Source organism: Henckelia pumila, chromosome 3 (genome assembly GCF_033568475.1).
Source record: "Henckelia pumila isolate YLH828 chromosome 3, ASM3356847v2, whole genome shotgun sequence".
In the NCBI taxonomy this organism is placed as follows: domain Eukaryota; kingdom Viridiplantae; phylum Streptophyta; class Magnoliopsida; order Lamiales; family Gesneriaceae; genus Henckelia; species Henckelia pumila.
In genome coordinates this window covers 77,462,421-77,606,599 of record NC_133122.1, presented here as the reverse complement: position 1 = coordinate 77,606,599, position 144,179 = coordinate 77,462,421, and the positions used below count along the sequence as shown (strand labels likewise).

Sequence of the window (144,179 nt, the reverse complement as noted above, 5' to 3'; positions counted from 1 at the left end):
AAAGGTACACCCATACCATAAAAAACACTTGGAATATCCGAACCCAAATACATGGAATCCATCCACAAAACCTCGGGCTGAGCAATCCTCTACTGGTAATATAAAGAAATAGGCTCAAACATGATAATGCATTTAGCATCACATAAGCCATGCAATAAAAAACATGGAAACATAGAACATGCATACTCAAATAGGGTATCTCTGATAGTACGTCCATACCTCAAAATAAGGAACCTAGCGACACTAGCTCTCTAGTCCAAGCCTATAAACAGATAATAATCGTATCACTAAATGTCTACTAAAAACCTTAACTAGACTAATAGCTACTCACTGAAGCTAATAAATATCCAGCAATATACATGCGTCCGTAGTTAGCCCTTTGATGAAGATTGCCCTAAACTCAAGGCACAACAATGCTACAATCTCTGTTTTGCTTTGTTACCAACTCGCCCTCGAATATGACGCTCGAAAACCCTTAAATCTAACTAGAAACGAGAGAGAAAGCTTGGAATAATGTGAGGAAAGTGAATCTCTCAGCCCCTATATATATATATATACCACAATCGAAACGTCCATCTCTCGTTCGGAGCTTTCGAACGCAATTTGAAACATTCAATCATCCTTCCAAACTCCATCTACAGAACGCATGTCACTGATTGGACAACACTGCTACTGACACAGTTCGATCTTCCAAAATCTCTCAAGTCCAATCATCAATCAGAACCCATACCCTGTCTGTCTGTTATGAGATCGGAGCTTCTGATCTGCAGTTTGGTGCTTCCGAACTACTCGGTACTTCTGATTCAACACACTGCTTCCGAACTCCTCTCCGGAGCATCCAAACTGTCCCAAAACTTGAAACCCTTGGAACCATGTTTATCGTTCTGAATCCTATTTCCAACTCTTTAAATTCAAATGAGAGCCTCTTAATCATGTTTAGACATTAGATTAACATAATTAAGAGATGGGATATTACATTCTCTCCAACTTAAGAGATTTCTTCGTCGAAATCCAAACTAGGATAATCATAATAAAACCATCAGTGGAGACAACCTTATTAAAATACTCCAGTTTTGAAATACAACTGAACTGCTCAAAGGAAACAAAATACAATCAAAACCACTCGGGATGCTCAGAACGGATACGACTCTCTAACTCCCAAGTTTCTTACTCGGTTCTTCGGCACTACCATTGAACCATAACTAGAAGAATGCATTTATTCCAAAGTACCTTGTCTTTCTTTTCAAGAATTCTAAACGGTCTCTCCACGTTCAAGAAATCTTGTTCTAGTTGAATCTCTGTCGGATGGAGAATGTGCAACACATATGCAATATACTAACAGAGTAATGATACATATAATAAATTGTGAATGCTATAGAGATACGATGGTAACGCCAAAAGGTTTGCCACATCTCCATCTTTCTCTAGTATCTCGAACGTACCAATGAATCTAGGCGATAACTTTCTTGTAAGACCGAATCTCATCACCTTTCGAAAAAGCGACACCCATAAGAAAAAATGTTCTCCTGCCTCAAAATGAAATGGTATACACTTAGTGTTGGCATAACTCTCCTGTCTGTACTATGCGTTCTTGATACTTTTCTTGATCAACTCAAGTTTTTCTATTATGATATGCTAGATCAACTGCGGTCCTTCAACCTGTAGTTCCCATACCTCTTCCCAAAATATGGGTTCCGACACTGGCGACCATAAAGAGCCTCGAATGGTGTCATACCAATACTACGATGATAGATATTTTTGTAAGAAAAATTTATCATCGGCAGGTGATCCTTTCAGGATAACCCAAAATTCATCATCGAAGTCCTCATCATATTCTCTAATGTCAGAATAGTCCTCTCGGACTGACCTTCACTCTCTGGGTGGTATCCAGTACTAAAATTCAAAATAGTGCCCATGGCTCGCTGAATACTACCCCAAAACTTTGAGGTGAACCTCGGATATCTACCACTGACTATGCTCCAAAGTACTCCATGCAATGACACAATCTTCTGGATGTATAACATCGCCATGCAATCAAAAGTGAACTCGCGGTTATACAGAAGAATGTGTGCTTATTTGGAAAATCTTTCCACAATAACCCATAAAGCATCACACTGCCTGAAGGACATCAATAATTTGGTGACAAAATCCATCGTCACATGCTTCCACTTCCATTCTGGAATCTCCAAGATCTGCATCATACCACCTGGTTGACGATGCTCAGCCTTGACCTGCTGACAGACAAAACATCGCGAGACAAACTAGTAAATGCTATACTTCATACCTTTCTACAAAACCTTGAATGTAGATCCTTATATATCTTGGCAATTTCTGGGTGCACGGTGAATCTACTGCGATGAGTCTGAGACAAAATCTTTTCTCTCAAGGTCGAAATATAAAGTACCACAACTCTACCAAACAAACACAACAATCCTTCTGTCTGAAAATGCAAACCAGATGTGTTGTCTGCCTGAGAAAGTCTCGCTAACTTTTGCATCTTCAGATAAGAAAAATGCACTTGTCGGATATGGCAAACAATGATGGCTCAGCTAGCATTGAAAACACTCGGATTACCTGTTTCCCTTTCTTGTGACGTAATGTGAAATCCAAAAAACAACATTCCTGAACTGTACTAGTCACTGCACTAGTGCCAAGAGCACTAACATTCACCTTACGGCTAAGTGCATCTACTACTGTATTCGCAGCACCTGGATGGTGCTTGATCTCACAATCATAATCCTTGAGAAGATACATTCAACGATCGTGACACGTGTTAAACTCCACCTGAGTGAACAAATACTTTAAGCTCTTGTGGTTACAGAATTAAGATCTCGAACCGCTTTCCATACAGATAGTGGCACCAACTCTTTAGTGCAAACACGATCGCTACAAGCTCTAGATCGTTCACTGAGTAGTTCCCTTCATGAGTTTTCAAATTTTTAGAACCATAGACAATCACATGACTGTTCTGTGTTAGCACACAGTCCAACCCTTGAAAAGATGCATTGGTGTAAACCACAAAGCCTCCAAATTCAGATGGTAATTCAAGAACAGGTGTGGTTGTCAGTCGACTCCTTAACTCATCAAAGCTCTGCTTACACTCGGCTGACCACACAAAAGGAACATCCTTTCTCGACAAGTGCATTAATGGCCTAGTATTTTCTGAGAAATTCTCAATGAAGAGTCGGTAATAGCCTGCTAAACCCAAAAAACTACGAATCTTTGAAGCTGTCGTATGACGTGACCAATTCAATATAACTTCTGTCTTACTGGGTCCACATATACACCCACTCCAGAAATGACATGACCAAAGAATACAAATCGATCAATCCAAAATTCGCACTTACTGAACTTGACATATAAATGCTTCTCACGGAGAATATGTAGTACAATCCTCAAGTCCTGCGCATGATCGTCAATACTACGTGAGTAAACCAAAATTTCGTCAATAAACTCGACAAACTTGTCTAGATAATTGCGAAAGACTCTGTTAATCAAGTCCATGAACACTGCAGGTGTGTTTGTTAGTCCAAAAGTCATCACTAATAACTCGTAGTGACCATACCTAGTACGAAATGTTGTCTTTGAAACATCTACATCTCAAACACGCAATTGATGATACCTTGACCTGAAATCAATCTTGGAATACACAAAGGTATCTTGAATTTTTTCAAACAAATCATCCATGCACGATAAAGTATACTTGTTCTTAATCGTCGCTTGGTTCAACTACATGTATTCAATACAAAAACACATGGAACCATTATTCTCATTGACAAAAAGCACTGGCGCTCTCCAAGGTAAGACGCTCGGTCGGATATATTCCTTATCCAAAATATCCTACAACTGCTTCTGCAAATCCCTCTTCTTTTCTGGTTCAAGACGATAAGGTGCATGAGAAATTAGTGTCGTCACGGGTGCAAGCTCGATCCCTAACTAGACTTCTCAAACTAGAGGAAACCCTGGAATCTCATTCGGAAAAATGTCTGGGTATTTGCAAACTACTAGTAACTCCTCAACAGCCCTGCTCCCTGTGGACGTATCAATCGCATAGATAAGATAATCGTACCCACCTGCCTGCAAAGCCTGACAAGGCTTCAAAGCTGATACCAGAGGCATAAGGGGTCGCGCTACCTCACCATAGAAAAACCAATTATCTCCCTCACTTGGACATAACTAAACAACTTTTTGATAACAATCCATAGTAGCTCGATAAGAGGTCAAGAAATTGATACCCAAAATACAATCAAAATCCTCCTTTGCTAGAATCATAAGATTAGCGAATAACTCTGAGCCCTCAAACTCTAAAAAAAAAACCAAAGACTAAACGCTTGGCCAAAGACAAAGGACCAGTCGGGGTAGATATAGAAAGTACTACATCTAAGGATATGTACGACAATCTATGGCGCTTAAGAAAACATACTAAGACGAATGAATGCAATGCACCAGTATCTATGCGAATGAAAGCAGGAATTTTGCACAAAATAAATGTACCTGCGGTAACCTCCTCATTATACTTCTGAACCCGATATTGGCTCAGTGCAAAAACTTGTCCGGGAATATTTGGCCTCTGGTTGGTACTCAAAACCTATTGTCCTGATGGACTCTGCAGAATCGATGCATGAGAACCCAAGCCAGATGCTGATACTCCAACCTTATACGAGAAATCCCTCTTCATATGACCCATTTGGCCATAGAAGAAACAAAAACCTCCTGTTCCACGACATTTTTCTGTAGGATGACGTACCCCACACTTCTTGCACTGACCTCTCTTCTTCCCAAAGTGGAACACACCTCCACCAAAACCTGAACCTGAACCTGAACCTGAACCTGAAACTGAAACTGAACCTGAAGAAGATGATGAATTAGGCTTCTTGAAAGACTTGGGTTTAGGCCCCAAAGAGTCACCTGGTCGGAAGGAGAAAAATTTCCTGTTATGCTTGATATTGTTCTCCGCCTATTGACAACGGTTAACCAACACTTCATACGACATCGGATCATCACAGATGGCCACTCGGTCGTGAATCTCTAGATTAAGGCCCTACAGAAAATGATCATACTGAAAGAGTGGGTGCCCGGTGAGCCAACTTGTGGCTAAGGGCTTTGATGACTCTTTGTATAAACAATCTTTTGTTTAATATAATTTACACTTTTATTAATGGCAATGACTTTATCTTTCTTCATATTGTTATATTGTGATATACTATTGTTGTTTTGATAAAGACCTTGAATATACTATAGTGTATGTAAGATGTGGTAGTGCATGGGGATGACTATCATGAAACACATCTTATAGTCACTGTATATTCTAAACAGTTCCTAGTCGATTGAGCCGTCTGTTAATAAGGATAAGGATCGCTCGAGATTAAGACTAGCATTTGCGATGCCGAGTACCACGTTTCATTGGTATGGAACATAGAGATGTTCAAAGCATGCAAATGGATATTCATACGATGAATGATCGAACTACCCTATCCGGACATTCCAAGTGGTTATCACTTATCGAGTGGATGAAGTCCGCGGTTTTGGTTGTACACCATTTGTCCTTACTACTTGAAACATCATTGAGACTCTATATGCCAGTACTGTGCTTTGACTCGTTTACCGACTCTATTGGGGTCATCAGGTGTCGGGATTGGGTACAGTTACGACACATATAGGAGTCGATGCTTTGTTGTCAAGGATTCACCACATACTTGCGAGTGTGGATATCCTATGCAATCTGAGGAGATATTAGTGTGACGAATCTCTGGCCAGAGTACGTGATGTGTTTTAAGAAATGGTTTCTTAGTAGCACATGCGATGTCACTATTTGATCTTCAAGATGTATTGCATAGTTATCGAATCTCGAACGACTATCGATTTACCAATGGTTGTTGATTCGATCGGGATATATGGATGAAGGGACCGTACTGTACGCTAACCAAAATCTATTGGTTCTTGCAGGCACTATCAGTGATACCTAGGGAATCATGGGGCGATGTTGCTAGGCGCTCTTACCATGATTCGATGGGCAAGTCGGAAATTGTTGTTCCGAGTCACAAGGAGTTGTGAGCCCACGGCTAGCTGTATCCCTGAACCATTGAGGGTCACACAGAGTAATGGATTTTTAATCCCCGTTGAGATAGTTAAATTTAAAGAGTTAAATTTAATGAACAAAGAAGTGGGACTTCTAATTTAAGAGTAGAGGAGTAAGATTTCCTAAAATGACATACGGATGGGCATTTTTGGAAACCACTGAATTCGAATTCAGAAAAATTTATCTTGACTTTAAAAGGTGCAGAAATGGTTTCTGTGCACATTGGTAAAATCGGTTTATCAATCGGAGTCACGATGAATTTTATATTAATTTCTGAACATGCGAGCTTTGCTTGTCGGGCTTGAACTTATGACTAATGGGCCCTAAGCTGTTAGTGGCCTACATTATAAATAAGTTATTGCAGTACAGAAATTAGATACAATAGGTCACAATTTTCGAAAACCCTAAGTATTTCAAATTCGTTAATCTCTTCGTAGAAAACTTCTGATAGATTTTCTAGTGCAATCTATCAGAGGGATTAAATCTCTATTCGTAGACCTGATTGAAGAACAGTTCGTCCATCGGTTCCAGGGAGATACAACAAGAGCAGAGAAATCTGTTGGTGTCCAAAATCTCGATTCGAGATTAAAGGTAAAAATTTTATAATTGTTATTTAATTTTTACACACACGTAATTTAATCGTAAAGATTTGATACCCAATATGGAATCGTTCCATATAATAAATATTTTTAAACTTCCGCTGCACCGGGTATCAATCTTGTTTGATCTGAAAGCCGCGTTCTCCATCAGTGGTGTCAGAGCCAGGTTGCTCAGATCAAGCGATTAAATTAATCGATTGTACAAAAATTTTTTAGGCCTCGGTTTTTGAAACAAAATAAATATTTTAAAATAAAAATATATTTTTTTTTTCGGGCAAAAACCCGGGCAGCGATTGGATCGCTGCCCGGCAGGGGCAGCGATGGTCGCTGCCCCGGGCGGCGCACGGCGCTGCCCAGGGCGGCGCACGGCGCTGCGCAGGGCAGCGATCGTCGCTGCCCGGCCCGGGAACGTCCCGGGCGACCCGCGGGAAAAAATTATTTTTTAATTTTTAAATTAAATTTTAATATGTTAAAATTCTATTTTTGGTCTGATCGAAAATTGTTTTGATTGTTCCACGAGGCGTCGGATCGAATTGTTCGAGTCCGAAAATTTTAAAATTGATTTTTGGATAAATTTAAATTTTTGGAAAATTTTAATATTTTATCCTTTAATTGAATTTTGAAATTAATTAATTTTTGGTACAATTGATGATAAGATATGATCTTATGGATATATTGAGTAAAATATGATTTTATGTATAAAATTGGATTTTATAGATAAAATATGATTTTATTTGATAAAAAGATAAAATATGATTTTATATGTAAAATAAGATTTTATGTATGAGATATGATTTTATCTTTTTAAATTTAAATTGTCATTGCATGTTATCCAATAAATTAATTTTGAATTAAATGTTATTGGATAAGGATGATCGATTGCCATGACCAATTTTGTAGGTGTATGTTAGGAATTTACATTTGTTTTATTGTTGGTTTTATTAATGGGCCTGGTTTATGGCCCAATATGAATGTCATATGTAATAAAAGTGGGCTTGGTTTATGGCCCGTTCCCACCCCTTAAAAATGTATCCCCTACTTGTCATTGTTATTTATTGTAAATACATTAGATTTAGTGGGAGATCAAGATTTGAAGATGGAGGTGGGCCCAGCAGACAATAAAGACAGAAGAAATGTAAATTGGAAGCAAATGTAATAGGATTGCATTGCATACTGCATATTACCTAGGATTGGACTAAGACTCGTGATTGGCAACCACGGGTCGATTAGAAATGGAATCGATCATCCTATATAATATGTGATATTATAGTTGTATGCATGTTTTAGACATAATTGTGTGAATCCGGCAAGCATACAAAATTTTTAAAAATGATGAGACAAATTTTTATAATTAAAAATCCCTCATTTTAAATATGATTTAAAATTGATATCAAGATAATTAAAGGAAATTTAAATTTGTTTAAATGTTCCTACCTTCCATCAACGATCAATGTATGAGATGCTACCCGCGGATACGGTCCGGCTCATATTATTGGGGGGCCCGTTCGTCGGAAAGCTGTACATTGGATCGACACATGTTGTAAGTTGGGTGGAACTCCCATGGGATCGGCTCATATTATTGGGGGATCCACATGGCGACCGTCCATCACAACTTAATATTGATGGGTCATCTTGACATGTCACAATAATCGGCGTCATATTATTGGGCCCTTATTGGACATGAGGTAAAAACGTGGAGGTTGCTTTGGAAGCAATTGGGCTCTACCTTTTGAAAATTATGGTTGGCTGATATTATTCGGGACTATAAGTTTGTCAATTGGACTCCATGTTCTCACTAAGGAAAACAGTTTCCCGTTTTCACTAGAGGGTAGTGAAATCGTTAAAATAGTGGGAGTGAGATTCATAAAATAAATTTCGCCTATTTTATGTCTTAGTAAATTGCTTAAACAATCACTGATATTTGTCTGTTTCTTTTCAGTATTTCATACAATGAATTCGCGTAATCCACTTTTCTCGATACTCGAACAAAATAAGTTGACTGGCGCAAACTATACGGAATGGTTCCGTAAGTTGAAGATTGTCTTGACTTCGGAGAAGATGCTCTACGTGTTAGAGAAATCTCCTCCGAAGGAAGCACCAGCTGACGTAAGTCCGGAGGAGTTAGCCAAGCTTGATACATGGTGGGACCATGATATCAAGACCAAATGCTATATGCAAGCCTCGATGTCTGATGAACTCCAGAGGCGATTTTAGGATACCGTGAATGCTGCTGACATTCACGTTCAACTCAAGGAACTTTTTGGAGCTCAATCGAGGGCTGAAAGGTTCGCTACTGTAAAGGAGCTAATGACGTGTATCATGCGTGAAGGGACTTCGGTCCGTGATCATGGGGTACGAGTGATTTGGCTCATACAGAAGTTGGTAACCCTTGATTTGGTGTTGGAGCATGAACTCAACGTGGACTTACTACTTCTGTCTCTTCCTTCTTCGTTTGACGGATTTGTGGTAAATTTCAATATGAACAAGATAGAGGCCTCCCTTGAAGAGATGGTCAATATGCTTGTGACATATGAATCCACATTAAAGAAGGATAAACCGGTTTTCTTGGTGGGCTCCTCTTCTTCTGCTAAGAAGGGGCCAAGTACGAAGGGTAAGAAACGTTCTGCCCCACCCAAGAAAATCGAACCCGAGAAGAAGTACAAGACAAAGGCTTCAAACATGGAAAAATCCAAGGATGTTTGCCATTACTGCAAGAAGCCCGGTCATTGGAAGCGTAACTGCAAGGAATATCTAGAGCAGTTGCGAACTGCAAAGGGTATGTTCTATATTGAAATAAATGTTTCACTTAATACTACTTCTTGGGTATTGGATACCGGATATGGATCTCACATTTGCAATGATTTGCAGGTGATGACAAGAAGTCGCAGGCTTAGGATGGGTGAGACCCAGCTGAGGCTCGGAAATGGTTCCAGAGTTGAAGCAAAAGCCGTGGGAGATGTTTATTTAATTCTGCAGAACGGTTTTAAGTTACTTTTAAGAGATGTATTATTTGTTCCGGATTTGATTAAAAACATTATTTCTGTTTCTATGCTTGATAGAGATGGTTATTATTGCAATTTTGTGAATGAGATTTGCAATATTTACAAGAATGAATGTTTGATTGGAAATGGACAACTTGAAAATGATCTATACAACTTAAAACTAAAAGACGTTCCAATAAATTATGTTGATAAACCGGCAACAACAAACAAAAGGAAAATTGATAGCCAAAACCCGGCAAACCTTTGGCACGCTAGGCTAGGTCATATTTCATCAAGGAGGATGAACAAGCTAGTGGGAGAGGGCATGTTTGATATGTCTGATATTAACTCTCTACCTACTTGTGAATCCTACCTAAAAGGAAAAATGACTAAATCTCCTTTTAAGGGGAAACCTGAGCGTAGTCAAAATCTGTTGGATTTGATCCATACAGATGTTTGTGGTCTATTTAGAGTTGGGACTCAATATTGCCACACCTACTTCATTACCTTTACTGATGATTATTCAAGGCATGGGTATTTATATTTAATGAAATATAAGTCTGAAGCATTTGAAAAGTTCAAAGAATTCAAGGCTGAAGTAGAAAACAAGCTAGGTAAAAGTATTAAAGCACTTCGATCGGATCGAGGTGGAGAATACTTGAGTACCGAGTTTTTGGACTATCTGAAAGAGAATGGGATTCTCTCTCAGTGGACTTCTCCTATGACACCACATCTTAATGGTGTATCGGAGCGTCGTAATCGAACTTTGTTGGACATGGTTCGATCCATGATGAGCTTCACTGAGCTTCCACCTTCGTTTTGGGGCTATGCGCTTGAAACGGCGGTATTGTTGTTGAACAACATCCACACTAAAGCAGTGGACAAAACACCATACGAGTTATGGAATGGCAAAGCTCCTAAGTATTCGTACTTGAGGATTTGGGGATGTCCTGCTTACGTGAAGCGGACAGTGGGAGATAAGTTGGATAGTCGATCCAGCTTATGTTATTTTGTAGGGTATCCGAAGAATTCAATCGGATATTATTTCTATTATCCTGCTGAAACAAAGGTGTTTGTTTCAAGGAATGCCACCTTCTTGGAGAAGGAGTTCTTATTGGATAAGAAAGGCGGGATGATGGAACTCGAAGAAATTCGAGAAGAACCCGAAATACAAAATAACGATCCTACACCTCAGGAACCATTGCTGGACACGGCTGTACCTAGAAGATCCGAGAGGACTTCTAGACCTCCTATTCGATATGGTCTTCTTCTTGAAGGGGATCAAGATGAACCCGATGTTGGATGTGATCCAAGAAACTTCAAGGAAGCAATTTCTGATGCGGATTCAAATTTATGGCTTGAAGCTATGCAGTCGGAAATAGATTCGATGCATACAAACCAAGTTTGGTCCTTAGTAGATCCTCCCGATGGAATTGTTCCAATAGGGTGTAAATGGATCTACAAGAGAAAGCTTGGGCCTGATGGTAAGGTATTGACCTACAAGGCGCGATTGGTGGCAAAAGGTTATACTCAAAGACAAGGAGTTGACTATGATGAAACCTTTTCACCAGTTGCAATGTTCAAGTCCATAAGAATCCATATTGCCATAGCTGCATGGTATGACTATGAGATATGGCAAATGGATATGAAGACTGCTTTTCTTAATGGAGACATTAAGGAAGAAATCTATATGAAGCAGCCTGAGGGGTTCACATCCATGGGAAGCGAGCATAAGGTATGAAAGCTTCAGAGATCAATTTATGGTCTAAAACAAGCATCAAGAAGTTGGAACTAGAAATTTGATGAAACAATAAAAGATTTTGGTTTCATCAAGAATCCGGAGGAACCATGCGTGTACAAGAAAGTAGTTAAGGATGCTGTGACATTCTTAGTACTTTATGTTGATGACATCCTACTCATTGGGAATGATGTAGGGATGTTGCAGTCAACAAAGATATGGTTATCAGGTAGATTCTCGATGAAGGATTTGGGTGAGGCATCCTATATTCTTGGGATACAGATCTATAGAGATAGATCTAAGAGAATGATAGGACTCACTCAATCAACCTACATCGACACCATATTGAAACGGTTTTCAATGGATGGGTCCAAGAGAGGACATCTACCCATGTGTCATGGAGTTTCTCTATCCAAGTCTATGTGTCCCAAGACTGATGAAGAGATAGAGAAAATGACACATGTACCATATGCATCAGCCATAGGTAGTATCATGTATGGGATGATATCTACCAGACCGGATGTAGCATTTGCTCTGAGTGTCACGAGCAGATATCAAGCTAATCCCGGTCAAATGCATTGGAAAGCCGTGAAGGACATTCTTAAGTACTTACGAAGGACTAAGAATATGTTCATGGTATATGGAGGAAGAGAACTAAAATTGGAAGGCTATACCGACTCTAGCTTCCAAAGTGACGTGGATGACTCGAAATCAATCTCTGGATTTGTGTTCATGCTCAATGGCGGTGTTGTCTCTTGGAAGAGTTCCAAGCAGGACACCACAGCGGATTCCACCACTGAAGCTGAATACATTGCAGCATCAGCTGCTGCTAAAGAGGCCGTTTGGATGAGGAATTTCGTCCAAGAGTTGGGCGTCATTCCTGAAGTTGTTGGTCCAGTCCCGGTGTACTGTGACAACACGGGTGCCGTTGCTCAGGCAAAGGAACCAAGGTCTCATCAAAGATCCAAACACGTACTGAGGAAATACCACATCATCCGGGAGATTGTGGAAAGAGGAGACATTACTGTCGAAAGAGTGGCCTCTGCAGACAATATCGCTGATCCACTTACTAAGCCCTTGCCAGGACCATTATTTGACAAACATCGCGAAGCAATGGGTCTACGTAGTATGACTAGTTGGCTATAGGGCAAGTGGGAGATTGAAAGAGTGGGTGCCGGTGAGCCAACTTGTGGCTAAGGGCTTTGATGACTCTTTGTATAAACAATCTTTTGTTTAATATAATTTACACTTTTATTAATGGCAATGACTTTATCTTTCTTCATATTGTTATATTGTGATATACTATTGTTGTTTTGATAAAGACCTTGAATATACTATAGTGTATGTAAGATGTGGTAGAACATGGGGATGTCTATCATGAAACACATCTTATAGTCACTGTATATTCTAAACTGTTCCTAGTCGATTGAGCCGTCCGACAATAAGGATAAGGATCGCTCGAGCTTGAGACTAGCATTTGCGATGCAGAGTACCACGTTTCATTGGTAAGGAACATAGAGATGTTCGAAGCATGCAAATGGATATTCATATGATGAATGATCGAACTACCCTATCCGGACTTTCCAAGTGGTTATCACTTATCGAGTGGATATAGTCCGCGGTTTTGGTTGTACACCATTAGTCCTTACTACTTGAGACATCATTGAGACTCTATATGCTAGTACTGTGCTTTGACTCGTTTACCGACTCTATTGAGGTCATCAGGTGTCGGGATTGGGTACAGTTACAACACATATATGAGTCGATGCTTTGTTGTCAAGGATTCACCACATACTTGCGAGTGTGGATATCCTATGCGATCTGAGGAGATATTAGTGTGACGAATCTCTGGCCAGAGTACATGATGTGATTTAAGAAATGGTTTCTTAGTAGCACATGCGATGTCACTATTTGATCTTCAAGATGCATTTCATAGTTATCGAATCTCGAGCGACTCTCGATATACCAATGGTTGTTGATTCGATCGGGATATATGGATGAAGGGACCGTACTGTACGCTAACCAAAATCTACTGGTTCTTGTAGGCACTATCAGTGATACCTAGGGAATCATGGGGCGATGTTGCTAGGCGCTCATACCATGATTCGATGGGTAAGTCGGAAATTGTTGTTCCGAGTCACAAGGAGTCGTGAGCCCACGGCTAGCTGTATCCCTGAACTATTGAGGGTCACACAGTGTAATGGATTTTTAATCCCCGTTGAGATAGTTAAATTTAAAGAGTTAAATTTAATGAACGAAGAAGTTGGACTTCTTATTTAAGAGTAGAGGAGTAAGATTTCCTAAAATGACATAGGGATGGCCATTTTTGGAAATCACTGAATTCGGATTCAGAAAAATTTATCTTGACTTTAAAAGGTGCAGAAATGGTTTCTGTGCACATTGGTGAAATCGGTTTATCAATCGGAGTCACGATGAATTTTATATTAATTTTTGAACATGCGGGCTTTGCTTGTCGGGCTTGAACTTATGACTAATGGGCCCTAAGCTGTTAGTGGCCTACATTATAAATAAGTTATTGCAGTACAGAAATTAGATACAATAGGTCACAATTTTCGAAAACCCTAAGTATTTTTCTAAAAGGTGGCCGCCCCCCTCCCTCTCTCTGTCAGAAAAATCCAGCCTGTGATTTTGAATTACAGTTTGGTTTAACGAATCAAATTCGTTAATCTCTTCGTAGAAAACTTCTGATAGATTTTCTAGTGCAATCTATCAGAGGGATTAAATCTCTATTCGTGGACCTGATTGAAGAACAGTTCGTCCATCGGTTCCAGGAAGATACAACAAGAGCAGAGAAATCTGTTGGTGTCCAAAATCTCGATTCGAGATTAAAGGTAAAAATTTTATAATTGTTATTTAATTTTTACACACACGTAATTTAATCGTAAATATTTGATACCCAATATGGAATCGTTCCATATAATAAATATTTTTAAACTTCTGCTGCACCGGGTATCAATCTTGTTTGATCTGAAAGCCGCGTTCTCCATCACATACTTGGCCTCAGAGCTAATATCAATGTATGGGCAATATGGTAACAGCTCAACGAACTTCTTCCTATACTCGTCTATCGACATGTTGCCCTGCCTCAAGTTCATAAGTTCGTTCATCTTCGCCTGATGGAGTGCTTGAGGGAAATACAGCTTCTTGAATGCATTGCGGAACTCGACCCAAGTAACTATGCCTTACTCGAATTTCAAGGGCGCAAAGGTGGAATTCCACCACTTGTGGGCACTCCCTTCCAGAAGAAAGTTAATGGCCTGCATCTTCTGCTCATTGGTATAGGGATAGATTTGGAAGAAATTTTCCATCCTTTCTGACCAGTTCTCCGTGAAAATCCAGAGTCTCGTCGCCCTCCAATGTCTTAGGAGCCATCTGCACAAACCTACACAAGTCAAAGTGGTTTCTGTCATCCCTTTGGTGACGGAGCCCACGATGATCCCTTTCCTCATCGTCTCCCCAGCGCCTACCAACACTCCCATGACTCTCGTCTCCACGTCTTGCCATGCATCTATAAAAGCAACAGAAATTTAACCTCATAAATGTTTTCCTAGACCCCAAATCTCAATGCATGCGCTGATACTAATAAATGTTGTGACCCGTCCCGAAATCATTAACTAATCAAAGCTTAAACATGCAAAATAACTTAAAACACAATAACAATTTAAACCTGAGGAATTGAAATAATTCAACTAAAATGACGGCAAGAATACAACCGGCACCAAAACAAATGTTGATAAATGTTATACAACCCCATCGAAAAGCAATACTATAATCCACTACTGGAAACTTGTTGCAGTACAATCCACTCTGCTACAGCTCAACAACCGCTACCTCTCGGTCTGTCCAACCTAAGTCCTGTCCTATAGAATGGGATGTCTAGAACCAAAACCGAGGACGTGAACTAACAATACTCAGCATGAAAGTGTTGGAGAACGGTGTTCAGATCAATCAGAATTGATACCCGGTGCAGCGGAAGTTTAAAAATTTTTATATGGAACGATTCCATAATGGGTATCAAAACTTTACGATTAAATTGTGCGTGTAAAAATTAAATCACAATTAAATTTTTACCTCCAATCTCGAAACGAGATTATGGACACCAACAGATTACTCTGCTCTTGTTCTATATCCCAGGAACTGATGGACGAACAATTCTTCAATCAGGTCCACGAACGGAAATTTAATCCCTCTGATAGATTGCACTAGAAAATCTATCAGAAGTTTCTACGAAGAGAATTAACGAATTTGATCCGTTAAACCAGACTGCAAATTCAAAATTCACAGGCTGGATTTTCCCGAGCAGAGAGGGAGGGGGGCGGCCACTTAGAGAGAAAATCAGCTAGGGTTTTCGAAAATTGTGACCTCTGTTGTGTAATTTCTGTACTGCAATAACTTATTTATAATGTGGGCTGCTAACAGCTTAGGGCCCAATAGTCATAAGTTCAAGCCTGACAAACAAAGCCCGCATGTTCAGAAATTAATATAAAATTCATCGTGACTCAGATTGATAAACCAATTTCAACAATGTGCACAAAAACCATTTCTGCATCTTTTAAAGTCAAGATAAATTTTTCTGAATCCGAATTCAGTGGTTTCCAAAAATGCCCATCCCTATGTCATTTTAGGAAATCTTACTCCTCTACTCTTAAATAAGAAGTCCCACTTCTTTGTTCATTAAATTTAACTCTTTAAATTTAACTATCTCAACGGGGATTAAAAATCCATTACTCTGTGTGACCCTCAATGGTTCAGGGATACAGCTAGCCGTGGGCTCACAACTCCTTGTGACTCGGAACAACAATTTCCGACTTGCCCATCGAATCATGGTAAGAGCGCCTAGCAACATCGCCCCATGATTCCCTAGGTATCACTGATAGTGCCTGAAAGAACCAATAGATTTTGGTTAGCGTACAGCACAGTCCCTTCATCCATATATCCCGATCGAATCAACAACCATTGGTAAATCGAGAGTCATTCGAGATTCGATATGTAGTGACCCTGCTTGGAATCACCTACTAACTGGCAACTAATAGCATGCATTAAACTTAATACAGAAAAATACTTAACAGAGTAAAAACGTGCGGAAACATAATCCATAATTTACATATCAGCTTAGTAATATAATCCAGGCTTAAATCTGTAGTGATACAACCATATCGAAATTCTTAAAAGTAAACATTATACAGCTAATAAATCGTGCTGTATAAAAACTTTCAAAGCTCCTGCTCCCTAGTCCTGCCTTGAACTACCAGCTCCGTCCATCCTGCGACCTGCCCCATAGAATAGGGTGTCCAAGATAACAACTAGGACGTGAGCGCTACGCCCAGTACATAGACATGAGTAAACATATGTATATAATGCATGCAACATGATGACTGGTACAGGGTCATCTGAAAAGTCATGCTCAGTACCGGCGCCATATGAGTGCTGCCACCGCACGGATCAACCTCTGGGTGCAACCACACTCGTCTAGTACACCAGAGTAGACAGACATAAATGTCCCCGCCGTCGCGGTACTCTCAGTGACAGACTATCGAGTATAGAGATGAGCGGCTCTATAATCAGGTATAACAAGGAATAGGCTCAACGTGTATATGCACATGACATATGAGTATAAAAAAAACGGTAAATCATACATCATGCCATATAATAATGCCAAATAAATGCAACATATAAACATGTATACTCGCTGGCAATCTCAGTCAATGTGTACGTACCTCTAGGCTAGTTCAAGTATAAAAGGATCCTAGGTTCCAAGCCTATATTCAAAAGTTCACCGTATCACTACATAAATTCTATAAGCCTTAACTAAGCTAATAAGTACTCCCAAAAATTAAATAGATTCCCGGACCATACCTTCGTCCGTCGATGGCCCTTTGAAGTCGCTAGTCCCGGATGACTATAACCACACCTTGGTTATTCCAGAACCTCTATTATAACCGATAGGGCCCTCAAGTGTATAACTCACACTATATAACTGAAGAAGGAAACTCGGGAATTCGTAATTGAAAATGAACTCTGAACGGCCCTATTTATAGCCAAATTTCTCGGCTAGGATCGGAACTTCCGATTTCGGGATCGGAGCTTCCGATCCAGCTCATTGCGTGCATGTCTGCCACGCCAGGATCGGAACTTTCGATCTACGATCGGAGCTTCCGATCTGCTCTATGACCGACACTTGTCAAAACTCGCGACTGAGTCATCGATCATTTTTGACAGCTGGGGATCGGAACTTCCGTTCCAGGATCGGAGCTTCCGTTCCGATCGGAGCTTACTATCCAGGATCGGAGCTTACTATCCGGGATCGGAGCTTACTATCCGGGATCGGAACTTACTATCCGGCCCAAAATGAAAAAGCCCAAATTTTACTTCTGAAGTCCAATAACACTCCGAAATTGGTTAAATACCAACCCTTAATCATGTTTAACATATTATTATCTTAAAATGGTATCTGGGTTACTACATTCTCCCCACCTTTAGATATTTCGTCCGCGAAATAACATCTAAAGATAAATCAAGATAACAATATGAAACATCAAACCATGTCTTATTACAACAACGGTAATTACATCTTATATGGTAATCAAAAATACAAAGCAAACAACTCAGGATATTCTGCTCGCATACGACTCTCAGTTTCCCAAGTTGCTTCTTCAACGCCTCGGCGCTGCCACTGTACCATCACAAGTGGTATAGCACTACAAGAAAATCTTAAATACACAACAGTCAATTGACAACATTTTTAAGTTAAAATTGTTGTCTTTTACATTTTCACAACATTTTTATTAAAAAATGTTGTTATTTTGCGCTTTTTTATTGTGCACAAAATTTTTAAAAAACATTGTTGTGTTTTACCTATGAAAGCCTTTTTTTCTACCTACAACAACATGTTTTTAAAATCGACAACAGTTTTACGTAGTGTTGATATTGAGCGTGTTTTTTGGAATGAAAGACAACATTATTTTAAAAAAAATGTTGTAAAAAAATGATGTATTTTAATTAAAATTGTTTTTATATAAAAACAATTTATAATATTTTGTTTCCCCAGGCCCAGTTGTATCGATACTTAATAATATTATTATTTCCCCCAATTGTATCGATACTTATGACCTAGCTCCAATTTTTTTGGCCACTTCTCTTCATCGATCCGCTTTTTCTTCTTTTTCTTTTCTCTTGCACCGGTGCCTTCGGGAGCATCTTGACAGAGAGAGACGGAGGACGCTGAGGCTGAGTTTCTCTTCATCCGCTTCTTCTTCTTCTTTTCGCTAGGAATAGCTTCGCGGGAGTCTTCAATGCTGCAATTTTATTCTGCTTGTTCTTCGTTACTGGTGTTGGCTGTCTTTCTCACTATTTTGAAAATTGAGGTGATGGTTTGCTCTTTCTTTCGAGCTCTCTATAGTCTCCTATTGATGCGTTGTTTGGACAGTTGGCTTTGGAGGTAAGACATTTGGTTTGTCTTGCTATTACTTCTGCAATTGGATCTTTATTTTCTTCTATATTCATGAAAATTATTGTACTTAAATTGATGATGTCCTTCGTTTTAGAACGAAACGTACAAGCCAGGGTGGCCGATTGCGCCGCTTCCACTGGCTCGGAATTCATTTCTTGCCTTTTTAGAAAAACCTTCCACTACTTTAGTTTGATATTTTCTCTTTGCACGCACTCCCTCAAAAATTATGAAAATGTTTGGTTATAAATGTTATCATCCCTAAACTCGGCTACCTGCTATACCACATGTTAGATGAATCCCTCATAAAACTCAAATGCATAGTGCAAGTTGGTGTAGGTTAGTCAATCGAGAGACCATTCTTACAAATGAAATATTGTACTTTTTTTTTGTTACTTTCTCAAATAAGTACAGGGTTGTGGTTTTGGGAACATCTACTAGGCGTTTGTTCGCATTTATGAGAAGTTTTAGCTACATTAAGAGTTTCCATCAGTGTCTAGTTGAATGAGTAGTTGCCATTTTTTAATCAATTGGAACATCACTTAACCAGTAAAGTACCACAAGTATTGGGTGTCTAGATATTTATCACCTCGGCACAATGCTTGATTAAATAGTTGGGTTGTCCAAAGTAGTAGCATTAACCATTCTCATAGTCATAGCAAGCAAGGTATACAAAACCAAATACATTGAATAATAAGAAAAAATTAAGGCTTGGATTTTAGGTGACAAGTATATTCAACTTCAGTCTAATATTGTCGTGTCACTCCACCAAACATTATGAAATGGTTGATTAAGTATATTTAATGGCAGATGCCAATAGCGGAGAATTTTGGGGATTCTTTGGTGGTTTTGCTCCACTTCCAAGGAAAACAACTATCAATGAGTGCAAAAATACCGATTTGACTTCTCCTAAGCTTTTCTGGTGCCTAGTTTCTTCCACTCTATGCATATTCTATTTAATCTCATGTTGTATCTATGGATTAGTACATGTCGAGCATTCAGTGGAAATTTTTAAGGATTTTGGAATTGGAACGTTTAATTAAACTAGACGGATTTCGAAACATTTCTTTTTTCAATTTTTTTTATTTCGCCACATTACACGAATAAAGTAAATTAAATTTTGTTATATACTAGTAATACTACTATCAATCTACAAGATATATAAACCTATGAAAACGATTTATCCAGAAACAATAGACTTTTGACATGTTTGTCTTTATTATTCCAAGCATTGGGAACGGAGAAGCAGTACCTGTGGATGCTGATTCTTTGACAAGGGAGTTATTGGACTCATATAAATGCTATATGGTTGATTGTGGGGCAGAAGCCTTTGTTTGGATGGGGAAAAATACGTCTCTCACAGCAAGCAAAACTGTTGATGTAAGTCTTGCCCCTTAAAAAACATTATATTAAGTAAAACTTTTTTTTTCTTGTTTTTCCCTTAAAAAATAAAGGAATTATTTTATGTTTAATATAGTAACAAAAAGAAAGGTTTGGAATGATTACAATTCGGATTCAATTGTTTGAGCCCAAATCATTTGTGGTCTATCTTCTTTATGATGTGGCAGAAATGATGCTCAAATAATGAAGTTTTAACACTTATTGTCACCCACTGTTAGATGCACCTTCAAACCTAGCTAGCAGGGCTTATGGAATTAGGTCAGAAATGATCCTCCAGCTTATGAAGTCTAAACTAATTACAATCTCTACTGTAAGATGCACAATGTAATTTTCAGTATATTTTTCACGTGTATCTAGTGGGGGGACTATAAGTGTTTAAATTTCATATTTTAGGGGGTCATTTCCACTATATCATCAAGATGGACCCAAGATATTTTATGCCCAAACAATAGGAACCAAAATTGCAAGCATATATATTTTTTTAAAAAAAATTCTTGAAAGAATGTTTGTGCAGAAATACTTAGATGTTGTATTTAACTATGTGAGGGCTTTTATTAGTATTTTTTCAAACGTAAAAAGCTAACCAATGTTCAATATGTGGCGGCTTTATGAAGGCTGGAATGAGTTTGCGAGAATTCAGAAGTTCGGCCGAATGGTTTACGTTGGGTTTTTCTGCTTCACTGCTTTCATCAGCTATGCCTACACCAACAATACGTGAGTTTATTGCATTTGTTTTTGTCTGCTTTTATTTTAGTATCTACTTTATCTCTGGATTTTAAATGAAATATCATTGTTTATCTTTTTCTTTTTCTTTTTTTCCTTGGTAATTACAGGACTAGAGCTGAATTATCGAGAGCAGACTAATTCCATGCATCTTATCCGGCTGGGACTGAACTTCTCATAGACTCTACTCAGGTCGGTTAGTTAAATGATTATTAAGAAACCAATGAGTTTTATTATGTTTGTATGTGTCAAAACACGGGTTGAAAATGAAGAATTCGATTGCATTGTGAAAAATAGGCCACTTGAGCATGGAATAAATTATAATGGGCATATATTTTGTGTACTTAATTCAAAACCAGTGCATGGTTATGCAGAAACTCTGTCAGGCAATATGCATGGTGGCAAATAAAATTCAGAAAAATAGATGATATTGATAAGATCCATAAGAAATTTCAGGTAAATTTAGTACTTGTCTAAATCAGTAATTTTATGGCATGGATTTTCATGGCCATTGATTATGTGATAAAAGTTAACGAGAAATTAAAGTTTTTGGGGTTTTCATTAGGCATTTTCTTATTTTCTGTATGATTTCTTTTCTGTACACGAGCATTTTGTGATTGTGCGAGATTCTTGAAGCTCCCTAATTATTGAGTCCGCCCCCGCCCCACCACTGTATTTTTTATTTGCGATTTTTAATTATTAAGTCTTTGTTTAATAATAAGTTAATACAACTACTCCCCTATACTTTTTTATGTGAAAAATGATGTCTTTAATATAATATGCATCTCCCATCAAAAAGTTTTTAATATCTGTGGAATCTAATCCTCTCGCTTATTATTGACTTGCAGTTCATCTGGGATGCTGTAGACGAAGAAGGGAGACTGGTAAAATGGAAATAAAAATACATCACAACTTACTGCTGGTGACATGAAATTAAAGATTTGAAATGCCGAGAACAACATTCATCTCAATTGAATACGTCCGAGTCATCGTAGGTAGTTGTATGTGATATCTGGAAAGCTGTTTGTGATAAACATTCATTTCAAGTGAATATGTCCGAGTTATTAAATGAACTCTTTATACGTGTTTGAATACGTATTCAAAATGCTGTAAATATTATTTTGAATGTTTGAAATTTGTATATTAAATATTATTTTTGAATTTTGAATTATTTATAATATTGAAAAATTTTATATTAAATTTTATTTTTTTTTGTTTTTTATTTGAAAAAAGACAACAGTTTTTTAAAGTTGTCGAAAAGGTTTAAAACTGTTGTAGAAAGTCCTGTGGTTAAATTCACGCTTAAAGACAACGATTAAAAATTGTTGTCTTTAAGAGAAAAGACAACAGTTTACAATAGAGAATAATTGTTGTCTTTTACTTCAAAGACAACAATTTTTAACTGTTGTCTTTGAGCGTGACTTTTAACAACAGGACTTTTTACAACAGCTTTAAATCCCTTACGACAACTTTAAAAAACTGTTGTCTTTAGCCTTTTTTCTTGTAGTGTAGTCTTGTTCCGAAGAACTTTCTCCTTCCTATCTAGGATACAGATTGGTCGTTCAACAAAAGACAGATCTGGCTCTAGCTGAATATCAGTAGATTGAATCACATGAGATTCATCAGCTATGCACTGTCGAAGCAACGACACATGAAAAACATTGTGTATACTGGAAAGAGATGGCGGTAAAGCCAAACGATAAGCAACATCTCCGATCTTCTCCAGTATCTGGAAAGGCCCAATGTAACGAGGAGACAACTTGCCTTTCACACCAAATCTCATCACCTTCCTGAAAGGTGATACTCGCAGAAAAACATATTCACCAGGCTCAAACTGAAGTGACCTGCGGTGAATATTCGCATAACTGGCTTGTCTATCTTGAGCAACTTTGATCCTATGCTTGATCAAATCTACCTTGTCTACAATCTGCTGCACCAATTCAGGACCCTCAACTTGCCGTTCCCCGACTTCATCCCAGAATAACGGAGTACGACACCGTCGACCATACAATGCCTCGAAAGGTGCCATATCAATACTACGATGATAACTGTTATTGTAGGCAAATTCAATCAAAGGTAACTGATCCTGCCAAGATAAGCCAAAATCCATGACAGAAGAACGTAGCATATCCTCCAGCGTACGAATAGTGCGCTCTGACTGCCCATCAGTCTCCGGATGATACGCAGTGCTCAAACTTAGAGTGGTACCCAACGCCTGCTGAAAACTACCCCAAAAACGTGAAGTAAATCGCGGATCTCTATCACTGACGATACTTACTGGAATCCCATGTAATCGCACAATCTCCTGGATATATAAGCGTGCCATGCGATCATAAGAATACTCCCGGTTATAAGGAATGAAATGTGCTGATTTTGTCAAACGGTCAACGACAACCCAGATAGCATCACACTGACGTGAAGTCATAGGCAAGTGGGTAACAAAATCCATAGTCACGTGCTCCCACTTCCATTCGGGAATCTCAAGATTCTGCAGTAATCCACCTGGTCGTCGATGTTCAGCCTTGACCTGTTGACAAACCAAGCATCTCGAAATAAATTGATACACACTTCGCTTCATCCCCTTCCACCAGAATCTAGTTCGCAAGTCCTTATACATTTTCATACTTCCAGGATGAACTGATAATCGACTCCTGTGAGCTTGAGATAGAATATCATTCCTGAGCTCCGCAACATTAGGTACAACCACTCTATTGGATAGGCACAATAAACCATCTGCCTGAAAATGGAATCCAGATGTATTAACTTCATTGGATAGACGTGCCAATCGCTGAGTCTTAACATCAGATATCTGAGTATCTCTGATCCGAGAATACAATGCTGGCTCAGATAGAATAGTATACAAACGAATCCCATTCCTCCCTTTCTTGTGCTTGAGCGTAAAACTCAATGAACAACACTCTTGAATCATATGAGATATTTCATTAGTCTGAAGTGCAGATAGTCTCACCTGCCGACTCAAGGCATCAGCAGTAAGATTAGCAGAACCTGGATGATATTTGATTTCACAATCATAATCCTTCAGGAGATCCATCCAGCGTCTCTGTCGCATATTCAACTCTGCCTGAGTGAATAAATACTTCAAACTCTTGTGATCCGTAAATATCTCAAATTTCTCGCCATAAAGATAATGTCTCCAAATCTTGAGCGCAAATACAATGGCGGCTAACTCGAGATCATGCACTGGATAATTACTCTCATGCAACTTCAACTGTCGAGAAGCATAGGCAATAACATGTCCATGCTGTGTCAAAACACATCCTAACCCCTGCCCAGAGGCATCAGTATAGACAACATAACCTCCTGATCCAGAAGGTAGAGCTAGCACAATTGCAGTAGTAAGACGTCTACGCAGCTCGTGAAATGACTCCTCACAATCCGAGGACCAAATGAAGGAAACATCTTTCCGTGTAAGCTGAGTCAAAGGCCTGGCCAACTGTGAAAAATTCTCGATGAACCGACGGTAATATCCCGCTAGACCCAAGAAACTACGAATCTCAGCAACCGTCGTCGGTCGAGACCAGTTCAGCACTGCCTCTATCTTACTAGGATCAACAGATATCCCTTTATTAGAAATCACATGACCGAGAAATACTACCCGATCAAGCCAGAATTCACACTTGCTTAATTTCGCATATAGCTGCTTATCTCATAACGTCTGTAGAACAATTCTCAAATGCTGTGCATGCTTATCCTTATTATGAGAATAGACAAGAATATCATCTATGAAAACGATGACAAATCTATCCATATAATCTCGAAATACCTAATTCATTAGATTCATAAAGACTGCCGGTGCATTCGTCAAACCGAATGGCATCACCAGAAACTCATAATGCCCGTATCTGGTCCTGAAAGCAGTCGTAGATATATCTGAGTCTCGTACCCGCATCTGATGGTATCCAGATCTCAGATCTATCTTCGAATAAACAGAAGTACCCTGTAGTTGATCAAACAGATCATCAATCCGCGGCAAAGGATACTTATTCTTGATGGTGACACGATTCAACTGCCTGTAATCAATACATAATCGCATCGATCCATCTTTTTTCTTGACAAACAAAACAGGTGCTCCCCACGGAGAAACACTCGGGCGAATATATCCCTTATCAAGAAGATCTTGCAACTGCTGTTTCAATTCCCTCATCTCTGACGGTGCCAGACGATAAGGTGCTCGGGATATAGGCGTAGTTCCTGGTACTAGATCAATACCAAATTCAACCTCTCGAACCAGAGGAAAACCAGGAATCTCATCAGGGAATACGTCAGGAAACTCGCTGACAACCGGTAGCTAATCAATACCCGTACTACTCATGGACATATCAACTGCATAGATGAGGTAGCCCTCCCCACCTGACTCCAAGACATGACATGCCTTCAGAGCCGAAACAAGTGGCATCGGAGGTCGCGCACCCTCACCATAAAAGTACCAACTATCACCCTCAACGGGATGAAACTGTACCAGACGCTGATAACAATCCACAGTAGCGTGATACAAAGTCAGCATATCTATTCCCAAGATACAGTCAAAATCCATCATCGCTAATATCATCAAATTAGCCGATAACACATTACCCTCACACTCCAGAAGGCAACCCATCACTAGACGCTTAGTTACTACCTTCTGCTCCAACGGAGTAGATACAACTAAATCCATATCTAATGATACATAAGGTAATCTATGTCTTTTAACGAAGCGACTAGAAATAAAGGAATGCGATGCTCCAGTATCAATTAATACAAGTGCAGGAATACCACATAACAAGAAGTTACCTGCCAACATGCGATCGCTTCCCTCAGTAGCCTGCTCCTGAGACAGAGCAAACACTTGCCCTTGAGTCTGGGGACGATAACCAGAAGAACTCTGTGGTGCTGGCTGCTGACGTGGAAAAGTAGAAGCCTGAGATCCAACCTGGGATCCCGATCCACTAGCAGAACCCATGCGCTGAGGACAATCTCTCCGCAGATGTCCCTGCTGACCGCAAATATAACAAGCACCAGTAGCTCTCCGACATGAAGCTGCAGGATGCTTCCCACCACAATGGCTACAAAACTCCTCCTTCTTCTTCTTCTTCCCAAAATGGAACATACCTCGTGAACCACGAGATCCAGATGAAGTAGTAGGAGTAGAAGAAGACGTAGGTCCGGATTGCACAACAGATTGAGCTCGAGGCTCAACAAATCCACTAGGTTGTGCTGACATCATCAACTGTCCACGCCTGTTGCTGGTCTCCACAAGACGGCAACGGTTTACCAAAGTCTCATAATATACCGGGTCATCACAGACGACGACCTGAGAGTAGATATCTTGGTTCAGGCCTTGCAGAAAGATATCATATTTCGACGCATCCCTCTCATTGATATGAGGACTGAAAGGTAGCAGATCAAGAAATCGCTGTTGATACTGATCAATAGTCATTGATCCTTGCCTCAAAGTAAGCAACTCCATAGATCGTGCTTGGCGAACAGCCGGAGGAAAATATAATTTCTGAAACTCCCGACAGAAATCCCCCCAAGTCACCTGTCCTCTCTCAGTACGTGCCTGAGCAACCTTGGCATCCCACCAAAAACGTGCTCTATCCTCTAGAACGAATTCTAGAACTTCCAGTTTCTGCTCCTCAGTACACTCAAAAGCTCGGAACGTGCTCTCAAGTTTAGACATCCAGCTTCTAGCTTGTTCAGGATTCTCGCCTCCCACTAAGGGTTTCGGTCCTACCTGCATAAACTTATTGATAGAGTAGCGACGTCTACCCTCATGATGACGATGTTGATCATCCTGATGATGATGGCGACGATGATGATGAACCTCCCTGGCCAACACTACCGTGACTCTCGTCAGCCATATCCTGAAAAGAATTGCACATTAAAATCCCAAATGCGCAAGAATTACTCAAGACTAAACTAAATCCCAAGTACTAATCCCAAAATGTATGCATGCTCTGATACCAAAAATGTAGTGACCCTGCATGGAATCACCTACTAACTGGCAACTAATAGCATGCATTAAACTTAATACAGAAAAATACTTAACAGAGTAAAAACGTGCGGAAACATAATCCATAATTTACATATCAGCTTAGTAATATAATCCAGGCTTAAATCTGTAGTGATACAACCATATCGAAATTCTTAAAAGTAAACATTATACAGCTAATAAATCGTGCTGTATAAAAACTTTCAAAGCTCCTGCTCCCTAGTCCTGCCTTGAACTACCAGCTCCGTCCATCCTGCGACCTGCCCCATGGAATAGGGTGTCCAAGATAACAACTAGGACGTGAGCGCTACGCCCAGTACATAGACATGAGTAAACATATGTATATAATGCATGCAACATGATGACTGGTACAGGGTCATCTGAAAAGTCATGCTCAGTACCGGTGCCATATGAGTGCTGCCACTGCACGGATCAACCTCTGGGTGCAACCACACTCGTCTAGTACACCAGAGTAGACAGACATAAATGCCCCCGCCGTCGCGGTACTCTCAGTGACAGACTATCGAGTATAGAGATGAGCGGCTCTATAATCAAGTATAACAAGGAATAGGCTCAATGTGTATATGCACATGACATATGAGTATAAAAAAAACGGTAAATCATACATCATGCCATATAATAATGCCAAATAAATGCAACATATAAACATGTATACTCGCTGGCAATCTCAGTCAATGTGTACGTACCTCTAGGCTAGTTCAAGTATAAAAGGATCCTAGGTTCCAAGCCTATATTCAAAAGTTCACCGTATCACTACATAAATTCTATAAGCCTTAACTAAGCTAATAAGTACTCCCAAAAATTAAATAGATTCCCGGACCATACCTTCGTCCGTCGATGGCCCTTTGAAGTCGCTAGTCCCGGATGACTATAACCACACCTTGGTTATTCCAGAACCTCTATTATAACTGATAGGGCCCTCAAGTGTATAACTCACACTATATAACTGAAGAAGGAAACTCGGGAATTCGTAATTGAAAATGAACTCTGAACGGCCCTATTTATAGCCAAATTTCTCGGCCAGGATCGGAACTTCCGATTTCGGGATCGGAGCTTCCGATCCAGCTCATTGCGTGCATGTCTGCCACGCCAGGATCGGAGCTTCCGATCTGCTCTATGACCGACACTTGTCAAAACTCGCGACTGAGTCATCGATCATTTTTGACAGCTGGGGATCAGAACTTCCGTTCCAGGATCGGAGCTTCCGTTCCGATCGGAGCTTACTATCCGGGATCGGAGCTTACTATCCGGGATCGGAGCTTACTATCCGGGATCGGAACTTACTATCCGGCCCAAAATGAAAAAGCCCAAATTTTACTTCTGAAGTCCAATAACACTCCGAAATTGGTTAAATACCAACCCTTAATCATGTTTAACATATTATTATCTTAAAATGGTATCTGGGTTACTACACGATAACTATGCAATACATCTTGAAGATCAATTAGTGACATCGCATGTGCTACTAAGAAACCATTTCTTAAAACACATCATGTACTCTGGCCAGAGATTCGTCACACAAATATCTCCTCAGATTGCATAGGATATCCACACTCGCAAGTATGTGGTGAATCCTTGACAACAAAGCATCAACTCCTATATGTGTCATAACTGTACCCAATCCCGACACCTGATGACCCCAATAGAGTCGGTAAACGAGTCAAAGCACAGTACTGGCATATAGAGTCTCAATGATGTTTCAAGTAGTAAGGACTAATGGTAAACAACCAAAACCGCGGACTTCATCCACTCGATAAGTGATAACCACTTGGAAAGTCCGGATAGGGTAGTTCGATCATTCATCGTATGAATATCCATTTGCATGCTTTGATCATCTCTATGTTCCATACCAATGAAACGTGGTACTCGGCATCGCAAATGCTAGTCTCAATCTCGAGCGATCCTTATCCTTATTAACGGACGGCTCAATCGACTAGGAACTGTTTAGAATATACAGTGACTATAAGATGTGTTTCATGATAGTCATCCCCATGCACTACCACATCTTACATACACTATAGTATATTCAAGGTCTTTATCAAAACAACAATAGTATATCACAATATAACAATATGAAGAAAGATAAAGTCATTGCCATTATAAAATTGTAAATTATATTAAACAAAAGATTGTTTATACAAAGAGTCATCAAAGCCCTTAGCCACAAGTTGGCTCACCGGGCACCCACTCTTTCAATCTCCCACTTGCCCTAAAGCCAACTAGTCATACTACGTAGACCCATTGCTTCGCGATGTTTGTCAAATAATGGTCCTGGCAAGGGCTTAGTAAGTGGATCAGCGATATTGTCTGCAGAGGCCACTCTCTCGACAGTGATGTCTCCTCTTTCCACAATCTCCCGGATGATGTGGTATTTCCTCAGTACGTGTTTGGATCTTTGATGAGACCTTGGTTCCTTTGCCTGAGCAACGGCACCCGTGTTGTCACAGTACACCGGGACTGGACCAACAACTTCAGGAATGACGCCCAACTCTTGGACGAAATTCCTCATTCAAACGGCCTCTTTAGCAGCAGCTGATGCCGCAATGTATTCTGCCTCAGTGGTGGAATCCGCTGTGGTGTCCTGCTTGGAACTCTTCCAAGAGACAGCACCGCCATTGAGCATGAACACAAATCCAGAGGTTGACTTCGAGTCATCCACGTCACTTTGGAAGCTAGAGTCGGTATAGCCTTCCAATTTTAGTTCTCTTCCTCCATATACCATGAACATATTCTTAGTCCTTCGTAAGTACTTAAGAATGTCCTTCACGGCTTTCTAATGCATTTGACCGGGATTAGCTTGATATCTGCTCGTGAAACTCAGAGCAAATGCTACATCCGGTCTGGTAAATATCATCCCATACATGATACTACCAATGGCTGACGCATATGGTACATGTGTCATTTTCTCTATCTCTTCACCAGTCTTGGGACACATAGACTTGGATAGAGAAACTCCATGACACATAGGTAGATGTCCTCTCTTGGACCCATCCATTGAAAACCGTTTCAATATGGTGTCGATGTAGGTTGCTTGAGTGAGTCCTATCATTCTCTTAGATCTATCTCTATAGATCTGTATCCCTAGAATATAGGATGCCTCACCCAAATCCTTCATCGAGAATCTACCTGATAACCATATCTTTGTTGACTGCAACATCCCCACGTCATTCCCAATGAGTAGGATGTCATCAACATAAAGTACTAAGAATGTCACAGCATCCTTAACTACTTTCTTGTACACGCATGGTTCCTCCGGGTTCTTGATGAAACCAAAATCCTTTATTGTTTCATCAAATTTCTGGTTCCAACTTCTTGATGCTTGTTTGAGACCATAGATCGATCTCTGAAGCTTGCATACCTTATGCTCGCTTCCCATGGATGTGTATCCCTCAGGCTGCGTCATATAGATCTCTTCCTTAATGTTTCCATTAAGAAATGCAGTCTTCACATCCATTTGCCATATCTCATAGTCATACCAAGCAGCTATGGCAATAAGGATTCTTATGGACTTGAACATTGCAACTGGTGAAAAGGTTTCATCATAGTCAACTCCTTGTCTTTGAGTATAACCTTTCGCCACCAATCGTGCCTTGTAGGTCAATACCTTACCATCAGGCCCAAGCTTTCTCTTGTAGATCCATTTACACCCTATTGGAACAATTCCATCGGGAGGATCTACTAAAGACCAAACCTGGTTTGTATGCATCGAATCTATTTCCGACTGCATAACTTCAAGCCATAAATTTGAATCCGCATCAGAAATTGCTTCCTTGAAGTTTCTTGGATCACATCTAACATCGGGTTCATCTTGATCCCCTTCAAGAAGAAGACCATATCGAATAGGAGGTCTAGAAGTCCTCTCGGATCTTCTAGGTATAGGCGTGTCCATCATTGGTTCCTGAGGTGTACGATCATTATTTCGTATTTTGGGTTCTTCTCGAATTTCTTTGAGTTCCATCATCTCGCCTTTTTTATCCAATAAGAACTCCTTCTCCAAGAAGGTGGCATTCCTTGAAACAAACACCTTTGTTTCAGCAGGATGATAGAAATAATATCCGATTGAATTCTTCGGATACCCTACAAAATAACATAAGGTGGATCGACTATCCAACTTATCTCCCACTGTCTGCTTCACGTAAGCAGGACATCCCCAAATCCTCAAGTACGAATACTTAGGAGCTTTGCCATTCCATAACTCGTATGGTGTTTTGTCCACTGCTTTGGTGTGGACGTTGTTCAACAACAACACCGCCGTTTCAAGCGTGTAGCCCCAAAACGAAGATGGAAGCTCAGTGAAGCTCATCATGGATCGAACCATGTCCAAAAAAGTTCGATTACGACGCTCTGATACACCATTTAGCTGAGGTGTCATAGGAGGAGTCCGCTGAGAAAGAATCCCATTCTCTTTCAGATAGTCCAAAAACTCGGTACTTAAGTATTCTCCACCTCGATCCGATCGAAGTGCTTTAATACTTTTACCTAGCTTGTTTTCTACTTGAGCCTTGAATTCTTTGAACTTTTCAAATGCTTTAGACTTATATTTTATTAAATATAAATACCCATACCTTGAATAATCATCAGTAAAGGTAATGAAGTAGATGTGGCCAAATTGAGTACCAACTCTAAATGGACCACAAACATCTGTATGGATCAAATCCAACAGATTTTGACTACGCTCAGGTCTCTCCTTAAAAGGAGATTTAGTCATTTTTCCTTTCAGGCAAGACTCACAAGTAGGTAGAGAGTTAATATCAGACATATCAAACATGCCCTCTTCCACTAGCTTGTTCATCCTCCTTGAGGAAATATGACCTAGCCTAGCATGCCAAAGGTTTGCCGGGTTTTGACTATCGATTTTCCTTTTGTTTGTTGTTACCGGTTTATCAACATAATTTATTGGAACGTCTTTTAATTTTAAGTTATATAGATCGTTTTCAAGTTGTCCATTTCCAATCAAACATTCATTCTTGTAAATATTGCAAATCCCATTCACAAAATTACAAGTAAACCCATCTCTATCAAGCATAGAAACAGAAATAATGTTTTAATGAAATCTTTGGCACAAATAAAAACATCTCTCTCATAATATAGCTTAAAATTGTTTTGCAAAATTAAACAAATATTTCCCATAGCTATGGATTCAACTCTGGAACCATTCCCGAGCCTTGACTGAGTCTCACCCATCCTTAGCCTATTACTTCTTGTCATCATTTGCAACTCATTGCAAATGTGAGATCTACATCCAGTATCCAATACCCAAGAAGTAGTATTAAGAAAAACATTTATTTCAATGTTAAACATACCCTTTGCAGTTCGCAACTGCTTGAGGTATTCTTTGCAATTACGTTTCCAATAACCGGGTTTCTTGTAGTGATGGCAAACTTGTTTAGACTTGTCCAATTTTGCATGTAACATTTGGCCTTGAGATCATGGTCCAACCATTTCTATAGTTCGGCCAACCTTTCGGAAGTTACATCAGCCGGGGTTGTTTTCGGAGAAACCTTTTCTAACACTTAGAAAATATTTTCCGAACTCAGGACAATCTTAACTTATGGAACCATTCCGTATAGTTGCGCCAGAAGGTTTGTTTTGTTCGAGAATTGAAACATGTGGATTACGAAGATTCATCATAATGATTTACTGAGATGAAACAGACAATTATCGATGATTGTTTAATTAATTTACTAAGACATAAAATATGGCGATATTTCATTTTATGAATTACACTCCCACTATTTTAACGATTTCACTACCCTCTAGTGAAAACGGGAAACTGTTTTCCTTAGTGGGAACATGGAGTCCAATTGACAAACTATGGTCCCGAATAATATCAGCCAACCATAATTTTCAAAAGGTAGAGCCCAATTGCTTCCAAAACAACCTCCACGTTTTTACCTCATGTCCAATAAGGGCCCAATAATATGACGCCGTTTATTGTGACATGTCAAGATGACCCATCAATATTAAGTTGTGATGGACGGTCGCCATGTGGATCCCCCAATAATATGAGCCGATCCCATTGGAGTTCCACCCAACTTACAACATTTGTCGATCCAATGTACAGCTTTCCGATGAACGGGCCCCCCCAATAATATGAGCCGGACCGTATCCGCGGGTAGCATCTCATACATTGATCATTGATGGAAGGTAGGAACATTTAAACAATATTTAAATTTCCTTTATTTATCTTGATATCAATTTTAAATCATATTTAAAATGAGGGATTTTAATTTTGAAAATTTGTCTCATCATTTTATAATTTGTATGCTTGCGGGATTCATACAATTTAGTCTAAAACATGCATACAACGATAATATCATATATTATATAAGATGATCGATTCCATTTCTAATCGACCCATGGTTGCCAATCACGAGTCTAAGTCCAATCCTAGGTAATATGCAGGTATGCAATGCAATCCTATTACATTGAGCTTCCAATTTATATTTCTTCAGTCTTTATTGTCTGCTGGGCCCACCTCCGTCTTCAAATCTTCATCTCCCACTAAGTCTAATGTATTTACAATAAATAACTATGACAAGTAGGGGATACATTTTAAGGGGTGGGAACGGGCCATAAACCAGGCCCACTTTTATTATATATGACAATTCATATTGGGCCATAAACCAGACACATTAATAAATTCAACAACAATAAAAACAAATGTAAATTCCTAACATACACCTACAAAATTGGTCATGGCAATCGATCATCCTTATCCAATAATATTTAATTCAAAATTAATTTATTGGATAACATGCAATGGAAATTTAAATTAAAAGGATAAAATCATATTCCATATATAAAATCTTATTTTACATCCAAAATCATATTTTATCTTTTTATCAAATAAAATCATATTTTACATATAAAATCCAATTTTATACATAAAATTATATTTTACTCAATATTTCCATAAGATCATATCTTATCATCAATTGTACCAAAAACAATTAATTTCATAAAATCTGATTTAACGGATAAAATCTATAAATTTTCCAAAAATTCAAATTTATCCAAAAATCAATTTTAAAATTTTTGGACTCGAACAAATCGATCTGACGCCTCGTGGACCAATCAAAAAAAATTTTCGATCGGACCAAAAATAGAATTTTAACATATTAAAATTTTAATTTAAAATAAAAAAAATTAATTTTTCCCGGGCCGCCCGGGACGCTCCCGGGCTGCCCGCGCCCCCAAAGGGGCTCGGGCCGGGCAGCGACCATCGCTGCCCCCCCGGGCAGCGATCCAATCGTTGCCCGTGTTCTGCCCGTCGAAAAATTTAATTTTATTTAAAAAATTTATTTTGTTTAAAAAAAAACCGAGGCTTAAAAATTTTTGTACAACCGATTAATTTAATCGCTTGATCTGAGCAACCTGTCTCTGATACCACTGTTGGAGAATGGTGTTCAGATCAATCAGAATTGATACCCGGTGCAGCGGAAGTTTAAAAATTTTTATATGGAACGATTCCATAATGGGTATCAAAACTTTACGATTAAATTGTGCGTGTAAAAATTAAATCACAATTAAATTTTTACCTCCAATCTCGAAACGAGATTATGGACACCAACAGATTACTCTGCTCTTGTTGTATATCCCAGGAACTGATGGACGAAAAATTCTTCAATCAGGTCCACGAACGGAAATTTAATCCCTCTGATAGATTGCACTAGAAAATCTATCAGAAGTTTCTACGAAGAGAATTAACGAATTTGATCCGTTAAACCAGACTGCAAATTCAAAATTCACAGGCCGGATTTTCCCGAGCAGAGAGGGAGGGGGCGGCCACTTAGAGAGAAAATCAGCTAGGGTTTTCGAAAATTGTGACCTCTGTTGTGTAATTTCTGTACTGCAATAACTTATTTATAATGTGGGCTGCTAACAGCTTAGGGCCCATTAGTCATAAGTTCAAGCCTGACAAGCAAAGCCCGCATGTTCAGAAATTAATATAAAATTCATCGTGACTCAGATTGATAAACCAATTTCACCAATGTGCACAGAAATCATTTCTGCATCTTTTAAAGTCAAGATAAATTTTTCTGAATCCGAATTCAGTGGTTTCCAAAAATGCCCATCCCTATGTCATTTTAGGAAATCTTACTCCTCTACTCTTAAATAAGAAGTCCCACTTCTTTGTTCATTAAATTTAACTCTTTAAATTTAACTATCTCAACGGGGATTAAAAATCCATTACTCTGTGTGACCCTCAATGGTTCAGGGATACAGCTAGCCGTGGGCTCACAACTCCTTGTGACTCGGAACAACAATTTCCGACTTGCCCATCGAATCATGGTAAGAGCGCCTAGCAACATCGCCCCATGATTCCCTAGGTATCACTGATAGTGCCTGCAAGAACCAATAGATTCTGGTTAGCATACAGTACGGTCCCTTCATCCATATATCCCGATCGAATCAACAACCATTGGTAAATCGAGAGTCGTTCGAGATTCGATAACTATGCAATACATCTTGAAGATCAAATAGTGACATCGCATGTGCTACTAAGAAACCATTTCTTAAAACACATCATGTACTCTGGCCAGAGATTCGTCACACTAATATCTCCTCAGATTGCATAGGATATCCACACTCGCAAGTATGTGGTGAATCCTTGACAACAAAGCATCGACTCCTATATGTGTCGTAACTGTACCCAATCCCGACACCTGATGACCCCAATCAGTACTGGCATATAGAGTCTCAATGATGTTTCAAGTAGTAAGGACTAATGGTGTACAACCAAAACCGCGGACTTCATCCACTCGATAAGTGATAACCACTTGGAAAGTCCGGATAGGGTAGTTCGATCATTCATCGTATGAATATCCATTTGCATGCTTTGAACATCTTTATGTTCCATACCAATGAAACGTGGTACTCGGCATCGCAAATGCTAGTCTCAATCTCGAGCGATCCTTATCCTTATTAACGGACGGCTCAATCGACTAGGAACTGTTTAGAATATACAGTGACTATAAGATGTGTTTCATTATAGTCATCCCCATGCACTATCACATCTTACATACACTATAGTATATTCAAGGTCTTTATCAAAACAACAATAGTATATCACAATATAACAATATGAAGAAAGATAAAGTCATTGCCATTATAAAATTGTAAATTATATTAAACAAAAGATTGTTTATACAAAGAGTCATCAAAGTCCTTAGCCACAAGTTGGCTCACCGGGCTTCCACTCTTTCAGAAAGTATGAGTATACACATTCTATGAATGCTAATGCAAATTAACGCGTATCGGAAACCTATCACGGAAAGAAATCTTGCTCAAACAAATGGCGCCATGGTATGTAGCATATCGGGTCGTCGCATCAGGAGGTATTCCCACACCAAAAGAAACACGTGGAATATCCGGACCCAAATCCATGGAATTCATCCACAAAACCTTGGAGCTGAGCAACCCCTCTAATGATAATATCAAGGTATAGGTTCAACGTGATAATTCATGTAGCATAATAATCATGACATAATAAATGCACATAAGCCATACCATAAAAACTTTGCAAACATAGAACATGCATACTCAATCAGGGTATCTTAGATAGTACGTCCGTACCTCAAAATAAGAAACCTAGAGATATTGGTTCTCTAGTCCAATCCTATAAACAGATAATCACCGTATCACTAAATTTCTACTAAAAGTCTTAACAAGACTAATATCTACTCGCTGAAGCTAATCAAAGTCTAGTAATATACATTCATCCGTATTCATCCCTTTGATGATGATTGCCCTAAAATAAAGGCACAAAGTTGTTGCGATCCCGATAGAGCTTTGTCACCACCTGGCCCTCGAATAAGATGCTCAGAAACCTTTAAAACTAACTAAAAATGAGAGAGAAGGCTTGGAGTGGTGTGAGGAAAGTGAAGCTATTGTCCCCTATATATAAACCACAATCGGAACGTCCGATCTCTTTTTCGGAGCTTTCGTACGCACTTCGGAACTTTCGATCGTCTTTTCGAACTCTCTCTAGCAAACGTGTGTCCCTAATTCGACTACACACAGCTAACGATATAGTTCAAATCTTCAGAACTCTAGTTCGGAACTTCCGAACTCTCTCAAGTCCAATCACCAATCATAAAACCCATATTCTGTCCGACTGTCACGAGATCGGAGCTACCGATCTACAGTTCGGTGCTTCCAAACTGCTCAGTACTTCTGATTCATCACACTGGCTTCGAACTTGTTCGGTGCTTCCGAACGGTTCCTCGGAGTTTCCGAACTGTTCCAATACTTGAAACTCTCGGAACCATTTTTGGTCATTCTAATCCTATTTCCAACTCCTTAAACTAAAATGATAACTACATAATCATGTTTAGACAGTAGATTGACTTAATTAGGATTCGGGCCACTATAGAGGAAGTTGCATCAATGTGGCTATTTGTGAACTTGTAGAAATTGGGTTTGTCTATATTAAAGTATCCTCAATCATATAGATTGCAGCGGTTGAATGATTGTGCGGAGGTGAAGGTAAAGAAAGAAGTTTTTGTGCTTTTTTCAATTGAAAAATTTGTAGATGAGGTGTTATGTGATGATGTTCTCATGCATGCTTGTTATATTCTATTGGGTAGTCCGTGGAAATACGATACGAAAGTTGTACATGATGGCTTCAAGAATAGGTACTCTTTTATACTAAAAAAAGTGTCTATTGTATTACTTTCTTTGTGTCCATAGCAAGTGTTGGAGGACCAAGTAAAGAAAAAATAAAGAAAAGAGAAAAGAAGAGAAGAGAAGAGAAGAGACCGAAAAAAAAAGTGAGCATGCAGAAAAGTGAGATGACCTTGAAAGAAAAAAAAAAGAAGAAAAAGAAATAGAGAGAAAAGAGACCAAGAAAATATTGTTCAAAACAGCACCATAGGCACACCCGCGCCTGTCTCGGGCGCCCTCGTGCCGCCCAGGGCGCATCTTGATCACCGATGATGGGCGCCTCCGCGCCGCTCTATATGAGCAAAAAAACTCCGAGGCATATCGTGAAGTGCACCCACGCCCCTCTTTACGCGCACCCACGATTCGACTCGCAGAAGAATATTTTGTTACCTATTTTAGAGTCCTATTTGACTTGAAAACTCTTGATTATTATCTTTTAGGTCTTATATACTTGTCAAACTCGAAAATTACAGCACATTATTGAACTTTTATGATTTTTCATCTATAATTTTTGAAGCTAATTTTGACTTTGTTCTTAAAAAATCAAACCTATCAATGTTTATAACATTGAATCGAGAGCGCGACTAGATCAAGTTCGTGTTTGCTTTTCATGTTCACGAAAATTCATATTACGATATTCCTTCAAGTGCCCCAACTTATAATTTTGATGTAATGACTTAGCATTTGTGCAAAAATATAGCTAGGATCCACTCTTCTCGAATCCTAATTCCTAATTTCTAATTCGATCTTATATGTTGGCTCATATAAATTTTGGTAATAATTCCTAATTCGATCGTATATGTTCGCTCATATAAATTTTGGTAATCTAATCAATCCAATTCCAGCTTGACTGCAGGAAAAGCCATTTTATTGCAACACCACAAAATTTTGACTAATTGGAGGTGCAAAATCCAACCTGTTACCATGGAACAAAAAATCGATGTTTCGGCTATAATACACACAACCAATAATATCTCTGTGTATATATTGGCTTTCAATCTCAAGGTTCAAACTATAAAACAAATTAATGCAGTCAAATTTTTTGCTTTGTCTTGTATTATATACTAAAACTATGATTTCGGCATGTTTTCGAATCCCCCTAAATAACCTCTATTTATCTTTTTCTTTTTAGCATGAAAAATTAAAATTATATTTCCAAAAAATTCATTAAAATCATAAAATTTTGAATTTGATTTTTAATTTTTCAAATACAATTTCTGGTTGTTAAAATAGAAAAAGTAATAAATGAAGTATTTTTTTAAATAAAAATGGTTACTTTTCGATATTGAAATGATAAGAAATCAATAAACTATAATAAAAAATGATATTAAAATATAGTAAAACTATATATTTAGTTGGTTTGAAAAGTTCAGGGTACCTCAGACAAATCCAAGATTAGATTACGTCTCCATATAATTAGTATGTATGAGAGAGAGATGTACTCTACTTAACATTATCTCAAAGATGCTCACTTAGGTGTCTACAATACATGTTCGCTATATCAAAACTCAGAAAGAGAGAATTTTTGATATAGTGTGCATCCACTATATCATCCTATTGGATGTATGTATATATATATATATATATATATATATATAATATATATATATATATGTATATATATGTTTGCTTTACAAATACGCAATCATAAAGATGATTTTTAGTTTTGAATTATATATGGATCTCCTAAGCATATTTGATAAATCCAACCACAAGCAAGTACAACAATTCTCGTTGTGACACCGACGTCAAGCTTCTTAGGACGGTGCATGATCCGTAATATAGTGGTTAATACCTGAAAGGTGGAAATCCCACCACTGAATGAGCGACGAGTGACATGAATTCCAATATCCCACCATTTTTTTATCGTTGATTCGCTCCAATAATTGAAATGGACCATCTCCTCTAGGCAACAGTTTTGAACACCTCTTCTCCGGAAAACACTCTTTTCTCAAGTGCAACCAAAACCAATCTCCCGGTTCAAATAAAACCTTCTTTCTCCCTTTGTTTACTTGCTTAGTATACTGCAAATTCTTTTTCTCAATATTCTCTCGCACCTTCTCATGCAAGCTCTTAACAAATTCAGCTTTCTTCTTACCATCCATGTTAACCCTTTCACTCACAGGTAACGACATCAAATCCAACGGAATCAATGGGTTAAATCCATAAACAATTTCAAAATGCAAATAACTCGTACTATAATGTATACTACGATTATAAGCAAATTCAATAAATGGTAAACACTCTTCCCAATTTTTTAAGTTCTTTTTAATGATAGAGCGTAACAATGTCCCTAAATTCCTATTAACTACCTCAGTTTGTCCATCAGTTTGAGGATGACAACTACTAGAAAACAATAACTTAGTTCCAAGTTTACACCACAATGTTTTCCAAAAGTAACTTAAAAATCGAGTATCCCTATCAGAAATAATATTCTAGGCATTCCATGCATAACAATCTCATCAAAGAACAAATCTGCAACATGCGAAGCATCTTCTGAATTTTGACAAGAAATGAAATGTGTCATTTTAAAAAATCTATCTACCACAACATAAATAGAATTCATCTCCTTCTTAGACCTCGGTAACCCAAGAACAAAATCCATAGAAATGTCTACCCATGGTTCACTAGGTACATGAAGTGGGGTATATAATCCATGCAGTTATGTTCTAGACTTTGCCTTCCTACAAGTTACACACTTCTCACAAACATTCTCAACATCATGTTTTATATGTGGCCAATAAAAATGCTCATGCAAAAATTGATATGTTTTTGCCACACCAAAATGACCCATTAAACCACCACCATGCGATTCTCTAACCAGCAACTCTATGATTGAAGTTTTAGGAATGCATAACCTATTTTCCTTCAAAAAATAACCATCATGTATGAAAAATTTATCCTTTGGACCACGCATACATGACTCATAGATCTCACCAAAGTCAACATCACTAGCATATAATTCCTTCACATGCTCAAAACCCAAAAACTTAGCATCTAAAGTAGTTAAGAAAACGTATCTTTGTGACAACGCATCCGCTACCATATTTTTCTTGCCTTGCTTGTACTTGATGACACAAGGAAAATTTTCCACAATTACTACCCACTTTTCGTGTCTCTTATTCAACTTTTGTTGTCCTTTGAGATGCTTCAACGATTCATGATCCATATGAATCACGAACTCCTTCGGCCTCAAGTAATGATGCCACGTCTCGAGCAGTCGCACTAAAGCATAAAACTAGTAATGCCCCGATTTTATATTAATTGAGTTTAATCGAGATAATCAGGGTTTTCAGTATTTGAGGATCGTTTGGATATTCGCAGGGGGGTCATTTTGCAAACTTGGAGAAATAAAGGACTGAAATGCAAAAGTTGGATTTAATTATTATTATCAAGCAACTTGACCCATCACTTCACCCATACCTCTCATTCCTTCCTCCTTACCTCTCTATCGATTCCTCTCTCCCGGAAGCCATGAAAATCGACATTTCAAGCTTTTCTACCGCTCGATTCGCACGATCCGACCGTTAAATTTCATTTCCGAGTTGAGATTCACGATCACCGCAACGAGGGCTTCTTTTAGACGTAAGTTTTGCTACGATCTCTTGAACTTCGATTTTGTTGAGTTGTCAGAATTTGATAATATTGGAGTATGTCGTTCTTGAGCTAGTATAGATCGTGTATTCGAAGTCGGTTTGGAAAAAGAACGAATTTTTGATTTTATATTATTTTTGAGGCATTAATTCGAGAATGGGGTCTTGGTTTTGCTTGGATTTTTGATTGATTGGTTAGTTGAGAAGTTGATATGAGTTGATTGGAGTTGTTTATTGTTATTGGAGATTTTTGGTTTGACCGGTTATAGCCGTTATGCCGTCGAAATCGAGTTTTGGATTATCGTTTGTTTGTTCGGTTCATTTCCGGGTTTGTTTGAGTAGTTGGATTGACACCGAATCCGTATGATCTTCATTTTCAGATTTTGGATTGGAGTTTTGGTTTTGAATCGAACTTGGAAGTTGAATCGAATCGAGAGTTGAAGACAGTATATTGATTGAATTTCTTTGTTTTGAATTGTTGTGATTCGATTGATTATTTATTTGAGTTCGTTGTTATTTTCAGATTTGAATCCTCGACGGACTCGAAAGGTAAAAGATAACTTTGAATTGAATGGGGTTGAATACTCGAGTTCAATTGATTCTCGAGCCCCGAAAATCACATACTGCATGTTATTTGCTTATATGAACTTGATTGATTATTTTAATTGTACTTGCATTCATATTGAGCCGAATATTCGATTCATTTTGAAATAGACGGTTTAGGGAGCTATATTGAAGTGGTCTTGGATTTCGAGATTTTCCAAGTTCCAGAATACTTCTTATAGTTGCTCTAAAGTCTAGGGGTTGAGTTGAATGACTTCCACCCCGAATGGGTGTGTCGGTGAGTTGTTGTGAAGACTTGGCCCCGGGATCCCAACCGAATACCGATTGATACTTCGATTATCTGACTTGATAGTCCCGAGCTTTGAAGACATGCATACATTCACTTTCTTTTGATTTATTGATGATTGTTACATTTCGATATGAGATGTTTAACCGATATTGTATGTCTGTCTCTTTTACTTAGAAATTATATTTCTAACCGATTTACCCGGCTGTTGTCTTTGTTTGTATGTGTACTTGGAAACAGGAGCATCAGGAGCTGGACCTAGTCGTTTGGGTTAGCTCGGGGTGAGATGATCGAAGTGAGACTTCGTGTGTCGTAGGGTTGCTTTTGGACTTGTATTCTATTTTGTTTAGTCGAACGATTACTACCGTCGAACTTGTATTGTTAAACATCGTTTTGTTGGTATTTCGAATGCCTTATTTCATGTTTAAGCTAGGATTGGAACCTTGGTTGTTTAGAATATCATTTTGAGCTTGTAGAGTCAATATTTTCTAGCCCAGGATTCAGCAACCCGAGGACTATGCGCGGGCGCGCGTGGCTGGCCGAGAAGTATGCGTGGGCGCGCGACTTAACGAGCGAGCGCGCCGCATTGTGCAGAAATTTTGGTTTTTTGCCCGAGGGCTATGCATGTGCGCGCGAGTTTTACCGCGCGGGCGCGCATGGTGGCCGAGGGGCATGCGCGGGCGCGCGTGAGTTCTTTTAAAAATAAAAAAATAAAAAAATTTCATTCGTTTTTACGCGGCTCATCGTATTTGATTTTGTTTAATTATTCGAGAATAGAAGACTAGAAATGGGGTCTCACATTAAGTGGTATCAGAGCGATAAGATTCTTGGAGTCGAACTAGAGTGAGCGGGGTAGATCGAGTCCGCATGAATTGAACTCTCGCATGTGATTGATTTATTTAAATGGTTATTTTTAAATATGTGCGAGCATGCTTTATTGATTCTTGAATTAATTGAATTACATGAGTTGTGATTTAATTTATAAAGCATGAATTACGTGATATATATTTGTCCTTGTGCTATTATCTGTTCTCGTATATCATTGAGATTCATGAGTACTCAGAGCAGAGTTTTGGACTCCGAGGTTATGAGATTGAGAATAAGTTTGAGATATTGTGTCCTAACCCTTGATATCAGATGGCACCTCGACGATCTTTGAGAAGGAATCAACCACCTTTGACTCCTCCTTCTACTGTGAATCCGCCGCCAGTGATAACTCCTTAGAATTATCAGGGTAGTACTGGAATGGATCAGTTTGATGCAACTGCAACCCCGATGGAGACTCTACTGAAGAGGTTTCGATCTTTCCGACCGCCTACTTTAACGGGTACCGAGAACTCCGTTGCTTGTGAATGTTGGCTAGATGAAATGGATGAGCTCTTTGATTCCCTCGACTATACCGATGACCGCAGAATTAGGTTAGTCAGTCATCAGTTGCAGGGTGTTGCTAAGAATTGGTAGACCACAACCAAGAGAGCGAATGAGAACCGAGGCACCGCCATCACTTGGAGCTTGTTCAAGACTAAGTTTTTTAAGCGTTTCTTTCCTGTCTCGTATCGAAAGGAAAAGGGTGCCGAATTTGCGAATCTGAAACAAGGAAACTTGAGCATTGAGGACTATGTGTGCAAATTTGACAGTCTCTTGAGGTTTGCACCTCACGTTGCAGATAACGAGGAAGCCAAGGCCAACCATTTCATCAATTGCTTGAACCCTGAGATATTTACCTTGGTCAATACCGAAAGACCCAACAACTTCGCAGATGCTATGGATCAAGCAAAGGGAGCCGAAGCTGGATTCTTGATGCAACGAGGTAATCAGGTAGCTCCTCAGCAGCAGCAGAGATCTTTTCAGAACCACCCTATTCAGTTTCAGCCTCAACAGTCTCAGTATCAGTTCCAACCTTCTCAGCAGTCGAATCAGCCTCAGAGGTTTGAGGGAGGCAATAGTGGCAGAAACAGGCGAGATCAGTATCGGCCGAAGGGGAAAAATTTCAAGAAGTATGGTAACAGTTCATCGAGTTCCAGTGGCTCTAGACAGTTCAGTTCTGGGCAGAGTTCAGGGTTTTCTGGAGCTTCGTGCAGCAAGTGTGGAGGAAGTCATCCCAGTGATCAGTGTCGAGGTGTGTTTGGTAGTTGCAATATCTACCAGCAGCCGGGTCACTTTGCTAGAGTTTGTCCTCAGCGAGGATCCGATAGAGCTCAGAGCGGCAGTTTTTCTCGACCGCCAGCTCAGCCCGAGAGATCAGCTTCTGCAGTTCATTCCTTTCAAACTCAACAGCAGACTCGTCAGGGAGGTAATCAGAATCAGAACCAACCTCCTCGACAGCAGGCAAGGGTTTTTGCCTTGACAGAGGATCAAGCCAATGCAGCCCCGAATGACGTGATAGCAGGTAACTGTTCGATTTTTTACGTTTGTGTTGATTGATACGGGTGCTTCTCACTGTTTTATTTCTGAAAGATTTGTCGTGATGCATGATTTATTTGCTGAGCCATTATCTTATGTTCTTTCTATTACTTCACCTTTGGGTGGAGGAATTGTTTCGGTGAGAATGGTCCGAAATTGTGTAATAGAATCCGAAGGGAATTCGATTGAGATTGACTGCATCATACTTGGATTATCGGATTTTGACTGTATTGTTGGGATTTATGCTCTGAACAAGTATAGGGCGACAGTAGATTGCTTTCAGAAAGTGGTTCGATTCAGACCTGAGATGGCAGACGATTGGAAGTTTTTTGGTAAGGGTTCTTGATCCAAAATTCCGTTGATTTCTGTGTTATCCATGTCTCGTTTGCTACAGAAAGGAGCAGAGAGATTCTTGATTTATGCAATGGATGTTCAGAAATTTAGCCCTGAGTTGTCTGAGATACCGGTTGTTAGTGAGTTTCCTGATGTTTTTCCAGACGAGATTCCTGGTTTGCCGTCTATTCGAGACATCGAATTTAACATAGAACTTGCACCAGGTACTCAGCCTATTTCGAAAGCACCTTACCGTATGGCTCCTTTAGAGTTGAAATAATTGAAGGAACAATTAGAAGATTTTATTGCCAAGGGATACATCTGACCTAGCGTGTCGCCTTGGGGTGCACCAGTGCTTTTTGTGAGGAAGAAAGATGGTTCAATGCGACTTTGCATCGACTACCCTCAGTTGAATCAAGAAACGGTCAAGAATAAGTATCCTCTTCCGAGAATTGATGACCTTTTTGATCAACTTCAAGGTTCTTCAGTGTATTCAAAGATAGATCTGAGATCAGGGTATCATCAGCTGAGAGTTCGCGACGAGGATGTGCCTAAGACAACTTTCAGAAGCAGATATGGGCATTTTGAGTTCATAGTCTTGCCATTCGGTTTGACCAATGCTCCAGCAGTTTTTATGGACCTGATGAATCGCATCTTTCAGCGGTATTTGGATGAGTTCGTCATTATCTTCATCGACGATATTCTGATCTATTCAAAGAACCATTCTGATCATGCCGAACATTTGAGGATTGTGTTGCAGACTTTGCGAGCCGAACAGTTGTATGCTAAGCTATCAAAGTACGAGTTTTGGTTGGACCGAGTGGTTTTTCTAGGCCACATTGTATCAGGAGATGGAATTTCTGTAGACTCCAGTAAGATCGAAGCAGTCATGAATTGGACGAGACCGACATCAGTGCCAAAAATCTGAAGTTCATGGGTTTAGCGGGGTATTATCGCCGATTTATCGAGGGATTCTCTTCCATTGCAAAGCCGATTACTCAGTTGACCCAGAAGAATGCACCGTTTGTTTGGTCCGAGCAGTATGAGGCCAGTTTCATTGAGTTGAAGAAGAGATTGACGAGCGCTCCGATCTTGTCTATTCCATCAGGTACTGGAGGTTTCTCTGTGTACTGCGATGCTTCTCATCGTGGGCTTGGATGTATTCTTATGCAAAGAAAGCACGTTATAGCTTATGCTTCGAGGCAGCTGAAGCCGCACGAGACTCGTTATACGATCCATGATCTCGAGCTAGTTGCAATCGTGTTTGCTTTGAAGACTTGGCGCCATTACCTTTATGGTGAGTCGTTTGAGATATTTTCTGATCACAAGAGCCTGAAATACTTTTTTTCTCAATCCGAGCTGAATATGAGGCAAAGGAGATGGATGGATTTGCTTAAGGACTTCAACTGTGAGATCAAGTATTATCCTGGAAAGTCGAATGCAGCTGCAGACGCTCTTAGTCGAAAGCTTTGTTCTTTGTCTCTTTCTACGATTGGTGTCTCTCGATTGATTGAAGACTGTTGTACGTCTGGATTGGAGTTTGAGACCGATAGGAGATCCATCAGAGTTTTTGCGATTCAGGCCGAGCCGGAGTTCTTTTCGTTGATCAGAGAGGCACAGAGATCAGATCCGAGTATTCAGAGTTCGATAGAGAGGGTCAGATCAGGTCACCAGTCAGAGTTTCAGGTCAAGGATGATGTTCTGTTAGTGAATAGCCGTATTGTTTGTAGGAAAACTGGCGAGTTCCCAGACCAATTACGATTGATACCCGGTGCAGCGGAAGTTTAAAAATTTTTCATGGAACGTTTCCATGGTATGGGTATCAACCGTTCATCGATTGAATTACGTGTGTATGTAAAATTTAAATAACAATTAAATAAATTTTACCTCAAATCTCGCAACGAGATTAATGGACACCAACAGAACAATTCTGCTCTTGTTGTCTCTCCCTGGAACCGATGAACGCCTTCAATCAGGTCCACGAACAGAGGTTTAATCCCTCTGATAGATTGCACTAGAAAATCTATCAGAAGTTTTCTGCGAAGAGAATAAACGAATCTGATTCGCTATTCCTTACTGCGATTCAAAATCACAGACCGGAATTTCTCGGGCAGAGGGGGAGGGTTCGGCCGATTTGTTGAGAGAGAGGCTAGGGTTCGATTTTTGCTCTGTCTCAAAAATTATGACCTGTTATGTGTAATTTCTGTACTGAAATAACTTATTTATAATGCAGGCCACTAACACCTTAGGGCCCATTAGTCATAAGTTAGGGCCCGACAAGCAAAGCCCGCACATTCAGAAATTAATATAAAATTCATCGTGACTCCTATTGATGAACTGATTTCACCAATGTGCACAGAAACCATTTCTGCACATTTTAAAGTCAAAATAAATTTTCCTGAATCCGAATTCAGTGGTTTCCAAAAATGTCCATCCCTATGTCATTTTAGGAAATCCTACTCCCTTACTCTTATTTAAGAAGTCCAACTCCTTAGTTCATTAAATTTAACTCTTTAAATTTAACTATCTCAACGGGGATTAAAACTCCATTACACTGTGTGACCCTCAATGGTTCAGGGATACAGCTAGCCGTGGGCTCACAACTCCTTGTGACTCGGAACAACACTTTCCGACTTGCCCAACGAATCATGGTAAAGCGCCTAGCAACATCGCCCCATGATTCCCTAGGTATCACTGATAGTGCCTACAAGAACCAGTAGATTTTGGTTAACGTACAGTACGGTCCCTTCATCCATATATCCCGATCGAATCAACAACCATTGGTATATCGAGAGTCGCTCAAGATTCGATAACTATGCAATACATCTTGAAGATCAAATTAGTGACATCGCATGTGCTACTAAGAAACCATTTCTTAAATCACATCAAGTACTCTGGCCAGAGATTTGTCACACTAATATCTCCTCAGATCGCATAGGATATCCACACTCGCAAGTATGTGGTGAATCCTTGACAACAATGCATTGACTCCTATATGTGTCGTAACTGTACCCAATCTCGACACCTGATGACCCCCATAGAGTCGGTAAACGAGTCAAAGCACAGCACTAGCATATAGAGTCTCCATGATGTTTCAAGTCGTAAGGACTAATGGTGTACAACCAAAACCGCGGACTTTATCCACTCGATAAGTGATAACCACTTGGAAAGTCCGGATAGGGTAGTTCGATTATTCATCCTATGAATATCCATTTGCATGCTTCGAACATCTCCATGTTCCCTACCAATGAAACGTGGTACTCCGCATCGCAAATGCTAGTCTCAAACTCGAGCGATCCTTATCCTTATTATCGGACGGCTCAATCGACTAGGAACGGTTTTTAGAATATACAGTGACTATAAGATGTATTTCATGATAGACATCTCCATGTTCTACCACATCTTACATACACTATAGTATATTCAAGGTCTTTATCAAAACAACAATAGTATATCACAATATAACAATATGAAGTAATATAAAGTCATTGCCATAAAAGTGTAAATAATATTAAACAAAAGATTGTTTATACAAAGAGTCAACAAAGCCCATAGCCACACAGTTGGCTCACTGGGCACCCACTCTTACAATCTCCCACTTGCCCTATAGCCAACTAGTCATACGTAGACCCATTGCTTCGCGATGTTTGTCAAACAATGGTCCTGGCAAAGGCTTAGTAAGTGGATCAGCGATATTGTCTGCAGAGGCCACTCGTTCGACACTGATGTCTCCTCTTTCCACAATCTCCCGGATTATGTGGTATTTCCTCAGTACGTGTTTGGATCTTTGATGAGACCTTGGTTCCTTTGCTTGAGCAACGGCACCCGTGTTGTCGCAGTACACCGGGACTGGACCAACAAATTCAGGAATGACGCCCAACTCTTGGACGAAATTCCTCATCCAAACGGCCTCTTTAGCAGCAGCTGATGCTGCAATGTATTCAGCCTCAGTGGTGGAATCCGCTGTGGTGTCCTGCTTGGAACTCTTCCAAGAGACAGCACCACCATTGAGCATGAACACAAATCCAGAGGTTGACTTCGAGTCATCCACATCACTTTGGAAGCTAGAGTCGGTATAGCCTTCCAGTTTGAGTTCTCGTCCTCCATAAACCATGAACATATTCTTAGTCCTTCGCAAGTACTTAAGAATGTCCTTCACGGCTTTCCAATGCATCTGACCAGGATTAGACTGATATCTGCTCGTGACACTCAGAGCAAATGCTACATCCGGTCTGGTAGATATCATCCCATACATGATACTACCTATAGCTGACGCATATGGTACATGTGTCATATTCTCTATCTCTGCATCAGTCTTGGGACACATAGACTTGGATAGAGAAACTCCATGACACATGGGTAGATGTCCTCTCTTGGACCCATCCATTGAAAACCGTTTCAATATGGTATCGATGTAGGTTGATTGAGTGAGTCCTATCATTCTCTTAGATCTATCCCTATAGATCTGTATCCCAAGAATGTAGGATGCCTCACCCAAATCCTTCATCGAAAATCTACCTGATAACCATATCTTTGTTGACTGCAACATCCCTACATCATTCCCAATGAGTAGGATGTCATCAACATAAAGTACTAAGAATGTCACCGCATCCTTAACTACTTTCTTGTACACGCAAGGTTCCTCCGGGTTCTTGATGAAACCAAAATCTTTAATTGTTTCATCAAATTTCTGGTTCCAACTTCTTGATGCTTGTTTTAGACCATAAATTGATCTCTGAAGCTTGCATACCTTATGCTCGCTTCCCATGGATGTGTACCCCTCAGGCTGCTTCATATAGATTTCCTCCTTAATGTCTCCATTAAGAAAAGCAGTCTTCACATCCATTTGCCATATCTCATAGTCATACCATGCAGCTATGGCAATTAGGATTCTTATGGACTTGAACATTGCAACTGGTGAAAAGGTTTCGTCATAGTCAACTCCTTGCCTTTGAGTATAACCTTTAGCCACCAATCGCGCCTTGTAGGTCAATACCTTACCATCAGGCCCAAGCTTTCTTTTGTAGATCCATTTACACCCTATCGGAACAATTCCATCGGGAGGATCTACTAAAGACCAAACTTGGTTTGTATGCATCGAATCCAATTCTGACTGCATAGCTTCAAGCCATAAATTCGAATCCGCATCAGAAATTGCTTCCTTGAAGTTTCTTGGATCACATCCAATGTCGGGTTCATCTTGACCCTCTTCAAAAAGAAGACCATATCGAACTGGAGGTCTAGAAGTCCTCTCGGATCTTCTAGGTGCAGGCGTGTTCAGCAATGGTTCCTGAGGTGTGGGATCGTTATTTTGTATTTCGGGTTCTTCTCGAACTTCTTCGAGTTCCATCATCTCGCCTTTCTTATCCAATAAGAACTCCTTCTCCAAGAAGGTGGCATTCCGTGAAACAAACACCTTTGTTTCAGCAGGATAATAGAAATAATATCCGATTGAATTCTTCGGATACCCCACAAAATAACACAAGCTGGATCGACTATCCAACTTATCTCCCACTGTCCGCTTCACGTAAGCAGGACATCCCCAAATCCTCAAGTACGAATACTTAGGAGCTTTGCCATTCCATAACTCGTATGGTGTTTTGTCCACTGCTTTAGTGTGGACGTTATTCAACAACAATACCGCCGTTTCAAGCGCATAGCCCCAAAACGAAGGTGGAAGCTCAGTGAAGCTCATCATGGATCGAACCATGTCCAACAAAGTTCGATTACGACGCTCCGATACACCATTAAGCTGTGGTGTCATAGGAGGAGTCCACTGAGAGAGAATCCCATTCTCTTTTAGATAGTCCAAAAACTCGGTACTCAAGTATTCTCCACCTTGATCCGATCGAAGTGCTTTAATACTTTTACCTAGCTTGTTTTCTACTTCAGCCTTGAATTCTTTGAACTTTTCAAATGCTTCAGACTTATATTTCATTAAATATAAATACCCATACCTAGAATAATCATCAGTAAAGGTAATGAAGTAGGTGTGGCCATGTTGAGTCCCTACTCTAAATGGACCACAAACATCTGTATGGATCAAATCCAACAGATTTTGACTACGCTCAGGCTTCCCCTTAAAAGGAGATTTAGTCATTTTCCCTTTTAGGCAGGATTCACAAGTAGGTAGAGAGTTAATATCAGACATATCAAACATGCCCTCTCCCACTAGCTTGTTCATCCTCCTTGAGGAAATATGACCTAGTCTAGCGTGCCAAAGGTTTGCCGGGTTTTGACTATCGATTTTCCTTTTGTTTGTTGTCGCCGGTTTGTCAATACAATTTACTGGAACGTCTTTTAGTTTTAAATTGTATAGATCGTTTTCAAGTTGTCCATTTCCAATTAAACATTCATTCTTGTAAATATTGCAAATCCCATTTACAAAATTACAAGAATAACCATCTCTATCAAGCATAGAAATAGAAATAATGTTTTTAATTAAATCTGGCACAAATAAAACATCTCTCAACAATAATTTAAAACCATTCTGCAAAATCAAACAAACATCTCCAATGGCCGTAGCTTCAACTCTGGAACCATTCCCGAGCCTCAGCTGGGTCTCACCCATTCTAAGCCTGCGACTTCTTGTCATCACCTGCAAATCATTGCAAATGTGAGATCCACATCCGGTATCCAATACCCAAGAAGTTGTATTAAGTGACATGTTTATTTCGATATAGAACATACCCTTTGCAGTTCCCAACTGCTCAAGATACTCCTTGCAGTTGCGCTTCCAATGACCCGGCTTCTTGCAGTAATGGCAAACATCCTTGGATTTTCCATTGTTTGAAGCCTTTGTCTTTTGCTTCTTCTCGGGTTCCACTTTCTTGGGTGGGGCAGAACGTTTCTTGCCCTTCATACTTGGCCCCTTCTTAGCAGAAGATGAGGAGCCCACCAAGAAAGCTGGCTTATCCTTCTTAAGTGTGGATTCATATGTAACGAGCATATTGACCATCTCTTCAAGGGTGGCCTCTATCTTGTTCATATTAAAATTTATCACGAATCCATCAAATGAAGAAGGAAGAGATAGAAGCAGCAAGTCCACATTGAGTTCATGCTCCAACACCAAATCAAGGGTCGCTAACTTCTGTATGAGCCAAATCACTCGTACCCCATGATCACGGACCGAAGTCCCTTCACGCATGCGGCACGTCATCAACTCCTTAACAGTAGAGAACCTTTAAGCCCTCGACTGAGCCCCAAAAAGTTCCTTGAGTTGCGTGTGAATGTCAGCAGCATTCACCGTGTCCTCAAATCGCCTCTGGAGTTCATCAGACATCGAGGCTTGCATATAGCATTTGGTCTTGATGTCATGGTCACACCATGCATCTAGTTTGGCCAATTCCTCCGGACTTATGTCAGCTGGTGCTTCCTTCGGAGGTGCTTTCTCTAACACGTAGAGCATTTTCTCCGAAGTTAAGACAATCTTCAACTTCCGGAACCATTCCGTATAGTTGGCGCCAGTCAGCTTGTTTTGTTCGAGGATCGAGAATAAAGGATTTCGCGAATTCATTGTATGAAATACTGAAAAGGAAAACAGACATATATCAATGATTGTTTAACAATTTACTAAGACATAAAATAGGCGAATTTAATTTTATGAATCTCACTCCCACTATTTTAACGATTTCACCACCCTCTAGTGAAAACGGGAAACTTTTTCCTTAGTGAGAACATGGAGTCCAATTGACAAACTTATGGTCCCGAATAATATCAGCCAACCATAATTCTCAAAAGGTAGAGCCCAATTGCTTCCAAAGCAACCCCCATGTGTTTACCTCATGTCCAATAAGGGCCCAATAATATGACGCCGTTTAAAGTGACATGCCAAGATGACCCATCAATATTAAGTTGTGATGGACGGTCGCCATGTGGATCCCCCAATAATATGAGCCGATCCCATGGGAGTTCCACCCAACTTACAACATTTGTCGATCCAATGTACAGCTTTCCGACGGACGGGCCCCCCCAATAATATGAGCCGGACCGTATCCGCGGGTAGCATCACATACATTGACCGTTGATGGAAGGTAGGAACATTTAAACAATATTTAAATTTCCTTTATTTATCTTGATATAAATTTTAAATCATATTTAAAATGAGGGATTTTATTTATAAAATATTTGTCTCATCATATTTAATTTATTGCATGCATTGCCGGATTCACGCAATTTATGTCTAAACATGCATACAATCATAATATCACATATTATATAGGATGATCGATTCCATTTCTAATTGACCCGTGGTTGCCAATCACGGGTCTTAGTCCAATCCTAGGTAATATGCAGTATGCAAATGCAATCCTATTACATATGCTTCCAATTTACATTTCTTCAGTCTTCATTGTCTGCTGGGCCCACCATCTTCAAATCTTGATCTCCCACTAAATCTAATGTATTTACAATAAATAACAATGACAAGTAGGGGATACATTTTTAGGGGGTGGGAACGGGCTATAAACCAAGCCCACTTTTATTACATATGACATTCATATCGGGCCATAAACCAGGCCCATTAATAAAACCAACAACAATTAAGACAAAATGTAAATTCCTAACATACACCTACAAAATTGGTCATGGCAATCGATCATCCTTATCCAATAACATTTAATTCAAAATTAATTTATTGGATAACATGCTGTGGCAATTTAAATTTAAACAAGATAAAATCATATTTTATATATAAAATCACATTTCACATATAAAATCATATTTTATCTCCATATCAAATAAAATCATATTTTATCTATAAAATCCAATTTTACAAATAAAATCATATTTTACTCAATATATCATAAGATCATATCTTATCATCAATTGTACCAAAATAATTGATTTCAAAATTCAATTTACGGATAAAATATTAAAATTTTCTAAAAATTCAAATTTATCCAAAATCAATTTTAAAATTTACGGACTCGAACAATTCGATCCGAAATCTCGTGAACCAATCAAAAACAATTTTTGATCGGACCAAAAATAAAATTTTAACATATTAAAATTAATTTTTAATAAAATATTAATTTTTCCCGCGGGCCACCCGGGACACTCCCGGGTTGGCCCGCACCCGGGGCGCGGGCCGGGGCAGCCCGGCTGCCCCCTTAGGGCAGCAACGCTTGCTGCCCTGGCGGCGCCGAGCGCCGCCCCTGGGCGGCGCCGTGCGCCGCCCCTGGGGGCAGCGACCATCGCTGCCCCTTCCGGGCAGCGATCCAATCGCTACCCGGGTTTCGCCCCCGGAAAAAATTTTTTTATTAAAAATATTTATTTTGTTTCAAAAACCGAGACTCAAAAATTTTGTACAATTGATTAATTCAATCGATTGATCTGAGCAACCTGGCTCTGATACCACTGTAGGAAAACTGGCGAGTTCCCAGACCAATTACGATTGATACCCGGTGCAGCGGAAGTTTAAAAATTTTTCATGGAACGTTTCCATGGTATGGGTATCAACCGTTCATCGATTGAATTACGTGTGTGTGTAAAATTTAAATAACAATTAAATAAATTTTACCTCAAATCTCGCAACGAGATTAATGGACACCAACAGAACAATTCTGCTCTTGTTGTCTCTCCCTGGAACCGATGAACGCCTTCAATCAGGTCCACGAACAGAGGTTTAATCCCTCTGATAGATTGCACTAGAAAATCTATCAGAAGTTTTCTGCGAAGAGAATAAACGAATCTGATTCGCTATTCCTTACTGCGATTCAAAATCACAGACCGGAATTTCTCGGGCAGAGGGGAGGGTTCGGCCGATTTGTTGAGAGAGAGGCTAGGGTTCGATTTTTGCTCTGTCTCAAAAATTATGACCTGTTATGTGTAATTTCTGTACTGAAATAACTTATTTATAATGCAGGCCACTAACACCTTAGGGCCCATTAGTCATAAGTTAGGGCCCGACAAGCAAAGCCCGCACATTCAGAAATTAATATAAAATTCATCGTGACTCCTATTGATGAACTGATTTCACCAATGTGCACAGAAACCATTTCTGCACATTTTAAAGTCAAAATAAATTTTCCTGAATCCGAATTCAGTGGTTTCCAAAAATGTCCATCCCTATGTCATTTTAGGAAATCCTACTCCCTTACTCTTATTTAAGAAGTCCAACTCCTTAGTTCATTAAATTTAACTCTTTAAATTTAACTATCTCAACGGGGATTAAAACTCCATTACACTGTGTGACCCTCAATGGTTCAGGGATACAGCTAGCCGTGGGCTCACAACTCCTTGTGACTCGGAACAACACTTTCCGACTTGCCCAACGAATCATGGTAAAGCGCCTAGCAACATCGCCCCATGATTCCCTAGGTATCACTGATAGTGCCTACAAGAACCAGTAGATTTTGGTTAACGTACAGTACGGTCCCTTCATCCATATATCCCGATCGAATCAACAACCATTGGTATATCGAGAGTCGCTCAAGATTCGATAACTATGCAATACATCTTGAAGATCAAATTAGTGACATCGCATGTGCTACTAAGAAACCATTTCTTAAATCACATCAAGTACTCTGGCCAGAGATTTGTCACACTAATATCTCCTCAGATCGCATAGGATATCCACACTCGCAAGTATGTGGTGAATCCTTGACAACAATGCATTGACTCCTATATGTGTCGTAACTGTACCCAATCTCGACACCTGATGACCCCCATAGAGTCGGTAAACGAGTCAAAGCAGAGCACTAGCATATAGAGTCTCCATGATGTTTCAAGTCGTAAGGACTAATGGTGTACAACCAAAACCGCGGACTTTATCCACTCGATAAGTGATAACCACTTGGAAAGTCCGGATAGGGTAGTTCGATTATTCATCCTATGAATATCCATTTGCATGCTTCGAACATCTCCATGTTCCCTACCAATGAAACGTGGTACTCCGCATCGCAAATGCTAGTCTCAAACTCGAGCGATCCTTATCCTTATTATCGGACGGCTCAATCGACTAGGAACGGTTTTTAGAATATACAGTGACTATAAGATGTATTTCATGATAGACATCTCCATGTTCTACCACATCTTACATACACTATAGTATATTCAAGGTCTTTATCAAAACAACAATAGTATATCACAATATAACAATATGAAGTAATATAAAGTCATTGCCATAAAAGTGTAAATAATATTAAACAAAAGATTGTTTATACAAAGAGTCAACAAAGCCCATAGCCACACAGTTGGCTCACTGGGCACCCACTCTTACATTGTTGTGCCCGATGTTTCTGAGTTGAGACAACGTATTCTTCGAGAGGCGCATTGCAGTCGGTTCAGTGTTCATCCTGGAGGCCGGAAGATGTATAATGACTTGAAGACTCAATTCTGGTGGAAGAAGTTGAAAGGAGATGTCACGAGGTTTGTGTCACGTTGTCTGAATTGTCAGCAAGTGAAAGCCAAGAGGAAGAAGCCCAAAGGATTATTGCACAGTTTGCCTGTCCCGAAATGAAAATGGGATCATATCTCAATGGATTTTGTCACGAAGCTACCGCGTTCAGTCAGAGGTTGTGATGCGATTTGGGTAGTGATTGACCGGTTGACGAAATCTGCTTGTTTCATTCCTTACCATATGACATACCGTCACGATCAGATGGCCGAGTTGTATGTCAGAGAGGTTGTGAGATTGCATGGCGTGCCGAAGTCGATAGTATCAGATAGAGATCCGAGGTTCACTTCTCACTTTTGGCACAGTCTACAGGAGCCTTGGGTACTCGTTTGCACTTGAGCACATCGTATCACCCTCAGACCGACGGTCAGTCCGAGTGTACGATCCAGACTTTGGAGGATATGCTTTGGGCTGTAGTGCTTGATTTTGGCTCAGGTTTGCAAGATTCCTTGCCTCTAGTGGAGTTTTTGTACAATAACAACTTCCAGGCGAGCATTGGAATGGCACCTTTCGAAGCTTTGTACGGGAAGAAGTGCAGATCTCCGTTGTTCTGGGATGAGATTTTAGAATCAGTTGAGTTGGGTCCAGATATGATTCGTGATATGGCAGAGCAGGTGAAGTTGATTAGAGTCAGAATGAAGACAGCCCAGGATCGACAGGCCAAGTATGCGAATGTCTGACGCAGACCACTGTCTTTTGATCAGGGAGACCGTGTATTTTTGAAGATTTCTCCTTTCCGGGGTACTGTCAGATTCGGGAAAAGAGGGAAATTGTCACCGAGGTTCATTGGACCGTATAAGATTCTGGAGAAGATAGGTGATCTCGCCTATATGATTGCTCTTCCTCCGTCTCTTTCAGGTATTCATGATGTGTTTCAAGTTTCGATGCTTCGTAAATACCATCCGGATCCATCCCACGTTATTCAGCCAGACGAGGCCGAACTTGATGAGACTCTGAGTTACTTCAAGCGACCGATTCAGATTCTTGACAGAAAAGAGAAGTAGCCGAGAAACAAATCGATTCCGTTAGTGATGATTCAGTGGAGTCGTCACGGAGTTGAAGAAGTGACTTGGGAGACCGAATCCGTTATGAGGCAGCGTTTTCCAGAATTGTTCGATTGAGGTGAGTTCGTCGTCAGTTAGTTCTTTCTTTTCCATTCTGTGATCTGTCAGATTTCGAGGACGAAATCGAATCTTAGAGGGGGAGAATTGTAATGCCCCGATTTTATATTAATTGAGTTTAATCGAGATAATCAGGGTTTTTAGTATTTGAGGATCGTTTGGATATTCGCAGGGGGGTCATTTTGCAAACTTGGAGAAATAAAGGACTGAAATGCAAAAGTTGGATTTTATTATTATTATCAAGCAACTTGACCCATCACTTCACCCATACCTCTCATTCCTTCCTCCTTACCTCTCTATCGATTCCTCTCTCTCGGAAGCCATGAAAATCGACATTTTAAGCTTTTCTAGCGCTCGATTTGCACGATCAGACCGTTAGATTTCATTTCTGAGTTGAGATTCACGATCACCACAACGAGGGCTTCTTTTAGACGTAAGTTTTGCTACGATCTCTTGAACTTCGATTTTGTTGAGTTGTCAGAATTTGATAATATTGGAGTATGTCATTCTTGAGCTAGTATAGATCGTGTATTCGAAGTCGGTTTGGAAAAAGAACGAATTTTGTATTTTATATGATTTTTGAGGCATTAATTCGAGAATGGGGTCTTGGTTTTGGTTGGATTTTTGATTGATTGGTTAGTTGAGAAGTTGATATGAGTTGATTGGAGTTGTTTATTGTTATTGGAGATTTTTGGTTTGACCGGTTATAGCCGTTATGCCGTCGAAATCGAGTTTTGGATTATCGTTTGTTTGTTCGATTCATTTTTGGGTTTGTTTGAGTAGTTGGATTGACACCGAATCCATATGATCTTCATTTTCAGATTTTGGATTGGAGTTTCGGGTTTGAATCGAACTTGGAAGTTGAATCGAATCGAGATTTGAAGACGGTATATTGATTGAATTTCTTTGTTTTGAATTGTTGTGATTCGATTGATTATTTATTTGAGTTCGTTGTTATTTTCAGATTTGAATCCTCGACGGACTCGAAAGGTAAAAGATGACTTTGAATTGAATGGGGTTGAATACTCGAGTTTGATTGATTCTCGAGCCCCGAAAATCACATATTGCATGTTATTTGCTTATATGAACTTGATTGATTATTTTAATTGCACTTGTATTCATATTGAGTCGAATATTCGATTCGTTTTGAAATAGACGGTTTAGGGAGCTATATTGAAGTGTTCTTGGATTTTGAGATTTTCTAAATGCCAGAATACTTCTTATAGTTGCTCTAAAGTCTAGGGGTTGAGTTGAAAGACTTCCACCCCGAATGGGTGTGTTGGTGAGTTGTTGTGAAGATTTGGCCCCGGGATCCCAACCGAATATCGATTGATACTTTGATTATCTGACTTGATAGTCCCGAGCTTTGAAGCCATGCATACATTCACTTTCTTTTGAGTTATTGATGATTGTTACATTTCGATATAAGATGTTTAACCGATATTGTATGCCTATCTCTTTTACTTAGAAATTATATTTCTAACCGGTTTATTCGGCTGTTGTCTTTATTTGTTTGTGTACTTGGCAACAGGAGCATCAGGAGCAGGACCTAGTCATTTGGGTTAGCTCGGGGTGAGATGATAGAAGTGAGACTTCGTGTGTCGTAGGGTTGCTTTTGGACTTGTATTCTATTTTGTTTAGTCGAACGATTACTACCGTCGAACTTGTATTGTTAAACATCGTTCTGTTGGTGTTTCGAACGCCTTATTTCATGTTTAAGCTATGATTGGAAACTTGGTTGTTTAGATTATCATTTTGAGCTTATAGAGTCAATATTTTCTTGCCCAGGATTCAGCAACCCGAGGACTATGCGCGGGCGCGCGTGGCTGGCCGAGAAGTATGCGCGGGCGCGCGAATTGACGAGCGGGCGCGCCTCATTGTGCAGAAATTTTGGTTTTCTACCAAAGAGCTATGCGCAGGCGCGCGAATTTTACCGCGCAGGAGTGCATGATGGCCGAGGGGCATGCGCGGGCGCGCGTGAGTTCTTTAAAAAAAAAAAAAAATTTGATTCGTTTTTACGCGGCTCATCGTGTTTGATTTTGTTTAATTATTCGAGAATAAAAGATTAGAAACGGGGTCTCACAAAACTCCTTATCATACGTTGGATAATTCAACGCTGATCCATTAAACTTCTCACTGAAATATGCTACTGGATTTCCTCCTTGCATCAACATTCCTCCGATTCCCACACCTGAAGCATCACATTCAATTTCAAAGGTGTTAGAAAATCAGGAAAAACCAATAAAGGAGCATTAATTAATTTTTTCTTGATTAAATTGAAAGATTTTTCCTGTTCATCTCCCAAATGAAACGAAACATTCTTCTTAATCACTTCAGTCATGGGTGCTGCCAACGTGCTAAAGTCTTTCACAAACTTCCGGTAGAATCCTGCAAGCCCATGGAAACTTCAAACTTGACCAATCGACGTAGGCGTCGGCCAATCTCGAATGACACTTACCTTCTCTTCATCCACTCTTACTCCTTGTGCACTCACAACAGAACCAAGAAACACGAATTCTTTCGTAAAAAACACACACTTTTTCAGATTGGCATATAAATGTTCAGCTTTCAAAGTGATTAGTACAACCTTCAAGTGTTCTACATGGTCATCAAAGTTCTTGCTATATATCAATATATCATCAAAATATACAACCACAAATTTCTCAATATATGTACGCAAAACATGATTCATGAAAAGCATAAAAGTACTAGGTACATTAGTCAAACCAAAAGGCATAACCATCCATTCATACAAAACATACTTTGTTTTAAATGCAGTTTTCCACCATCTCCTTCTCTCATCCTAATTTGATGATAACCACTCTTAAGATCAATCTTTCTAAAAATTCTTGAGCCATGCAATTCATCTAACATATCATCTATTCTAGGAATAGGATGTTTATACTTTATGGTAATGTTATTTATAGCCCTACAATCTACACACATACGCCAAGATCCATTTTTCTTTGGGACTAATAACACAGGCACTGCACATGGTGACATCGAATCACGCACAAAACCTTTATATAAGAGCCCACTTACTTGTCTTTGCAATTTTGTTGTTTCCTCCGGATTGCTTCTATAAGCTGGATGGTTCGGCAGCGCACTCTCGGGTACGAAGTCGATCTGATGCTCAATCCCTGTCAAAGGTGGTAACCCTTGAGGTAGTTAACCTCTTTTCTTTCACTTTTTTTCTCATATCTTTTTTTCTCACTTTTCTTTTTAAAGGTCATCTCACTTTTTTTGTCACTATTTTTTTCGTCCTCATCTCTCTTTTTCTTTTTCATTTGATCGTCCAACACTTGCTTTGGAGACATGGGTAACAATACAATAGAATCTTTTTTCATAGTAAAAGAATACTTATTTCTAAACCCGTCATGCACTACCCTCCTATCAAATTGCCACGGTCTACCCAACAACATATGACAAAAATGCATAGGTACCACATCACACACTACCTCATCAGCATACTTACCAATAGAAAATAGAACTTCTACTTGTTTTTTCACCCTCACCTCCGCACAGTCATTACACCACTACAACTGATATGGCTGAGAATGATTTAAAATAGGCAACCCCAATTTCTCCACCAACTCACAAATGGCTATATTTGTACAACTCCCACCATCAATAATGACACAATACACCTTCCCATTCACAAAGCAACGAGTATGAAAAAGATTTTCTCACTGACTCTCTTCCTCCTCCTTATGGTGTGTATTTAAAATTCTCCTAGTGACCAACAACTCACCAACCACCACACCATATCCTGTTGGAACACGTTCTCGGATCTGTCAGATCTGATACCCATGGCAGCGGAAGTTTAAAATTTTTATTTTTAGATTTGGAACGATTCCAAATCATGGGTACCAAATCCGTACGATTAAAATAATTTGCGTAAAATAAAACAAAAGTAAATTTTACCTCTCAAGTCTCAACTTGAGGTTATGGACTCCAACAGATAAATCTGCTCTTCTTGTATATCCCAGGAACCTATGTCTCGATCAACTCTTGAATCAGGTCCACGAACAGAATTCTAATCCCTCTAACAAACTGCACTTAAAAATTTATCAGAAGTTTTTACGAGGAGATTAACAAATTTGATCTGTTAAATCAGACTGAAATTTTTGAAAATTGCAGACTGAATTTTCGAAGAATGGGAGACAGAGGAGTCGGCCAACCCTAGGGAGAAAACTCTCTAAGTTTTGAAAATTATGAGCTGTGTTATTTAATTTTTGTACTGGAATAACTTATTTATAACAAGGGCTGCTAACAGCTTAGGGCCCGTTAGTCATAAGTTCAAGTCTGACAAGCAAAGCCCATATGTTCAGAAATTAATATAAAATTCATCGTGACTCAAATTGATAAACCAATTTTACCAATGTGTACAGAAACCTTTTCTGCATATTTTAAAGTCAAGATAAATTTTTTGAATCCGAATTCAGTGGTTTCCAAAAATGGCATCTCCATGTCATTTTAGGAAATCTCACTCCCTCTATTCATCAATAAGATGTCCTACTTCTTGTTCGCTAAATTTAACTCATTAAATTTAACTATCTCAACGGGGATTAGAAATCTATTACTTGTGTGACCCTCAATGGTTCAGGGATACATATAGCCGTGGGCTCACAACTCCTTGTGACTCGGAACAACAATTTCCGACTTGCCCATCAAATCATGGTAAGAGCGCCTAGCAACATCGCCCCATTATTCCCTAGGTATCACTGATAGTGCCTGCAAGAACCAGTGGATTTCGGTTAGCGTACAGTACGGTCCCTTCATCCATATATCCCGATCGAATCAACAACCATTGGTATATCAAGAGTTGTTCGAGATTCGATAACTATGCAATACCTCTTGAAGATCAAATAGTGACATCCCATGTACAACTAGGAAACCAAGTAACCTAAAGCACATCATGTACTCTGGCCAGAGATTTGTCACACTAATATCTCCTCAGATCGCATAGGATATCCACACTCGCAAGCGTGTGGTGAATCCTTGACAACAAAGCATTGACTTCTATATGTGTCGTAACTGTACCCAATCTCGACACCTGATGACCCTCATGGAGTGGGTAAACGAGTCAAAGTACAGTACTATCATATAGATGTTTCAAGTAGTAAGGACTAATGGTGTACAACCAAAACCATGGACTTATCCACTCAATTAGTGAAAACCACTTCGAAAGTCCGAATAGGGTAGTTCGATCATCCATCCAATGAATATCCATTTGCATGCTTTGAACATCTCTATGTTCCATACGAATGAAACGTGGTACTCGGCATCGCAAATGCTAGTCTCAATCTCGAACGATCCTTATCCTTATTGCGGACGGCTCAATTGACTAGGAACTGGTTTAGAATATACAGTGATTATAAGATGTGTTTCATGATAGTGATCCATATTCACTATCATATCTTACATGCACTCTAGTATATTCAAGGTCTTTATCTAAACATCATATAGTACGTCACAATCATAACAATATGACAAAAGATAAAGTAAATGCCAATAAAGAGTGTAAATTATATTAAACAAATATTGTTTACAAATAGAGTCATAAAGGCCCTCATCTACAAGTTGGCTAGCAGGGCACCTACTCTTTCATATCGCTCATCACTGGGATCTTCCAATGCAGGCATATCATCATAATTCTCCTCACCCCCATCACTCTCAGACTCCACATCACCACAAGCATTAATAATCATCAATTTCTTATTTGGACATTGGCTAGCAATGTGACCAACACCTTGACACCTAAAACACTCAATATCTCTAGAATGAGTATTAGAAGCCTCAGGTGTACCTTTTGCTACTCGATTTGGAGCCTCCAGTTTGGTGTCAGATTTTGGTTTGGACACCGGCTTGTTATCCTCCCCTTTCGTAACATTCAGACGCCAGGAAGTTGACGACCCTCCCCCGGCAGGCACTCGACCAGCTCCCCTCCTCTTGAGGATCTCCCTGTTTAAACCACAAAGAAATCGAGCCATTGTAGCCTCTTTATCTTTCTCAATATTTGTCCGTATCATCGTGGTCTCCAGTTCCTTGTAGTAATCCTCCATGCTCCTAGACCCCTATTTCAAAGTCTGCAAATGCCTATACATATCACGATAATAATGGTTAGGCACAAATCACTTCCTCATGACACGCTTCATCTCATCTCACGTCTCAACAGGTTGCTCTCCACACCTCCTTCTAGTGGTCACTAGTTGATCCCATCAGATTAATGCATAATCAACAAACTCAACCAATGTCAACCTCACTTTCTTAAGATCATAATAGTGATGACAATAAAACACAAACTCCACACGCTTCTCCCACTCTAGATATGTTTCCGGATCAAACTTTCCATGAAACACTAGAATTTTCATCTTAATACTACTAATATTCTCATCCTCTCTATTCCCCTCAGTGTATTTTCCACGCACCGCTTCTCGCCTATTTCTACCCTCATGTACTCGTCTCCCCTCTATCCAAATTTTCATCACAACTGTCTTCACCATCCTCAAAGTCATTCACCTTCCTATTTTTACTACTACTCCCACTACCACTACTCTCCTCTAGCTTACTCAACCTCTCATGTAATGGCCCCAACTCCGACCTCATCACCTTAGTAAAATGTCCCGCCAACACATCCATTTGAACCTTGGAAATTCCTTGGTTCACACTCTCACTAGCATTTTTATTAGGATTCATTGTACCTGCAAGAAAATATTAGTAATAAAATTTCCTCATACAAGTTCTCACAGTTCACTCCAAACGAATCACTCAATCACTCTTTATAAATTTTTTTTCACTCAAATATATATATAGTGTGCTTTGCTTTGTGGAGTAATTATCAAACCCTCAAGTTAAAACTTATAGACGCTGGAAAATTTACTTCACGGAAGATCGAACAAACACAAGTGGCATGAAAACTATGGAGATTCGATTATATGGTACCCAATGATGAATCAAGACACAAAACTGGAAAATTTTTGGTATATTTTTTTTATATAATAACTTGGAGCACAAGACACAAAACTTGGGCAACAAGATAGAAACAACGAAGACTTGACAAAGAATATATTTTGATGAAGAACGAAGAACAACTACGAACGAAGAACAGATAAGAACAAATACTTAATTGTCTCAAAGAAAACTGTTCTCTGATGCCAAATGATATGAATCCGATTGATTAATGAAAAGCAAACACGAAGATAAATCAATTTGTGCCCTCAGATCAATTAAACAAAAGACCCAATTGATGTTTTCGATCTATCTTAGGACAAGTATAATCTCGCAAAAAAATAATAACAGATAGAATTTTAATTTTTACCTTTAATCGATGAACGATTAACAACAAAAATTACGAAACAATTGAAATCTATGAAAACCTTCAGATAACTCGTATCTGACAATCTCCAACGAAGATCAATTGACAAACGCCACAAAGTTAAAAACATTGATAAGTTTGATTTGAAAAAGCTAAAAGCATCAATAAAATTCTTGTGACAATTTCAATCAATAATTGAATAAAAATATGAAAACTATAATTAATGAATTAAGAATAATGTATTTATAGTTACAACTCAAAAACAAAGATGATGCAAAATATTGCAAAAATATCACAAGATATCATCTAAAAGTTTCCTAATAGATATAAAATACTCAAAAATAATAATTATTAACTAATTCCCGAACACACACAAAATACTCCGTATTGTGTGTAAATCACGAACTAGTGCAGATGCGCTTAGTAACAAAAGAAGACGCGCAAAATCAAAGAACTTTTCTCGCTTGAAAATATTTGAAGTGCAGATGCTCTTCATGCCAGACGCAGACGCGCAAAATTCCAGAAACATGAATTCCTCACATACGCAAAAGCGTTAAAACTAGCGCAGCAACGCTCCTAATTAAAGTCTTCCAAGCGCAGCAGCGCTTAACCAAGAGCAATAGCGCTTCTCAATCTCCAATTTTGCGCAGTAGCGCTTCTTCAAGCGCAATAGCGCTAAGCATTCTTCATGCGCGGGCACGCGGACTCCATGTCGCGGAAGGCAATATCATCTCTTCCATTTTCTTCACTTTGTTGGTCCTTTGTCACTTCAAGAACATTAAAACACCCTTCAAGTTGATCTTCAAGAACTCCAACTTCATCTTGATAATTTGTCATGAAAATTTGAAGTGCTTCTTTAAATTTCTTGCTTCGACCTCTCGTGATTGGTGCTCGTGGCATCACCAATGGATCATTAGCTTCCTTAGGCGCTTGTCCAATATGCTCAACATCCTTGATCGCATAACTTGAGGTTTGATTAATCTTAGTTTGGGAATATGATCCAATAAAACAAAAAATGGAAGAACCGTACCAAAATAGTTGATGAAGATTAAAAAGATATAAATAAGTATAAGGTTAAATAAATAAATAAAAACCGGATTTGACATTTAAAATTTGAATTTAATGGGTGAGAATCGCAAGACATGAGAACAGATCTGGTCAAAAAATATGGTGACATAATCTATAAACTGATAGGAATTGAAATTTAAAGATTTTGAAATAAAATATAGATTGCATACATAAATAAAAATTTAAATTGATCAAGATAAAAATCAGAATAGATTTTATTCAATCTCTTTTCACTTTCGTTCTTAATTTTCAAAATTTAAACCACGAATGTAGATTGAGTGGAAGTAAAAAATCAACACAATTTTTGTTTTAAAAATTCAGAAAAATAAATTTAAGACACTAATGTTTTTTTTTAAAATGTTTCAAATAAAAATAATTGTCACTGAAGAAAAATAGCTATGTGACTAAGAATGAATACAAATTTTATGGCAGCACGAATTTAGCGATTAATTTAATTAATGAAGATAAAATGTGAGAAGTGTAGATGAACATACAAAATCGTTTCACTAAAATAAATGAATTTGAAATATATTTATATATATATATTACATTTGTGAGTTAAAATTTAAACTAATTGAAAAAAGAATTGGAGTAGATTTGTTCTTATCGATTCTCAATCATTAATTTCAAATTTCAAATGTGAAATGAAGCTTGCATTAGATAGATTTTTTTTTTAAAAAAAACAATGAACATTACAAAGAATAAAAATTTTTAAAAAAGCAATTTTAAAACACACAGAGGCAAAAAGCTTATTTAGAAAAATTTTCTTTTGACTTGGATGTAAGAGTGGGTGCCCAGTGAGCCAACTGTGTGGCAATGGGCTTTGATGACTCTTTGTATAAACAATCTTTTGTTTAATATTATTTACACTTTTATGGCAATGACTTTATATTACTTCATATTGTTATATTGTGATATACTATTGTTGTTTTGATAAAGACCTTGAATATACTATAGTGTATGTAAGATGTGGTAGAACATGGAGATGTCTATCATGAAATACATCTTATAGTCACTGTATGTTCTAAAACCGTTCCTAGTCGATTGAGCCGTCCGATAATAAGGATAAGGATCGCTCGAGTTTGAGACTAGCATTTGCGATGCGGAGTACCACGTTTCATTGGTAGGGAACATGGAGATGTTCGAAGCATGCAAATGGATATTCATAGGATGAATAATCGAACTACCCTATCCGGACTTTCCAAGTGGTTATCACTTATCGAGTGGATTAAGTCCGCGGTTTTGGTTGTACACCATTAGTCCTTACGACTTGAAACATCATGGAGACTCTATATGCTAGTGCTGTGCTTTGACTCGTTTACCGACTCTATGGGGGTCATCAGGTGTCGAGATTGGGTACAGTTACGACACATATAGGAGTCAATGCATTGTTGTCAAGGATTCACCACATACTTGCGAGTGTGGATATCCTATGCGATCTGAGGAGATATTAGTGTGATAAATCTCTGGCCAGAGTAATTGATGTGATTTAAGAAATGGTTTCTTAGTAGCACATGCGATGTCACTAATTTGATCTTCAAGATGTATTGCATAGTTATCGAATCTTGAGCGACTCTCGATATACCAATGGTTGTTGATTCGATCGGGATATATGGATGAAGGGACCGTACTGTACGCTAACCAAAATCTACTGGTTCTTGTAGGCACTATCAGTGATACCTAGGGAATCATGGGGCGATGTTGCTAGGCGCTTTACCATGATTCGTTGGGCAAGTCGGAAAGTGTTGTTCCGAGTCACAAGGAGTTGTGAGCCCACGGCTAGCTGTATCCCTGAACCATTGAGGGTCACACAGTGTAATGGAGTTTTAATCCCCGTTGAGATAGTTAAATTTAAAGAGTTAAATTTAATGAACTAAGGAGTTGGACTTCTTAAATAAGAGTAAGGGAGTAGGATTTCCTAAAATGACATAGGGATGGACATTTTTGGAAACCACTGAATTCGGATTCAGGAAAATTTATTTTGACTTTAAAATGTGCAGAAATGGTTTCTGTGCACATTGGTGAAATCAGTTCATCAATCGGAGTCACGATGAATTTTATTAATTTCTGAACGAGCGGGCTTTGCTTGTCGGGCCCCAGCTTATGACTAATGGGCCCTAAGGTGTTAGTGGCCTGCATTATAAATAAGTTGTTTCAGTACAGAAATTACATACAACAGGTCATAATTTTTGAGAGCAAAAATCGAAAACCCTAGTCTCTCTAAAAGAAAATTTCGGCCGACCCCTCCCCCTCTGCCCGAGAAAATTCCGGTCTGTGATTTTGAATCGCGGTCAGGAATAACGAATCAGATTCGTGTAATCTCTTCGCAGAAAACTTCTGATAGATTTTCTAGTGCAATCTATCAGAGGGATTAAACCTCTGTTCGTGGACCTGATTGAAGGAGTTCATCGGTTCCAGGGAAAGACAACAAGAGCAGATCAAATCTGTTGGTGTCCATTAATCTCGTTGCGAGATTGGAGGTAAAATTTAATAACTGTTATTTAAATTTTACACACACAATAATTTAATCGTTAAACGGTTGATACCCACACCATGGAATTGTTCCATGATAAAAATTTTAAACTTCCGCTGCACCGGGTATCAATCGTGATTGATCTGACCGCCAGTTTTCCAACAGTGGTATCAGAGCCAGGTTGCTCAGATCAAACGATTAAATTAATCAATTGTACAAAATTTTTGAGTCTCGGTTTTTTGAAACAAAATAAATATTTTTAAATAAAAAAAAAAAATTTTTCGGGGCAAAACCCGGGCAGCGATTGGATCGCTGCCCGGTGGGGCAGCAATTGTTGCTGCCCCGGGCGGCGCACGGCGCCGCCCAAAGGGGGCGCACGGCGCCGCCCAAAGGGGGCGCACGGCGCCGCCCAAGGCGGCGACCGTCGCCGCCCAGAACGGCGCACGGCGCCGCCCAGGGCAGCGCTGGGCGCTGCGCAGGGCGGCGCTCGGCGTCGCCCAGGGCAGCGCACGGCACCGCCCAGGGGCGGCGCCAGGCGCTGCCCTAAGGGGCAGCCGGGCTGCCCCCGGCCCGCGCCCCGGGTGCGGCCGGCCCGGGAGTGTCCCGGGCGGCCCGCGGGAAAAATTATATTTTTATTTAAAAATTAATTTTAATATTTAAAATTTTATTTTTGGTCCGGTCAAAAATTGTTTTTGATTGGTTCACGAGATTTCGGATCGAATTGTTCGAGTCCGTAAATTTTAAAATTGATTTTGGATAAATTTGAATTTTTGGAAAATTTTAATATTTTATCCGTAAATTGAATTTTGAAATCAATTATTTTGGTACAATTGATGATAAGATATGATCTTATGATATATTAAGTAAAATATGATTTTATTTGTAAAATTGGATTTTATAGATAAAATATGATTTTATTTGATATAGAGATAAAATATGATTTTATATGTGAAATGAGATTTTATATATAAAATATGATTTTATCTTGTTTAAATTTGAATTGCCACAGCATGTTATCCAATAAATTAATTTGAATTAAATGTTATTGGATAAGGATGATCGATTGCCATGACCAATTTTGTAGGTGTATGTTAGGAATTTACATTTTGTTTTTATTGTTGTTGGTTTTATTAATGGGCCTGGTTTATGGCCCGATATGAATGTCATATGTAATAAAAGTGGGCTTGGTTTATAGCCCGTTCCCACCCCCTAAAAATGTATCCCCTACTTGTCATTGTTATTTATTGTAAATACATTAGATTTAGTGGGAGATCAAGATTTGAAGATGGTGGGCCCAGCAGACAATGAAGACTGAAGAAATGTAAATTGGAAGCATATGTAATAGGATTGCATTTGCATACTGCATATTACCTAGGATTGGACTAAGACCCGTGATTGGCAACCACGGGTCAATTAGAAATGGAATCGATCATCCTATATAATATGTGATATTATGATTGTATGCATGTTTAGACATAATTGCGTGAATCCGGCAAGCATGCAATAAATTGAATATGATGAGACAAATAATTTTATAATTAAAAATCCCTCATTTTAAATACGATTTAAAATTGATATCAAGATAAATAAAGGAAATTTAAATTTGTTTAAATGTTCCTACCTTCCATCAACGGTCAATGTATGTGATGCTACGCGGATACGGTCCGGCTCATATTATTGGGGGGCCCGTCCGTCGGAAAGCTGTACATTGGATCGACAAATGTTGTAAGTTGGGTGGAACTCCCATGGGATCGGCTCATATTATTGGGGATCCACATGGCGACCGTCCATCACAACTTAATATTGATGGGTCATCTTGACATGTCACTTTAAACGGCGTCATATTATTGGGCCCTTATTGGACATGAGGTAAATACATGGGGGTTGCTTAGGAAGCAATTGGGCTCTACCTTTTGAGAATTATGGTTGGCTGATATTATTCGGGACCATAAGTTTGTCAATTGGACTCCATGTTCTCACTAAGGAAAAAGTTTCCCGTTTTCACTAGAGGGTGGTGAAATCGTTAAATAGTGGGAGTGAGATTCATAAAATAAAATTCGCCAATTTTATGTCTTAGTAAATTATTTAAACAATCATCGATAATTGTCTGTTTTATCTCAGTAATCCACATGTTTCTGTTCTCCAACAAAACAAACTTATTGACGCAAACAATACAGAATGATTCCATAAGTTAAGATTGTCCTCAGTTCGGAAAAAGATTTTCTAAGTGTTAGAAAAGGCTTCTCCGAAAACAGCCCCGGCTGATGTAACTGCCAAAAGGTTGGCCGAATTAGAGAAATGGTTGGACCATGATCTCAAGGCCAAATGTTACATGCAAAATTGGACAAGTCTAAACAAGTTTGCCATCACTGCAAGAAACCCGGTAATTGGAAACGTAACTGCAAGGAATACCCCAAGCAGTTGCGAACTGCAAAGGGTATGTTTTACATTGAAATAAATGTTTTTCTTAATATTACTTCTTGGGTATTGGATACCAGATGTAGATCTCATATTTGCAATGAGTTGCAAATGATAACAAGAAGTAATAGGATAAGGATGGGTGAGACCCAGTCAAGGCTCGGAATGGTTCCAGAGTTAAATCCATAGCTATGGGAAATATTTATTTTTGCAGAACGGTTTTAAGTTACTTTTGATAGATGTTTTATTTGTTCCAGATTTAATTAAAACATTATTTCTGTTTCTATGCTAGATAGAGATGGTTATTCTTGCAATTTTGTGAATGAGATTTGCAATTTTTACAAGAATGAATGTTTAATTGGAAATGGACAATTTGAAAACGATCTATACAACTTAAAACTAAAAGACGTTCCAATGAATTATGTTGATAAACCGGCTACAACAAACAAAAGGAAAAACGATAGTCAAAACCCGGCAAACCTATGGCACGCTAGGCTAGGTCATATTTTCTCAAGAAGGATGAACAAGCTAGTGGGAGAGGGCATGTTTGATATGTCGGATATTAACTCTCTACCTACTTGTGAATCTTGTCTAAAAGGAAAAATGACTAAATCTCCTTTTAAGGGGAAACCTGAGCGTAGTCAGAATCTGTTGGATTTGATCCATACAGATGTTTGTGGTCCATTTAGAGTAGGGACTCAACATGGCCACACCTACTTCATTACCTTTACTGATGATTATTCAAGGTATGGGTATTTATATTTAATGAAATATAAGTCTGAAGCATTTGAAAAGTTCAAAGAATTCAGGGCTGAAGTAGAAAACAAGCTAGGTAAAAGTATTAAAGCACTTCGATCGGATCGAGGTGGAGAATACTTGAGTACCGAGTTTTTGGACTATCTAAAAGAGAATGGGATTCTCTCTCAGTGGACTCCTCCTATGACACCACAGCTTAATGGTGTATCGGAGCGTCGTAATCGAACTTTGTTGGACATGGTTCGATCTATGATGAGCTTCACTGAGCTTCCACCTTCGTTTTGGGGCTATGCGCTTGAAACGGCGGTATTGTTGTTGAACAACGTCCACACTAAAGCAGTGGACAAAACACCATACGAGTTATGGAATGGCAAAGCTCCTAAGTATTCGTACTTGAGGATTTGGGGATGTCCTGCTTACGTGAAGCGGACAGTGGGAGATAAGTTGGATAGTCGATCCAGCTTATGTTATTTTGTAGGGTATCCGAAGAATTCAATCGGATATTATTTCTATTATCCTGATGAAACAAAGGTGTTTGTTTCTAGGAATGCCACCTTCTTGGAGAAGGAGTTCTTATTGGATAAGAAAGGCGAGATGATGGAACTCGAAGAAGTTCGAGAAGAACCCAAAATACAAAATAACGATCCTACACCTCAGGAACCATTGCTGGACACGCCTGCACCTAGAAGATCCGAAAGGACTTCTAGACCTCCAGTTCGATATGGTCTTCTTCTTGAAGGGGATCAAGATGAACCCGACATTGGATGTGATCCAAGAAACTTCAAGGAAGCAATTTCTGATGCGAATTCGAATTTATGGCTTGAAGCTATGCAGTCAGAATTGGATTCGATGCATACAAACCAAGTTTGGTCTTTAGTAGATCCTCCCGATGGAATTGTTCCAATAGGGTGTAAATGGATCTACAAGAGAAAGCTTGGGCCTGATGGTAAGGTATTGACCTACAAGGCGCGATTGGTGGCTAAAGGTTATACTCAAAGGCAAGGAGTTGACTATGATGAAACCTTTTCACCAGTTGCTATGTTCAAGTCCATAAGAATCCTTATTGCCATAGCTGCATGGTATGACTATGAGATATGGCAAATGGATGTGAAGACTGCTTTTCTTAATGGAGACATTAAGGAAGAAATCTATATGAAGCAGCCAGAGGGGTTCACATCCATGGGAAGCGAGCATAAGGTATGCAAGCTTCAGAGATCAATTTATGGTCTAAAACAAGCATCAAGAAGTTGGAACCAGAAATTTGATGAAACAATAAAAGATTTTGGTTTCATCAAGAACCCGGAGGAACCGTGCGTGTACAAGAAAGTAGTTAAGGATGCTGTGACATTCTTAGTACTTTATGTTGATGACATCCTACTCATTGGGAATGATGTAGGGATGTTGCAGTCAACAAAGATATGGTTATCAGGTAGATTTTCGATGAAGGATTTGGGAGAGGCATCCTACATTCTTGGGATACAGATCTATAGAGATAGGTCTAAGAGAATGATAGGACTCACTCAATCAACCTACATCGATACCATATTGAAACGGTTTTCAATGGATGGGTCCAAAAGAGGACATCTACCCATGTGTCATGGAGTTTCTCTATCCAAGTCTATGTGTCCCAAGACTGATGCAGAGATAGAGAATATGACACATGTACCATATGCGTCAGCTATAGGTAGTATCATGTATGGGATGATATCTACTAGACCGGATGTAGCATTTGCTCTGAGTGTCACGAGCAGATATCAGTCTAATCCTGGTCAAATGCATTGGAAAGCCGTGAAGGACATTCTTAAGTACTTGCGAAGGACTAAGAATATGTTCATGGTTTATGGAGGACGAGAACTCAAATTGGAAGGCTATACCGACTCTAGCTTCCAAAGTGATGTGGATGACTCGAAGTCAACCTCTGGATTTGTGTTCATGCTCAATGGCGGTGCTGTCTCTTGGAAGAGTTCCAAGCAGGACACCACAGCGGATTCCACCACTGAGGCTGAATACATTGCAGCATCAGCTGCTGCTAAAGAGGCCGTTTGGATGAGGAATTTCGTCCAAGAGTTGGGCGTCATTCCTGAATTTGTTGGTCCAGTCCCGGTGTACTGCGACAACACGGGTGCCGTTGCTCAAGCAAAGGAACCAAGGTCTCATCAAAGATCCAAACACGTACTGAGGAAATACCACATAATCCGGGAGATTGTGGAAAGAGGAGACATCATTGTCGAACGAGTGGCCTCTGCAGACAATATCGCTGATCCGCTTACTAAGCCCTTGCCAGGACCATTGTTTGACAAACATCGCGAAGCAATGGGTCTGCGTAGTATGACTAGTTGGCTATAGGGCAAGTGGGAGATTGTAAGAGTGGGTGCCCAGTGAGCCAACTGTGTGGCTATGGGCTTTGATGACTCTTTGTATAAACAATCTTTTGTTTAATATTATTTACACTTTTATGGCAATGACTTTATATTACTTCATATTGTTATATTGTGATATACTATTGTTGTTTTGATAAAGACCTTGAATATACTATAGTGTATGTAAGATGTGGTAGAACATGGAGATGTCTATCATGAAATACATCTTATAGTCACTGTATGTTCTAAAACCGTTCCTAGTCGATTGAGCCGTCCGATAATAAGGATAAGGATCGCTCGAGTTTGAGACTAGCATTTGCGATGCGGAGTACCACGTTTCATTGGTAGGGAACATGGAGATGTTCGAAGCATGCAAATGGATATTCATAGGATGAATAATCGAACTACCCTATCCGGACTTTCCAAGTGGTTATCACTTATCGAGTGGATTAAGTCCGCGGTTTTGGTTGTACACCATTAGTCCTTACGACTTGAAACATCATGGAGACTCTATATGCTAGTGCTGTGCTTTGACTCGTTTACCGACTCTATGGGGGTCATCAGGTGTCGAGATTGGGTACAGTTACGACACATATAGGAGTCAATGCATTGTTGTCAAGGATTCACCACATACTTGCGAGTGTGGATATCCTATGCGATCTGAGGAGATATTAGTGTGATAAATCTCTGGCCAGAGTAATTGATGTGATTTAAGAAATGGTTTCTTAGTAGCACATGCGATGTCACTAATTTGATCTTCAAGATGTATTGCATAGTTATCGAATCTTGAGCGACTCTCGATATACCAATGGTTGTTGATTCGATCGGGATATATGGATGAAGGGACCGTACTGTACGCTAACCAAAATCTACTGGTTCTTGTAGGCACTATCAGTGATACCTAGGGAATCATGGGGCGATGTTGCTAGGCGCTTTACCATGATTCGTTGGGCAAGTCGGAAAGTGTTGTTCCGAGTCACAAGGAGTTGTGAGCCCACGGCTAGCTGTATCCCTGAACCATTGAGGGTCACACAGTGTAATGGAGTTTTAATCCCCGTTGAGATAGTTAAATTTAAAGAGTTAAATTTAATGAACTAAGGAGTTGGACTTCTTAAATAAGAGTAAGGGAGTAGGATTTCCTAAAATGACATAGGGATGGACATTTTTGGAAACCACTGAATTCGGATTCAGGAAAATTTATTTTGACTTTAAAATGTGCAGAAATGGTTTCTGTGCACATTGGTGAAATCAGTTCATCAATCGGAGTCACGATGAATTTTATATTAATTTCTGAACGAGCGGGCTTTGCTTGTCGGGCCCCAGCTTATGACTAATGGGCCCTAAGGTGTTAGTGGCCTGCATTATAAATAAGTTGTTTCAGTACAGAAATTACATACAACAGGTCATAATTTTTGAGAGCAAAAATCGAAAACCCTAGTCTCTCTAAAAGAAAATTTCGGCCGACCCCTCCCCCTCTGCCCGAGAAAATTCCGGTCTGTGATTTTGAATCGCGGTCAGGAATAACGAATCAGATTCGTGTAATCTCTTCGCAGAAAACTTCTGATAGATTTTCTAGTGCAATCTATCAGAGGGATTAAACCTCTGTTCGTGGACCTGATTGAAGGAGTTCATCGGTTCCAGGGAAAGACAACAAGAGCAGATCAAATCTGTTGGTGTCCATTAATCTCGTTGCGAGATTGGAGGTAAAATTTAATAACTGTTATTTAAATTTTACACACACAATAATTTAATCGTTAAACGGTTGATACCCACACCATGGAATTGTTCCATGATAAAAATTTTAAACTTCCGCTGCACCGGGTATCAATCGTGATTGATCTGACCGCCAGTTTTCCAACAGTGGATTCTAACGCATTCCAATATTTAATATTTTGAAAATTGATTTATTGATTTATTTATTATTTCTTAAAACAAACACAATGTCACGTAGTAAAACCTTGGATATCTTAAAAAACTCACGGTCACATAAAGACAAATTGAACGAAGGAAAATCAAAGTCCTGAACAATCTACGTTAATAAAAAATCTCATCAAAAAAATCTCGGATCATTATGATATTTTTTTCACAAAAGGCGAGACATGCACGAAATAACCATGAGATCATTCCAAACATGAGATGAAAAATAATTAAAATATAATTATTATACATACATAAAACAATGGGATCGTTGCAAATATTGAAAAACTTGTTAATTCAAAATTGATTCCAAAAATTACTATAAGCTGATGAAAAAAAAAACCCTTCAATAATTATGAATTTCTAACTCAATTACACAAATATCGTTTGATTTTTCTTAATATCTGGCCCAACTTTTTTTCTGCGATTATATACAACAAAGATATTAAAATGAATTATTAAAAAACCATAAAATATATTTATCAACCGATTTTCCAATGGCTCAGTCGTCCTGAGAGTTCGTAAGGCAGCTACCGTAGTTCAAAGATTCTGAACCGAGCACCCGACACAGAATAAAACAATTTCTGGAGGAGAAAAAAATTATATATTTCAACTTTTTGACCAAAATCAACTAAGTTTGAACTCACATGTATCCATGTGTAAACTCATTAAATTGAAAGACTTCTCATGTTCATCTCCCAAATGAAACGAAACATTCTTCTTAATCACTACAGTCATGGGTGCTGCCAACGTGCTAAAGTCTTTCACAAACTTCCGGTTGAATCCTGCAAGCCCATGGTAACTTCGAACTTGACCAATCGACGTAGGCGTCGACCAATCTCGAATGACACTTACCTTCTCTTCATCCACTCTTACACCTTGTGCACTCAGACCAGAACCAAGAAACACGAGTTCTTTCGTAGAAAACACACACTTTTTCAAATTAGTATATAAATGTTCAGCTTTCAAAGTGATTAGTACAACCCTCAAGTGTTCTACATGGTCATCCAAGTTCTTGTTATATATCAATATATCATCAAAATATAAAACCACAAATTTCCCAATATATGTACGCAAAACATGATTCATGAAAAGCATAAAAGTACTAGGTTTATTAGTCAAACCAAAAGGCATAACCATCCATTCATACAAAACATACTTTGTTTTAAATGCAGTTTTCCACCATCTCATTCTCTCATCCTAATTTGATGATAACCACTCTTAAGATCAATCTTTCTAAAAATTCTTGAGCCATGCAATTCATCTAACATATCATCTATTCTAGGAATAGGATGCTTATAATTGATGGTAATGTTATTTATAGCCCTACAATCTACACACATACGCCAAGATCCATTTTTATTTGGGACTAATAACACAGGCACTGCACATGGTGACATCGACTCACGCACAAAACCTTTATATAAGAGCTCACTTACTTGTCTTTGCAGTTTCTTTGTCTCCTCCGGATTGCTTCTATAAGCTGGACGGTTCGGCAGCGCACTCCCGGGTATGAAGTCGATCTGATGCTCAATCCTTGTCAAAGGTGGTAACCCTTGAGGTAGTTCCTCCGGAAACAAATCCTCGAACTCTTGCAAAAGAGATGTAAAATGCTCGAAAGATCTTCAGCTATATCACTTGTGTTTAGGAGAAATTCCTTATAAAAGATTAACACAAGTGTAACATGAGAACTCAAAACATCTCTCAACTCACTCTTTTGGGCTATGTACATTTTTTTTCAGCCTCTTTTCTTTCACTTTTTTCTCATATTTGTTTTCTCACTTTTCTTTTTTAAGATCATCTCACTTTTTTTGTCACTATTTTTTTCGTCCTCATCTCTCTTTTTCTTTTTCATTTGATCGTCCAACATTTGGTTTGGAGACATGGGTAACAATACAATAGACTCTTTTTTCATAGTAAAAGAATACTTATTTCTAAACCCATCATGCACTACCCTCCTATCAAATTGCCACGGTCTACCAAACAATATATGACAAGCATGCATAGGTATCACATCACACACTACCTCATCAACATACTTACCAATAGAAAATAGAACCTCTACTTGTTTGTTCACCCTCACCTCCGCACAGTCATTACACCACTACAACTGATATGGCTGAGAATGATTTAAAATAGGCAACCCCAATTTGTCCACCAACTTACAAATGGCTACATTTGTACAACTCCCACCATCAATAATGGCACAACACACCTTCCCATCACAAAGCAACGAGTATGAAAAAAATTTTCTCACTGACTCTCTTCCTCCTCCTTATGGTGTGTATTTAAAATTCTCCTAGTGACCAACAACTCACCAACCACCATACCATATCCTGTTGGAACACGTTCTCGGATCTGTCAGATTTGATACCCATGGCAGCGAAAGTTTAAAATTTTTATTTTCAGATCTGAAACGATTCCAAATCAATTGGTACCAAATCCGTACGATTAAAATAATTTGCGTAAAATAAAACGAAAGTAAATTTTACCTCTCAAGTCTCAACTTGAGGTTATGGACTCCAACAGATAAATCTGCTCTTCTTGTATATCCCAGGAACCGATGCCTCGATCAACTTGTTGGAACATGCGTTCTCTGATCACACGGATGTGATACCCGGAGCAGCGGAAGTTTAAAAATTTTATTTTTCGATATGGAACGATTCCATATCGTGGGTATCAAATCCTAACGATTAAAATCATGCAAGTAAAATATAAATACACAATTAAATATTTTTACCTCTTCAAGCTAAAGCTTGATTATGGACTCCAACAGAATTCAATCTGCTCTTCTTGTAAATCCAGGGAACTGATGACTTGCTCGATCAATCTCCGGAATTAGGTCCACGAATAGAAAACAGAAACCCTCTAATTGATTGCACTAGAAATCAATCAGATGTTTATCGTAGAGAATAAACAGATTTGATCTGTTAATTCAGAAAGTGATTTTCAGAAAAATCACAGACCGAATTTTTCTCAAAAGGGTGTAGAGGATTTTTGAAAAATCCTCTTGAAAATATTTTGTGTAATTCGAAAATCTCAAGGATGGGATGCCTCCAATTTTCGAACACTACACCTATATTTATAGATAATTTCTAGACTAGATTAAGTTATAATTATATTAGGACTCTAACTCCTTAGGGCTCATAATCCATAACTTAAACACAACAAGCAAAGCCCGTTATTATAAAAATTAATATAAAATTCATCATGACTCCGATTGATAAACCGATTTCACCAATGTGCACAGAAACCATTTCTGCACCTTTTAAAGTCAAGATAATTTTTCTGAATCCGAATTCAGTGATTTCCAAAAATGTCCATCCCTATGTCATTTTAGGAAATTCCACTCCCTTTAGTTAAGAAGTCCAACTTCTCTTTCATTAAATTTAACTCTTTAAATTTAACTATCTCAACGGGGTTTAGTAATCCATTACTTGTGTTACCCTCAATGGTTCAGGAATACAGCTAGCCGTGGCCTCATAACTCCTTGTGACTCGGAACAACAATTTCCGACTTACCCATCGAATCATGGTAAGAGCGTCTAGCAACATCGCCCCATGATTCCCTAGGTATCATTGATAGTGTCTGCAAGAACCAGTAGATTTTGGTTAGCGTACAGTACGGTCCCTTCATCCATATATCCCGATCGAATCAACAAACATTGGTGCATCGAGAGTTGTTCGAGATTCGATAACTATGCAATGCATCTTGAAGATCAAATAGTGACATCGCATGTGCTACTAGAAAAACCGAGTAACCTAAAACACATCATGTACTCTGGCCAGAGATTCGTCACACTAATATCTCCTCAGATCGCATAGGATATCCACACTCGCAAGTATGTGGTGAATCCTTGACAACAAAGCATCGACTCCTATATGTGTCGTAACTGTACCCAATCCCGACACATGATGACCCCAATAGAGTTGGTAAACGAGTCAAAGTACAGTACTAGCATATAGAGTCTCAATGATATTTAAAGTAGTAAGGACTAATGGTGTACAACCAAAACCGCGGACTTATCCACTCAAATAATAATAACCACTTGGAAAGTCCGAATAGGTTAGTTCGATCATTCATCATATGAATATCCATTTGCATGCTTTGAACATCTCCATGTTCATTACCAATAAAACGTGGTACTTGGCATCACAAATTCTAGTCTCAATCTCGAGCGATCCTTATCCTTATTAGCGGACAGCTCAATTAACTAGGAACTGTTTAGAATATACAGTGACTATAAGATGTGTTTCATAATAGTGATCTCTCTTTATTCACTATCTCATCTTACTTACACTATAGTATATTCATGGTCTTTATCAAAACAATAATAGTATATCACAATATAACAATATGAAGAAAGACAAAGAAAATGTCATTAATGAATGTAAATTATATTAAACAAAGATTGTTTATACATAGAGTCATAAAAGCCCTTAGCCAAAATTTGTGTGGGGATCTTGGGTTGCTAATATCATCTTAGGGTAATAAACAATTAATCAACAATTAATCATATAATAAAAGAATATTCAAACCAATTTTTTTTTTTTAAAAAAACCCACGCGCGCCCACGACCCACTTCAGGAGCGCCCGAGCATAGGTTTCATACAGAATCTGGTAAACTGATAAACATAGCAGTTGTAGATCTTTGTCTTAGCTTTCGAATGCCGCCAACCACACCCTAATCGGAGTTTTCAGTAAAATTTTATGCTCATTATACCAAGAAGGGTCGGTACAGAAATTTACAAATATTATCAAAGGCTACAACGAAGATCAAAGTTGCTAGGGCTATTTCAAATCTGAAAAATTGCATACATAATCTCAATATGTCCGAAGCATAAACACATGCATATCTAGACATAACAATAATCGCATACATGTTTCTAAGGTGCAATACAATAAACTCAATTCTATGTTTTCTAAGCTCAAACTAAATCAACACCTTCTAACATGCATTTGACAGCAATCTATTCTTAGTCCGAAGTCACCACATGCTAATCTTTCTCAATCTTGAGCTATCCAAGCCACATCTGACTCGCTCATGCCCCAAACCTGATGCAATGCACACATACAAACAAAGCAATAACCGGATAACTCCGGTGAGAATAAATCTCAGTATGAACAACATGCATATACATCATTTAAGCATGTAATTTATTCAATCATGAATTTCATATAATAACATAACATGCTAGCATTTATAAACGCATATTCTAAACCACAGAAATCTCTAGGTTAATGTATAAATGCAATGCATGTGCCAAGGAATAGGCTATCAAATCTGATATCAATAAATCGTAGTTCTGGGATCCCGGGGAAATAAAATCTTTAACCGACCACCGACTCTCCCAATCGAGGTGGTGATAAATATCTCAATTCCCATGACTTTGGTGCAACTATAGTGAGTCATCTAGCTTTGGAAAATAAATCTATATTCCGTGCCATGAGTCATCTGACTCTGAAAGTAAATCTACATTCCATGCCACTTACTACAGTTCTCCAAACGTCATCTGCACTCTAGGCCATTCTGCCCTCTGTGCTTTTCAAGCTGGAGTTCAAGATGAATGCAACATATTCTGTATGCATTAAATGTTATAAAACACCTTGAACACATCAATCATATAATCATATGAGCATATAATCACTCAACGATACCGACAAATCTGTAAGCATCACATTGAATACGTAATGTAGTAGCCCGTACCCTAATTGAGTAATTAAAGGATTAATGCTAATTAAATAAATTGGGTATCAGATGGATCGGAAGCTCCGAAGGCACGATCGAAAGCTCCGATGAGCGATCGGAATCACCGATGATATTACGTCATCCATGACGATTGGCTAGATCGGAAGCTCCGATCACCCCTATCCGAAGTCAACAAGTGATATTTTGACATGTGGAAGATCAGGATCTTCGGAAGCTCCGATGGCAGGATCGGACGTTCCGATCGAGGTTCGGACGTTCCGATCATTGTCTATAAATAGAAGGCCGAGGCTTCACTTTCATTTGCCAATTCCGAGTTTTCCTTTCCATTCTAGTCCTTTTGGAGCTGTTCTAGTCTTCTTAGGCTTGTTCTGGAGGTCGGCGAGACATTCGGGAGTCGTAGCGGAGTTGTGCCCAAGTTCTGGAGGCATCGACATCAAAGGGCTAACGATGGACGAAGGTATAGTTTTGCTTCCTATAAATATTTAGGAGTATTCAATAGCTTAGTTAAGGCTTTTAGAGCACTTTAATGATAGTAGTATCATTTGGCAGTGTAGAGCAGACTATAGGCGTGGACCTAGAGTTGGTAGAGCTTGCACTGTTTTGAGGTACGGAAGTACTGTTCGAGATATCCTGACTGAGTATGCATGTATTATGTGACTGCATGATTTATATGCCATGATATTATGCTGCATTCATTTGCATCTTGCTGTATCTCTTTCGAGATGTCTGTTAGTAGGGTTGTACCCTATCCTGTTAGTGGATGGACTTCCATCGATTTGGGTCCGGCGTATCCACGGTTATCTCGGTATGGGAGCCACCTCCTGAAGCGACGGCACAGCGTGCTACATACCAAGGCCCGGTCTGTCTCTGTTATTTGATCCTTGACCTCGAGTCTATAGGGAGTTCACTTTGCATGCATGTATACTCATACTCTCGTACTGAGTGTTTTATGCTCACGTCTCATACTCTGTGTTTCTGGGCACCCTATTCCATGGGGCAGGTTTGCGATTGGACAAGGAGGGTGGATCCAGGAGAGGCTAGTTAGTGGTTGGCCAGCTAGAGCTTCGTCTAGGTTTTATTACTGTTGTTTGGGTTGATACAGCTATTCGATTTGGTTGTATATTATTTGGATAAATTACAGATTCCTTTACTTGGGATTGTATATTGTTTATGGTTTCCGCAGTTTTATTCTGATATCCATTTAATTAAGTTAATTGCATGCCTAAGTTTTGTTTAGTATGGGATCCGGGTAAGGGTCACTACATTTATGGTATCAGAGCATGCAAAAGAATTCTTGGGATTTAGTCTCATCATGAGGTATTTTTGTAGATGGCAAATCGTGACGACCGGAGTTCTCATGGCAGTGTTGGTGGGCGTTGGGGTGATGCCGACCGGGAGCCTCGTCGAGAACGGCGTCATCGTCATCATGACGACGAGCGTTTCACTGTGCGTCGATTCTTAGCTATGGGTCCTAAGCCCTTAGTTGGAGGTGAGTCTCCGGAGGATGCGGAGAACTGGTTAGACCGCATGAAGACGACTTTTCAGACTTTCCAATGCACCGAGGAGCAGAAGGTGGAGACCCTTGGCTATCTTCTAGATGGGCGTGCCGCAGGTGGTGGAGGTTTACTTCTGCACCTTTTGTTGCGGCGAGAGGAGTGGCCACCTGGGCCGAGTTCCGCACAGCTTTCCAAAAGCGGTATTTTCCTCCTGCACTCCGACAGTCGAAGGCAGGCGAGCTACTGAGTCTGCGACAGGGAGCCATGTCTATTGATGAGTATCAGCAGAGGTTCTTTGATCTGCTATCCTATTGCCCCGAGATTGCTGATAACTCAGAGATGAAGTATAATCTGTTCCTTCAGGGCCTTAACCCTGAGATCCATGACCGTGTGGCGGTTGGCGACGACATGTCCTACGAGGGTTTGGTGAGCCGTTGTCACCAGGCGAAGGACAACATTCGACGAAATAGGTCTCTCCCTCAGTCAAGGCCTGCTAGTTCTTTGGGTCCCCGTGCCCAAACTTTCAAGAAGTCTGGATCTTCTTCTTCCTCTGGTTCTGGAGGTGTTGTCCGTTTCGGTAAGAAGGACAAGTGTGATCACTGTGGGAAGAACCATCCATCCGACAAGTGCCGTAGAGCTTCTAGAGCTTGTTTCCGTTGTGGAGAGACTGGTCATATCCGGAGGGATTGTCCACTGTCTGGGGGAGGCGGTTCTGGTTCTGGTTCAGGATCGGGCTCTCAGGCCACCGTTCAGCAGAAGTCGCAGGGACAGTCTGCTGGGAGTTCTCATTTGAGGCCACGAGCTTCTGGCCAGGTGTTTGCCCTAAGACATGATCAGACTATGGAGGAGAATGAGAAAGTCATCGTAGGTACATTTCTGCTTTATGGTATACCTGCTCTTGTACTTATTGACACTGGTGCATCTCATTCCTTCATTTCTGCACGTTTTGTTAAGAGGCATAAGTTACCATGCATTGCACTAGACGTAGTAATGTCTGTTTTTACTCCGACGGGCCAATCTGCTTTGGCTAAGCATCTAGTGATGGGTTGCCCTTTAAAGTTCGAAGGGAACATTCTGTTAGCGAATCTCATGGTCCTGGCGATGGACGATTTTGATTGCATTCTGGGAATAGATATATTGACTACCTATCGAGCTTCAGTGGACTGCTATCAGAGATTAGTACGCTTTCATCCGGAGGGGAGTGAGAGCTGGTTTTTCTATGGTGAGGGAGCGCGACCCCCGATGCCTTTGGTATCAGCTTTGAGAGCCTGTCGAGCTTTAGAGTCTGGCCGGAAAGGCTACCTTATCTATGCAGTTGATTTGTCCGCTGAGAGTATTGGGATAGAGAGCATTCCTGTTGTGGATGAATTTCCAGATGTATTTCCTGATGAGATTCCGGGTTTTCCTCCTGCTAGGGAAGTCGAGTCTGGCATAGAGTTGATGTCGGGTACTTCGCCTATTTCTAGAGCACCGTATCGTCTGGCTCCGTCAGAGATGCGTGAGTTGAAGAATCAGCTACAGGATCTTTTGGACAAGGGGTATATTCGTCCTAGTGTATCTCCTTGGGGAGCTCCTGTTCTCTTCGTGAAGAAGAAGGATGGGTCGATGCGGCTGTGCATTGACTATCGGCAGCTGAATCGAGTCACTGAGAAGAACAAGTATCCGTTGCCTCGTATTGATGACTTGTTTGACCAGCTGCAGGGCACATCAGTTTACTCCAAGATTGACTTGAGATCTGGGTATCATCATTTGAGAGTCCGTGATCAGGACGTAGCCAAGACTGCATTCCGTACTCGCTATGGGCATTACGAGTTCCTAGTGATGCCATTTGGTTTGACTAATGCGCCGGCTATATTTATGGATCTGATGAACCGTGTCTTCAGGGAGTATTTGGACAAGTTTGTCGTGGTCTTCATTGACGACATCTTGGTGTATTCGCGTAATATGGAAGAGCATGTTTCTCACTTGCGGTTGGTACTACAGACTCTTCGAGATGAGCAGTTGTACGCCAAGCTGAGCAAGTGTGAGTTCTGGATGGATAGAGTGGTCTTTCTTGTCCATATCATATCCAGGGAGGGGATTTCTGTTGATCCAAGCAAGATTAAAGTGGTACTTAATTGGTCGCGTCCGATGACAGTTGCTGAGATCCGTAGTTTTCTGGGTCTAGCAGGGTATTATCGTCGCTTCATTCTGAACTTCTCTCAGTTAGCTCGACCGTTGACGCAGCTTACCCGCAAGGGTGTGGATTTCGAGTGGTCCTCCGAGTGCGAGGAGAATTTCTGTGAGCTTCGACGGCGGTTGAATTCTGCGCCGGTGTTGGCATTACCGTAAGGTTCTGGAGGGTATGTAGTTTACACGGATGCTTCTCTTCAGGGGTTAGGTTGTGTCCTGACTCAGAATTGGCATGTGATCGCATACGCTTCTAGACAGCTGAAGCTTCACGAGGACAACTACCAAGTCCATGATTTGGAATTAGCAGCCATTGTGTTCGCTTTGAAGATCTGGCGTCATTATCTGTATGGCGAGAAATTTGAGATCTTCACCGACCATAAGAGTCTCAAGTATTTGTTCACTCAGGCGGAGTTGAACATGAGGCAGAGACGTTGGATAGACTTGCTTAAGGACTATGATTGCGAGATTAAGTACCATCCGGGAGCTGCTAATCTCACCGCTGATGCTTTGAGTCGCAAGGTGCGACTATCCGCACTTCAGAATTGTTCGATGTCTAGTGCGATCAGTGACTGTTGTACTTTAGGTTATACCTTCAAGCAAAAGAAAGGTATGCAGAGTATCATGATGTTTGCGATATTATCTGAGCCAGCCTTGTATTCGCGGATCCGAGATGCTCAGATGTCTGATTCGAAGACCCAGCGTTTAGCTCGTCTAGCTAATGAGGGTAGCTCATCTGGATTTCATTATCAATCAGATGGCTTTCTGTGTTTGTCTGGTAGGCTTGTGATTCCACAGGATGAAGAGTTGCGAGAGGAGATTTTGTCTCAGGCACATCGCACTAAGTTGAGTATTCATCCTGGGAGCAACAAGATGTACAAGGATCTCCGTACTCGTTTCTTGTGGAAGGGAATGAAACGCAGTGTTTATCAGTTTGTTTCAAGATGTTTGGTGTGTCAACAGGTCAAGGCAGAGCACCGACGACCTGGAGGATTGCTTCACAGTCTGCCTATTCCTGAATGGAAATGGGAGTTTATTACAATGGACTTTGTGACCAATTTGCCGGTATCCCCGAGGAACTGTGATGCTATCTGGGTTGTGGTGGACCGACTCACCAAGTCAGCGCATTTCATTGCCTATAGCCGAGAGTACTCTGTGGATCGCATGGCACGGATGTACATTCAGGAGATCGTTCGACTTCATGGAGTGCCTGTGAGCATTGTAAGCGATCGGGACCCCAAGTTTACTTCTAGATTCTGGGGGAGTGTTCAGCGTGCGATGGGTACTACTCTCAGTTTGAGTACAGCCTATCATCCGGAGACTGATGGTCAGTCAGAGCGCACTATCCGTACCTTAGAGGATATGCTTAGAGCGTGCGTCATGGATTTTGGTTCAGCCTGGCAGGATCATTTGCCGTTGATCGAGTTCGCTTACAACAACAGCTATCACACTAGTATTGGGATGGCACCTTTTGAGGCGTTGTATGGGCGACGTTGTCGTACTCCACTCTTCTGGGAAGAAGTGGGGGAAAGACAGGCTGAGGGACCGGAGTTTATCCAGCAGGCGATAGATATTGTTGATCAAATCAAGAAACGGATTAAGACTGCACAGGATCGTCAGGCCAGTTATGCTAATATCAAGCGTAGGCCCTTGCAGTTCGAGGTCGGGGAGAAAGTGTTTCTGAGAGTGTCACCTTTTCGCAAGATTCTCAGATTTGGCCTTAAGGGCAAGTTGTCTCCCAGATTTATCGGTCCGTTTGAGATCTTGGAGAGCATTGGCGATTTGGCTTATCGACTAGCTTTGCCACCGCATCTATCCAGTATTCACGACGTGTTCCACGTATCTCTGTTGCGACGGTATGTGGCGGATGAATCTCATATTCTACAGAGGTCTGAGGTTCAGGTAGACAAGGATTTGACTTATGTTGAGAAACCTATTCGTATCCTGGATTATAAGGATAAGGTTTTACGGAACAAAGTCATTCCTTTGGTTTTAGTTCAGTGGCAGCGCCGAGGCACTGAGGAAGCTACTTGGGAGCTTGAGGACAGGATGCGTAAAGACCATCCTGAGTTGTTTTGATTTCATTCTTTAAGTTGTATTCAGTAGCAAACTCTGTAAACGTTTGATTTGAATAAAGAATGTTTCTGATTTCTGTATTTGCATTCGTTACTTAAGATCTGATTTTGAGGATGAAATATCTTAAGTGGGGGAGAATGTAGTAGCCCGTACCCTAATTGAGTATTTAAAGGATTAATGTTAATTAAATAAATTGGGTATCGGACGGATCGGAAGCTCCGAAGGCACGATCGGAAGCTCCGAACAGGATCGGAAGCTCCGATGAGCGATCGGAATCACCGATGATATTACGTCATCCATGACGATTGGCTAGATCGGAAGCTCTGATCAGGATCGGAAGCTCCGATCACCCCTATCCGAAGTCAACAAGTGATATTTTGACATGTGGCAGATCAAAATCTTCAGAAGCTCCGATGGCAGGATCGGATGTTTTGATCGAGGTTCGGACGTTCCGATCAAGGATCGGAAGTTCCGATCGTTGTCTATAAATAGAAGGCCGAGGCTTCACTTTCATTTTCCAATTCCGAGTTTTCCTTTTCATTCTAGTCCTTTTGGAGCTGTTCTAGTCTTCTTAGGCTTGGTCCAGAGGTCGGCGAGACATTCGGGAGTCGTAGCGGAGTTGTGCCCAAGTTCTGGAGGCATCGACATCAAAGGGCTAACGACGGACGAAGGTATAGCTTTTGCTTCCTATAAATATTTAGGAGTATGCAATAGCTTAGTTAAGGCTTTTAGAGCACTTTAATGATAGTAGTATCATTTGGCAGTGTAGAGCAGACTATAGGCGTGGACTTAGAGTTGGTAGAGCTTGCACTGTTTTGAGGTACGGAAGTACTGTTTGATATATCCTGACTGAGTATGCATATATTATGTGACTGCATGATTTATATGCCATGATATTATGCTGCATTCATTTGCATCTTGCTGTATCTCTTTCGAGATGTCTGTTAGTAGGGTTGTACCCTATCCTGTTAGTGGATGGACTTCCATCGATTTGGGTCCGGCGTATCCACGGTTATCTCGGTATGGGAGCCACCTCCTGAAGAGACGGCACAGCGTGCTACATACCAGGGCCCGGTCTGTCTCTGTTATCTGATCCTTGACCTCGAGTCTATAGGGAGTTCACTTTGCATGCATGTATACTCATACTCTTGTACTGAGTGTTTTATGCTCACGTCTCGTATTCTGTGTTTCTGGATACCCTATTCCATGGGGTAGGTTTGCGATTGGACGAGGAGGGTGGATCCAGGAGAGGCTAGTTAGTGGTTGGCCAGCTGGAGCTTCGTCTAGGTTTTATTACTGTTGTTTGGGTTGATACAGCTATTCGATTTGGTTGTATATTATTTGGATAAATTACAGATTCCTTTACTTGGGATTGTATATTGTTTATGATTTCCGCAGTTTTATTCTGATATCCGTTTAATTAAGTTAATTGCATGCCTAAGTTTTGTTTAGTAGGGGATCCGGGTAAGGGTCACTACACGTAAAACATGTTCAATACAGAACATAATATAAATCAACGAATACAAGTAAATATTTACATAAATATTCTGTGAAATTCAAGAAGATATCTATCTTGAATAATCTATTCCATTTACGTAAACATAAACAATAACATATATGAAAACATGCAGGTATGTGATTTTAGGCAACTCGATAATCAAAAACAATCTCGAGCTATTATACCCATCTTATTTATTTCTATTCATACCTTTCATCGCGATTCAAACCTCTTGAATCTGTTTCCAATGGTGATCATTTCAAAGCTTGCCAAATCGGTCATACAATCTGCTCATTTCAATCAGTGCTACTTGAAGGTATTCTTGATTCAACTTCAAACACTTCAAGGTATTCGAATTCAAACTCGTTGATTCAACTTCAATAATCTTCAATTCAAATGTCAAAACGTAGCACTCGGAGTTGTGATCGCAAATATATGTTCAATCGGAAATTCTACCGGGCGGATTGAATTTAATCGGGACTTGAAGGGACAAAAATGGCTTAACCCTTCGTTTGTTTCTTCTCTCTCGTTCAATTCTGAACATTCTGATCCCTTTGTCACGTTTTTATGGCCAAGTTGCAAGGAATTTGCAGTTTGGTCCCGCAACTTTGGCCTAATTGCAATTCAGTCCCCGAACAAGCGATTTAATTCAATTTCAATCCTAACTAATTTAAGAATATTAGAATTTAATTCTAAACTCTAAATATTCTCAAATTACATATTCTTGGATTAAAATTAAATCATTTCGGACCTTATCGCATTTTAGTCCTTGAACTATTCAATATTTGCAAATGGGTCCTTACTCGGATTTCCCTCAAATTCAATCCTTGATATTTATCATCTTGGAATTCACATCTTAAATTCCATAAATATCAATTGCAAATATTTTTAATCTTTTAATTTAAGAATTCCGGATATTAAAATCTTAAAATCCAAAAAATCCTCAAATTAAATATTTCTGACCCGAAATTGAAATCTCTAATTTCCATACATTCTTAAATTCATCTTTTCTCTCTTATTCGGAATTTAAATCTTAAATCCCATAATTAAGAACTTAATATTTTTGGGCCTTACAATTCCTCCCCTCTAAGGAATGATTTCGTCCTCGAAATCGCATTCGATCTTACTGCTGATTCTCGTAAGTTGTATAGCTGACTGAAGTAATAATGACTTCAATTCTCTGAGCTTTCGATATCTATTCTGATATCTTCTCTTCTATAATATCTTACTCTTCCTGATCACTTATGTAAAACATATAATCACTGAGTCAACTTATATCTAAGTTGCTTTTTCTCGTGATCTAATTCTGCATTAGTTAGTCTGTCTTGCTTAAAATCTTATCGACTTCTGTTGTATCTGAATTGAATGCACATACATATTCTAGCTGATATTCTTCAGCCAATGCTTATGGATAACAATTCATCTATCTGACAATTCACGATTGAGTATTAATCAACTAGTTAGATCAAATACTCATAGCTTCTAAAATCTCTTTCTGAACCTAATGATGCTTGGGAAAGAATTTCTTTTCTGATCATTCTGTTCAGGCTTCAATTCTCTATCTGTTACTCATCTACTAGCTCTGTTAATGCTGCTCTATTCTTATTCTGTTCGAAGCAATCTTCACATTCTCTATCGTTTTTTGACTCATATCTGGTCTGATAGCTGATATTTTTGTAAGATTGTTTTAATATAAAGACAATTCTGTGTTTCTGATCAATCAATCATCAAAATACTGTCTTTATATCTAACAAATAGCTGTTACAGGAATCATAGTAATCACGTGGCAAATAATCAATCAACTATTACCGAATCTAGTACTATAGTTCTGAGCATATCCTCGAAAATCTGGATAATCACATCTGATAGTCCACTAATCAGAGGATGGTATAATGAAATCTCATACTACTAAACACTCAGAACATCTGACAATCAATGCCACAATCTAGAAAACAAATCTAAAGTATCTATCTTGACAATAGATTTCCATAATTCCTGTAATCTGATCATCTTGCTAAATGCATGACAAGTATCTTTTATGTTTGTATCATATCTAATACAACATATTCATAATCAAATGATTATTCACCGCAAAAATTCATCTGTTCTGCTCTGCTGTCTTATCTCTTATCTTAATCTAGTGTTCTCAAGCAATATGTTGCTTTTATCTGTCCAAACCAATTCGAGTTTAGCTTGGATGGCAACAATTCTGATCGTTTGATTATCTGTCAAGCATAAACATTCAACAAGTATATATCTGTACTCAATAAATCCAGCAATTAGCTACAACCCATAAATCTTACTGATGATCTGAATCTGAATTTCTATCAGTTACGAGCCAAATACATCAAGATATACTGAATAAACACATCAAATAATCAATAATTCTCAAATTTCAAATCAAAGGAACTTGCTCAATTCAAAGTCATCCAAAATCAACTATTCTGAATGACAAAATCTGCTAAGTGAAAACAACTCACTTGCATTTCAAAACTCAACGCAAATGAATCAAAACAAACTTTAGCAAAAGAATAAGAGTCAATCAAAATCGATCGAGGTCGAATACAAAAACCTTAGAATCGATAGCAAGAAATTCAAAAATCATGATTTCTATGATGGAATAGCTTCAGCAAAATTGAAGAAAAAGCTCAACTGTAACTGATTTTTCTTATTCTCTATTGATATGAGTTCATTTATTAATTCTTAATTCTCAGCTGACAATAGTCGAATATACTCTTTTCGACTTAACTTATTGTCATATAATTAATCATAATTTCGGTAATACATAACTCTTTTCTACGCAATCTGCTAGCTGTTTCTGAAGTTCTTTAGTTTAAGTAATGCTCTTCTATACAATTTGTCATAATACCATTGTACTAGACACCACTCTATATAGAACTGCATTCATGTCGTAGAAAGGTCAAAATATGTCATTGAACTATGTCTGTACATTCTAACCACTGACAGAGCTGTCAATTCTAGGTTAATTCTGCACTAGTTCAATATATCGACTAGACTTCTACTGACATTCTTCCATGGTCAAACGTGATATAACTAGTACTAAAATAACAAAATCTACTTTCTGAAACTCATATCATAAATTGCTAGTCATGTCTATTTCTTTATCAGTGCACGGATTCAATCAACTGGTAACTGGTACTCAGTTATTGCATTAATATCTATAATGCATTCTAGCTTAATATCTCACGCCTGATATCAGCACATTCAATCTTATTTCCTCAATTCTGTATTTCATCTTCTATGACTAATCTTACAAATGTATTCCATCTACTCAAAGGCAAAATTTCAGCAAATACGATGAATACAGGCTCATCAGATACAGATTATAGCATAACAAATCACTCATCTATGAATGTATGCTATGCAATCAATATATAAGCGGTTAATTAGAATAAACTCACTTACCTGTAATATTCTTATCTTATACAACTTGAGCCTTTCAGCTAGGGGAACTATGCTAATAGTTCTTCCTCTGCTGGCATTTAGACTAACTCGATCTTTGCTGCTATTGTCACTATCTCTTGCTTCATAGCTATACTGCTATGAAAGTTTAGTGAAGGTGATGATTATAGTGTTTCCACAATTACAGAGGCGTGAATAAAAAAAATTCAACTCTGCCTCATACTACCAGTTCATGATTTCATTCTTCTATTACTGGCTTGAAATCAACTTATTAGCTTCTATTCTTCAAAGTCTACTGTTCTATCTTCTTTAGCATGTACAGAAGGAAACAATTCTGTTTACTTACCTGCCAAACAATTTCAGTACTTCTTCTGGCAACTTCACCAACTTCTTGCTAAGTCCTGGAGTTGATATAAAATCAAGCTGATTCTATGTTCATCTGAATATTCTTCTCTTGAACAACTGATTCAGCTCTTCAAATCAACCCCTTTCTAGACATAGCATATTCTGTATCTTTCTAAGTTGATGATTCATAGCTTTGGAGTTGTTCAACTAACATACTCCTCAGTGCACTCATCATATCGATCGGCTCAAAAACATACCTCAACACTGTTCTGTTCTATCTGCGGTTCTGTTCTGTCTGAAGTTCTCATGCTATCTACATCATCTGTCTTATTCAATACCAGTATCAATATATATGGCAGAGATTATAAAATACAATTTCAGTATAACATACATATAATCTCATACTTCTGAATAGAACACATGCTTGCAAATTCTCATGATTTTTCACATATTACATGCTTAAAACGAATTCACTCATTGTCGCATACAATTCTGTAAAGCAAGTAAAGCATACTCATGCAATACTATCAATGCATGCGACTCAATCTACCCCGCTCAACTTCTATCTTAGTCCAAGACTTTATGCTCTGATACCACCTGTTGTGGGGACCTCGGGTTGCTAATCTCATCTTAGGGCAATAAACAATTAATCAACAATTAATCATATAATAAAAGAATATTCAAACCAATTTTTTTTTTTCAGAACCCCACGCGCTCCCGCGCATAGGTTTCGGACAGAATCTGGTAAAATAATAAACATAACAGTTTTAGATCTTTGTCTTAGCTTTCCAATGCCGCCAACCACACCCTAATCGGAGTTTTCAGTAAAACGTTATGCTCATTCTACCAAGATGGGTCGGTGCAGAAATTTACAAAAATTATCAAAGGCTACAACAAAGATCAAAGTTGCTAGGGCTATTTCAAATCTGAAAAATTGCATACATAATCTCAATATGTCCGAAGCATAAACACATGCATATCTAGACATAACAATAATCGCATACATGTTTCTAAGGTGCAATACAATAAACTCAATTCTAAGTTTTCTAAGCTCAAACTAAATCAACACCTTCTAACATGCATTTGACAGCAATCTATTCTTAGCCCGAAGTCACCACATGCTAATCTTTCTCAATCTTGAGCTATCCAAGCCACATCTGACTCGCTCATGCCCCAAACCTGATGCAATGCACACATACAAACAAAACAACAACCGGATAACTCCGGTGAGAATCAATCTCAGTATGAACAACATGCATATACATCATTTAAGCATGTAACTTATTCAATCATGAATGTCATATAATAACATAACATGCTAGCATTTATAAACGCATATTCTAAACCATAGAAATCTATAGGTTAATGCATAAATGCAATGCATGTGCCAAGGAATAGGCTATCAAATCTGATATCAATAAATCGTAGTTCTGGGATCCCGGGGAAATAAAATCTTTAACCGACCACCGACTCTCCCAATCGAGGTGGTGATAAATATCTCAATTCCCCTGACTTTGGTGCAACTATAGTGAGTCATCTAGCTCTGGAAAATAAATATATATTCCGTGTCATGATTCAACTGACTCTGAAAGTAAATATACATTCCATGCCACTCACTACAGTTCTCCAAACGTCATCTGCACTCTAGGCCATTCTGCCCTCTGTGCTTTTCAGGCTGGAGTTCAAGATGAATGCAACATGTTCTGTATGCATTAAATGCTATAAAACACCTTGAACACGTCAATCATATAATCATATGAGCATATAATCACTCAACGATATCGACAAATCTGTAAGAATCACATAGAATACGTAAAACATGTTCAATACAGAACATAATATAAATCAAAGAATACAAGTAAATATTTACATAAATATTCTGAGAAATTCAAGAAGATATCTATCTTGAATAATCTATCCCATTTATGTAAACATAAACAATAACATATATGAAAACATGCAGGTATGTGATTTTAGGCAACTCGATAATCAGAAACAATCTCGAGTTATTCTGCCCATATTATTAATGTATATTCATACCTTTCATCGCGATTCAAACCTCTTGAATCTGTTTCCAATGCTGATCATCTCAAAGCTAGCCAAATCGGTCATACAATCTGCTCATTTCAATCAGTGCTACTTGAAGGTATTCTTGATTCAAATTCAAACACTTCAAGGTATTCGAATTCAAACTCGTCGATTCAACTTCGATAATATTCAATTCAAATGTCAAAACGTAGCACTCGGAGCTGTGATCGCAAATATATGTTCAATCGGAAATTCTGCCGGGCGGATTGAATTTAATCGGGACTTGAAGGGACAAAAATGGCTTAACCCTTCGTTTGTTTCTTATCTCTCGTTCAATTCTGAACATTCTGATCCCTTTGTCACGTTTTTATGGCCAAGTTGCAAGGAATTTGCAGTTTGGTCCTGAACTTTGGCCTAATTGCAATTCAGTCCCCGAACAAGCGATTTAATTCAATTTCAATCCTAACTAATTTAACAATATTAGAATTTAAATCTAAACTCTAAATTTTCTCAAATTACATATTCTTGGATTAAAATTAAATCATTTCGGACCTTATCGCATTTTAGTCCTTGAACTATTCAATATTTGCAAATGGGTCCTTACTCGGATTTCATCCTCAAATTCAATCCTTGATATTTATCATATTTGAATTCACATCTTAAATTCCATAAATATCAATTGCAAAGATTTTAATCTTTTAATTTAAGAATTCCGGATATTAAAATCTTAAAATCCAAAAAATCCTCAAATTAAATATTTCTGACCCGAAATTAAAATATCTAATTTCCATACATTCTTAAATTCATCTTTTCTCTCTTATTCGGAATTTAAATCTTAAATCCCGTAATTAAGAACTTAATATTTTTTGTCCTTACAAGTTGGCTAACCGGGCACCCACTCTTTCAATCTCCCACTTGCCCTAAAGCCTAGTCATACTACGTAATCACATTGCTTCGCGATGTTTGTCAAACAATGGTCCTGGCAAAGGCTTAGTAAGTGGATCAGCGATATTGTCTGTAGAGGCCACTCTCTCAACAGTGATGTCACCTCTTTCCATAATCTCCCGGATGATGTGGTATTTCCTCAGTACGTGCTTGGATCTTTGATGAGACCTTGGTTCCTTTGCCTGAGCAACGACACCAGTGTTGTCGCAGTACACCGGAACTGGACCAACAGCTTCAGGAATTACGCCTAACTCTTGGACGAAATTCCTCATCCAAACGACCTCTTTAGCAGCAGCTGATGCTGCAATGTATTCTGCCTCAGTGGTGAAATCCGCTGTGGTGTCCTGCATGGAACTCTTCCAAGAGACAACACCACCATTGAGCATGAATACAAATCCAGAGGTTGACTTCGAGTCATCCACGTCGCTTTGAAAGCTAGAGTTGGTATAGCCTTCCAATTTCAATTCTCTTCCTCCATAAACCATGAATATATTCTTAGTCCTTCTCAAGTTCTTAAGAATATCCTTCACGACTTTCCAATGCATTTGACTGGGGTTGGCCTGATATCTGCTCGTGACACTCAGAGCAAAGGCTACATCTGGTCTGGTAGATATCATCCCATACATAATACTACCTATGGCTGACGCATATGGTATGTGTGTCATTTTCTCTATCTCTTCGTCAGTCTTGGGACACATAGACTTGGATAGAGAAACTCCATGACACATAGGTAGATGTCCTCTCTTGGACTCATCCATTGAAAACCTTTTCAATATAGTGTCAATGTAGGTAGCTTGAGTAAGTCCTATCATTTTCTTAGATCTATCTCTATAGATCTGTATCCCTAGAATATAGGAGGCCTCACCCAAATCCTTCATCGAGAATCTACCTGATAACCATATCTTTGTTGACTGCAACATCCCTACATCATTTCCAATGAGTAGGATGTCATCAACATAAAGCACTAAGAACGTCACCGCATCCTTAACTACTTTCTTGTACACGCACGGTTCCTCCGGATTTTTGATGAAACCAAAGTCCTTTATTGTTTCTTCAAATTTCTGGTTCCAACTTCTTGATGCTTGTTTGAGACCATAAATTGATCTCTGAAGCTTGCATACCTTATGCTCGCTTCCCATGGATGTGAATCCCTCGGGCTGCATCATATAGATTTCTTTCTTAATGTTTCCATTAAAAAATGCAGTCTTCACATCCATTTGCCATATCTCATAGTCATACCATGCTGCTATGGCAATAAGGATTCTTATGGACTTGAACATTGCGACTGGTGAAAAGGTTTCATCATAGTCAACTCATTGTCTTTGAGTATAACCTTTTGCTACCAATCTTGCCTTGTAGGTTAGTACCTTGCCATCAGGCCCAAGTTTTCTCTTGTAGATACATTTACACCCTATTGGAACAGTTCCTTCGGGAGGATCTACTAAAGACCAAACTTGGTTTGTATGCATCGAGTCTATTTCCGACTGCATAGCATCAAGCCATAAATTCGAATCCGCATCAGAAATTGCTTCCTTGAAGTTTCTTGGATCACATCCAATGTCGGGTTCACTTTGATCCCCTTCAAGAAGAAGACCATATCGAATAGGAGGTCTAGAAGTCCTCTCGGATCTCCTAGGTGTAGGCGTGTCCACTGAAGGTTCTTGAGGTGTGGGATCGTTATTTTGTATCTTGGGTTCTTCTTGAATTTCTTCGAGTTCCATCATCTTGCCTTTCTTATCTAATAAGAACTCCTTCTCCATGAAGGTGGCATTCCTCGAAACAAACACTTTTGTTTCAGTAGGATGATAGAAATAATATCCGATTGAATTCTTCGGATATCCTACAAAATAACATAAGGTGGATCGACTATCCAACTTATCTCCCACTGTCTGCTTCACGTAAGCAGGACATCCCCAAATCCTCAAGTATGAATACTTAGGAGCTTTGTCATTCCATAACTCATATGGAATTTTATTCACTGCTTTGGTGTGAACATTGTTCAACAATAATACCGTCATTTCAAGTGCATAGCCCCAAAATGAAGGAGGGAGCTCAGTGAAGCTCATCATAGATCGAACCATGTCCAACAAAGTTCGATTGCAATGCTTCGAGACACCATTCAGCTGAGGTGTCATAGGAGGAGTCCACTGAGAGAGAATTCCATTCTCTTTTAGATAGCTCTCGGTACTTAAGTATTCTCCACCTCGATCCGATCGAAGTGCTTTAATACTTCTACCTTGTTTGTTTTCTACTTCAGCCTTGAATTCTTTGAACTTTTCAAATGATTCAGACTTAATTTGATTAAATATAAATACCCATACCTAGAATAATCATCAGTAAAGGTAATGAAGTAGGTGTGTCCAAATTTAGTACCGATACTAAATGGTCCACAAACATCTGCATGGATCAAATCCAACAGGTTTTGACTACGCTCAGGCTTTCCTTTGAAAGGAGATTTAGTCATTTTTCCTTTTAGGCAGGACTCACAAGTAGGTAGAGAGTTAATATCAGACATATCAAACATGCCCTCTCCCACTAGCTTGTTCATCCTCCTTGAGAAAATATGACCTAGCCTAGCATGCCAAAGGTTTGCCGGGTTTTGACTATCATTTTTCCTTTTATTTGTTGTTACCGGTTTATAAACATAATTGATTGGAACGTCTTTTAATTTTAAGTTATATAGATCGTTTTCAAGTTGTCCATTTCCAATCAAACATTCATTCTTGTAAATATTGCAAATCTCATTCACAAAACTACAAGAAAAACCATCTCTATCAAGCATAGAAAAAGAAATAATGTTTTTAACTAAATCTGGCACAAATAAAACATCTCTCAAAAATAACTTAAAATTGTTCTGCAAAACTAAATAAACGTCTCCCACTGCTTTGGCTTCAACTCTGGAACCATTTCCGAGCCTCAGCTGGGTCTCACCCATCCTAAGCTTATGACTTCTTGTCATCACCTACAAATCATTGCAAATGTGAGATCCACATCCGGTATCCAATACCCAAGAAGTAGTATTAAGTGAAACATTTATTTCAATGTAAAACATACCCTTTGCAGTTCGCAACTGCTCGAGGTATTCCTTGCAGTTACGTTTCCAATGACCGGGTTTCTTGCAGTGATGGCAAACATCTCCAGATATGTTCACGTTTGAAGCGTTTGTCTTGCCCTTCTTCTTTGGTAAAATTTTCTTGGGTGGGGCAGAACGTTTCTTACCCTTTCCACTTGGCCCCTTCTTAGAGTAAGAAGAGGAGCCAGCCAAGAGTACTGGTTTTTCCTTCTTTAATGTGGCCTCATAAGACACAAGCATATTGACCATCTCTTCAAGGGTGGCCTCTATCTTGTTTATATTGAAGTTCACCACAAATCCGTCAAATGACAAAGGAAGTGAAAGAAGCAATAAGTCCGTATTCAATTCATGCTCTAATGTCAAATCGAGTGATACCAACTTCTCAATTAGCCCAATCATGTGTACCCCATGCTCACGGACAGAAGTCCCATCACGCATGCGGCATGTCATGAGCTCTTTGACGGTGGCATACCTCTCCGACCTTGACTGAGCTCCAAAAAGTTCCTTGAGGAGCATGTGTATGTCAACAGCATTCATGACATCCTCAAATCGCCTCTGGAGTTCATCAGACATTGAAGCTTGCATATAGCATTTAGCCTTGATATCATGGTCCCATCATTGATCAAGTTTTGCCAATTCTTCCGGACTTATATTAGCCGGTGCTTCCTTTGGAGGATTCTTTTCTAACACGTAGAAAATTTTCTCCGAGTTTAGAACAATCTTTAATTTACGGAACCATTCCGTATAGTTTGCGCCAGTCAATGTGTTTTGTTCGAGAATTGAGTATAGTGGATTGCGCAAATTAATTGTAATGAAATACTGAAAAAAAACAGACAATAATCAGTGATTGTTTAATTAATTTACTAAGACATAAAATATGGCGAGATTTAATTTTATGAATTTCACTCCCACTATTTTAACGATTTCACTACCCTCTAGTGAAAACGAGAAACTTGTTTCCTTAGTGGGAACATGGAGTCCAATTGACAAACTATAGTTCCGAATAATATCAGCCAACCATAATTTTCAAAAGGTAGAGCCCAATTGTTTCCAAAGCAACCCCATGTTTTTATCTCATGTCCAATAAGGGCCCAATAATATGATGCCGTTTAATGTGACATGTCAAGATGACCCATCAATATTAAGTTGTGATGAACGGTCGCCTTGTGGATCCCCAATAATATGAGCCAATCCCATGGGAGTTACACCCAACTTACAACATGTGTCGATCCAATGTATAACTTTCCGACGAATGGGCCCCCCCAATAATATGAGCCGGACCGTGCCCGCGGATAGCATCTCATACATTGATCGTTGATGGAAGGTAGGAACATTTAAATAATATTTAAATTCCCTTTTGTTTATCTTGATATCAATTTTAAATCATATTTAAAATGAGGGATTTTTAAAATTTGAAAATTGTCTCATCATGCAATATTTGTATGCTTGCGGGATTCATACAATTTAGTCTAAACATGCATACAACAATAATATCATATATTATTTAAAGGATGATAGATCCCAATCACTAATAGAACCGTGGTTGCCAATCACGAGTCTAAGTCCAATCCTAGCTGATATGCAATGCAATCCTATTACATTGAGCTTCCAATTTACATTTCTTCGTTCTTTATTGTCTGCTGGGCCCACCTTTGTCTTCAAATCTTTATCTCCCACTAAGTCTAATAAAATTATAATAAATTTCGATGACAAGTAGGGGATACATATTTAAGGGTGGAAACGGGCCATAAACCAGGCCCACTTTTTATTACAAATGACAATTCGAATTGGGCCATAAACCAAGCCCATTAATAAAACCCAATAACAATAAAACCAAATGTAAACAACCTAACATACACCTATAATATTGATCATGGCAATCGATCATCCTTTTATCCAATAATTAATTCAACAATTAAATAATTGGATAACATGCAATGGCATCATAATTAAAAAAATAAAATCAAATTTTATCTTATCCTTTCATAAGATCATATCTTATCATCAATTGTACCAAAATAATTAATTTTATAAAATCTAATTTAACAGATAAAATTTATAAATTTTTCAAAAATTCAAATTTATCAAAAAATCAATTTTAAAAATTTCAGACTCAAACAATTTGATCTGATGCCTCGTGGACCAATCAAAAACAATTTTCGATCGGACCAAAAACTAAAATTTCAAAAATTTCAAAAAATCCAAAAAAAACAAATTTTAAAATTTCCGGACTGCCCGGGCAGACCCGCCTCCACGTGGGATAGGGCTGCCCACGTGGAGGTGGGCAGCGCACTGGGCAGCGACGTGCGCTGCCCCGGGCAGCGAAAATCGCTGCCCGATTGCCCTTGTTTCCCTTCAAATTTAATTTTAAAAATTTTTCGTTTTGTTTCAAAAACCGAGGCTAAAAATTTTGTACAATCGATTAATTTTAATCGTTTGATCAAGGTTTACGACCTGGCTCTGATACCACTATTGGAACATGTGTTCTCTGATCACACGGATGTGATACCCGGAGCAGCGAAAATTTAAAAATTTTATTTTTCGATATGGAACGATTCCATATCGTGGGTATCAAATCCTAACGATTAAAATCTTGCAAGTAAAATATAAATACACAATTAAATATTTTTACCTCTTCAAGCTAAAGCTTGATTATGGACTCCAACAGAATTCAATCTGCTCTTCTTGTAAATCCCGGGAACTGATGACTTGCTCGATCAATCTCCGGAATTAGGTCCACGAATAGAAAACAAAAACCCTTTGATTGATTGCACTAGAAATCAATCAGATATTTATCGTAGAGAATAAACAGATTTGATATGTTAATTCAGAAAGTGATTTTCAGAAAAATCACAAATCGAATTTTTCTCAAAAGGTAGTAGATTATTTTTGAAAAATCCTCTTGAAAATATTTTGTGTAATTCGAAAATCTCAAGGATGGGATGCCTCCAATTTTCGAACACTACATCTATATTTATTGATAATTTCTAGACTAGATTAAGTTATAATTATATTAGGACTCTAACTCCTTAGGGCCCATAATCCATAACTTAAGCCCAACAAGCCAAGCCCGTTATTATAGAAATTAATATAAAATTCATCATGACTCCGATTGATAAACCGATTTCACCAATGTGCACAAAAACCATTTCTGCACCTTTTAAAGTCAAGATAATTTTTCTGAATCCGAATTCAGTGATTTCCAAAAATGTTCATCCCTATGTCATTTTAGAAAATTTTACTCCCTTTAGTTAAGAAGTCCAACTTCTCTTTCATTAAATTTAACTCTTTTAATTTAACTATCTCAACGGGGTTTAGTAATCCATTACTTGTGTGACCCTCAATGGTTCAGGGATACAGCTAGCCGTGTCCTCACAACTCCTTGTGACTCGGAACAACAATTTCCGACTTACCCATCGAATCATGGTAAGAGCGTCTAGCAACATCGCCCCATGATTCCCTAGGTATCACTGATAGTGCCTGCAAGAACCAGTAGATTTTGGTTAGCGTACAGTACGGTCCCTTCATCCATATATCCCAATCGAATCAACAACCATTGGTGCATCGAGAGTCGTTCGAGATTCAATAACTATGCAATGCATCTTGAAGATCAAATAGTGACATCGCATGTGCTACTAGGAAAACCGAGTAACCTAAAACACATCATGTACTCTGGCCAGAGATTCGTCACACTAATATCTCCTCAGATCGCATAGGATATCCACACTCGCAAGTATGTGGTGAATCCTTAACAACAAAGCATCGACTCCTATATGTGTCGTAACTGTACCCAATCCCTACACCTGATGACCCCAATAGAGTCGGTATACGAGTCAAAGTAAAGTACTAGCATATAGAGTCTCAATGATGTTTCAAGTAGTAAGGATTAATGGTGTACAACCAAAACCGCGGACTTATCCACTCAAATAATAATAACCACTTGAAAAGTCCGAATAGGGTAGTTCTATCATTCATCATATGAATATCCATTTGCTTGCTTTGAACATCTCCATGTTCATTACCAATGAAACGTGGTACTTGGCATCACAAATGTTAGTCTCAATCTCGAGCGATCCTTATCCTTATTAGTGGGCGTCTCAATTGACTAGGAACTGTTTAGAATATACAGTGACTATAAGATGTGTTTCATAATAGTTATCTCTCTTTATTCACTATCTCATCTTACTTACACTATAGTATATTCAAAGTCTTTATCAAAACAACAATAGTATATCACAATATAACAATATGAAGAAAGACAAATAAAATGCCATTAATGAATGTAAATTATATTAAACAAAGATTGTGTGAGACTCCGTTTCTAATCCTCTATTAACGAATAATTAAACATAATTGAACACAATAAACCGCGGAAAATGAATCAATTTTTTTTTTTTTAAAAGCACTGCGCGCCCGCGCCGAGCCTTCGCAAAACAACGGCGCGCCCGCGCCAAGAACCACGTGCCCGCGCCCTCTCTTTGCGAATCAACGGCACGCCCGAGCCAAGGACAGCGCACCCGTTCCCTTGGTTCGAGAATCAACAGCGCGCCCACACCAAGAACAGCGTGCCCGCGCCCTCTCTTCGAAAATAACCAGCGCGCCCGCGCCGCCCTCTCGAACTGCTGAACACCAGGGCAAAAAAGAAAAGTCTAACTGTAACGCCTTCAACCGATGAAGATGTTACAAAACTAACATAACCTTACAATAACGCGGAAAAGAAATTTTTTTTTTTTTTTTTGAAAGATGTATGCATACATCAAACCTTACTTAAAACATTTCAGAATAGTTTACAAACCAAATCCAAACCTTAAAATTTATAAAACTTGTTTACAACCTTAAAATACATCATAAAGTTGCAAATAGCTCATGACATAGCATATCACACTCAACACATAACACACTCATGCATCGCCCGTCGGTCCGACTCCTTGCTCTTCTTCATGTCCGACATTAAACTCGTCGACATATGCATAAATGTCACCCTCATTACCTGCACCATTCAAGTATAGTGAGTCTAAAGACTCAGCAAGTATATGCAGTAAAAATCGTGAGATTTCAAATATCATTTAAACGTAACATAACATAACATAAACTCATCATTTGGTGACGAATTATGCGAAATTGTGGCAACTGTCATAATGGGCACATTCATCATTTTCTTGTTGATCAACAAGCATATGGCACTAAGCCTCATAACATTCGTTCTTTGGAAAGGCCCTCTCCGGAGCTCATTCCGGAGCACCAGTCCCGTGTACTTATCTGTCTCATGAGCCATGTTTGGAAAGGACCTCTCCGGAGCCCAAACCGGAGCACCAATCTCGTGTTTGCCACCACAAAGACACATAAGACATCAAAATCTTTTCATGCATCAACATATCATATCATGATTCATCTTAACATCATTCATCATATCGTTTCATTCATTATGAAACATCATTGTTTCATCGTAAATTCCGTCATAACTTTCATTCCATGATAAAAATCATACTTTCATATTGAACATAGGTTTCATGAATGAAACTTAGACATTTACATGCATCACATAGCGTAATCGATCCACGTAAGTCGTTCTTATCGTTCTTGACTTAAACTTAAAACTTTTTGCATAGAAACTCTTAAATATATTTTATAAGCCTTTGAAGATCATAATCATGAATTTAGGAATCTAAAATAACATAAACAAATCATGAATTTCGAGTGAAAGGCGCGGCCGCTCAACTTCTAGGCGCGGGCGCGCCTGACCTGCGCAAATGGTTCATCGTGATCGCTCCGAAACTCTATTTTTAATTTAGAATTTGAAACAGTGGTAAACATAAAAGTTGTAGCTCTGGATCTTGGCTTTCTAATGCCGAAAACCGCAGCTCAATTAGAGTTTTCAGTAAAGAGTTATGCGCATTCTTCCCAAATGTGTCACTGCCGGGAAATCAAAACACTCTACACACTTTGGGGTGATTTTGACCAATCTTCCAAAATTATTTTGACAAAACTCAAAACATGAAAGTTGTAGATAAATAAGCTAGCTTTCAAATAGAATTGGCCTCATATCATTTGGATTAATACCCTAATTGTTATCCTCAAAATCATAACAAGTATAGGTAATCCGGTGCCACCAAACACAATTTCAACACTTCAAACTTCAAACATAAACTTCTTTTAATCAAAATCCTAACTACATACATCATCAAAGCTCATTTTCTTGTAATTTAACATGGTTTAACTAACTTCAAAACATTAAAATCTTAAAAGAACATGAACCTCTTGAATCAACTCAAGTACTTGACAAGAACAACCTACGCTTCACGATCTCGTAAAATCATAACTTCATGCTCTTGAAATTCATGAAAATCATGCATAAATATCTCAACACACAACAATTCATATCAAAATACATAATAGCTTGAATGGGTTTCAAAATCTTTTAAATTTGTACTTGCCTTGAAATGAAGACGAAGTTGATTCGGATTCTTGGCAACGAGCTAACCACACAAAGAACGAGATTTGGAACTTTGTCTTGTGACTTTCTTGAAGAACCGTGAAGGTTCAATAAAGAAACAAGAAGGAGAAGATGATAGAATGGAGAGAAGGGGAAAGAATCGTGTAGAGGATAGGGAAGAAGAGAGTCAAGGGAACAAGGGGACATGGGAAGTAATGGGGTGGGGAACCGGGTAGATAGATAGGATAATGATCATTCAATACATAATGTGTGTTCATCTCTAAAATGCAGTCAGTCACCCGTCCCGAATCGTCTGATAAAAATACCATCCCCCGACTCATGCATCAAAAACATATCAATATTATACTTAAAACGTTCGTAAAAATACGCTCTATCATCTCGTTCGTAGGTTAGCCTCGTCCCATGATTCCAAAATCAAACTCGACCTGAAACCATTAACTTAATCGAAAGCGTTAAACATAAAATAATTATATCATGAAATCATAATCATTAAATCATAACTTAAACAATTTATGGCATAAAATCATAAAAATTATTTTAAAATCATCGTAAGTGAGTTTAGTGGATTTGGACCTTACAACTCTACCCTCCTTAAAAGAATTTTGTCCTCAAAATTCGACTTACCAAATAATTCTGGGTATCGGCTACACATATCTTGTTCAGTCTCCCAAGTAGCCTCTTCCACAAATTGATTGCGCCATAAGACCTTTATCATCTTGATCTCTTTGTTTCTCAACTTCCGGACTTGTGTATCCAAAATTTGGATAGGTACCTCTTCATATGACAAGTCTGGCGTCCACTGAACTGGTTCATGACGAATGACATGGGAAGGATTTGAGATATACTTCCTCAACATCGAGACATGGAAGACGTCGTGTACTCCTTCTAGATTTGGAGGCAATGCTAATCGATAGGCTCTTTCTCCAATCTTGTCTAGGATCTCGAAAGGCCCTATATATCTCGGACTCAGCATTCCTTTCTTCCCAAATCTCAAAACTCCTTTCCAAGGTGACACTTTCAAGAACACATGATCACCTACCTGAAACTCCAAGTCTCTATGCCTCTTATCGGCGTAGCTTTTCTGTCGACTCTGTGCTGTCAACATTCTGTCCTTGACTTTTGCTATCATGTCGATTGTCTGTTGCACTATTTCTGGTCCCAATACAGCTCTTTCTCCCACTTCATCCCAATGCAATGGAGTGTTGGAAAACTGGCGAGTTCCCAGACCAATTACGATTGATACCCGGTGCAGCGGAAGTTTAAAAATTTTTCATGGAACGTTTCCATGGTATGGGTATCAACCGTTCATCGATTGAATTACGTGTGTGTAAAATTTAAATAACAATTAAATAAATTTTACCTCAAATCTCGCAACGAGATTAATGGACACCAACAGAACAATTCTGCTCTTGTTGTCTCTCCCTGGAACCGATGAACGCCTTCAATCAGGTCCACGAACAGAGGTTTAATCCCTCTGATAGATTGCACTAGAAAATCTATCAGAAGTTTTCTGCGAAGAGAATACACGAATTTGATTCGTTATTCCTTACTGCGATTCAAAATCACAGACCGGAATTTTCTCGGGCAGAGCAAGGAAGGGGACGGCCGATTATTACTTTGAGAGGCTAGGGTTTTCGATTTTTGCTTCTCAAAAATAATGAGCTATCGTGTGTAATTTCTGTACTGAAATAACTTATTTATAATGCAGGCCACTAACACCTTAGGGCCCATTAGTCATAAGCTGGGGCCCGACAAGCAAAGCCCGCTCGTTCAGAAATTAATATAAAATTCATCGTGACTCCGATTGATGAAACGATTTCACCAATGTGCACAGAAACCATTTCTGCACGTTTTAAAGTCAAAATAAATTTTCCTGAATCCGAATTCAGTGGTTTCCAAAAATGTCCATCCCTATGTCATTTTAGGAAACCCTACTCCCTTACTCTTATTTAAGAAGTCCAACTCCTTAGTTCATTAAATTTAACTCTTTAAATTTAACTATCTCAACGGGGATTAAAACTCCATTACACTGTGTGACCCTCAATGGTTCAGGGATACAGCTAGCCGTGGGCTCACAACTCCTTGTGACTCGGAACAACACTTTCCGACTTGCCCAACGAATCATGGTAAAGCGCCTAGCAACATCGCCCCATGATTCCCTAGGTATCACTGATAGTGCCTACAAGAACCAGTAGATTTTGGTTAACGTACAGTACGGTCCCTTCATCCATATATCCCGATCGAATCAACAACCATTGGTATATCGAGAGTCGCTCAAGATTCGATAACTATGCAATGCATCTTGAAGATCAAATTAGTGACATCGCATGTGCTACTAAGAAACCATTTCTTAAATCACATCAAGTACTCTGGCCAGAGATTTGTCACACTAATATCTCCTCAGATCGCATAGGATATCCACACTCGCAAGTATGTGGTGAATCCTTGACAACAATGCATTGACTCCTATATGTGTCGTAACTGTACCCAATCTCGACACCTGATGACCCCCTCAGAGTCGGTAAACGAGTCAAAGCACAGTACTAGCATATAGAGTCTCCATGATGTTTCAAGTCGTAAGGACTAATGGTGTACAACCAAAACCGCGGACTTTATCCACTCGATAAGTGATAACCACTTGGAAAGTCCGGATAGGGTAGTTCGACTATTCATCCTATGAATATCCATTTGCATGCTTCGAACATCTCCATGTTCCCTACCAATGAAACGTGGTACTCCGCATCGCAAATGCTAGTCTCAAACTCGAGCGATCCTTATCCTTATTATCGGACGGCTCAATCGACTAGGAACGGTTTTAGAATATACAGTGACTATAAGATGTATTTCATGATAGACATCTCCATGTTCTACCACATCTTACATACACTATAGTATATTCAAGGTCTTTATCAAAACAACAATAGTATATCACAATATAACAATATGAAGTAATATAAAGTCATTGCCATAAAAGTGTAAATAATATTAAACAAAAGATTGTTTATACAAAGAGTCAACAAAGCCCATAGCCACACAGTTGGCTCACTGGGCACCCACTCTTACAATCTCCCACTTGCCCTATAGCCAACTAGTCATACTACGTAGACCCATTGCTTCGCGATGTTTGTCAAACAATGGTCCTGGCAAAGGCTTAGTAAGTGGATCAGCGATATTGTCTGCAGAGGCCACTCGTTCGACACTGATGTCTCCTCTTTCCACAATCTCCCGGATTATGTGGTATTTCCTCAGTACGTGTTTGGATCTTTGATGAGACCTTGGTTCCTTTGCTTGAGCAACGGCACCCGTGTTGTCGCAGTACACCGGGACTGGACCAACAAATTCAGGAATGACGCCCAACTCTTGGACGAAATTCCTCATCCAAACGGCCTCTTTAGCAGCAGCTGATGCTGCAATGTATTCAGCCTCAGTGGTGGAATCCGCTGTGGTGTCCTGCTTGGAACTCTTCCAAGAGACAGCACCGCCATTGAGCATGAACACAAATCCAGAGGTTGACTTCGAGTCATCCACATCACTTTGGAAGCTAGAGTCGGTATAGCCTTCCAGTTTGAGTTCTCGTCCTCCATAAACCATGAACATATTCTTAGTCCTTCGCAAGTACTTAAGAATGTCCTTCACGGCTTTCCAATGCATCTGACCAGGATTAGACTGATATCTGCTCGTGACACTCAGAGCAAATGCTACATCCGGTCTGGTAGATATCATCCCATACATGATACTACCTATAGCTGACGCATATGGTACATGTGTCATATTCTCTATCTCTGCATCAGTCTTGGGACACATAGACTTGGATAGAGAAACTCCATGACACATGGGTAGATGTCCTCTCTTGGACCCATCCATTGAAAACCGTTTCAATATGGTATCGATGTAGGTTGATTGAGTGAGTCCTATCATTCTCTTAGATCTATCCCTATAGATCTGTATCCCAAGAATGTAGGATGCCTTACCCAAATCCTTCATCGAAAATCTACCTGATAACCATATCTTTGTTGACTGCAACATCCCTACATCATTCCCAATGAGTAGGATGTCATCAACATAAAGTACTAAGAATGTCACCGCATCCTTAACTACTTTCTTGTACACGCAAGGTTCCTCCGGGTTTTTGATGAAACCAAAATCTTTTATTGTTTCATCAAATTTCTGGTTCCAACTTCTTGATGCTTGTTTTAGACCATAAATTGATCTCTGAAGCTTGCATACCTTATGCTCGCTTCCCATGGATGTGTACCCCTCAGGCTGCTTCATATAGATTTCTTCCTTAATGTCTCCATTAAGAAAAGCAGTCTTCACATCCATTTGCCATATCTCATAGTCATACCATGCAGCTATGGCAATAAGGATTCTTATGGACTTGAACATTGCAACTGGTGAAAAGGTTTCGTCATAGTCAACTCCTTGCCTTTGAGTATAACCTTTAGCCACCAATCGCGCCTTGTAGGTCAATACCTTACCATCAGGCCCAAGCTTTCTTTTGTAGATCCATTTACACCCTATTGGAACAATTCCATCGGGAGGATCCACTAAAGTCCAGACTTGGTTAGTATGCATCGAATCCAATTCTGATTGCATAGCTTCAAGCCATAAATTCGAATCCGCATCAGAAATTGCTTCCTTGAAGTTTCTTGGATCACATCCAATGTCGGGTTCATCTTGACCCTCTTCAAGAAGAAGACCATATCGAACTGGAGGTCTAGAAGTCCTCTCGGATCTTCTAGGTGCAGGCGTGTCCAGCAATGGTTCCTGAGGTGTGGGATCGTTATTTTGTATTTCGGGTTCTTCTCGAACTTCTTCGAGTTCCATCATCTCGCCTTTCTTATCCAATAAGAACTCCTTCTCCAAGAAGGTGGCATTCCGTGAAACAAACACCTTTGTTTCAGCAGGATAATAGAAATAATATCCGATTGAATTCTTCGGATACCCCACAAAATAACACAAGCTGGATCGACTATCCAACTTATCTCCCACTGTCCGCTTCACGTAAGCAGGACATCCCCAAATCCTCAAGTATGAATACTTAGGAGCTTTGCCATTCCATAACTCGTATGGTGTTTTGTCCACTGCTTTAGTGTGGACGTTATTCAACAACAATACCGCCGTTTCAAGCGCATAGCCCCAAAACGAAGGTGGAAGCTCAGTGAAGCTCATCATGGATCGAACCATGTCCAACAAAGTTCGATTACGACGCTCCGATACACCATTAAGCTGTGGTGTCATAGGAGGAGTCCACTGAGAGAGAATCCCATTCTCTTTTAGATAGTCCAAAAACTCGGTACTCAAGTATTCTCCACCTCGATCCGATCGAAGTGCTTTAATACTTTTACCTAGCTTGTTTTCTACTTCAGCCTTGAATTCTTTGAACTTTTCAAATGCTTCAGACTTATATTTCATTAAATATAAATACCCATACCTAGAATAATCATCAGTAAAGGTAATGAAGTAGGTGTGGCCATGTTGAGTCCCTACTCTAAATGGACCACAAACATCTGTATGGATCAAATCCAACAGATTTTGACTCCGTTCAGGCTTCCCCTTAAAAGGAGATTTAGTCATTTTCCCTTTTAGGCAGGATTCACAAGTAGGTAGAGAGTTAATATCAGACATATCAAACATGCCCTCTCCCACTAGCTTGTTCATCCTTCTTGAGGAAATATGACCTAGTCTAGCGTGCCAAAGGTTTGCCGGGTTTTGACTATCGATTTTCCTTTTGTTTGTTGTCGCCGGTTTGTCAATACAATTTACTGGAACGTCTTTTAGTTTTAAATTGTATAGATCGTTTTCAAGTTGTCCATTTCCAATTAAACATTCATTCTTGTAAATATTGCAAATCCCATTCACAAAATTACAAGAATAACCATCTCTATCAAGCATAGAAATAGAAATAATGTTTTTAATTAAATCTGGCACAAATAAAACATCTCTCAACAATAATTTAAAACCGTTCTGCAAAATCAAACAAACATCTCCAATGGCCGTAGCTTCAACTCTGGAACCATTCCCGAGCCTCAGCTGGGTCTCACCCATTCTAAGCCTGCGACTTCTTGTCATCACCTGCAAATCATTGCAAATGTGAGATCCACATCCGGTATCCAATACCCAAGAAGTTGTATTAAGTGACATGTTTATTTCGATATAGAACATACCCTTTGCAGTTCCCAACTGCTCAAGATACTCCTTGCAATTGCGCTTCCAATGACCCGGCTTCTTGCAGTAATGGCAAACATCCTTGGATTTTCCATCGTTTGAAGCCTTTGTCTTTTGCTTCTTCTCGGGTTCCACTTTCTTGGGTGGGGCAGAACGTTTCTTGCCCTTCATACTTGGCCCCTTCTTAGCAGAAGATGAGGAGCCCACCAAGAAAGCTGGCTTATCCTTCTTAAGTGTGGATTCATATGTAACGAGCATATTGACCATCTCTTCAAGGGTGGCCTCTATCTTGTTCATATTAAAATTTATCACGAATCCATCAAATGAAGAAGGAAGAGATAGAAGCAGCAAGTCCACATTGAGTTCATGCTCCAACACCAAATCAAGGGTCGCTAACTTCTGTATGAGCCAAATCACTCGTACCCCATGATCACGGACCGAAGTCCCTTCACGCATGCGGCACGTCATCAACTCCTTAACAGTAGAGAACCTTTCAGCCCTCGACTGAGCCCCAAAAAGTTCCTTGAGTTGCGTGTGAATGTCAGCAGCATTCACCGTGTCCTCAAATCGCCTCTGGAGTTCATCAGACATCGAGGCTTGCATATAGCATTTGGTCTTGATGTCATGGTCACACCATGCATCAAGTTTGGCCAATTCCTCCGGACTTATGTCAGCTGGTGCTTCCTTCGGAGGTGCTTTCTCTAACACGTAGAGCATTTTCTCCGAAGTTAAGACAATCTTCAACTTCCGGAACCATTCCGTATAGTTGGCGCCAGTCAGCTTGTTTTGTTCGAGGATCGAGAATAAAGGATTTCGCGAATTCATTGTATGAAATACTGAAAAGGAAAAACAGACATATATCAATGATTGTTTAACAATTTACTAAGACATAAAATAGGCGAATTTAATTTTATGAATCTCACTCCCACTATTTTAACGATTTCACCACCCTCTAGTGAAAACGGGAAACTTTTTCCTTAGTGAGAACATGGAGTCCAATTGACAAACTTATGGTCCCGAATAATATCAGCCAACCATAATTCTCAAAAGGTAGAGCCCAATTGCTTCCAAAGCAACCCCCATGTGTTTACCTCATGTCCAATAAGGGCCCAATAATATGACGCCGTTTAAAGTGACATGTCAAGATGACCCATCAATATTAAGTTGTGATAGACGGTCGCCATGTGGATCCCCCAATAATATGAGCCGATCCCATGGGAGTTCCACCCAACTTACAACATTTGTCGATCCAATGTACAGCTTTCCGACGGACGGGCCCCCCCAATAATATGAGCCGGACCGTATCCGCGGGTAGCATCACATACATTGACCGTTGATGGAAGGTAGGAACATTTAAACAATATTTAAATTTCCTTTATTTATCTTGATATAAATTTTAAATCATATTTAAAATGAGGGATTTTATTTATAAAAATATTTGTCTCATCATATTTAATTTATTGCATGCATTGCCGGATTCACGCAATTTATGTCTAAACATGCATACAATCATAATATCACATATTATATAGGATGATCGATTCCATTTCTAATTGACCCGTGGTTGCCAATCACGGGTCTTAGTCCAATCCTAGGTAATATGCAGTATGCAAATGCAATCCTATTACATATGCTTCCAATTTACATTTCTTCAGTCTTCATTGTCTGCTGGGCCCACCATCTTCAAATCTTGATCTCCCACTAAATCTAATGTATTTACAATAAATAACAATGACAAGTAGGGATACATTTTTAGGGGGTGGGAACGGGCTATAAACCAAGCCCACTTTTATTACATATGACATTCATATCGGGCCATAAACCAGGCCCATTAATAAAACCAACAACAATAAAGACAAAATGTAAATTCCTAACATACACCTACAAAATTGGTCATGGCAATCGATCATCCTTATCCAATAACATTTAATTCAAAATTAATTTATTGGATAACATGCTGTGGCAATTCAAATTTAAACAAGATAAAATCATATTTTATATATAAAATCACATTTCACATATAAAATCATATTTTATCTCCATATCAAATAAAATCATATTTTATCTATAAAATCCAATTTTACAAATAAAATCATATTTTACTTAATATATCATAAGATCATATCTTATCATCAATTGTACCAAAATAATTGATTTCAAAATTCAATTTACGGATAAAATATTAAAATTTTCCAAAAATTCAAATTTATCCAAAATCAATTTTAAAATTTACGGACTCGAACAATTCGATCCGAAATCTCGTGAACCAATCAAAAACAATTTTTGACCGGACCAAAAATAAAATTTTAAATATTAAAATTAATAAAAATATTAAAAATTAATTTTTTTTTTCCCGCGGGCCACCCGGGACACTCCCGGGTTGGCCCGCACCCGGGGCGCGGGCCGGGGCAGCCCGGCTGCCCCCTTAGGGCAGCGCCTGGCGCCGCCCCTGGGCGGCGCCGTGCGCTGCCCTGGGCGGCGCCGAGCGCCGCCCTGCGCAGCGCCTGGCGCTGCGCTGGGCGGCGCCGAGCGCCGCCCCTGGGCAGCGCCGAGCGCTGCCCTGCGCAGCGCCCAGCGCTGCGCTGGGCAGCGCACAGCGCTGCCCTGGGCGGCGACGGTCGCCGCCTTGGGCGGCGCCGTGCGCCCCCTTTGGGCGGCGCCGTGCGCCGCCCGGGGCAGCAACAATTGCTGCCCCCGGGCAGCGATCCAATCGCTGCCCGGGTTTTGCCCGAAAAATTTTTTTTTTTATTTAAATATTTATTTTGTTTCAAAAACCGAGACTCAAAAATTTTGTACAATTGATTAATTCAATCGATTGATCTGAGCAACCTGGCTCTGATACCACTGTTGGAAAACTGGCGAGTTCCCAGACCAATTACGATTGATACCCGGTGCAGCGGAAGTTTAAAAATTTTTCATGGAACGTTTCCATGGTATGGGTATCAACCGTTCATCGATTGAATTACGTGTGTGTAAAATTTAAATAACAATTAAATAAATTTTACCTCAAATCTCGCAACGAGATTAATGGACACCAACAGAACAATTCTGCTCTTGTTGTCTCTCCCTGGAACCGATGAACGCCTTCAATCAGGTCCACGAACAGAGGTTTAATCCCTCTGATAGATTGCACTAGAAAATCTATCAGAAGTTTTCTGCGAAGAGAATACACGAATTTGATTCGTTATTCCTTACTGCGATTCAAAATCACAGACCGGAATTTTCTCGGGCAGAGCAAGGAAGGGACGGCCGATTATTACTTTGAGAGGCTAGGGTTTTCGATTTTTGCTTCTCAAAAATAATGAGCTATCGTGTGTAATTTCTGTACTGAAATAACTTATTTATAATGCAGGCCACTAACACCTTAGGGCCCATTAGTCATAAGCTGGGGCCCGACAAGCAAAGCCCGCTCGTTCAGAAATTAATATAAAATTCATCGTGACTCCGATTGATGAAACGATTTCACCAATGTGCACAGAAACCATTTCTGCACGTTTTAAAGTCAAAATAAATTTTCCTGAATCCGAATTCAGTGGTTTCCAAAAATGTCCATCCCTATGTCATTTTAGAAAACCCTACTCCCTTACTCTTATTTAAGAAGTCCAACTCCTTAGTTCATTAAATTTAACTCTTTAAATTTAACTATCTCAACGGGGATTAAAACTCCATTACACTGTGTGACCCTCAATGGTTCAGGGATACAGCTAGCCGTGGGCTCACAACTCCTTGTGACTCGGAACAACACTTTCCGACTTGCCCAACGAATCATGGTAAAGCGCCTAGCAACATCGCCCCATGATTCCCTAGGTATCACTGATAGTGCCTACAAGAACCAGTAGATTTTGGTTAACGTACAGTACGGTCCCTTCATCCATATATCCCGATCGAATCAACAACCATTGGTATATCGAGAGTCGCTCAAGATTCGATAACTATGCAATGCATCTTGAAGATCAAATTAGTGACATCGCATGTGCTACTAAGAAACCATTTCTTAAATCACATCAAGTACTCTGGCCAGAGATTTGTCACACTAATATCTCCTCAGATCGCATAGGATATCCACACTCGCAAGTATGTGGTGAATCCTTGACAACAATGCATTGACTCCTATATGTGTCGTAACTGTACCCAATCTCGACACCTGATGACCCCCTCAGAGTCGGTAAACGAGTCAAAGCACAGTACTAGCATATAGAGTCTCCATGATGTTTCAAGTCGTAAGGACTAATGGTGTACAACCAAAACCGCGGACTTTATCCACTCGATAAGTGATAACCACTTGGAAAGTCCGGATAGGGTAGTTCGACTATTCATCCTATGAATATCCATTTGCATGCTTCGAACATCTCCATGTTCCCTACCAATGAAACGTGGTACTCCGCATCGCAAATGCTAGTCTCAAACTCGAGCGATCCTTATCCTTATTATCGGACGGCTCAATCGACTAGGAACGGTTTTAGAATATACAGTGACCATAAGATGTATTTCATGATAGACATCTCCATGTTCTACCACATCTTACATACACTATAGTATATTCAAGGTCTTTATCAAAACAACAATAGTATATCACAATATAACAATATGAAGTAATATAAAGTCATTGCCATAAAAGTGTAAATAATATTAAACAAAAGATTGTTTATACAAAGAGTCAACAAAGCCCATAGCCACACAGTTGGCTCACTGGGCACCCACTCTTACATGGAGTCCTACACTTTCTCCCATACAAAGCCTCATAAGGAGCCATTCCAATAGTAGCTTGATAACTATTGTTATATGTGAACTCCACTAAAGGCAATTTCGATTCCCAATTTCCTCCGAAGTCAATCATGCAAGCCCTAAGTAAATCCTCCAGTATCTGAATCACTCGCTCAGATTGCCCATCTGTTTGTGGATGAAAAGCTGTACTGAAGGCTAACTTTGTCCCCAATCCATGATGTAGACTCTTCCAAAAGTTTGATGTGAACCTGGGATCCCTGTCAGAGACTATCCTTTCTGGAACTCCATGCAATCTAACTACCTCTCGAATATACAACTCTGCATATTGATTCATCGAGAAGTTGTTTCTAACTGGTAAAAAGTGAGCTGACTTCGTCAACCTATCAACTATTATCCATATTGAATTCATTCTTTGTTGTGTAATTGGCAGTCCAATCACAAAGTCCATGGTGACATCTTTCCATTTCCAAGTGGGAATGTGTAATGGTTTCAGAAGTCCTGCTGGCCTTTGATGTTCAACTTTGACCTGTTGACATGTAAAATATTCGCTAACAAAATTAACGATGTCTTTCTTCATACCTGGCCACCAGTATAGCATCTGTAAATCCTTGAACATCTTTGTACTCCCTGGATGAATAGAATATGGTACAGTGTGAGCCTCAACCATCACATCTTCCCTCAGTAAATCTACTGCTGGTACCCACTTTTGCCCTTTGTGATGCACGATCCCATCCTTCACTGTATATAATGCACCCCCTTTAGCTTCATCTTTAAGTTTCCAAGTTAATAATTGCTGGTCTGAAGCCTGACCTATTCGAATCTTGTCGAGCAAACTTGGAACCATTGTTAAGGCTGATAGGGCACAAACTTCCATCGGCTCAACTACTTCCAATCTGAGTCGTTCAAAATCTGCAATCAACTCTTGTTGAGTTGTCATTCTGTTCAAGGTTGCAGATTTACGACTCAAAGCATCTGCTACTACATTAGCTTTACCCGGATGGTAGCTAATATTACAGTCATAATCTTTCACCAATTCGAGCCATCTTCTCTGCCTCATGTTCAACTCCTTCTGGGTGAAGAAGTACTTCAAACTCTTATGATCAGTGAAAATCTGACACTTCTCACCATAAAGGTAATGTCTCCACAGTTTGAGTGCGAAGACAACTGCTGCCAATTCAAGGTCATGGGTAGGGTAATTCTTTTCATGAATCTTCAACTGTCGTGAAGCATATGCTATCACCTTTCCATCTTGAATCAAGACAGCCCCTAATCCACTCTTGGAAGCATCTGTATAAATTACGAATCGACCTGTTCCTTCTGGTATGGCTAGTACTGGTGCTGTCATCAACTTTTTCTTTAACACTAAAAAGCTTTTCTCACACTGATTAGACCATTCAAACTTCACACTTTTGCGAGTTAATGATGTTAGTGGCAGCGCTATCTTGGAGAAATCCTGAATGAATCTCCTATAGTAACCCGCTAATCCCAAGAAACTCCGTATCTCTGTAGCATTCTTTGGAGTAACCCAATTTTTAATTGCTTCTATCTTTGCTGGATCAACCTCTATTCCCTTAGCCGAAACTATGTGACCCAAAAATGCAATCTGTTCCAGCCAAAATTCACACTTACTGAACTTAGCAAACAATTGTTTTTCTTTCAGAATCTGCAAGACTGTAGTTAGAAGCTGACGATGCTCATCTGAACTACGAGAGTATATTAGTATGTCATCTATGAATACTATGACAAACTGATCTAAGAAAGGCTGAAACACTCTGTTCATAAGATCCATGAATACTGCCGGTGCATTGGTAACTCCAAATGGCATGACTAAAAACTCGTAGTGGCCATAACGAGTCCTGAAAGCCGTCTTATGAATATCTTCATCTTTCACCTTCAATTGGTGATAACCTGATCTCAAATCGATCTTGGAGAATACTACTGCCCCTTGTAACTGATCAAACAAATCATCAATCCTTGGCAGTGGATATTTGTTCTTCACTGTTACTCGATTCAGCTCTCTATAATCGATGCACAGTCTCATAGACCCATCTTTCTTCTTGACAAACAATACCGGTGCACCCCAAGGCGATATACTCGGTCTAATAAAGCCTTTATTGAGTAGCTCTTGTAGTTGCTCCTTCAATTCTTTTATTTCAGTCGGTGCTAATCTGTATGGTGCTTTGGAAGCTGGTTGGGTTCCGGGCATTAATTCAATCCCAAATTCTACCTCCCTAGCTGGAGGTAATCCTGCAATATCATCAGAAAATACTTCTGGGAAATCTCTCACTACCTCGACGTCTTCAAGTTTCGGTCGAGGTAATTCTTGGTCGCAAGTGACACTTGCGAGGAAACCTTCACATCCTTTATTCAACAGTTGCCATGCCTTACCTACTGAAATTAAAAGAGATGAATTATTTTTCGGTGTGGCATGGAATAGAAACGTTTCTCCATCCTTAGTTTTCAAGGAAACCGTCCTCCGTTTACAGTCTATGGTAGCCTCGTAACAAGACAACCAATCCATACCAAATATCACGTCAAAGTCCGACATTTTGAGGATAATAAGATCAGCATACAACTCATGACCTTGCATCTGTATACTGCATCCTCTGATAATCAAATCACTACTCAATTCTTCCCCTGAAGGCAAAGATATACTAAACCCCGAAATTGACTTATCCGGTACCAAACCCGATTTATTAACAAATTCAACAGATATGAATGAATGTGTAGCTCCAGTATCAATTAAGATATGAGCAGGAATACTGGAAATATTAATCATACCTGTGACGATGGCTGAGTTTGTGTCCACTTGCTCATGAGTCATGGCAAACACTCGGCCTTTGGCCGGTCCTCTTTGTTGGGGACATTCCTTTGCAAAATGTCCTGGTTGTTTGCACAAATAACATACACCAGTTCCCATCATACATTGGCCTGAATGAAGTTTTCCAAATTTTTGACAAGCTGTTGGTGCATTTGCCGGTTTTGGTGCTGGCAGAGCCAACTGTTTCTGCCCTTGAGGTCGAGGCTGTTGTTGTTGGTACAGTCGGTGTTGGGGAGGGGCTTGGTACGGCCTCTTTCTGTTAGAATTTCCTTGTTGGTCTCGACCCTGATAGTTAGATCTCTTTGCCTGTGACTCTTTGATAATATCGTTTCTGTCCTTTTCGGACAGCATGGCCTGATCTACCGCTTCTTTGTAATTTTTCGCTCCACTTAGTCTAACATCCTTTCTGATGAAGGCATTCAACCCTTTTGTAAAGTGTTTCAACTCTTCAGCAGGGTCACCAGAAATCATCGGTACAAAGTATCTTCCCCTTTCAAACTTCTTTACATACTCCGCAATTGACATGTTTCCTTGACGGATCTCCAAAAACTCTCTAGCCAACCTGTTTCGGGTGCTCACCGTGAAATATTTGCCGTAGAACACATCCTTGAATCCATTCCAAGTAAGGGTGGTTAGGTTCAACGCTGCTTTGGCTCCATTCCACCAAACACGAGCATCATCATGGAACATATAGGTAGCACATCTCAATCTATACGCATCCGTGATCTGCATGAATTCAAAAGCAGTCTCCATAGCTTGGAACCATTGTTCCGCAATCAAAGGATCAGTCTCTCCTTTGAACTCAGGTGGTCCCAACTCTAAGAACCTTTTGTAGATAGGGTTTTGATTAGCCGCAGGATGGTTATTTACGACATTAGCTGTTTGGGCTTAAAGCAACTGTTGGATTTGAGCTCCCTGAGCACGACTTTGCTCTTGAAGCAGAGCAGTTAATCCCGCCGAAAACTGGTTGTTTTGATTGTTCTCACTATCTGGCCCGCAATCATTATGGTTGTTGTTAGCGGCATTGGCGTTGGTGTTATTTCCCCTACGTGATGCCATAGTCCTAAAGTCCAATATTATCCACACCGCTCAGTCACGATTCAATACGTAAATATACTTTAACATGTAACATGCATACAATATCTCATCGCATTATCATACACATAATCGAATAAACATCATAACTTACAGACATGAAGACTGAGCGTTGGAGTCGTGGCGAGTATGCATGAATGTTTCAAGAAAACCCAGAGCGAACTGCTCTGATACCAAACTGTAACGCCCTCAACCGATGAAGATGTTACAAAACTAACATAACCTTACAATAACGCGGAAAAGAATTTTTTTTTTTTTTTTTGAAAGATGTATGCATACATCAAACCTTACTTAAAACATTTCAGAATAGTTTACAAACCAAATCCAAACCTTAAAATTTATAAAACTTGTTTACAACCTTAAAATACATCATAAAGTTGCAAATAGCTCAAGACATAGCATATCACACTCAACACATAACACACTCATGCATCGCCCGTCGGTCCGACTCCTTGCTCTTCTTCATGTCCGACATTAAACTCATCGACATATGCATAAATGTCACCCTCATTACCTGCACCATTCAAGTATAGTGAGTCTAAAGACTCAGCAAGTATATGTAGTAAAAACCGTGAGATTTCAAATATCATTTAAACGTAACATAGCATAACATAAACTCATCATTTGGTGACGAATTATGCGAAATTGTGGCAACCGTCATAATGGGCACATTCATCCTTTTCTTGTTGATCAACAAGCATATGGCACTAAGCCTCATAACATTCGTTCTTTGGAAAGGCCCTCTCCGGAGCTCATCCCGGAGCACCAGTCCCGTGTACTTATCTGTCTCATGAGCCATGTTTGGAAAGGCCCTCTTCGGAGCCCAAACCGGAGCACCAATCCCGTGTTTGCCACCACAAAGACACATAAGACATCAAAATCTTTTCATGCATCAACATATCATATCATGATTCATCTTAACATCATTCATCATATCATTTCATTCATTATGAAACATCATTGTTTCATCGTAAATTCCGTCATAACTTTCATTTCATGAACATAAAACTTTACTCCATTACTTCATGCATGTCATAGATGATAAAAATCATACTTTCATATTGAACATAGGTTTCATGAATGAAACTTAGACATTTACATGCATCACATAGCGTAATCGATCCACGTAAGTCATTCTTGTCGTTCTTGACTTAAAACTTGAAACTTTTTGCATAGAAAATCTTAAATATATTTTATAAGCCTTTGAAGATCATAATCATGAATTTAGGACCCTAAAATAACATAAAAAAATCATGAATTTCGAGTGAAAGGCGCGGCCGCTCAACTTCTAGGCGCGGGCGCGCCTGACCTGCGCAAATGGTTCATCTTGATCGCTCCGAAACTCTATTTTTAAGTTAGAATTTGAAAAAGTGGTAAACATAAAAGTTGTAGCTCTGGATCTTGGCTTTCTAATTCCGAAACCCGCACCTCAATTGGAGTTTTCAGTAAAACGTTATGCTCATTCTCCCCAAATGTGTCACTGCCGGGAAATCAAAACACTCTACACACTTTGGGGTGATTTTGACCAATCTTCCAAAATTATTTTGACAAAACTCAAAACATGAAAGTTGTAGATAAATAAGCTAGATTTCAAATAGAATTGGCCTCATATCATTTGTATTACTACCCTAATTGTTATCCTCAAAATCATAACAAGTATAGGTAATCCGGTGCCACCAAACACAATTTCAACACTTCAAACTTCAAACATAAACTTCTTTTAATCAAAATCCTAACTACATAAATCATCAAAGCTCATTTTCTTGTAATTGAACATGGTTTAACTAACTTCAAAACATTAAAATCTTAAAAGAACATGAACCTCTTGAATCAACTCAAGTACTTGACAAGAACAACCTACGCTTCACGATCTCGTAAAATCATAACTTCATGCTCTTGAAATTCATGAAAATCATGCATAAATATCTCAACACACAACAATTCATATCAAAATACATAATAGCTTGAATGGGTTTCAAAATCTTTTAAATTTGTACTTGCCTTGAAATGAAGACGAAGTTGATTCGGATTCTTGGCAACGAGCTAACCACACCAAGAACGAGATTTGGAACTTTGGCTTGTGACTTTCTTGAAGAACCGTGAAGGTTCAATAAAGAAACAAGAAGGAGATGATGATAGAATGGAGAGAAGGGGAAAGAATCGTTTAGTGGATAGGGAAGAAGAGAGTCAAGGGAACAAGGGGACATGGGAAGTAATGGGGTGGGGAACCGGGTAGATAGATAGGATAATGATCATTCAATACATAATGTGTGTTCATCTCTAAAATGCAGTCAGTCACCCGTCCCGACTCGTCTGATAAAAATACCATCCCCCGACTCATGCATCAAAAATATATCAATATTATACTTAAAACGTTCGTAAAAATACGCTCTATCATCTCGTTCGTAGGTTAGCCTCGTCCCATGATTCCAAAATCAAACTCAACCTGAAACCATTAACTTAATCGAAAGTGTTAAACATAAAATAATTATATCATGAAATCATAATCATTAAATCATAACTTAAACAATTTATGGCATAAAATCATAAAAATTATTTTAAAATCATCGTAAGTGAGTTTAGTGGATTTGGACCTTACACTAACAAACTCAACTCAAAAACTCAAGCAACCAAGGTTCAAACATCATAAATACATGAGATCTAAGGAGTTGAAACACCAACAAAACGATGTTTAACAGTACAAGTTTGAAGGTAGGGATTCGTTTGACTAAACAAAACAGTACAAATCCAAAGGTACGACCCTAAGATACATGGTGTCTCACTTCTATCATCACACCCCGAGCTAACCCAAACGACCTGGTCCAGCTCCTGATCCTCTAGTTGCCAAGTACACATACAAACAAAGACAACAACCGGATAAACCTGTTAGAAATATAATTTCTAAGTAAAAGAGACAGGCATGTAATATCAAGTAAACACCTCAGATTGAAATGTAATAATCAGTAACAAATCAAAATGAGCATGAATGAATGCATGACTTCAAAACTCGGGACTATCAAATCAGATAATCGAAATATCAATCGTTATTCGGTTGGGATCACAACAACTCACCGACACACCCATTCGGGGTGGATGTCGTTCAACTCAACTCCTAGACTTCAGAGCAACTATAAGAAGTATTCTGGCAATTGGAAAAACTCAAAATCCAAAGTCACTTCAATATAGCTCCCTAAATCGTCTAATTCAAAACGAATCGAGAAATCGGCTCAATATGGAATGCAAGTGAAAATAAAATAACACTCAAATTCACTTAAGCAATTAAACATGTAGTATGTGATTTTCGGGAACTCGAGAATAAGTCGATATCGAGTATTCGTTCCCATTCGTTTCATTGTCGACTTTTACCTTTACTCGAGGCTCCAAGTGATTCCTTCCAAACAAGATAACTCGGTTCAATACTTTATTTGAAACCAAACTCGAAGTCGATAAAACTAACAATATACCGTCTTCAAACTTCAATCGACAAATGAGCCTTCAAATATTTTAACTTCGAATCCTTCAATCAACTGTCAAAACATCGGATGCGGATTCAATAACAAACTCAATAATTCGAATAACTCGAAATCAAACCGAATAACAAAACCGATAGTCCAAAATCGATTTCGATGGCATAACGGCTATAAACTGACTATCCGAAAATACAAACCATTAATCAACAATCACAATAACTAAATCATCATCCCAATCCATCAAAACAACTCAAATACAACCTCAATCAAAATCATCATTCTCGAAAATATGCCTCAAAAATCATATAAAATCCAAACTTCGTTCTTTTTCCAAATTGACTTCGAATACACGATCTATGCTAGCTCAAGAATAACATACACCAATATTATCAAATTCTGACCACTCAACAAAATCGAAGTTCAAGAGATCGTAGCAAAACTTACGTTAGAATGAAGCCCTCGTTGCGGTGATCGTCAATCTCAACTCGGAATGAAAATCTAACGGTCGGATCGTGCGAATCGGACGGAAAGGAAGCTTGAAGAATCGATTTCCATGGCTTCCGGAGAGAGAGATCGAGAGAGAGAGGGTAGGGGAGGAAGGAGGGAATGATTGATTGGTCAACTTGATTAATAATAATATATAAAATTCCAATTTTCATTTCAGTCCTTTATTTCTCCAAGTTTGCAAAATGATCCTCCTGCGAATATCAATAAAATTCTCAATTATTGAAAACTCTGATTATCTCCATTAAACTCAATTATAATAAAATCGGGGCATTACAATTCTCCCCCTCTAGGATTCGATTTCGTCCTCGAAATCTGACAGATCATAGACTGAACAAGAACGAAACAAACTGAAGATGAACTCACCTCAATCGAATAACTTTGAAAATCGCTGCCTCATATCGGATTCGGTCTCCCAAGTCGCTTCTTCATGTTGGAAAAATACGGCTCTCAGATCAATCACGATTGATACCCGGTGCAGCGGAAGTTTAAAAATTTTATCATGGAACAATTCCATGGTGTGGGTATCAACCATTCAACGATTAAATTATTGTGTGTGTAAAATTCAAATAACAATTATTAAATTTTACCTTCAATCTCGCAACGAGATTACTGGACACCAACAGATTTGATCTGCTCTTGTTGTCTCTCCCTGGAACCGATGAACTCCTTCAATCAGGTCCACGAACAGAGGTTTAATCCCTCTGATAGATTGCACTAGAAAATCTATCAGAAGTTTTCTGCGAAGAGAATAAACGAATCTGATTCGCTATTCCAGACTGCAATTCAAAATCACAGACCGGAAAATCTCGGGCAGAGGGGGAGGGGTCGGCCGAACAGAGAGAGAGAGCTAGGGTTCGAAAATTTTCTCTGTCTCAAAATTATGACCTGTTGTGTGTAATTTCTGTACTGAAATAACTTATTTATAATGCAGGCCACTAACACCTTAGGGCCCATTAATCATAAGCTGGGGCCTGACAAGCAAAGCCCGCTCGTTCAGAAATTAATATAAAATTCATCGTGACTCCGATTGATGAAACGATTTCACCAATGTGCACAGGAACCATTTCTGCACGTTTTAAAGTCAAAATAAATTTTCCTGAATCCGAATTCAGTGGTTTCCAAAAATGTCCATCCCTATGTCATTTTAGGAAACCCTACTCCCTTACTCTTAATTAAGAAGTCCAACTCCTTAGTTCATTAAATTTAACTCTTTAAATTTAACTATCTCAACGGGGATTAAAACTCCATTACACTGTGTGACCCTCAATGGTTCAGGGATACAGCTAGCCGTGGGCTCACAACTCCTTGTGACTCGGAACAACACTTTCCGACTTGCCCAACGAATCATGGTAAAGCGCCTAGCAACATCGCCCCATGATTCCCTAGGTATCACTGATAGTGCCTACAAGAACCAGTAGATTTTGGTTAGCGTACAGTACGGTCCCTTCATCCATATATCCCGATCGAATCAACAACCATTGGTATATCGAGAGTCGCTCAAGATTCGATAACTATGCAATGCATCTTGAAGATCAAATTAGTGACATCGCATGTGCTACTAAGAAACCATTTCTTAAATCACATCAAGTACTCTGGCCAGAGATTTGTCACACTAATATCTCCTCAGATCGCATAGGATATCCACACTCGCAAGTATGTGGTGAATCCTTGACAACAATGCATTGACTCCTATATGTGTCGTAACTGTACCCAATCTCGACACCTGATGACCCCCATAGAGTCGGTAAACGAGTCAAAGCACAGCACTAGCATATAGAGTCTCCATGATGTTTCAAGTCGTAAGGACTAATGGTGTACAACCAAAACCGCGGACTTTATCCACTCGATAAGTGATAACCACTTGGAAAGTCCGGATAGGGTAGTTCGATTATTCATCCTATGAATATCCATTTGCATGCTTCGAACATCTCCATGTTCCCTACCAATGAAACGTGGTACTCCGCATCGCAAATGCTAGTCTCAAACTCGAGCGATCCTTATCCTTATTATCGGACGGCTCAATCGACTAGGAACAGTTTTTAGAATATACAGTGACTATAAGATGTATTTCATGATAGACATCTCCATGTTCTACCACATCTTACATACACTATAGTATATTCAAGGTCTTTATCAAAACAACAATAGTATATCACAATATAACAATATGAAGTAATATAAAGTCATTGCCATAAAAGTGTAAATAATATTAAACATAAGATTGTTTATACAAAGAGTCATCAAAGCCCATAGCCACACAGTTGGCTCACTGGGCACCCACTCTTACAATCTCCCACTTGCCCTATAGCCAACTAGTCATACTACGTAGACCCATTGCTTCGCGATGTTTGTCAAACAATGGTCCTGGCAAAGGCTTAGTAAGCGGATCAGCGATATTGTCTGCAGAGGCCACTCGTTCGACAATGATGTCTCCTCTTTCCACAATTTCCCGGATTATGTGGTATTTCCTCAGTACGTGTTTGGATCTTTGATGAGACCTTGGTTCCTTTGCTTGAGCAACGGCACCCGTGTTGTCACAGTACACCGGGACTGGACCAACAAATTCAGGAATGACGCCCAACTCTTGGACGAACTTCCTCATCCAAACGGCCTCTTTAGCAGCAGCTGATGCTGCAATGTATTCAGCCTCAGTGGTGGAATCCGCTGTGGTGTCCTGCTTGGAACTCTTCCAAGAGACAGCACCGCCATTGAGCATGAACACAAATCCAGAGGTTGACTTCGAGTCATCCACATCACTTTGGAAGCTAGAGTCGGTATAGCCTTCCAATTTGAGTTCTCGTCCTCCATAAACCATGAACATATTCTTAGTCCTTCGCAAGTACTTAAGAATGTCCTTCACGGCTTTCCAATGCATTTGACCAGGATTAGACTGATATCTGCTCGTGACACTCAGAGCAAATGCTACATCCGGTCTGGTAGAAATCATCCCATACAAGATACTACCTATAGCTGACGCATATGGTACATGTTTCATATTCTCTATCTCTTCATCAGTCTTGGGACACACAGACTTGGATAGAGAAACTCCATGACACATGGGTAGATGTCCTCTTTTGGACCCATCCATTGAAAACCGTTTCAATATGGTATCGATGTAGGTTGATTGAGTGAGTCCTATCATTCTCTTAGACCTATCTCTATAGATCTGTATCCCAAGAATGTAGGATGCCTCTCCCAAATCCTTCATCGAAAATCTACCTGATAACCATATCTTTGTTGACTGCAACATCCCTACATCATTCCCAATGAGTAGGATGTCATCAACATAAAGTACTAAGAATGTCACCGCATCCTTAACTACTTTCTTGTACACGCAAGGTTCCTCCGGGTTCTTGATGAAACCAAAATCTTTTATTGTTTCATCAAATTTCTGGTTCCAACTTCTTGATGCTTGTTTTAGACCATAAATTGATCTCTGAAGCTTGCATACCTTATGCTCGCTTCCCATGGATGTGTACCCCTCAGGCTGCTTCATATAGATTTCCTCCTTAATGTCTCCATTAAGAAAAGCAGTCTTCACATCCATTTGCCATATCTCATAGTCATACCATGCAGCTATGGCAATAAGGATTCTTATGGACTTGAACATTGCAACTGGTGAAAAGGTTTCATCATAGTCAACTCCTTGCCTTTGAGTATAACCTTTCGCCACCAATCGCGCCTTGTAGGTCAATACCTTACCATCAGGCCCAAGCTTTCTCTTGTAGATCCATTTACACCCTATTGGAACAATTCCGTCGGGAGGATCTACTAAAGACCAGACTTGGTTTGTATGCATCGAATCCAATTCTGACTGCATAGCTTTAAGCCATAAATTCGAATCCGCATCAGAAATTGCTTCATTGAAGTTTCTTGGATCACATCCAATGTTGGGTTCATCTTGATCCCCTTCAAGAAGAAGACCATATCGAACTGGAGGTCTAGAAGTCCTTTCGGATCTTCTAGGTGCAGGCGTGTCCAGCAATGGTTCCTGAGGTGTAGGATCGTTATTTTGTATTTCGGGTTCTTCTCGAACTTCTTCGAGTTCCATCATCTCGCCTTTCTTATCCAATAAGAATTCCTTCTCCAAGAAGGTGGCATTCCTAGAAACAAACACCTTTGTTTCAGCAGGATAATAGAAATAATATCCGATTGAATTCTTCGGATACCCTACAAAATAACATAAGCTGGATCGACTATCCAACTTATCTCCCACTGTCCGCTTCACGTAAGCAGGACATCCCCAAATCCTCAAGTACGAATACTTAGGAGTTTTGCCATTCCATAACTCGTATGGTGTTTTGTCCACTGCTTTAGTGTGGACGTTGTTCAACAACAATACCGCCGTTTCAAGCGCATAGCCCCAAAACGAAGGTGGAAGCTCAGTGAAGCTCATCATAGATCGAACCATGTCCAACAAAGTTCGATTACGACGCTCCGATACACCATTAAGCTGTGGTGTCATAGGAGGAGTCCACTGAGAGAGAATCCCATTCTCTTTTAGATAGTCCAAAAACTCGGTACTCAAGTATTCTCCACCTCGATCCGATCGAAGTGCTTTAATACTTTTACCTAGCTTGTTTTCTACTTCAGCCCTGAATTCTTTGAACTTTTCAAATGCTTCAGACTTATATTTCATTAAATATAAATACCCATACCTTGAATAATCATCAGTAAAGGTAATGAAGTAGGTGTGGCCATGTTGAGTCCCTACTCTAAATGGACCACAAACATCTGTATGGATCAAATCCAACAGATTCTGACTACGCTCAGGTTTCCCCTTAAAAGGAGATTTAGTCATTTTTCCTTTTAGGCAGGATTCACAAGTAGGTAGAGAGTTAATATCAGACATATCAAACATGCCCTCTCCCACTAGCTTGTTCATCCTCCTTGAGGAAATATGACCTAGCCTAGCGTGCCAAAGGTTTGCCGGGTTTTGACTATCGATTTTCCTTTTGTTTGTTGTCGCCGGTTTGTCAATACAATTCACTGGAACGTCTTTTAGTTTTAAATTGTATAGATCGTTTTCAAGTTGTCCATTTCCAATTAAACATTCATTCTTGTAAATATTGCAAATCCCATTCACAAAATTACAAGAATAACCATCTCTATCAAGCATAGAAATAGAAATAATGTTTTTAATTAAATCTGGCACAAATAAAACATCTCTCAATAATAATTTAAAACCATTCTGCAAAATCAAACAAACATCTCCAATGGCCGTAGCTTCAACTCTGGAACCATTCCCGAGCCTCAGCTGGGTCTCACCCATTCTAAGCCTGCGACTTCTTGTCATCACCTGCAAATCATTGCAAATGTGAGATCCACATCCGGTATCCAATACCCAAGAAGTTGTATTAAGTGACATGTTTATTTCGATATAGAACATACCCTTTGCAGTTCCTAACTGCTCAAGATACTCCTTGCAGTTGCGCTTCCAATGACCCGGCTTCTTGCAGTAATGGCAAACATCCTTGGATTTTCCATTGTTTGAAGCCTTTGTCTTTTGCTTCTTCTCGGGTTCCACTTTCTTGGGTGGGGCAGAACGTTTCTTGCCCTTCATACTTGGCCCCTTCTTAGCAGAAGATGAGGAGCCCACCAAGAAAGCTGGCTTATCCTTCTTAAGTGTGGATTCATATGTAACGAGCATATTGACCATCTCTTCAAGGGTGGCCTCTATCTTGTTCATATTAAAATTTATCACGAATCCATCAAATGAAGAAGGAAGAGATAGAAGCAGCAAGTCCACATTGAGTTCATGCTCCAACACCAAATCAAGGGTCGCTAACTTCTGTATGAGCCAAATCACTCGTACCCCATGATCACGGACCGAAGTCCCTTCACGCATGCGGCACGTCATCAACTCCTTAACAGTAGAGAACCTTTCAGCCCTCGACTGAGCCCCAAAAAGTTCCTTGAGTTGCGTGTGAATGTCAGCAGCATTCACCGTGTCCTCAAATCGCCTCTGGAGTTCATCAGACATCGAGGCTTGCATATAGCATTTGGTCTTGATGTCATGGTCACACCATGCATCAAGTTTGGCCAATTCCTCCGGACTTATGTCAGCTGGTGCTTCCTTCGGAGGTGCTTTCTCTAACACGTAGAGCATTTTCTCCGAAGTTAAGACAATCTTCAACTTCCGGAACCATTCCGTATAATTGGCGCCAGTCAGCTTGTTTTGTTCGAGGATCGAGAATAAAGGATTTCGCGAATTCATTGTATGAAATACTGAAAAGGAAAACAGACATATATCAATGATTGTTTAACAATTTACTAAGACATAAAATAGGCGAATTTAATTTTATGAATCTCACTCCCACTATTTTAACGATTTCACCACCCTCTAGTGAAAACGGGAAACTTTTTCCTTAGTGAGAACATGGAGTCCAATTGACAAACTTATGGTCCCGAATAATATCAGCCAACCATAATTCTCAAAAGGTAGAGCCCAATTGCTTCCAAAGCAACCCCCATGTATTTACCTCATGTCCAATAAGGGCCCAATAATATGACGCCGTTTAAAGTGACATGTCAAGATGACCCATCAATATTAAGTTGTGATGGACGGTCGCCATGTGGATCCCCCAATAATATGAGCCGATCCCATGGGAGTTCCACCCAACTTACAACATTTGTCGATCCAATGTACAGCTTTCCGACGGACGGGCCCCCCCAATAATATGAGCCGGACCGTATCCGCGGGTAGCATCACATACATTGACCGTTGATGGAAGGTAGGAACATTTAAACAATATTTAAATTTCTTTTATTTATCTTGATATAAATTTTAAATCATATTTAAAATGAGGGATTTTATTTATAAAAATATTTGTCTCATCATATTTAATTTATTGCATGCATTGCCGGATTCACGCAATTTATGTCTAAACATGCATACAATCATAATATCACATATTATATAGGATGATCGATTCCATTTCTAATTGACCCGTGGTTGCCAATCACGGGTCTTAGTCCAATCCTAGGTAATATGCAGTATGCAAATGCAATCCTATTACATATGCTTCCAATTTACATTTCTTCAGTCTTCATTGTCTGCTGGGCCCACCATCTTCAAATCTTGATCTCCCACTAAATCTAATGTATTTACAATAAATAACAATGACAAGTAGGGGATACATTTTTAGGGGTGGGAACGGGCTATAAACCAAGCCCACTTTTATTACATATGACATTCATATCGGGCCATAAACCAGGCCCATTAATAAAACCAACAACAATAAAAACAAAATGTAAATTCCTAACATACACCTACAAAATTGGTCATGGCAATCGATCATCCTTATCCAATAACATTTAATTCAAAATTAATTTATTGGATAACATGCTGTGGCAATTCAAATTTAAACAAGATAAAATCATATTTTATATATAAAATCTCATTTCACATATAAAATCATATTTTATCTCTATATCAAATAAAATCATATTTTATCTATAAAATCCAATTTTAAAAATAAAATCATATTTTACTTAATATATCATAAGATCATATCTTATCATCAATTGTACCAAAATAATTGATTTCAAAATTCAATTTACGGATAAAATATTAAAATTTTCCAAAAATTCAAATTTATCCAAAATCAATTTTAAAATTTACGGACTCGAACAATTCGATCCGAAATCTCGTGAACCAATCAAAAACAATTTTTGACCGGACCAAAAATAAAATTTTAAATATTAAAATTAATTTTTAAATAAAAATATAATTTTTTTTTTCCCGCGGGCCGCCCGGGACACTCCCGGGCCGGCCCGCACCCGGGGCGCGGGCCGGGGGCAGCCCGGCTGCCCACTTAGGGCAGCGCCTGGCGCTGCCCTGGGCGGCGCTCGCTGCGCTGGGCGGCGCCGAGCGCCGCCCCTGGGCAGCGCCGAGCGCTGCCCTGCGCAGCGCCCAGCGCTGCGCTGGGCAGCGCACAGCGCTGCCCTGGGCGGCGCCGTGCGCCGCCCTGGGCGGCGACGGTCGCCGCCTTGGGCGGCGCCGTGCGCCCCCCTTAGGGCGGCGTCGTGCGCCGCCCGGGGCAGCAACAATTGCTGCCCCACCGGGCAGCGATCCAATCGCTGCCCGGGTTTTGCCCCGAAAATTTTTTTTTTTTTTTTTATTTAAAATTATTTATTTTGTTTCAAAAACCGAGACTCAAAAATTTTGTACAATTGATTAATTTAATCGTTTGATCTGAGCAACCTGGCTCTGATACCACTGTTGGAAAAATACGGCTCTCAGATCAATCACGATTGATACCCGGTGCAGCGGAAGTTTAAAAATTTTATCATGGAACAATTCCATGGTGTGGGTATCAACCATTCAACGATTAAATTATTGTGTGTGTAAAATTCAAATAACAATTATTAAATTTTACCTTCAATCTCGCAACGAGATTACTGGACACCAACAGATTTGATCTGCTCTTGTTGTCTCTCCCTGGAACCGATGAACTCCTTCAATCAGGTCCACGAACAGAGGTTTAATCCCTCTGATAGATTGCACTAGAAAATCTATCAGAAGTTTTCTGCGAAGAGAATAAACGAATCTGATTCGCTATTCCAGACTGCAATTCAAAATCACAGACCGGAAAATCTCGGGCAGAGGGGGAGGGGTCGGCCGAACAGAGAGAGAGAGCTAGGGTTCGAAAATTTTCTCTGTCTCAAAATTATGACCTGTTGTGTGTAATTTCTGTACTGAAATAACTTATTTATAATGCAGGCCACTAACACCTTAGGGCCCATTAATCATAAGCTGGGGCCTGACAAGCAAAGCCCGCTCGTTCAGAAATTAATATAAAATTCATCGTGACTCCGATTGATGAAACGATTTCACCAATGTGCACAGGAACCATTTCTGCACGTTTTAAAGTCAAAATAAATTTTCCTGAATCCAAATTCAGTGGTTTCCAAAAATGTCCATCCCTATGTCATTTTAGGAAACCCTACTCCCTTACTCTTAATTAAGAAGTCCAACTCCTTAGTTCATTAAATTTAACTCTTTAAATTTAACTATCTCAACGGGGATTAAAACTCCATTACACTGTGTGACCCTCAATGGTTCAGGGATACAGCTAGCCGTGGGCTCACAACTCCTTGTGACTCGGAACAACACTTTCCGACTTGCCCAACGAATCATGGTAAAGCGCCTAGCAACATCGCCCCATGATTCCCTAGGTATCACTGATAGTGCCTACAAGAACCAGTAGATTTTGGTTAGCGTACAGTACGGTCCCTTCATCCATATATCCCGATCGAATCAACAACCATTGGTATATCGAGAGTCGCTCAAGATTCGATAACTATGCAATGCATCTTGAAGATCAAATTAGTGACATCGCATGTGCTACTAAGAAACCATTTCTTAAATCACATCAAGTACTCTGGCCAGAGATTTGTCACACTAATATCTCCTCAGATCGCATAGGATATCCACACTCGCAAGTATGTGGTGAATCCTTGACAACAATGCATTGACTCCTATATGTGTCGTAACTGTACCCAATCTCGACACCTGATGACCCCCATAGAGTCGGTAAACGAGTCAAAGCACAGCACTAGCATATAGAGTCTCCATGATGTTTCAAGTCGTAAGGACTAATGGTGTACAACCAAAACCGCGGACTTTATCCACTCGATAAGTGATAACCACTTGGAAAGTCCGGATAGGGTAGTTCGATTATTCATCCTATGAATATCCATTTGCATGCTTCGAACATCTCCATGTTCCCTACCAATGAAACGTGGTACTCCGCATCGCAAATGCTAGTCTCAAACTCGAGCGATCCTTATCCTTATTATCGGACGGCTCAATCGACTAGGAACGGTTTTTTAGAATATACAGTGACTATAAGATGTATTTCATGATAGACATCTCCATGTTCTACCACATCTTACATACACTATAGTATATTCAAGGTCTTTATCAAAACAACAATAGTATATCACAATATAACAATATGAAGTAATATAAAGTCATTGCCATAAAAGTGTAAATAATATTAAACATAAGATTGTTTATACAAAGAGTCATCAAAGCCCATAGCCACACAGTTGGCTCACTGGGCACCCACTCTTACACTTCAACTCCATGACGACTCCACTGTATCTTCACCAACGGAATCGACTTGTTTCTGAGCTGCTTATCTTTTCTTTCAAGAATCTGAATCGGTCGCTCGAAGTAACTCAGAGTCTCATCAAGTTCGGCCTCGTCTGGCTGAAGAATATGGGACGGATCCGGATGATATTTCCGTAGCATCGACACGTGAAACACATTGTGGATACCTGAAAGAGACGGAGAAAGAGCAATCTTATTGGAAAGATCGCCTATCTTCTCCAGAATCTCATACGGACCAAGGAATCTCGGTGACAACTTTCCTCTCTTTCCGAATCTGACAGTGCCCCTGAACGGTGAAATCTTCAGAAACACACGGTCTCCCTGCTCGAAACACAATGGTCTGCATCTGACATTCGCATACTTGGCCTGTCGGTCCTGGGCCGTCTTCATTCTGACTCGAATCAACTTCACCTGCTCTGCCATATCGCGAATAATATCTGGACCCAACTCAGGTGATTCTGAAATCTCATCCCAAAATAACGGAGATCTGCACTTCTTCCCGTACAAAGCTTCAAAAGGTGCCATTCCAATACTCGCCGGGAAGCTGTTATTGTACGAAAACTCCACTAGAGGAAAGGACTCCTGCCAACCTGATCCAAAATCAAGCACTATAGCGCGAAGCATATCCTCCAAAGTCTGGATCGTACGCTCGGACTGACCGTCGGTCTGAGGGTGATACGCTTTGCTCAAGTGCAAACGAGTACCCAATGCCTCCTACAAACTGTGCCAAAAGTGAGAAGTGAACCTCGGATCTCTATCTGATACTATCGACTTTGGCACTCCGTGCAATCTCACAACCTCTCTAACATACAACTCGGCCATCTGATCGTGACGGTATGTCATATGGTATGGAATGAAACAAGCAGATTTCGTCAACCGGTCAATCACAACCCAAATCGCATCACAGCCTCGGACTGAAGGCGGTAGCTTCGTGACAAAATCCATGGAGATATGATCCCACTTCCATTTCGGAATAGGTAAACTGTGCAATAATCCTCCGGGCTTCTTCCTCTCGGCTTTCACCTGTTGACAATTCAGACAACGGGATACAAACCTCGTGACATCTCCTTTCAACTGTTTCCACCAGAACTGAGTCTTCAAGTCGTTATACATATTCCGGCCTCCTGGATGAACACTGAACCGACTGCAATGCGCCTCTCGTAGAATACGCTGTCTCAACTCTGAAACATCGGGCACCACTATACGGCTGTTCACAAACAAAACATCATCCTTGACCTGAAATTCTGACTGATGACCTGATCGGACCTTCTCTATCGAACTTTGAATGCTCGGATCGGATCTCTGTGCCTCTCTGATCAACTGAAACAACTCTGGCTCAGCCTGAATCGCAAAAACTTTGATGAATCTCCTTTCGGTCTCAAACTCCAAACCAGAAGTACAACAGTATTCAATAAATGAGAGACATCCCTTGTAGCAAGAGACAAAGAACAAAGCTTCCGACTAAGAGCGTCTGCAGCTGCATTCGACTTTCCAGGATAATACTTGATCTCGCAGTCGAAGTCCTTAAGCAAATCCATCCATCTCCTCTGCCTCATAATCAGCTCGGACTGAGAAAACAAGTATTTCAGGCTCTTGTGGTCAGAAAATATCTCAAATGACTCGCCATAAAGGTAATGGTGCCAAGTCTTCAAAGCAAAAATGATTGCAGCTAGCTCGAGATCATGGATCGGATAACGAGTCTCGTGAGGCTTCAGCTGCCTCGAAGTATAAGCTATGACGTGCTTCCTCTGCATAAGAATACACCAAGACCACGGTGAGAAGCATCGCAGTACACAGAGAAACCTCCAGTACCTGATGGAATAGACAAGATCGGAGCGCTGGTCAATCTCTTCTTCAGCTCAATGAAACTAGCCTCACATTGCTCGGACCAAACAAACGGTGCATTCTTCTGGGTCAACTGAGTAATCGGCTTTTCAATGGAAGAGAAACCCTCGATAAATCTGCGATAGTACCCGGCTAAACCCATGAAGATTCGGATCTCTGGCACTGATGTCGGTCTCGGCCAATTCATAACTGCTTCGATCTTATTGGGGTCCACATATATTCCATCTCCCGATACAATGTGGCCTAAGAAAACCACTCGGTCCAACCAAAACGCGCACTTCGATAGCTTAGCATACAACTATTTGGCTCGCAAAGTCTGCAATACGATTCTCAAATGCTCGGCATGATCAGAACGGTTCTTCGAATAGATCAGAATGTCGTCGATGAAGATAATGACGATGATAAGTGTATTTTATATACTTAATTTATATATGATTTTAATTATTAATTGTTTGTTTCGAGCAGATTTATGTGTGGGTGTTGTTGTTTTTGTGATTGTAGGGAATTATTGAGATTTTGTGAATTATGGAATATTGTGGAGAAAAGAAAATAATAAAAGAAACGAAAAGAAACGTACAGACAAAGAAGAAGAATAGTGATGGGCTTCTCTATTGGGCCTAAGTATAGCGCTTGATGAAGCGCTAAAGAATGGAAGAGAAAGAGCTAACGCGCAAGACACACATGAAGGCGAAAAGATTGAGAACAGTATCCTATACGCGGGCGCGTGATTTCTGGAGCGGGCGCGTGTCGCGAAGTTTGAGTTTGGAAATTTTAATCGGAAGGAAATTTTTATAATTTCCTGGGCTTTTGAGTGGGCTTTGTGAGACACTATAAAAGGGAATTTTTCATCTGATTATTGGAGAGGAGCCGCCACAACAATTACAGAGGAATCAGAGATTTGATCGTGACTTTTATTTTATTCTGGAGCTTCATCGTGAAGAACGAAGACGGAGTTTGATCGACCGGACATGGCGTCGACAACGGATTTGTTTCTTATCTTTTATTTTATTCTGGACATGTTTGGATTTATTATTTATTGTTTTCAGAATTTTATTATGAACTAAATTTTTAGAGTCTAGAGGTCGGATGGAACCTGGTATAGACGCTTTCTTGAATTTTTGATTTTATTGAATTGAGTTTCTTCTAGATTAATTGTTTTTTTCTAGAATTGATTGTCTTTTCAATTATCTGATCAATAATTGATTTGTAATATTTATTTGAAATCTGGCACTAGGGAGAGGAGATTTTGAATAGGACCAATAGAAAATACACTGTTAATTATTTATATCGCTCGGGAGAGTGTATAATTTTAACAGAGCTTTTAAAGAGAACATAGTTTTGAATTGATCACTGCAAGTAGATTCTTAATAGGGATATTGGAATTGAATTGTAGTTGATATATTTTATTCGGCACTCGGGAGAGGGAATAATACACGTAAGTGTTCTTGACTATTAATTCTTTGAAATTCATGAAGATTAATTAATTAGGATTGATTGTTGTTGACACCAGGTGAAATCTATACCTCTAGACCATTTTTCTCTGATTGAGTTTAATCTGATAGTTGTGTGCGTGCTATCTAAAAAACATTCTGATTATTTATTTTTATTGCAAAATTCTTGATTATTGGTTTTCTAGATAAAGTTTAGACTATTTTAATTACAAGAACTAAGATTTTCATTTTACTCCCTGTGGGATCGATATCTGATTTTAATCACTTTACTAAAACTTGACACTCGTACGCTTGCGAGGAAATTTAACAACAAGTTTTTGGCGCCGTTGCCGGGGAGTAAATTTGGATTATTTTTTAGTCTTGTTACCAATTAGTCTAGATTTTAATTTAGAGTTTTTTTTTATTTTATTTTTTACGTTACTAATTAATTTCTTCTTATCTTTTAATTGCAGTTTATGCGACGATCTCAAAGTGCTAATTCTCTACTGTTTGATCCGGAGATCGAGCGCACTGCACGTGCTTTAAGACAAGCTAGAAGAGAAGAAAATGAAAGAATGGCTGAACAAGAAGAAAATCAAGCTCCCCTAGTGCCAATTAGAGAGCACTTCAGACCGACGATCCAGACTCACTATTCTGGAATCGCTCGAGGAACTATCAATGCAAACAATTTTGAGCTGAAGCCTGCATTGATCAACATGGTTCAATCGAACCAATTTAATGGGAGTGCCACAGCTGATCCTCATCTGCATCTCAGGACCTTCTTAGAAATTACTGATACGGTAAAATTTAACGGGGTTCCTGAAGATATTATTCGCTTACGCTTGTTTCCGTTTTCTCTCAGGGATCAAGCCAGAAGTTGGTTGCAATCACTGCCGTTGGAAGCATCACTACATGGGAGGGGATGGCAGAAAAATTTCTTGCGAAATATTTTCCACCTGCCAAAACCACCCAACTGAAGATTGAGATCAGTACCTTCCGGCAGATGGACACTGAACAGTTATACGAGGCATGGGAAAGGTATAAAGAATTATTAAGACATTGTCCTAACCACAATTTTGCAGATTGGGAACAGATCGAGTGGTTTTACAACGGACTGAATGCGCCTACAAGGATGAATGTCGATTCTGCTGCTGGAGGTACTATATTTGCAAAGGATCATGTTCAGGCTTATGATATGTTAGAGCAGATGACGGTCAATAGCTTTCAATGGCCATCTAAGCGTATGGGAGTCAAAAAGCCAGCTGGACTGTATGCAGTGGATCCTCTCACGTCCATCACTGCTCAATTATCGGCACTGACTACACAGGTAGCTGCATTGAATAAAGTGAGTGTTGCAGAACCAGCAGGTGTGCGGAGTGCTATGGATGAATCTCACTATCATGAACAAGCCCAGTACATCAATCAAAGAGGTTATGGAGCTTTCAGAGGTAATCCTGTCCCTAATACTTACCATCCTAGCTTTTGAAATCATGAAGATTTTTCTTATGCTAACAATACTAATAAGGGTGATGGTAAGTTGTCTTTGGAGGATGTGGTTAGTACCTTTGTGCAGGAATCAGGTAAGAGGATGGCAAGAACTGAGTCTCGCCTTGACAGCTTGGAGACGCACATGACCAACATGGGTGCTGTGTTGCAATCCATGGAAACCAGCATAGGGCAGTTGGCGAACGCACTGAAGGACAACAACCGCGGCCAGTTCCCTAGCAATACTGAGGTAAATCCCAAGGAGCAGTGCAATGCCATAGAGTTGAGGAGTAGAAAAGAAATTGGAGTCCAAGAACCTGCTATGAAAGAGGAGAAAGTCGAGAAAAAAGAGAAGGAGCCTAAACTGGAGCCGAAACCGATGTACAAGCCTCCACTTCCCTACCCGCAAAGGTTCAAGAAGAAAGCATTGGACGAGCAATTTTCCAAGTTCTTGGAGATTTTTAAGAAGATTCACATCAACATTCCCTTTGCTGAAGCTTTGGAGCAAATGCCGAATTATGCGAAGTTCATCAAGGAGATGATGTCCAAGAAAAAGAGACTGCTAGAAAACGAGGTGGTCAATTTGACTAAAGAGTGCAGTGCGGTGCTGCAAAAAAAGATGCCACAAAAGCTTAAGGATCCAGGGAGTTTTACTATTCCTTGTTCTATTGGCTCTTCTTATTTTAATAATGCACTTTGTGATTTAGGGGCCAGTATTAATTTAATGCCATTATCTATTTACAGGGCCTTGGCGTTGGGAGACATGAAATCAACTAAGATTTCATTGCAATTGGCGGATAGAAGCATTAAATATCCACTAGGAATTGTTGAAGATGTTCTAGTCAAGGTGGATAAATTCATCTTTCCAACGAATTTTGTGGTATTGGATATAGAAGCAGATCATGGTGCTCCCCTGATATTGGGGAGACCTTTCTTGGCCACTGCTGATGCCAAGATAGAAGTGAAGAAGGGTGCGTTGTCGATGGGTGTGGAAGGCGAGAGAGTGATTTTCAACTTTTTCATGAAGACATCTAATCCATCCATCGAAGACTTATGCTTAATTGAACCGGTTGTGAAGTTGGAGAGATGTCAAAGAGCTGATTTTGCAGTTGATTCATCGAAGGAGAAAGCGCCAAATTTACTACCAAAGAAAGCCACGAAGAACAAGAAAGCAAAATTTAAAAGACGGTTCGTGGAATTTATTTGGCGAGTGAAAGAGAAAGGGAATAATTAATCCGGTGAAAGTCGGGCTGACGACTATAAACCAAGCGCTTTTTGGGAGGCAACCCAAAATCTTTATTTTTTGCTTTAATTTTTCATTTTAGTTAATTAGTTAATTTTAGTTTTTTTTTTTAAATGCATATTATTTGAGAATTTTGGAGGCCTGATATTACAAAAATTTTAAATTTTTCAGAATTTTGACTTGTGGCAGCGGCTTATGCGCGCTTGCCCAAGATTTGAGGCGCCCGCTCAAGATTTTTGAGTTGATAACAGAGGCTCATGCGCGCCCGCCTCACCTCTACGCATACTTAAGTGCACAACACATGAGCTATCGCGCTCACCATTCGCGCATAACTCAGCACTATCGTTCATCACCTTCCGCGCTCCCTTCTTGCGCTATCGCCCTTCCCATTAGCACCTCCCATAGCGCGAACGCGCTTCCCATCCCACCATCAGCGCTAGAACAAAGCGCCATCACGCTCCAAGTTCCCCATTCAGCGCCTCTTCATGCGCTAATCCCCTACCACTACAGCGCAAGTAATCTGCACCACAATCCAAGCGCTAACCACCCCACCATCAGCGCTAGAAAATGCGCTATCGTGCAACAGAAGCTCCCATCTGCGCCCTTCATAGTGCTATCGCGCGTTCATTTCTCCCTTCAGCGCATCTCCAGTCTCTCCAGCTGCGCAGCTATCTAAAGCTATCGTGCTCCCACATTTCCCATCAGCGCAGCTCCATGGCCATACAGCTACTGGATCACGCACCAAACCACTCCAGCTGCTACTCCTCCTTGCGAACATAACCTCTTCAGCGCAACCTCCTCTTGAGAAAACGAATTTTCAGCAGCAATACCATGCATGATCGTGTTTTACCAGCTGCTCCGTACATGCGATAGTGCACTTCCAGCAGCCTGCTATGTGTTTTTTTTTTTTTTTTAGCTATCTTGCTTGCTATGATTTTACTTTTGAGTGTTATATTGTGCAGGTATTATTTTCAGGTTCATTTGGATGTTCACGTGGTGCTTCTCAACCATTTTAACCATGGAATTGTGGCTATGAAACTATTGTACATGAATATGATTTTGGTTACATCGCGTACTGATGCTCGGTGTCGATGGTATGAGTCCCTTGTTTTTTTTATTGCTTTTAATCATTAGGGACAATGATTACATTAAGTTTGGGGGGGTGAATCAATGTTTGATTTGGTTGTTTGGTTGAAAGTTGATGTTTGATTTGGTTGTTTGGTTGAAAGTTGAGTTTTGAATTTCATAGATAAAATTTTTGTTGAGTTTAGTTGTTTTTGGTTGAGTTGAGTTGAATTTAAAAGAAGTTGAGAAAGATGTGGATGCATGGATGATGAAAAATATTTTTTGTGCTATAACTGAAATCCATGATTGTCTACCTATCTGACAAATATTTTGAAAATATGGAACTAATTAGATGAACAATTTCCTATATACTCTGTGATTAATGCTTGAATCTGATGTTTGAGACATACAGACATAGATATGATTGAGGCATTGTTTGAAATTTTTGGGCCTAATTTTCATTGAATTTAGCTTTAGATGCCTATTTGAGCCTACACTTGTATAAGTACATTGAGGTACAAAATTCTGAATTTGTTGTGAAAATCATCTTTAACTGCTGATGATTATTCTTTTTCTGCACTGATTGAATTTGTATGATTTAATTGTGGATTGAGACTTGTCTAGAACTAGTTCGAACACTCTTCGAGGTGAAATACGGGCAATACTGAGATTAGGAATGATTTAGGCAATTTTTCTGAATTCGTTTGAGCCTTTCAAGCTACCCATTAATTATTTTTTATCCCTAGTACCTTGTTTGAGCTTTATTAAAAATCGAATGGCATGCGTGTAAACGTGTGATTAAACCCCCATTCGTCATTATTTCAAGGTCCTACATTGACTACCTGAATAGCCTAAACACTATTTCCTACCTTTAAGGGAGTAATTTGAATGCTAAAATGTTGTATGCTCCTAGCTTTATTTGTGAAAAAAGGATTGGTGTGGTGGATGAATTGAAAAGATGAAAAAAAGGTAGTAAAAAAAAAAAAGAGTTGAAAAATGTGGTTGAAATAAAAAGAAAGAAAGAAAAAATTTGTGAGAGAGTTGTGAAAAATTTGAGAAATGAAATGAAGTGAAGAAAAAATGTAAAATTGTGAATGAAAAGGAGTCGAAATTAGATTTGTGCATAAGTATGAATTACTTCTTATTTTGAATTCTTATCCTTCATTTGTAGCCGTGAGCCAGGCCTTACATTATAAGCTGATTAAGTCCTATTGACCGAGTCTCAGTTGCCCAATATACTAGTGGAGAAGAGTTGCGAGAATTTAGCCTATGGACTGTTGATTGATGCATTTAATGATTATGAATTTTGATCTAAACACTTACACACTATCATTCGTTGCATTTACCTAATTGTGAGTGTTTTTGATTAATATCTTATTTTTGATCCTATTGTTACCTTGAAAAGACCTCATGATCTATGAATGTTTGAATTGAATTTGGAGAATGGTGTTTTGAACTTGAGTTGCGGAGATTGTGAGTTTATGCTGTTATTATTTTGTGATTGGCTAAAACTTTCAAGTGTTAGTAGATTGGATTTGATATTTTTTTGAAATCATTGCTGAGGCCATTGTTCCATAATATTTCTTGACTATTCTTGATGGTTTTTGATAGAATGAGTTTTTGGAATTTAATAGTTTTGCTCGGGACTAGCAAAAGTCTAAGTTTGGGGGTATTTGATAAGTGTATTTTATATACTTAATTTATATATGATTTTAATTATTAATTGTTTGTTTCGAGCAGATTTATGTGTGGGTGTTGTTGTTTTTGTGATTGTAGGGAATTATTGAGATTTTGTGAATTATGGAATATTGTGGAGAAAAGAAAATAATAAAAGAAACGAAAAGAAATGTACAGACAAAGAAGAAGAATAGTGATGGGCTTCTCTATTGGGCCTAAGTATAGCGCTTGATGAAGCGCTAAAGAATGGAAGAGAAAGAGCTAACGTGCAAGACACACATGAAGGCGAAAAGATTGAGAACAGTATCCTATACGCGGGCGCGTGATTTCTGGAGCGGGCGCGTGTCGCGAAGTTTGAGTTTGGAAATTTTAATCGGAAGGAAATTTTTATAATTTTCTGGCCTTTTGAGTGGGCTTTGTGAGACAGTATAAAAGGGAATTTTTCATCTGATTATTGGAGAGGAGCCGCCACAACAATTACAGAGGAATCAGAGATTTGATCGTGACTTTTATTTTATTCTGGAGCTTCATCGTGAAGAAAGAAGACGGAGTTTGATCGACCGGACACGGCGTCGACGACGGATTTGTTTCTTATCTTTTATTTTATTCTGGACATGTTTGGATTTATTATTTATTGTTTTCAGAATTTTATTATGAACTAAATTTTTGGAGTCTAGAGGTCGGATGGAACCTGGTATAGACGCTTTCTTGAATTTTTGATTTTATTGAATTGAGTTTCTTCTAGATTAATTGTTTTTTCTAGAATTGATTGTCTTTTCAATTATCTGATCAATAATTGATTTGTAATATTTATTTGAAAGCTGGCACTCGGGAGAGGAGATTTTGAATATGACCAATAGAAAATACACTGTTAATTATTTATATCGCTCGGGAGAGTGTATAATTTTAACAGAGCTTTTAAAGAGAACATAGTTTTGAATTGATCATTGCAAGTAGATTCTTAATAGGGATATTGGAATTGAATTGTAGTTGATATATTTTATTCGGCACTCGGGAGAGGAAATAATACACGTAAGTGTTCTTGACTATTAATTCTTTGAAATTCATGAAAATTAATTAATTAGGATTGATTGTTGTTGACACCAGGTGAAATCTATACCTCTAGACCATTTTTTTCTGATTGAGTTTAATCTGATAGTTGTGTGCGTGCTATCTAAAAAACATTCTGATTATTTATTTTTATTGCAAAATTCTTGATTATTGGTTTTCTAGATAAAGTTTAGACTATTTTAATTACAAGCACTAAGATTTTCATTTTACTCCCTGTGGGATCGATATCTGATTTTAATCACTTTATTAAAACTTGACACTCGTACGCTTGCGAGGAAATTTAACAACAGACGAACTCGTCCAAAAACCGCTGAAAGATGCGATTAATCAGGTACATAAAAACTGCTGGAGCATTGGTCAAACCAAAAGGCATGACTACGAACTCAAAGTGCCCATATCTGGTTCTGAAGGCTATCTTAGGCACATCCTCGTCACGAACTCTCAGCTGATGATACCCTGATCGCAGATCTATCTTCGAATACACTGAAGAACCTTGCAGTTGATCAAAAATATCGTCGATTCTTGGTAGAGGATACTTGTTCTTGACCGTCGCTTGATTCAA

The 144,179-nt window shown here is 39.3% G+C and overlaps 2 protein-coding genes across 4 annotated transcripts; one reads left to right on the top strand and one right to left on the bottom strand.

The window, feature by feature from the left end:
* The first annotated feature begins 18,543 nt into the window (after positions 1 to 18,543).
* On the top strand, positions 18,544 to 22,122 carry LOC140892185 (villin-4-like). 3 transcript variants are annotated; one of them, XM_073300983.1, is made up of 5 exons: positions 18,544 to 19,787; positions 20,095 to 20,245; positions 20,881 to 20,980; positions 21,091 to 21,181; positions 21,838 to 22,122. In XM_073300983.1, exons 1-4 carry the CDS (start codon positions 19,669 to 19,671, stop codon positions 21,168 to 21,170), a joined length of 450 nt encoding a protein of 149 aa, XP_073157084.1. In that variant the 5' UTR covers positions 18,544 to 19,668; the 3' UTR covers positions 21,171 to 21,181; positions 21,838 to 22,122. The 3 variants fall into 3 exon arrangements, with proteins under 3 accessions (XP_073157084.1, XP_073157083.1, XP_073157082.1); XM_073300982.1 differs by having other exon boundaries at positions 18,544 to 18,856; positions 21,100 to 21,181; positions 21,838 to 22,121; XM_073300981.1 differs by having other exon boundaries at positions 18,544 to 18,856; positions 21,838 to 22,121.
* A 43,239-nt stretch (positions 22,123 to 65,361) lies between these two features.
* Positions 65,362 to 119,362, bottom strand: LOC140889067 (uncharacterized). The gene is made up of 6 exons (XM_073296768.1): positions 118,570 to 119,362; positions 118,016 to 118,425; positions 116,914 to 117,169; positions 116,438 to 116,697; positions 115,937 to 116,314; positions 65,362 to 65,667 (listed from the first exon to the last, which is right to left on the bottom strand). Exons 1-6 carry the CDS (start codon positions 119,360 to 119,362, stop codon positions 65,362 to 65,364), a joined length of 2,403 nt encoding a protein of 800 aa, XP_073152869.1.
* Between the last annotated feature and the right edge of the window lie 24,817 nt (positions 119,363 to 144,179).

Bases quoted from the DNA above. Each gene is read 5' to 3' on its own strand.
- LOC140892185 (XM_073300981.1), top strand. From the start codon at position 18,711: ATGCTGCAATTTTATTCTGCTTGTTCTTCGTTACTGGTGTTGGCTGTC. The intron at 20,246-20,880 runs GTAAGTCTTGCC...GGCTTTATGAAG, and splicing joins CAGCAAGCAAAACTGTTGAT to GCTGGAATGAGTTTGCGAGA. The intron at 20,981-21,090 runs GTGAGTTTATTG...TTTTTTCCTTGG, and splicing joins TATGCCTACACCAACAATAC to TAATTACAGGACTAGAGCTG.
- LOC140889067 (XM_073296768.1), bottom strand. From the start codon at position 119,362: ATGGAGACTGCTTTTGAATTCATGCAGATCACGGATGCGTATAGATTG. The intron at 118,426-118,569 runs GTATGATTAATA...CTTTGCCTTCAG, and splicing joins AAACTCAGCCATCGTCACAG to GGGAAGAATTGAGTAGTGAT. The intron at 116,698-116,913 runs GTGAGAAGTGTC...AGTTGATTGCAG, and splicing joins GTGGAGACATTACCTTTATG to ATTTTGAACGACTCAGATTG.